Source organism: Melanostigma gelatinosum (assembly GCF_949748355.1).
Source record: "Melanostigma gelatinosum genome assembly, chromosome: 4".
Lineage (NCBI taxonomy): Eukaryota > Metazoa > Chordata > Actinopteri > Perciformes > Zoarcidae > Melanostigma > Melanostigma gelatinosum.
The window spans coordinates 13,415,128-13,540,271 of NC_136637.1; the positions used below are offsets into that span (position 1 = coordinate 13,415,128).

A 125,144-nucleotide genomic window follows, 5' to 3' on the forward strand; every position below is an offset into this window, starting at 1 on the left:
AAGAAGTTTGACATTTTGCCAATGCAGCTGTCGGTGTGAATGAACCAGCTTTTCTTCATTTACCAAGCTTCTCTGCTACAGTGTGTTACAGACAACTCTGGGTGAGTGACAGTCACATCCTCTTGACCCTCATATTTGACTGCATTGCTTTATAAAGATGGTTTGTAGCATCTAACGGCCTGTCCCAGTCCATCCAATTTTTGGTGCGTATCACAAGTTTGTGAATAAAACTTTGGGGCTTTCGTTCTATCTGAAAAAGATTTGCGGCGTTGGAGCTTCAAACACAGCAAAAACAGGTTCACCTGGTGGCATGCAAAACTTATAGCAGCCCTTCAAGACAGACCAAAGCACTACAATTAATGTAGATGATATTGTGCAATATGTTATGTATGTCATTGAGATACCAAAGGGAGACAATTCAAAATGATCTTTAATCTTCACTGGTAAATCAATTTAGGATTTTGGTTTAACGAAACAAACGGCAGCATGATGTGAGCTGAATGATGTGTCCTTCACAAGACACAACAGACCAATGAGAGGCCACAAAGCTCACTATTACATAGGGATCACTCCTGGATAGTTCACAAAAGCAGGCTGGGCTGGGTATACAGGAGCCATCATTACTGGAGCAGGCTGCATTTGGATTATGGTTTGGTTCTGCACAATGACGACGGCGGGAGTCTTTTGGCGATGTTTTAACTCTCGATGCATCTGACACCAGGAGCACCACTCGCAGAAACAGGAAACGGCAATGTCGTCACAGATGTTCCCCTGCAGAGAACCAAGAAAAAAATATGTGAGGTTGTAAATCAACATTGCTTCACTTCTGTTAAACTTGTTGTGTGAAATCCCATGCACATCAACTTTACATGCATCATACCTTTATACCATATTTGTTTCGCATGGCAGCCCTTAGAGCCACGGCTGCAGGAGGCACAAACAGAGGTATGCCACAGGCTGCAAATATGGCAGGGCTCAATATGTCACATAATGGGAGACAACTATTCTCTCCAAATCTTCCTGAAACCGTGCAGGCAAGGAATGGGCAGCACCAGAAACCATAGCAACCTAAAAAAACACAAGATACACCAAGTGGTAGAAACCCTAAAGTGACTTGTTAAAGAAGCGCCAACACATGAGACATCAGGCCTTCAATCCAAACACAATACAAATTTGTCAAAGTTGGGGTATTGAGTCTTACAAGTATTTGCGTCCTCAAAGCAATCAAAGAGCCCACTTTTCCAGGGTACCAAGGGTTCTGCTGCCATTTGTTGTTGGGAAACTTCAGTGACAGGCAGTAAACAATGAACCTGTTAATGCACAGAAATAAGAGGTCAGCAAAAAACTTAACCCCAAACATTACAAATCGCTGACACCTTATATTGTATATGTTAATTGTAATTGGAGCACATATCTGAAAATGTCATTGCACCACTTTTATATTCTTGGATGATCTGGTTTTATTTTTTATGACATTCTACACTATGATGTTTTATGACATTTTAATGGCATACGATAATATTACTACTACTACTATACTATGGCTTTTTTATGACATTTAATCTATTCATGAATTCTATGCTATAAGTTAAGTATGGTCATTTTAATGACACTATTCTTTCACTTTTTAAGACATTTGGTATGGCATACTATACTTAGACCTTTAAATGGCATCCTATACTGTGACGTTTTCAGACATTATATATGGCATACTAGAATATTATACTTTTTAAATACCTTTTCCTAGTGTACTATTGTGAATTTGTTTTATGCCTTTTTTAATGCCTTACTATACTATGACTTTCTAAAGCCAGTTTCATAGCCTACTATAACATTCAAAGTCAAAGTATAGTATGCCGAAAAAAGTCACACGATACAGTAGATTGTCAAAAAGAGTCATGGAAAAGTCATAGTATAGTATGTAAAAATAGTGAGACAAAAGTCTTCATGTTTACTTCTCCTGATCTTTACCTCCCTATTGGTTTCCCCAACAAACAAGGTCCATCGGGGCATCTCATTAATTAAACATGTTCTATTATAATTATATATATATAGCATATTTCAAAATACTAAAGATGCTAAGAATGTCAGACTAAACTTCATCTTAATTGTTAGGATAACGATGTACATGATGTACAAGCTCTTACCTGATGGAACTGGACACCTTATTTGGCGAATCTGAAGCTGTGAATGACTGGAAGGATACAGTATGTCTTGGATCAGGAGTGGCATCTTACGTGTGACATACAGCTAAACATGAACAACACTGTGAAACCTGAATCTAAGAAGAAAACGAAACTACATGTTGAGAAGAGTATGCCCATCATATTTGAATAAGGCAAGGCAAGGCAAGGCAAATTTATTTGTATAGCACATTTCAACAACAAGGTAATTCAAAGTGCTTCACATAAAACCATTAAAAGCATCAAAACACAAGGCAAAAGAAAAGGAGATTTCAAAAACAATTAAAAAACAGTGTAAGAAATAAAATGCAGTAGTAAAATGCAGAAATGCAGGAAATTGATTAATATATTAATTGAACGTGGTTCAATTAAAGGCAGCAGCAAACAGAAAGGTCTTCAATCTTGATTTAAATGAGCTGAGGGTCTCAGCAGACCTGCAGCTTTCTGGGACTTTGTTCCAGATATGTGGAGCAGAAAAACTGAACGCTGCTTCTCCATGTTTAGTTCTGACTCTGGGAACAGAAAGTAGACCGGTCCCAGACGACCTGAGGGGTCGGGATGGTTCATAAGGTAGCAGCAGATCAGAGATGTATTTTGGCCCTAAACCATTCAGTGCTTTGTAAACCAACAGCAGGATTTTAAAGTCAATTCTTTGTTGGACAGGAAGCCAGTGCAAAGACCTCAGAACTGGAGTGATGTGATCCACCCTCCTGGTCTTAGTGAGGACTCGAGCTGCAGCGTTCTGAATCAGCTGCAGCTTTCTGACGGACTTTTTACAGAGACCTGTAAACACACCGTTACAGTAGTCCAGTCTGCTGAAGATAAATGCGTGGACAAGTTTTTCCAAATCCTGTTGAGACATAAGTCCTCTAATCCTTGATATATTCTTCAGGTGATAGTAGGCTGATTTTGTAATTGTCTTGATATGGCTGTTCAGGTTGAGGTCTGAATCCATAACTACACCTAGATTTCTGGCTTGGTTTGTGGGTTTTAACATCAGTGATTGAAGCTGAGCGGTGATTTTCAATTATTCGTCCTTGGTACCAAAAACAATTACTTCTGTTTCATCTTTGTTTAATTGAAGAAAATTCTGGCACATCCAGTTGTTGATTTGTTCAATGCAGTTACCCAGCCCTTGTATGGGATTATAGTCCCCTGGTGACATAGTTATGTAGATTTGTGTGTCGTCTGCATAATTATGATAACACACTTTGTTGTTTTCCATAATCATTTTAATGACACTATTCTTTCACTTTTTAAGACATTTGGTATGGCATACTATACTTAGACCTTTAAATGGCATCCTATACTGTGACGTTTTCAGACATTATATATGGCATACTAGAATATTATACTTTTTAAATACCTTTTCCTGGTGTACTATTGTGAATTTTTTGTATGCCTTTTTTAATGCCTTACTATACTATGACTTTCTAAAGCCAGTTTCATAGCCTACTATAACATTCAAAGTCAAAGTATAGTATGCCGAAAAAAGTCACACGATACAGTAGATTGTCAAAAAGAGTCATGGAAAAGTCATAGTATAGTATGTAAAAATAGTGAGACAAAAGTCTTCATGTTTACTTCTCCTGATCTTTACCTCCCTATTGGTTTCCCCAACAAACAAGGTCCATCGGGGCATCTCATTAATTAAACATGTTCTATTATAATATATATATATATATATAGCCTATTTCAAAATACTAAAGATGCTAAGAATGTCAGACTAAACTTCATCTTAATTGTTAGGATAACGATGTACATGATGTACAAGCTCTTACCTGATGGAACTGGACACCTTATTTGGCGAATCTGAAGCTGTGAATGACTGGAAGGATACAGTATGTCTTGGATCAGGAGTGGCATCTTACGTGTGACATACAGCTAAACATGAACAACACTGTGAAACCTGAATCTAAGAAGAAAACGAAACTACATGTTGAGAAGAGTATGCCCATCATATTTGAATAAGGCAAGGCAAGGCAAGGCAAATTTATTTGTATCGCACATTTCAACAACAAGGTAATTCAAAGTGCTTCACATAAAACCATTAAAAGCATCAAAACACAAGGCAAAAGAAAAGGAGATTTCAAAAACAATTAAAAAACAGTGTAAGAAATAAAATGCAGTTGTAAAATGCAGAAATGCAGGAAATTGATTAATATATTAATTGAATGTGGTTCAATTAAAGGCAGCAGCAAACAGAAAGGTCTTCAATCTTGATTTAAATGAGCTGAGGGTCTCAGCAGACCTGCAGCTTTCTGGGACTTTGTTCCAGATATGTGGAGCAGAACAACTGAACGCTGCTTCTCCATGTTTAGTTCTGACTCTGGGAACAGAAAGTAGACCGGTCCCAGACGACCTAAGGGGTCGGGATGGTTCATAAGGTAGTACAGCTAAACATTAACAATGTTGTGAACCTTGAATCTAAGAAGAAAACGAAACTACATGTTGAGAAGAGTATGCCCATCATATTTGAATAACTACATTCACTAACAATGTTTTTTCATCAATCACTTGATCACCATTATATTCCCATACAAGTATCTTCTATAATTCAACAGTATATCATACTATGATGTCACACATGATTGCTCCAGCATGACATTTTGAATTATTTAGGATGCAGTTGTTTTGATAAATCAATAACTTTGTTATGCAGACACCACACTTCTCTTCTTCTAGTAAAGTTACTTTTACAGTATGTCGTTAAGCTTTCATTTAACCGCTAGGATACAGATGTAACATGTTTTACCTGATGGAGCGTGACACCTTCTTGGCGACTCTGAAGCTGTGAATGACTGAAAGAATATGTCATGGGTTACGAGTGGCGTCTTGTGCGTGTTTATACACTAACAAAGCTGCAAAACCGGAATCTATTGATGAGAACAAATGAAAACAAAACCACATGCTCAGAACAGGATGTCTGTTCTGCCCTCAGGACTGGGGAATTGGCGCCCCCTCCTGGGCCCTTTAGGTTGTGTTGTTAATTTGCATTTATTTTGACATGCACTCTGACATGGAACAGGAAGTTCGCCACATGTGGTAGTTTAGGTAGATGTCTCAGAAAATCATCCGCTGCCATCCATCATGTGTTTACGCCTTCGAAAGCATAGTCTGTAAGTATTTGTTTAGCACAGACCACAGAATAGTATTTTAGTAATACTTTCTTCTTAAGTATATTTGTAAAGGTTCATTTTGTATCCGTAGCCAGTTGTGGTTACACTACACGTTTGACTGCTACAGGAGCGTAGGAGATACATAAAGTTCAATTTGTAGTGTGTAATTCATATGCATGTTGCTCATTCTGACTCCCGTATTCATTTGAATGGAGTTTGGCTTACTGCTGAATTGTGTACCATGTTACACACACACACACACACAGAGCAGTACAATGGCCATCCTATTTTGATTACCATCTATTACACCTGTTCATTTGTTCCAAGAGGAAACAAAAAGAGGTTATATTGTGGAACTGTCCCAAAAAGGTTGTTTGTTTTTTACTACAGGACAGTTGATATAATGTAATTTGTTATTCTACTGGTCAGTTAAATAAGAGATATTGATGAAGCATAAGTGACAGAGGAAAAAGGTGTTTTGTTTTTTAAATTTCATAGGTGCCAACCAGAATTATCTTCACTGTCATTATTTCTTAACGGAAAGCATTTTAAGAAGTCTTGTACTTTTAAAAAAATATTTTTTTTGGCCATTTTGACTTTATTAGACTGACGGGTTACATAGACTGGAAAGGGTGGAGAGAGATGGAATGATTCACAAGTCAGCCTTGGTGTATGGGGGTCTGCTCTGTCAGGAGAGCTACCTCGGCGCCCCAGAAGACTTGTACTTTGACAAACATGTGACTGTCAAAAAGTAGCCCACAGATTAAAGCAGCACAATAAAGTTATTTAACTTTTGTAATAAATGATTATAAAACAAATGAAATCTCCAAAACTGATCAATGTGGATTCTTTGTGCTTCTGTCTGTAAAATGATAGCAAAAATCAATTAATTCAAGATTAATTAGATAAATGAAACACAAACAAACACAAGTATCAAATAATTGATCAGAACACAGATTATAAAGCCATGTTGGGAACGTAAAGGAGCGTGTTTGGGTTATCAGCATTTAAGAAACTGAATTCTTGACATCAATAGAATTATTAATGTATGTAACAATTATTAATGATTATTAATAACAACGGGGCACCACCCTGCGAACAGGGACCAATAACCAAACGATAAAACTAAGTCTCATAATTAGTAGTCACTCATAATGTCAATAGTCTGCGTATGACTATACATTCAGTGACAGTGAAGGTCTTTAAGTTCGTACACAGGCTACTACATACAGTTTTATTACATACACATGCACAAGTAATCACAGACGACTGCTCCTTAAAGTATAACAGAGTTTATTAAATCAAAATAGTAAATGATCAAATCAATTAATATTGCAACCAATAAACGCTATCATACAATTTGTATGCCTAATCTAAAGAAAAGAATAAAATGGATGAGGGTGTATGTCTGTGTGTATGTGTGTGTATGTGTGCGTGTAAAGAAAGGGGAGTCTTAAAGCTACCGCTAAAGACTACAAAGATGGCGGCGTCGAATGACGCGGGCCAAAAGGGGAGGGGCCTTAAGATACTACAGCTAAACTACCACCAGATGGCGGAGTCGAGTGACTCGGACAAAATGGCGGTGAGACTGCTGTATGTAATCACGTGTGCCGATGCACACATGTGTTGTGAGGCGATCGTTTGAACGGGGTTTCCCCCAGGGGCAGAGATAGGAGCTGTGTGTGTGCGTGTTACGTGAGAGGAGGAAGGAAAGGAAAAAGGAGCGAGAACTCGACGTGAATCGCACTTCGGCGTGCGATGTTGTAGGGAGCCTGAGTTTGCTGGTTCTATCACGCAAAAGTATACCGCTGTCGTCTTTGAACTGCCGGTAACCTATGCCGTGATAAGCCACGCACCTCAGCTCACTCACAGAGTCGAGTTAATGAAGAGAGAACTCCCACACGGAGTGGAATACAATGAATGAAAATAATCCCCAAATAAACAGTCATAGCAGTTAATACACAAATACAGCGGAGCTTCTCTGGTCCGCGAGGAGTTGCGCAATACCTCGATATCACGCGACAGTAACTTAAACACACAAAAACACGGGAATATCAACATATAAATGAATGGCCTGAATTTAATTTAAGTTAATTTAAGCTAAGCTACGCCCAGATACCATGAACCTTACTTGTCAATGCTTCGTTGCAACGGAAAAGTGTTCGTGGGGAAGTTGTCCTTTTTCCTCGTCAGGAAGGGGGGGGGGCTGCTTGCAGCGCGGCCTTGCAGTGGGCGCTGTGTCTCGCACGGCTTTTGCTGGTGCGGCTTCGGTCCGTTGGCGTGGCTCTGGAGCAAACGCAGGTCCGATCTGTACTCGCTGCAGGGAGGACAGTTAACTTCGGATGAGACGGCGTGTCTGCGTGTCTTACCGGGAATCATCGGTCACGAGAGGAGCGAGGCTTCGTCGGGCTCCTCTGTGCCGGTTTGTGCACAAAAGAAAAAGCGGGAAGGAATCGTGGAAGGGATTCGTCCCAGCGGAGTAAGGGGCCTTAACTCAGAAAAAGAAAACACGGCTGTTTCGACCAGCGCAAATGGCTTTGTGACCTGACAGGGTTTGATGAGGGTTTGAGGGTTTGAGGGCCGCGGCTCCCTCGTGGCCTTCGGTTGCCAGCGTCGTGCTGGAGGTAGGAGGCTGGTGTGTCTTCATATGTCCAAGGACGGGTCCCAGGGCGAAGAGCGTTTGCGTGCCTCCTTCTACCCCGGAGGGATTGGTGGAAAAAGCAAGGAGGTGTGAGTTACAGACAGTTTTGTAGAACAGTGGTTGAACCACAGGGGTCCTGGGGTCTCTTGGCCCTCGGCCAATGAGATTGCAGCGGTGCATTCAGGTGACTTCAGGAACCATAGTTTTTTGGGGGGGGGGGGGGGGGGAATTCACACCCTAGTGTGAAATTCCTTCAGAGGAGGTTTGCTCTCATCAAACTACAAATCAGGATGAAACCTTTGCTTGACAAAGGGAAGGCCTGATTCTCTTTGTCCACAGCACATGTTGAAGCCATATGGTCAGACCCCAACAGCCATCTGAAGAAAATTTTAGATGTTATTTTGATTTATGATGTTGGACAATATAAATATATTGAACTAAAGTGAACAAGTAATGTAAATGCTTGTAAGTAAACATGAAGAAATGTTGCAACATGTCTCAGTGCGAGTCAACAACAAAAGCAATATAATCTCAAATTCTATTTTTATTATCCACAAAGGAAATTAATTTGGACGTCATTAGAAAACGTTCTCATTCTTCAAAGAAGGATATAAAGTCTAAGTGAGAAGTGGAAGCAAAGGACGTGAAGAAGTTTGACATTTTGCCAATGCAGCTGTCGGTGTGAATGAACCAGCTTTTCTTCATTTATCAAGTTTCTCTGCTACAGTGTGTTACAGACAACTCTGGGTGAGTGACAGTCACATCCTCTTGACCCTCATATTTGACTGCATTGCTTTATAAAGATGGTTTGTAGCATCTAACGGCATGTCCCAGTCCATCCACTCTGTCACGCAGACAGTATCCTTAAATTGTAATTTTTGGTGCGTATCACAAGTTTGTGAATAAAACTTTGGGGCTTTCGTTCTATCTGAAAAAGATTTGCGGCGTTGGAGCTTCAAACACAGCAAAAACAGGTTCACCTGGTGGCATGCAAAACTTATAGCAGCCCTTCAAGACAGACCAAACCACTACAATTAATGTAGATGATATTGTGCAATATGTTATGTATGTCATTGAGATACCAAAGGGAGACAATTCAAAATTATCTTTAATCTTCACTGGTAAATCAATTTAGAATTTTGGTTTAACGAAACAAACGGCAGCATGATCTGAGCTGAATGATGTGTCCTTCACAAGACACAACAGACCAATGAGAGGCCACAAAGCTCACTATTACATAAGGATCACTCCTGGATAGTTCACAAAAGCAGGCTGGGCTGGGTATACAGGAGCCATCATTACTGGAGCAGGCTGCATTTGGATTATGTTTTGGTTCTGCACAATGACGACGGCGGGAGTCTTTTGGCGATGTTTTAACTCTCGATGCATCTGACACCAGGAGCACCACTCGCAGAAACAGGAAACGGCAATGTCGTCACAGATGTTCCCCTGCAGAGAACCAAGAAAAAAATATGTGAGGTTGTAAATCAACATTGCTTTACTTCTGTTAAACTTGTTGTGTGAAATCCCATGCACATCAACTTTACATGCATCATACCTTGATACCATATCTGTTTCGCATGCCAGCCCTTAGAGCCACGGCTGCAGGAGGCACAAACAGAGGTATGCCACAGGCTGCAAATATGGCAGGGGTCAATATGTCACATAATGGGAGACAACTATTCTCTCCAAATCTTCCTGAAACCGTGCAGGCAAGGCATGGGCAGCACCAGAAACCATAGCAACCTAAAAAAACACAAGATACACTAAGTGGTAGAAACTCTAAAGTGACTTGTTAAAGAAGCGCCAACACATGAGACATCAGGCCTTCAATCCAAACACAATACAAATTTGTCAAAGTTGGGGTATTGAGTCTTACAAGTATTTGCGTCCTCAAAGCAATCAAAGAGCCCACTTTTCCAGGGTACCAAGGGTTCTGCTGCCATTTGTTGTTGGGAAACTTCAGTGACAGGCAGTAAACAATGAACCTGTTAATGCACAGAAATAAGAGGTCAGCAAAAAACTTAACCCCAAACATTACAAATCGCTGACACCTTATATTGTATATGTTAATTGTAATTGGAGCACATATCTGAAAATGTCATTGCACCACTTTTATATTCTTGGATGATCTGGTTTTATTTTTTATGACATTCTACACTATGATGTTTTATGACATTTTAATGGCATACGATAATATTACTACTACTACTATACTATGGCTTTTTTATGACATTTAATCTATTCATGAATTCTATGCTATAAGTTAAGTATGGTCATTTTAATGACACTATTCTTTCACTTTTTAAGACATTTGGTATGGCATACTATACTTAGACCTTTAAATGGCATCCTATACTGTGACGTTTTCAGACATTATATATGGCATACTAGAATATTATACTTTTTAAATACCTTTTCCTGGTGTACTATTGTGAATTTGTTTTATGCCTTTTTTAATGCCTTACTATACTATGACTTTCTAAAGCCAGTTTCATAGCCTACTATAACATTCAAAGTCAAAGTATAGTATGCCGAAAAAAGTCACACGATACAGTAGATTGTCAAAAAGAGTCATGGAAAAGTCATAGTATAGTATGTAAAAATAGTGAGACAAAAGTCTTCATGTTTACTTCTCCTGATCTTTACCTCCCTATTGGTTTCCCCAACAAACAAGGTCCATCGGGGCATCTCATTAATTAAACATGTTCTATTATAATTATATATATATAGCATATTTCAAAATACTAAAGATGCTAAGAATGTCAGACTAAACTTCATCTTAATTGTTAGGATAACGATGTACATGATGTACAAGCTCTTACCTGATGGAACTGGACACCTTATTTGGCGAATCTGAAGCTGTGAATGACTGGAAGGATACAGTATGTCTTGGATCAGGAGTGGCATCTTACGTGTGACATACAGCTAAACATGAAAAATGCTGTGAAACCTGAATCTAAGAAGAAAACGAAACTACATGCTTGCATTGAAGAGAATCATTAAATAAAACAGCAACTCCACCTCCTTTCTTATGCGATCTTGTTTCACTCATGAAACGGAAGTTGTGAGGTGTTGATTCAATAAGAACAGCTGCACTGTTATCTTGATTTAACCAAGTTTCAGTTAAAAACAAAATGTCCAGTTTGTGCCTAACAATAAAATCATTGATTAAAAATGTTTTTGCTGACAGAGACCTGACATTTAATAAAGCTAAGTTTAATGTGGTTAAAGCTTTCTTTGCCCAATTTATTTGGACAGGCTGACGAGGAATGTATGCTAAGTTTGATAAGTTTGCATGTTTACTATTGTTTCTTCAGCAGATAGCTGCTTATCCAGGTCATCAGATGGAGATTTAGGATCCTGCGACAATGGAGCAAATCTGTTTTGAAGTTGTAGGCTTGGTTGTTGTGGAGGTATTTTTCAGGTTTTACTTTCCTTAGCTGTCCTTGGCTTTGTCCGTCTGGGTGCAGGGGTTGAGGAGGAGTTCTGCCCGTGTGCTAGTGCAGGCCAGTCAGTCGCATAAGATTCATTATCTGTTCTCTCCTCCTGTTTCTTGGTAGGCCTGGTTATGCTAGTTAGCTGTGTCTTAGCTTGCATTTGTCCAGTGTTTTGAGTCCATGGTAAAGTGGTATCATTCCCACACAGTCCATTTACTTCCGCGTTTACTTCTAGTCGGTAGATTTTTGTTTCCAAGACTGCAATCTTCTGTAGGAGTTTGTAGTAGTCATCCGTGGAGAAGGGAGGCATCTTGCTGCTACTTAGCTTTAATTTAGCTGCTAGTTAGCATTAGCCAACAATCCAAATAGCTCGACGACTTTCTGGATTTGTCTTCACTCAAACATTGAAGAGTGATATATGTGATATATCTGGCAAGATATATGTGATATATCTGGCAAATTGAAGCAAGAAAATGCAAGAAAATGCAAGCAGAGGCAAGACCAAGCAGCAAAGTGACTGCACTCTCTCATCAAGGTCGTTGAATAACTACATTCACTAACAATGTTTTTTCCTCAATCACTTGATCACCATTATATTCCCATACAAGTATCTTCTATAATCCAACAGTATATCATACTATGATGACACACATGATTGCTCCAGCATGACATTTTGAATTATTTAGGATGCAGTTGTTTTGAGAAATCAATAATTTTGTTATGCAGACACCACACTTCTCTTCTTCTAGTAAAGTTACTTTTACAGTATGTCGTTAAGCTTTCATTTAACCGCTAGATGTAAACAGATGTAATATGTTTTACCTGATGGAGCTAGACACCTTCTTGGCGACTCTGAAGCTGTGAATGACTGAAAGAATATGTCATGGGTAACGAGTGGCATCTTGTGCATGTTGGAGCACTAACAATGCTGCAAAACCGGAATCTATGAACAAATGAAAACCAACCCACATTCTAAGAACAGGCTGTCCATTGTTTTTTGATTGCCATCTATTACACCTATTAAGTTGTTCCATTTAAACAAAGAAAAAGAGGCTATGTTGTGGAGATGTCCCAAACGGTTTTGTTTGTTTGACAACAGGACAGTTAATATCATTTAATTTGTTATTCTGCTGTTCCTCCACTACTCAGTTAAAGAAGAGAAATTAACAAAGCAGAATAATTTTTATTGTATTCATTTTTTAAATCTGAAGCATCATTGAAGTCTTGTACTTTAGAGTAGATATATGACTGACACAAATCAGAAGATGTGAGCAGCACAATCAGGTTATTCATGTTTTTATTAGAATACACAGGTCATCCAAAGTTTAATTTCTTAAAGCTGCTATTCGGCTCTTTCTACCGATAGCATCAGTGAAGACACGGTACACTGCAGGTACGCACAAAGCGAGGTATGTTGTTTTGATTTATATGCTGGTGCTGCAAGTTGTTTTCATAACATATTTATACTTCTCAATACTTTTCTACTATTCTATGAATCCTTTCTTTTGTACATGCATGTTCATTGTCAATGTGTTACTAATAGTAGTCAATACTCATTACTAAGATTTTGGTCAAAAATCCAAATTTATAACAATGATGTGAAGGATGTTTTATAGGATTCAACTATTGATGACAAGAACCTAACCGAAGACATCCACAGGTTAAGCAAGGGAGGTTTTGATCCGGTTTCTGACATTTGATGCCTTACAAACACAAAACATTTCTGCTGCCAAGCCACAGTAACAACATGAGCCTCTACATGAATATCTTTAGGACCTCTCGTTACTCGTCAACGATTAAAGATTGACACTTGTGTTTGGCAAAGTACTGTGTTACTGACTAATTTATAAAAAAATATATTAAAATGTTTTTCGACACGTTTCATTTGATTGTGATTTCACTGACGTCAACACACATTCAACAACCAGTTTTTCTCAGGGGAGGAGCGCAAGTGCAGAGGAGGTTACACAAAACACATGAACAAAATGGCCTGCTATCTATCATTACCAGACACTGAATGAAGATGAAGACACCTACTTCACTGAGATTGTATCTCATTTTTATACAAACAGAAACATGTCCCATCAGAATAACTCCATAATAACATGAAGATTCCACAAAGTGTATGTGCTTTTCAAAATGAAATAATGTATATAGGAATGAATCCTTATATTTATGTGATTATTGCTGCAGATACAATTATTGCTTCCAATTAAAATTCCCACATATTGACACCCATTTTCTTGGGTTTTAAAATCCTTCAGAAAGCCGTTCGCTTTCCTGATCTTTCATCTTGAGACCTTTACAACAGTAGTTCACTTTTATTAAGTAAGATAAGCTCTTGGTCTTTAAAAAGAGTGATTCACTTATCAAATCTACCAACTTCCACCATAGAATCCCATGATTATCAATATTGTAGCGTTGTGTCTACAATGTAGACATTTACCCAGCAAGCTCAGATTCCACAATTCAAAGTTATTACAATTGTGTATATCACTGTCTCCCACACCTAAGCAAAAAATAATCAGCTTTTACAATGAACGTCCACAACATCATCACACCATAGATAATAGATCTGCGCTAAATCAAAGCCACAAGGTTCAGTATGAATTAACCATAACAACGCCTGGTTGGCTCAGAAAACCAGCAGAATTTAGTTTACAGCCATCATTTGAGCAGGAGCCATCATCACTGGAGCAGGCTGCATGTTGACGATGACGGTGTTGTTTTGCTTGCGATATTTCAACTCTCGGTGCATCTGACAATAGGAGCACCACTCACAGAAACAGGAAGTCGCTATGTCGTTACAGAGAGAGCCCTACGGAGATCAAACATATGGATTATGATATTTTTATTGTATTCCTCAGTATTTCATATTTTATATTAATCGTTAAGTCCAATGGTGTTTACTTGTAATAAGTCCACAGAGAAAATGACAAACATGTGAATGTCTGTCAAAGTACATTCTTGAAATTCAAGCATCTAAAGCTCTAAATTAAAATGTATTTTTGTAAGATTGCTTCATTTATGTAGCTTTATATGAGGCTTTCATTCAAACATCATCACTTTCATACGTTTTGTACCTTGATACCATATTTGTGTCGAATGCCAACCCGTAGAGCCAAGGCTGCAGGAGGCACACACAGAGGTATGCCAAAGGCTGCCGTTATGGCCGGGCTGCATATGTCACATATTGGGAGACAACCGTTCGCTCCAAAGTTTCCTGAGACCGTGCAGGCAAGGCATGGGCAGCAAAAGAAACCATAACAACCTAATAAAAACACATACATGTATAGTATAGTCTTCAAGGCTTTATATGATTGAAGGACACATGGATGTTTTTTACAAGGTATCCACAAATATATGACAGAATTGTGAATAAATATGATTGAAAGTTGTGGTGTTGATTCTTACAAGAACATTTGTCCTCACAACAGCCAAAGATGCCCGTGTTCCAGTCTGTCAAGGGATATACCATTGCCATTGCCTCTTAGGTGGAGAACAATTAACCTGCGAACACACAGAAATCAAGAAATCCGGTAAAGTCATTTTGAGTTACACTGAACAGAAATGTAATTTTTTACAACACATATTTCATACTGAAGAGTTGATAATCTTATTAGACTTCCTATAACTTCATGTACAATGTAAAGAGAATTAGTTTGAAAAACAGTTGTTTAAAATTAATTGCTACTTTTCTGTTTATGTATTAATCAGAGTGACTTTATGAGGGTGCCGCCACAAATCTTTTGTTCCCTGTGCAAACAAGGTTTCTTTCACCAGTCAGAAATGTGCATAAATATCAAAACCAAAGCATATTCAATGCATTATTAGAATATGTTAATTGTTGCAAATAGTATTGCATATGGGGAACATCATCTATATCCATAGTCAATTACAATGTAAACAATGGCAACAGAAGAAGCTGCAGGTAGTGAACTCTCTTCACATACTACAGTTGCTTCAGCTCAGCTGGTGTGCACAATGCTCCCGTGGGAACTTTTGTCTCAGAGCACAGCGGCTGTACACCAATCGTTGCCGAGTGAGTAAGTGACCCCACTTTACCTTTTTCTCACAGCAATAGACACAGAAGGAGCCGACATGATAAAAACAGATTTCTTTAAAATTTTTGCTGTATAATACAAGCCGACACCTTTTGTTGATTTTATATTTCAGTGGTAAACGAAATATACAACACTTACTACCAGTAGGTGGCTGTGAATTCACACAGTATATGCTAACTAACCCTAACAGCAGGCAGGTGATCGTCTTCAGAAATAACCAAATGCCTGTTTTTGTGAAAGGATGAGTATGCTTTGTCAAAAAGTGTAGCCATGTCAGACAACAAAATGAAAACCAACTACTTCCACTTTTCTCTTCAACATGTAAGATTAAGTTTACATTTTTGGTTTAAAATAAAGACATCTCTCATCAGCAAACTTAAAAATCTTACCCGATACGGCTGAGTCTTGTTGTCACCACGGAAATCAGTGAAAGAACACACAGTGAAAGAACACACTCTGTATGAGGAGTGGCACCTGATGCGTATGAGCAGTGGAACTCCAACAATGCTGCTTAACCTGAACCTTCCGTGCAAATCGTCCCAACAAAAACCACAGTGCACATTAAGACTAGTGTGTTCATTGTTATTCATGTTATTACAGGTCACTTGTAACAGGTGTGGCAAACCAGTCAGACACTAGCTTCTGCAATTCCTTGGGTGTATAACTGTTGGGAAAATGACTAAGGAATGTTTCATTGGCACAGGCCTGTCATACTGAGTGTTAGTGTGAACTTCCTCTCCACTAAGTGCCTCAGCTGGTTTGTAGATTAGGTGTCACAGAGGACTACTTGGTGAGCATTTCATCTGTTTGTCCTAAATAAGAGAAAATAAACCTGTAGAAAACGTCAATACTTACGCAGAGCCTGATTACGATGAAGTGACTTTTGTACTAGAACGAATTGTTAACAAGTGATGTTCCAGATACTCTACGCACACCACGCTGTGTGAAACGCAATTCGTGTGTTATCCTTCGTGACAAGAACTTATCGTAAATTACCCTGTGCCACCACACTGCCTGTTATTCAAGTATATATAGCAGAGACTCAGAGACAGACCTCTGAGCAGCCTTGATGCATATTCTGTATGTGAGTCAACTCCGTCTCCTTGCAAGAATAAATGTCCTGTTATGATTTTTGCATCGGCCTCGAGTGAATTTTTCTAACAAGAACAATACATCCCTTGACACGGGGATTTTGTTTTTTTTGTTTTTGTTTGTCAACAGTAGTTGAACCAAACATCCGCTGCAGTTTCCGTTCTGCCCATATCATAAACAATGTAGACCACTAACTTGCTGACAATACAGTCATGGACAATGTTGGTTCTTCCACAAGAAAATCTCTGCACTAATCACCTAACATCATTTTAAGATGGTTTGAGGTGAATTGGCCAGAATGGGTTTACTTTCATCTTGCGGCTATCTTTTCTATAAATATGTGAGTCTATAGCAATTAAATAGAGAGCCCAGGTAACGCATCATTAAGCTTGAAGCCTTGTTGTTACCTCTGCAGTTGTGGCTGAGTTGTGACCATTTAGTGAGCCCTAGTGCCCAGTATTTAATAGTTTCAGTATATGATCTAATTCGTCACTTGTTTGTAGATCAAGACCATAGATTACATTATGAAATGTTCAAAAACTTGTCTTTTATTGAAAGTCACAAACAGAACCTTTCATTAACCAGGCAACATCTTAATGGATTACACCTCCATCTGCTGGTCATTAGTGATAGAGCATTGAATTATCCCACTCAATAAGAGGTAGTGTGACGTGATTCACATATTACTAAGCAGCAGTAGGACTGCTTGTGTTGGAAACAACTCATTTGTCATTAATACAGTCACTGTGGAAGGGAAAACAGGGCATTTTGTCAGAAAACTCAAAGGTTTAACATATTTTCCATTGTAAAGCAAGCTTAAAAGGAATACCCCCCTGTGCTTTAACACTGTAACTGTTGGTTACTCTGCCGATCCAACCGTTCCGAAACTTAATAATAGAAGAATCAGCCTAAAGACATACACACTTACAGTAAAGACAGTTTGCACCGCTGCTGTTCAGCCGTATCTGTGAAATGCTGTTAAGAAGTTTATTAATTACTGCATGTCTAATCTGGTCAGGTCATGTGCCTGAAATTGTGTTAAAGTCACATATTTGCTTCACGCAAAAGAGAAATACCTAGCCATTGGTCTCTTCTGAACCAGTTGTTCAGGCATCACTGTTTCCAGTAGCCTCCTCACTAGGTTCAGTCTGCCTGTCCTGATCAGAGCCCTGGATAACTCTGTGACCTCTGCTGTGCGAGTCCTGTAAAGGCACCTCAGCACGGACTTCATAATGTCCTCAGGGTACCTGTCCTCTGCCTTTTGCACCCACAGCTCCAGTTGGGTGATGGCAAGGCTTGGGTCAGGGCCTCCTTGCATGAACAAAGTCAAGAGGGCCTGTAGGAGGCAGCGCAGCGCTGTGGTGTCTGTGCTCCTTGGTCTCTCCAACTCCACTGCCCGTTTGAAGCAGTCTGCAGCGTTCTGCTCCTCACCCTTCAGCAGGAGGCAGCGTCCTCTAAGCACGTGGAGGTCCGGCAGGCTGTCACCCAGCTCACACTGTAGGGCATGGGACAGACTCACCAATGCACTGTTCACTGCCCCCTCATCCACCAAAAGACTCTCCTGGAGTGCATCTACGCCCATGTAGTAGTACACCTATAGGGAAAAAGACTGAATCTGAATATCCTGTTGCTGTAAAAGTAAATCCATTTACATTACTCATTAGTAGTTTGTGTCTTTACCTGTGCCATCTCCAGGTGAGTCCGCAGACATTGGCGTACAGTCAGCACCTTGTCCAAGTCTTTTCTGACCTCAGTTAGTTTCTGTCGGTCTGGAATTTCACCTTGTCCATGTTTTACCTTCCCCAAATCCCTGACGTAGAGCATCATATTGATCTAAAAGGAAAATCATATGTCAATAGTTGTACTATGCATATTGTTATTAACATCATCTTTTATTAAATGTATTTAAATCATCACATTATGTCGGTGTTTGGAGTATAAAAGTTCACTTTTATCACATAAACTTGATATACACAGTGTACAAATAACTATTTACGTATGGTTCACACCAGCTCTACTATTTGATCCATTCGTACGTATATCTGAATTTTGTCAATTTTTCAGCCAGTTTAAATTAATGCGAGATTTCACATAGTACCGGTAATTGTCTGAGTTTTGCCACCTTGGGTTTTTGCATTGGCTTGATCGGCTGCAGTACCTTGGCACGGGTGCAGTAGGCCTGCCAGTTGAGCTCTGGGTCTGGGAGCACGTTTAGGGCCATGTTGCACATCCCTGTTGCCATCTCATGTTTGCCCAACAGAAAGAAGATCTTTGCCAAAAGGTTCAGGGTGAGTGCATCATCACTGGCCAACTTTATGGCCTGAGGAACAGACAAGTATATTGTATGTTAAATATAAATAGTTAAAGGTGCCCAGTTGTTGCTGCATGCTCAAGCACTTCTTGTTGTTGTGGTGACTCACACTTTCTCAAATCAATGCCTGTTTTATACTGTCATTGATTGCCTCCTGATTCCTCACTCACTATTCTCAAACACAGCTGAGTGCATCGCCGACCCCCAGCCGCTACTCTTGGCCCAGAGACACTGGGCGGAAAACAGTTTGCGCACTTTTATTGTTTTTGATGGTGTATTTGGCTAACAGCTAACAGAACTACCAGTACACACACTGCTGAGTAATGTTACATTGCTGCCACTCAGCAGGCACAAGCAAACAGCTTGGTGAATTCTATTTTGTTTTTGTCAAGATTGTAGGAAATGTCTTTTACAACAACTTTGCGCCAAATGCATCTGCATCTGCACAAGAGTTGATGATACGATATTATGTGCATAACATATACCTAACTTCTACAATGTGTAACCCCAAAACAGCAACAGGAGCAAGGAGTAAGGAGCCACTGTTATGGAAGAGTGAACCCGCACTTCCGTGTACCGCATGTCCTTCACTGGCACATGTCTTTTACAACGCTTGCAGACGGGTTGTTTAATATAAAACCCATGAAATCCCTCAATATGAGATGGTACGTTACTCTTTGACACTAAGACGTCCATGCCGGCGTTTCACTGGCGTGCTTTGATCAAGTTACCATGATTGCACGATATGAAAATAGAAACAAGCTCCCAACTCGAATAGTGACTACAAATCAGAAGAAGAAATTAATTAACATTCGTAGGAACAACAGAACCAGATTTACAAAGGTATAGGCGAGCCAGTTGTCAATAGGAAGAAGTTATCACCTGTAGAAGAACAGCATTAAGAGGAACACATTAATTAATCTAGAAAAACTAAGAACTGCTTGCTAGCACAACAGTAATTAGCCGAACAGTTACCAAGCTAGAATGTTATATTAGCAACACATGACAGCTAACAGCTAGTTAGTATCATGGCTAGCTTAGTAAGGGGTTGCAGAGATTGCAGCGAAAGGCGTTTGTTGATATTTTGTCACAGATCTGACAAAATGGTCGATCTTTAGTCAGAATGTGGATGTTAGTTAAACTGCAATGTAACTGTGTGAGCAGTGTTTGCTACTAGCAACCTAATTAAGAATGAACTGCCGGTAGCAGAACACTGACATTATCCGATTTTACAACTTCTTCCTCACCTTTTTCTTGCCTAATATTTGGTAAAAGATCCTAATGTGTGGGTTGACTTACAGTTCCGTAGCAGGATAGAGGATCAGTAGCCGAGTAGCCACAGTCATGTATAGACATGGGCACGGTGGTGAACTCTTCCTTCCTCTCCAACATGATACCGACGTAACACCAGGTAAGAGCTGAGGGGAGAGATCCGAATCAGGGATTTTACCATGTTCTACTTAAAGCATGTGTTGTTTGTCTCCCTCTAGATTGATGAAATGGTCGCAACTACTTATGTAACAACATTTTAAATCAAATTGCCGATGTTATTACTAAAACGACGTTCTCTGCAATGGGCAATGGTCCTTTGCATAGATTGCAATGAACGGTATGAACTACCGAATGCCCAAAAGGTTGCAGCACTTAATCCAAATATCACCCGCAGAGTTGCACTTCACATTCAACATAATGCCTCTCAATGTACAACAGATGTATTCATCGAGAAACATACTGTACCATGTTTACCTTTTTGTTGCGTTTTCTCCAATTCTAGTGCTTCTTTGAGAAGCTTCAGCCCCTTATTGTAGTGAGAAAGTCTGGAGTATTCAGAGTCTGCTTTGGTCTTCACTATGTCGTCGAGTCTGCAGAGAGAACATTACTGAATAGAAATGACACAGTAAGTGGTGTAGTGGTTATCTTTTGATGATTTTGTGTTGTACCTTATATAGATGGTCGCCATTTTAAAATACCAGCTTCGTTTTTCCTCTATTGGTATCTGAAAAACAACAATATGCTTTACGAGGCATACAATTACATTTATTGTGCAGGAATACATATTCATGTCTTCAGGTGCATGCCCTGCAGGCATTGTTGGGTTTTCCTTTGTATATTTAAAGTGCTGTACTTGTAATTATTATAAGTTGCCTGTCATGTTTACATAGGATATGAATAGTGTCTTTTTATTGTTGTTGCTATTATTTTTATTTGTCCTTGCTTGTATAAAATGTGACGGGGAGGGGAGTGATGTGAGAGGAGTATGGAGCGAGCAGATGGGGGAAGCAGTCGACGTTTAGTGGACTCGAAGAGCACGATTTTCCGGCGCAAAGGATCCGAATCAACCTTTTTGGATTATAAAGCGGGAGACTACAGTGGAATACGGCACAGAGGACTGTGGTGATAGCGTGTGCTATGGATTAAGGAACAGCAGCGTCATGTACAGCTTTAGTATCACTGTATGTGCATCTCACCAGCTGACCTCCATAGTCCAGGGCTCGGTTGTAAAGTGTCAATGCTGCCGTCAGTCTGTCTCTGAGGACCTCCTCATTGGCCAGCTCCACGTCGTAAGGATGAACGTAAGCTTGCTCAACCAGGCAGCGAGCAGCCAGAAGCCTGGCCTCATCCTGAAAGGCCTCTCCAGCGTCTAACCCCATAAGGTGGGACACTTTGTCCACACACTCCCCTGCATCCAGCTCTCTCCCCAGCTTGTCGTACACGTAGCCGAGGTTGGCCCAGGCATTAAGGTTACCAGGGTCTTCTTTACAAATGCTTCTGAAAGGTCAAGATACATAGAGAGAGTACAGTTTGAGAAAGATCCCTCCAGTCTTAAACACTGGAAGACATTTTAAAATATTTCATGATATTTTATTCTTATTTGGCAAAAATAACATTGGATTGATATGACATTTTGAAAAGACTTCCATGGTCCCAAGACGACGAATCCAACCAATGTTGGTGATCCTCACACAGTCCAGTGTGCTGGTTTGTGGTTAGCTCGCAGAATTTAAGTATAGCTACTAAGACACACTTTAACCTAAGTGGTGTTTCTGCAGTAAAAAACACATTACTAGTCAAGATTTTTTGTGAAATCATGCATCAACAATGTCTCAAAACAAGGCCTCTTGCTTCGTGAATATTTGGAGTACTCTGCCTTAAAACAGGATTTCAGTCGTCACCTGAATATTTCCTCAGCCGTGTCAAAGTGTTCCAGGTGAAAAGCCAGCAAACCCAGCAGATTTCGGACAGCGTACTGTAGATATCCCACTTCAGCCTCAAGCTCGCCTCGCAGGCTCTCTTGTTTTAGGTAAGTGTCTCTGAGTCTTAGCTTCACAGGCCCAACGGGTTCACAGTTGAGGTTGAGGTGCAGGTGAAAGTGGCCAGGTATGTAATCCATGCCCTCCATGAGAGACTCAATGTCCACTGTACTGTCTGCATCCATGGCCTCCTGCTCTCCACCTTCTCTACCTGCTATTTAAAAAAGACAAGAGATACAATAAAAACACTGCTTTCGAGTATTTTTACCCAAAATCCTGTACAAGAAACTCCCTCGTCCTCCTCAGCCTGCAGTTGAACCTATTGCGACAGAATTCAGCCACCAACTCTTGACACCTACCCGGTTGAACGGGTTAGGCTTGGGAGTGACTATGGGGGTGGAATAGCTAGTGTATGGGGCAATAGACTACAACTATGGATACATACATACAACATGTTTTTTCCTTCACACTTCAACTGCCCCTTTTGACTTTAATCCAACAATAAACAAATCTCAATCATCAACTCTATTTCTTTTTCTTTTTCAAAAAGGAGATAGCAAAACCCAGTTATGTAATCTCATTTGTCCATTATCTTTTATTTGGCTCTTTAACAGAAGCACCAACTCTTTAACAGAAGCACCAACTGACATTCCTTGGAGTTTATTCTGACAGGATGATATTATTCATGTCTTGAGTTATTTAAAAATGGGTTTGAAGTCTTGTTTTGAAGAATGTTTCAGTTAGCCCCCTCAGCTGTAGGAGACTGAAGAATGTGAACCGTCAGGATCGGTGAGACTGAGGCAGCACGGAAGGAAACTCCATGAAACTTCATCTTACTATAAATGACCTTTCATATAATTCATAAAAATTAGTTATTTTTAAATAACTGCTGCAGCTCTTCATATGCTTCACACTGTTATGTAAATATTGTATAAACACATATCTTAACATATTTTTAACTACCCCTTATTCTTTATATTTATTACCACGATACATAGATGCTAAAATGCATTTTGTTGTCTCAGTACTTGCAATGACAATAAAGTTGAACCTAATCGAGACAGAAAAACATGCAGCTGTATAATGAGCTGTTACAGAACACTATCCAGCTCGTCACACAATACTACATTGGGAAATCAGACAAACACATGATAAGCACATTTTTTTGTTTCAGAACGCTTTTGCATACAAATCCAAACTCTTCCACTAGAGGGTAAACTTGCATTATAATAAAGCAGTGGAACAAACAGGAGAGGTTGCTAAAGTTTTAAATCCACTATCACATGCAACGTATCGATGGGCTTTACAGGCCCGTATTAAAAGTGGTTTCCAAGCAAGTGCAAGTTCTCTAACAAGACAGGGAAAAACTCCACGAAGCCTCAGCACACGAGAGACCGTGGGAGAGATATGTAATAGAGAGATCAGCCCCCCTCTGACAGCTGTAGTGCAATAACTATGAGGGAACAAATCAATTACAAAACAAAGTGTAGGAGTCAGGAGGATTTTAGCAAGTGCAAGACCCACATAAAATAAGTGAAAAGAGTTAAGTCCCAGGAAGTCAATCAAAGACTCAGGGAACATATTGTCATATGCATTAAGATGAAAAACTTGAACCCTGACTGCTCTCCAGTCAACATATACAGTAATAATCAGTCATACTATCACACACAGTGTTACAAACATATCTACATATTGAAAATGATCCCAAAAAAAACCTAAAACATCCCCTCGAGACATGTTTAAGAAATTGACATATAATCCGTTTTGAATAACTTTCACAAAAAAAACAACCTAGTTACAAATTCTGCACACTAAAGGTTTCAAGTTTCAACATCACACTTAAGTTGCACACTGGGCCATGATTGGCTTCCAAACTCGTCAAAAAAAATCATGATCATCCATCCCAGTCGTAAACTGATATTACATGTGAGGTTGCGTGCCTGTGCCAGAACCTGCACATACATCACTCTGCACAGTCACTGTCACTTTTTTAGGGGAGGAGGACTTAAAAAGTCTGATGAGAGAAATGTTTCCAATACTCCAACAGTGTGATGTGGTTAGAAACTGGATCACCTGGAGCCAACCAACACAAATATGGAGAGAACATGGAAACCCACACACAGATGCCGGTGAGGTTTGTACAGTGCTGAACCGGCTATGTATAGCACTGTAACACCTGCTGTCAGAGTGTGTTGCATAATTTGTATTTAGTACTGCAGATTTGCCTCCTGCACACCCACATGGTTTGTATCATGTGGGTGTGCAGAAATCTGAGAATGCTGGTGGCCATCGTGGACACCAGGCTGATTGAATGCTAACATAATGATTACAGATGCCTGTTCGTGTTGCTGTGCACCCTCCGAGCCAAAGACAGAATTGAAACAGCATTTTGCTCAAGAAGTCTCCAGTTTAGATGGTAGAGTTTACATCCCAGCAGCAAAGTGACAAAACAAAGGTACTATGGGGAAGATGTTAACCCCCAATAATCTGTGTGGTTTCAGCAGTACTCCCCTGTAAGGGGGATTAGGATAAGTGTCCCATTAACGGTCCGCTTTGCTTTCAAACTAACCCCTTGTTAACCTACTAAATTGTTTTGGTGTCTGTCTTCATTTCTGGCACAAAGGACAGTGTGTAACTGATGAACAATATACAGACATTCAGGGATGAGAATGGAAAGGCTGCCTGGTATATTGTGAACAGTGTGAACATGAGCAGAGATGGCAACCTCGCAGCATCAAAGTTCTCTGAAATGCTTCTCTGCAGAGAAGTTACATTTACATTGACGGGAGCATTGTCAGGAAATTCGGGGCCCCTCACGAATGTGACACTGACTACAAAGGATCATGGGATCACAGGAAAGCCTTATTAATCCAGACTTTATACCTTCTCTCTAAACTGAGCTCTCCTCTGCTATTGATGCTTCTGATACACCTTCACTATTTCGGCTGGTCCAAAGCCTTATTAAGAATGGAGGGAGTATGTATTCGGCTTTCCTCTCCCTCGCAAACTGAAGCCCCACTCTGGTATCCAGGCTCAGTAGCTCTCCTGCCATATCAGAAAGTGTGAAACAAGACAAATCCACTTTTGATCCTGAATCCTGCTTTTAACATATTGTTGTTCAATGCAGATCTCCAACCTCCTTTTTACCGTGGACATTCATCCCCTTTTCCCTCGACACACACTTATACATGTAATTAGTGTTCGGAGCTGAAAGGCCTCGGCCTCACTAAGCCACCCCGTCAACTGTTGACTATGACTGCATTTCCATTCTTCGTCAGCTTCTCTCTGGCAGCCTGAGTGAGCGTTTGCAGTGAAAGGCAACTCTTCAGCCCTCCAGAGGCCTTCTCTGACTGCAGATTACACGGCGCTGAATGTCTCTTTGTTCTGTCTCAATGTGTATTCGATTTACGTTAGCACGCAATATTTTCAGGAAATCTTAGCAGAGCACTTTCATCAAAAGTGATGACAAATGGAATTCCTTTTTATCTATTCTATCATGCAATAACATCGGGATGGGGAGGCAGCCACAGTACTCATGGATCCACATGAGGAGCTCCAGGCCTATCAAGGAACATTTTGCCTGGACTAAGTCTTGTAAGTTGTCATGTAGAGCCACAGGGTGTGAGTGTGTGTAGCTGTGTAGAGATAATGTGATAGTCTTTGGAGAGACAGACCATTGTCATACTCCAGTACAGTGTTTGGACTCTGAATCATCCCACTCCACAGGGACATTACTGCTTCTAAACTACTTCTTAACGCAATGATCTGAAATCAGCATTTTGTTTCTGAGTTTTCTGATTTTTTGAAAATTGGAAAATAAATGTTGGATTTTATAGTCAGCTCCAACAGGAGTCTTTGAAATTGAAAACATGACGTTGATAATTAAAAAAGGGTTTTTGATGTGGAGTAAAACTAAACAGATTCATCAAATCATAAACCTGACTCTGAAAACCTTCACTTTTCTCAGATCTGAGTTGATGAAATGGTGCTTTAATAGGCAAAGTTATGTTGGGGAATGTGTGTAGGCTGTATGTTAGTGATGAGAGCAGTGGCATTCACAGGTAGAATAAAATGGTGCAAAACCGGAACAGTAAACAATTTGACAGAATACACGATTTCACATTTCTCACACAGGTGATAATCCACCGGGGCACATACCTGTCATCAATTTGGTGTGCTATCAGTTTGGGTAACGTTAGCCATGTTTGCTCTGACGAGGAAGCCCAATTGTACAGTGTTGTCCTGCTGCTTGTTTGGTAACGTTAATCCTCTCAGAAAGCTACCTGAGATCCCAAAAACCTGTTGTCGAGCAGGTACTATGCACTCCGGATGACACACCCGAGAAGCAAAAGGCGTCTTCTCTGTTAGCAGTTGTTCATTTCTCCCATGCTTTTTCCCGGAGAACCACTTCGCATTAAATCTAAATATGTTTGTCCCCCGTTTAGTTTCATCTATTTTTTTCTTGTACAGGTAGACTAAATCTGTGCAGTACAACACAATCCGTATCGTTCACGGTGATATCATGTCTTTAGCAAACAGGCAGCCAATCAAATTGCAGCACTTGTGACAAGCAATCAGCAGCTACGTCCCAATTCAGCGGCTGCTTCCTTTGAGGCTGCATTTGTAGACCTGGTTGCGTCACAGCGGCTGCGACTGTAGGCTGTGTTTTAGAAAAAGATACATTTGACAAAATTAGGCTCAACTCCACAGTACCCCGGTTACCTGAACGTGGCCTTTTCCCTTGTGTCTCCAGGATCATTCTGACTCCCCTGTCTGCTCGCCTCACCTGCTTGCTACCATAACCCTGCACTATCTCACCAGCCACACTCTCACCCTCATCAGCCTGCCCTGCTCAGTTCAGTTCAGTCCTGCCCTCTGCCATTGCTCTGCTACCCTCTCCCTCCGCTGCTCCTCCTCTGCTCCCTCACCAACCACATCACCCTTTGTCCCTAGCAGTGAATCCTGCATTTACTCTTCGACACTCTTTGTCTCTGTTTGCATTTGGGTCCACAAAATACTGAACGTAACAAAATCTTGACTTCTGTGGTCCCATAATGGTTTCACTGGTTAGTTTAGTGACAGGTTGAAATCTGTGAGGCATTTCTGTGGTACCAGCTGGGTCTATAGCTGAAATCCATCCTTTAATGGTGGGGCAGCTGCAGGGATGTCTCCCTGCAGCTGGATTTAGATAGTTAAGTGGTTTCACAACGTGGCTTCTCAGTTCCCACAGCTCTTGTCTCTTCACATGCAGGACCCTGTCAGGTCTCAGTGTGGTGGTGTTGTCAGTAAGGAACCTCACCTGCTTGTCAAGGTCTGCCATCATCATCTCATTGTCTGTTGCTTGTTCTCATCTGTGAAAGAAGCAATAAAGCATTAAATGCCAAAGAATATCAAAGCAGCAATATCTGTAACCTTTCCAATAATGTAATACAGTCTATATTATACTGAATTGGGCCAGTCAATGAGGAGCCTACTTTAAATATCTGCACATAATTTTACTTATAGTTAAACTTTGAATGCAGGAAATGTACGTAAATGTTCTCAGTGACCAGTTCCACCACTGTAAACTAACTTTTCCGTTTGGGTGTTAGAGTGGTAATTTATATTTTGACAGTCCTAATTACGCCAACGTGTTCCTTTGTACGTGTTTTATTTTGAAAGTCATACCGGAAGCTCTATGGTGTCATTACAGCTAACTTTGCAGTCTCCTCTTCCACTCTGCGGTTGCTGGTCGCTGTCATCATGCAGGTGGAATCTGCGCAATGTAGCTGCGCGTAGAGATCTCCAACCAGCCACATAACCGGCCTGCAGCGCTCATACACCGGGCACGGGACTCCGGAGGTTAGGCTGCATCTAGCGCTGTGGAGGGAGCCAAACAATAAGACACTGGAAATAATAGTTGTCATCTGTTTTGACTTGGTGATCGTAGGTTTCTTTAGATATACGGGCTTCATCAGTTTGACACCAATGACAATGCAGCCAAATCAGGAGTTCATCTCAACATTAGTCTCCTGTGAGAACATTTCATAGTTGTTGTGCTGATGCTGTCAGTTGTTGTTTTTCTCTCCTGGCGCAGTCTAACTCAGCTGGAGTCGCATAGGATGACATGCAGTCCTATTGGAAGTGACTCTCGCAGCTTGCCAGGCAACAATTTCCAAGAAACGAAAAGGACGGAATCTTGCAGATCTTTTTTGCTCTAAACACACGAACACAATGGATGAAGGCACTGCCAACGAGACCATCCCAGATCTGAAAGACATAGAGGTGAAAATCGGACGGAAGACTCCCGAGGGTTTACTCAGGTGGATGCGGGAAGAGGCGTCCTCTGTCCGGGGAGACGCCAAGCTGACCACCGCGCACGACACCGGTAAAGAGTCGGGAAAGAAGAGTTTGGATGAAAAGATCAGGAAATTGAAAATGGAGATGGTAAGAGTGCTGTTGTCGACTGCGTGTGTATGCGTGTGTGTTTACGTGTGCGCGTGTGTACGTGCACGCGCTTGAGTGGTGACAGGCTGTTGAACGTCTGGCAGACTCTTGTTTTCCAGGATGTGGCATTCCTTCTTCTTTTATACAGTCTATGGTGTCATTTAATGAAGTCCCCACCGTATTAGCATATCATAATGATTTAGAATTCGAGCCAGCTCTGCTCCACTGGACTGTTGTTGTGAATATTAAACATTTATCGGCAGATCACATTGTCGGCACTAAAAACAAAACAAAACACCAAGAGGAATAATTTGAATGAGAAACTGCTGTGAAAAATTGTAGCTTTGTATTTATTTGTTTACATAAAGCATAAGGGAAACATTTTTTAGTTAAAAAATCATCATGTCAGTGCTCTCTGGTGGACAATGGTGACACTGCTTCTACTGTAAAGTACCTTAAACCTAGTTTGTCATTTTCGTACTGCAATTTCTTCTTAGACTCATCAGCCGAGACATCAACAATCAATACATCTTTAATAAGCTAATATCGGCTTGGGTGATTTATCGGTGTAACTCCAATTGTAGCTCCCTGTAAATTCTAAAACAATATTTTTGTTAAATGTCTAGAGCAGTGGAACAAAGAGTCAAATCATTTAAAATGTCTCCCTTGGATCTGCCTCCTGTGGCATTTTAAGAAATCCACTTATTCACTTTGCTGCCAAGAGTTAGATGAGAAGATCGATACCACTGAAAGCGTATCGCCAACTCTTGGCAAGAAAGTAAACAAGTGGGATTTTTTTTCTGATTAGTTGCAATTAGTCTCATCTAATTGAATGTATCTGATGTCACTGTATGAAATGCATCAGTGATATTTGTCCTTTGAAGGCTCTTCATACTCAGTCAGCAATTTTCAGTCAGCAAGCTTCTCCTCACCGTGCCAACTGCTGCAGATGGCTGTGGTTGCTAGCAAATGAGTTGACCACATGCGATGAATTCCTTGTCTATCTATTATCAGATGGTTAACACTCTAATCACACTGTTCAAAATGTGTACTTTTTCTTTGACACCACTTTGTTTCTACAGAACTGGAACTTAGCTTTGGTGTGATATGTTGGTACGTTATCCCCCTGAAATATATTTTAGTTTCATTCATTTGAAATGGGATTAACTGACTTTGTTTTTTGACATATTTAATAATCATTACATGTAGAAGTTTACGAACTGCAATCAAACTTTTTTCTTCGGACACATCCTCCTCCAAACAGTGGAGGTCTGTAATAACGCACCGCTCTACTGTTGTTTTTACCCCATTGTGTGATCATGTATGTCATACATTCCTCTGGTTGTGACACATTACACATGCACCGCCACCAAAACTCCCAAACTAAGCAACCTGTCTCCTTAGAGAGTTTCTCCAAAAACACATTATCAGTTTGGTGACATGTCAGAAATCTAAACTTATTCCACTCCAGAGTTGTAGTAACGCCACCGTCATGATGCGGGCAGGCAGACCAGATGTTCTGTAGAAGTCACAAGAGTCCTAAAGAGGAATGAGTGATCTCCCCACTGTAACTGAACATTCCCTGATGAAACATTATCAGCTACACTTTTAGAAATGTGCGCTATACTATTTGGCCCTCTTTATAATATATATATATATATATATATATATATATATATATATATATTGCAGCAAACAAGAGAAGTCGCTGTCCCTCTGTGTGTGCTGTAATCAGAGAGAGGCAATCAAAATGCTCTCAATTTCATATAGCACGGAACCAGCATGTACAAATTAGGATACTGCATGTCACATTTATGCATCACATAATATTATTATAATTAACGTATTATAATTACAATAATATAATACATTACCACATGTTTCAGCATATTAAACCATATTGTATGAAGCTTGAATGTGAAGGAAACTAATTATATAATTTCGTAACTTTGCATCATTGCTCATTCCCACTCTATATGACAACTCGAACTCAGTGGAGGGGGGGAGTCAAAGGTCTGGACCCAGGCCCTAACATGCCTAATATGGCATTTGACTCATGTCATCTGCTCTTTTTATTCTTCAGTTGTTGGAAGATTTTGTTGCAGCCTTTATCGCATCTTCTCTTTACCAATCATTAGACCATCAAAATGTCAATGTTGAAGAGAAATTGAGAAACCTTTGTAACCTCCAGACACCAAAGTTCCCAGTTTGGATTCACAAAGCGTCCAGAGAGTTTCTATAAATCTGTCGAGAGCAGAGTGTCAGACTGATTTTTTCACAGTTTTAGCCATTAATCCAGTCTGCTGCAGGGAGGACTGGGAGAGATGTGACAAAGAGCCTCTTCCGAACTGGAGGGGAGGGTAACTTTCAGCACAGAGCAGGACCACTTCTCTCTCTCTTTCTGTGTGTGTGTGTGTGTGTGTGTGTGTGGTTGCTTGATTCATCTCTGAGAGTGGTGTGGTGTAATGGGAGTGCAGAAAAAGAGTTCCCAGCAGCACTTTCATCAGAAATCTACTTAGTAAGATGTGCTGTAACGCATGTGCAGAGCGTCTGCAGAGTCATGCTAAATGGAGAAGCTGAACACGTGCACACAGCCGTGCATGCATACTTAATCTTGATGTGTGTTATTTCTCACTTTTTTCTGATTGTGAACACTTTCTTTCATACTGATTATAATCTTATCAGGCCCACACACACCAGATTAAGTAGTAGGCTATATCCGCTTCTTTTTCTCACTTTGTGTGTATTTGTGAGTGGCTCTGTGTTTCACTGTCATCTGTTACTCTCCTGTATCTGTAACCGTGCAGCATGGTGATGGTGGGCTGCAGCATCTGTCTGCTGTAAGATCAAGAATGTGTGTGTGTGTGTGTGTGTGTGTGTGTGTGTGTGTGTGGGCCATGGTGTCACCACCAGTAATTAAATGTGGCTCTGCTTCTTGTTAACTGTCAGTGTAATCTTTATAATATGTTCGACTGAGACAAACACACTGTCTTTAACTTTTATGAAATCTTTACACAACAAAGACACATTCACCAGCCAGAGTTACTATTTGTATGACAAATAAGGCAATTGCTGTTCAATCTCTTTCTTTGCTTACATAAAAAGACGGTCTGTCATGAAACCTAATATTTTCATTTCATTTCATAGTTTAGTCTATATAATGTCAGAAAATAAATTATTATTTTGTTTGACCAACTGTCTAAAAGGTATTACATTTACACTTGGTGTTGAACAAAGAAAGCTACAAATCCTCACGTTTCAGAAGCTGGGACCAGATGATGTCTTGTGGCATTTATGCTTCAGAGATGGCTGAAACATTTCATTCATTATCAGAAATAATGCTGATTCGATTTCTGTGACTCCACTAATTGATTCATGAACTAATGTTCCGGCGCTGTGACCATTGTTGTAACGTCAGAGAAAGAACAGATCAAATATAGAGACGTATGGAGAGAGTACTTCATTCGTGAAAAGGCTTTTGGTCTGATACTCTCAGCTGTCTGATATCTGGCTTGAGGCTGTCTGCTGACATCAAGCATTTTACAGCACTGTGAGCTGAAGTCAAATAAATGTTGTTAATGATTTTAGTGTTCCTGTCTATCTGTGTGGGAGCAGTTTTACAGCTTCTGTCTTGTGCATTCGTCTGCAGCTGTCTAATGGAAGACACGCTCTCCTCTGATCTAAACAGATTTACTGGATACAGAGACACTCCTTTAAAACCATGCAGCTGTCAAAGGGAGACATACAGAGTGAATGCTGTGTTATTGCTCTTCTTATTTCTCCATGTCTGCTTGTATCGCTCTTTTCCCCTTTGATCTCTCTCTCTTCCACCTCTGGGCAGACGGATGACATTGCAAAGTCAGGTTTTAGTGCAGAGCTGAGCTCCAGGGAATCTAAATCTAGTCCATTTAATGTCAGTCGTCTGTCTCTATCTGGCTGCTGGCTGTCTTCTCAAAGACTTTGTCTAATTCAATTTCCCTTGAACCGAAAGGACCCGTCTTCCCTCATAGCAACTGGAGCAACTGGATTCCTCAATTGCACCGCAGGAAAACCATAACAATAACAATGCATCATTCTTACTTACATTAGAATATGTCGTGACTTATGTGTTGACATTTTTCATAAAAAATAGATGGACAATACAGCTACTTCTTAAAGCTACTGTGCTGAAACCACCAGCGCTGAAGAAGTATGGGAAAAAGGAAATAGCTTTAGAATATTTTCCAAGCGGTATTTCATTTTGTAACACATGTATTTTTCATTTGGTCCGACTTGTATACTGTGCATGTTGTGATCGACGTCATATGGTCTGTCCCCCTCTTCGGTTCTGTTTCTCAAAGACGATACTCAGGGAAGAAAAAAACTGGTGAAACAATGCTTTGATCAGTCAAATGCAGAAACACAAGAGAAAATTAGACAAAAAACACGGATGAGTGGAGATTGTTTCTATGGAGCATTCGGCGATGAACGCAGACAGATGGAGCAGTTGGAGGTTTACGGAGACAAGGCCGGCCTTCTGTCTGTTGAGACTGTAGGGACACTGCAAGGACGCTGTATTGTCTGCAGAGTTAGATTGGGAAGGTGAAACATCAGACAGTGACACCTGGGGACGAGAGAGAGAGAGAGAGAGAGAGAGAGAGAGAGGGGTGTTTATTTTGCTGGTGTACGCGAGAACGAGTGTGTGTTTGTGCTGTCCCTGTTGGCAGTGATTCAGCAGTCTGTTAGGTATCTGTGTGAAGCTGTTTTCACCCTCATGGGAGAGTCTGCGTCATTGATCAGGCCTCAGCTGTGCATACGTTATCACGGTGCACTGTGCCATGACTGAATATCTATCTTTAGACATCTGTCAATACATGATTCAAAATCAACTGTACTGTACACATTCCCCTAAAAGAAAGGATCATCTGATTAGATTCACGTTGCTGCTTAATTTTGTATATTGATGAGGAAAGTTGGTCCACCATAATATCTTAAATATACTTTTAAGGAAAATTCTGTTTGATTACAAGTTGGATTTCATTTTTAATGCCATTTTTGGTTTTGCTAACTTTGCACTCACACACACATAACTGATGAGTTCATTACAATGAAAACAGATGGCAAGAATTACGAGTGGTCAGCCAAGACCAGTTGTAAACAAGCCAACAATTGTATTATTACTCTTCGGTCTTCCCAACATTTCATTTTAAAACATTTAACATTCAACCTCTCTTTTACAGGACAGTTCATTGCCTTGGTTAAGTAGACCAACTAGGCCAGTGTCATCTGCAAATGCAGGAAAATGAGCTTTCCAGAATCCTACGGATCAGCCGGGGCCTGTTTGGCCTCATGCCCGGGCAGGAATACTGAAATCTGTTTGGCCGTGTACTGATGGCATTAAAGTGATTGATGTGTGTTTCAGTCCTCAAGGCTAAAACATGCCTAACCCACTCCCTGCTCTCATCCTGAATGGTGTTACATGAAAACATTTTGGCCCCAGTTTGACTTCATCGTCTAATTAGAGGTTGTAATCAATCTCAGAAGTACGACAAGATAAAAAGAATTTCCTGCTGAAAAAGCAGCATAATTCAAAACGTAAAGACTCATCAAACTGGATGGATTCCACTGGTGTTACACAATGTAATACCGTTTTAGTATTTTACAATGTTAATGTCTGGATTGATGACCCACGGGTTTAAAAAGCATTTCAGTTAATTAAACCACAAGCAACACAAAGTCATGCATTTTAGACAATGAAAAGAACATTTTGAAAACTGCTCATCACAATTCTGTTATACCCGAGGTGAAGTCATGATGCTTGTTCTGTCTGAACAACAGGGAATGACACACTGACGTATGAGAGCCACCATGGACTTATCTATATTCTAGACAGACAGCCCGGCAGCAGAGTGAGCACAGACTGCCTGAGCGCTCAGGATGTTAGCGTTGTGCCACCTCAGCGCTGACAGGCATGGAGCTACTTTTACTGCCACCCTCATTAGGCGCTCAGTGCCTGCCAGCTGAAAAAGAACCCTCAAACCTCAAACCCCACCCCAAATGTCTGGCTGTGCCCAGGGATGCCACACACACACACACACACACACACACACAGCTGTGGTTGTTGATATTCTGTCTGGCACTCCTCCCTGCAATGTGTGCTTTTATTTGTAATTCCATGTACAGAAAAGGTGCAAGATAGCAATAGTCACAGGAGCTGTGTCTGCCAGTTGTAATTTAGCCAACAGTTTGCGTTTGGCATCAGCAGATCCACACTACATTGATCACACAGCTCATTTATTTACATTCTGCTTCATCTTAGCTGTTCCAGGTGTATTTTCCGCATCCTCCTTTATGCAGCCTGCAAAAAAAGTGTTGTTTTTTAGCCTTGTGGAGACCGAAAGCTGGTCCATCCATGCTTAACCATCCATGTATTTTGGGATTAAGACTCGTTTTTAGTTCAAATTAAAGTCATGCTTTGGTGAAAGTTTGGGTAATGGTCAGGGTTCGGCATGTACTGGTTATGGTTTAGGTTTGGTGAGTCAATGGCCTCACAAGTCACATAAACAACCCATTTAAAGGTTTCACGTCGATCAGACTAAGTAACAGTGTTTGTTCTAATGATGGATGCCCATATTACATAGCCATGGTAACATAGTGGGCTGTCATATTCAACCCATATCGAACATATAGGGATGCAGTATCTGAACTGATGGTTACCAACCTTAGGCGTGTTACTCCTTAAAATGAAGCAGCTTTTGTGAGCCCTCAAAGCTCTTTGCATGAATGATGTTTCAAAGAAGAAGAAGAAGAAGAAGAAGAAGAAGAAGAAGAAGAAGAAGAAGAAGTGGTGAACATATTCATTATTTCACAAAAAATAAACAGATTTTCTTATCACCATGTGACCTCTTAGTTTTATCTAGGGACCCCCTGGGGGCCCCCAGTCCTCAGTTTGAGAACCACTGATCTAAATCACCCGTCTGCAGTGGTTTTACCCTGCTCAGCCAGAAGTCACTGTTCTGAACGGTGAATGGTTTAAACAAAGGTCAGCCACCTCCTACACACAGAGATGATATACAGTATGAGACAGATTATTTTCTGTACATAGTTTTCCTTGTTGATGGAAGAGTCTCGGGCTCTTACACACACTTACTGGGAGTTGGGATTTTGTTCTCAGGATCGTGACAGAAAAAAAACAGACTAAATCTATGACGCATGACGATGGAGGCATATCCATTGATGCAAACATTATGCAGGACCAAGAGTTAAATAGCGTTGGCAGGTTGAAAGAATCAGTACGTTTCTCTCCAGAGCTGGAGATTAAACGTCTTTCAAGGCACTTCTACCAAACACTGCTACAAGTGCATGTTTGTGGCCAGTTATATGCACACTTTACTGTACAATTATGCTTTACAGCTTGTGTATGGACTTGCAATGTTTGTCTATTTTGTATTACTGTATTTGTTATGACTGGGGCCACTGCTATATACAGTATATTTCATATCGTTGCATTATAATGTGTATTTTGTATGGACTAGTTTAGTAAAACACAGTGGTGGAATGTAACCAAGTACATTTACTCAAGTACTTTATTTTAAGACAAATTTTAGGTACTTTTGCTCCAATATATTTAGAGGAAATATTGTAGTTTTTACTCCACTGTTTGTCAACGATAGACTTTCTCTTGAGCATTCTTACAGTGTGGTGCTGGTACTTTTAGGTACGCAAAGAATCAAAATACTTAATTAATACTAAAACATAATTTGTTCATAAACAACAGATGAAGTGAAATGTACGAACACTATACATTGTAAATGTAATCTTGTATGAAAGCTGTCTGAAAGTATCCATATGCGAGACAAAAGACGCAAACGTGGTTTGGTAATAAACGCTGTTCATAAACTTAATTGTTGGAATGCTGTTAAGCATTCCAACAATTAAGTGCACCAATTAGTGAGTGCACCAATTAGTGATGTTGATAAACACACATGCACTCCTCTCTCACTCTCTCTCTCTCTCACAGGCATGCAGGCTCTCTCTCGCTCTCTCTCACACCCACACAAGCACGCTCTCTCTTGCACACACACACGCTCGCTCTCTCTCTCTCTCTCTCTCTCTCTCTCACACTCACGCACGCTCTCTCTCTCACACGCAGGCTCTCTCTCTCACACACGCACGCTCTCTCTCTCTCACACGCACGTGCTCTCTCTCTGACATGCACGCGCGCTCTCTCTCGCACGCACGCTCTCTCTCTCACACATGATTTGTTGCAGCTGTTACGTGTTGCAGCTGGCCAATCAGATATGAGGATTCAGCCCCAAAGAGTGAATTCTAATTGAAATGCTTGTGATGAAGCCAGGCATTTAACAACCTCTGTTTATGTGTGTCAGACATTATGATTATGTCTCCTCTCCCCCCCCACCCAGCACCACCCTTTCAAAATAAAAGCCCCATGGATTAACTGTATTTAAACAAGCTCAAAATTAGGCTTTTTTGTTAAAAAAAATGAATGGTCTTACTAATACTGCGACAACTACTACTGCTGCTGCTAATATAGTATTACTACTACTGCTACTACTATAACTTTTGCTACTATTACTACTACTGCTACTGCTATTACTGCTACATCAATATTGTTACTACCACTACTGCTATTACTACCACCACTACTACTATTACTTATACGACAACTACTATTCATGCTACTAAAAGTAGTAATACTACTACAGCTATTAGTACGACTGCTACTAGTACTACTGCTACATCTTCTACTGCCATTACTAGTACTACTACTACTACTACTGTGATATTAAATACTACGACCAATACTACAGCTATTACTATGACTACTGATACTACGTCTTCTACTACTTACTAATACTTCTACCACTAATAATACTTCTAATACAACTACAACTTCTACGACTACTACAAATATCACTAATGCTACTAATACTTCTACGAATAATACTTATACTACAATTTATACTCTTACAAATATCACCACTGATGAATTTTTTTAAGCCACAGAAACTGTTCAAATATCAAAATGTTCAGCTCTTTCAGGAGAGGGGTGATATGACTTTTCATATTTGTAATCTTTAAACTTTTAGAATTATTAAGCTTTTTGCAATTTGTTTTTGAATTGGATATCTATTTTCAGCAATGTTTTTGCCATTAATTTCAGTTTTCAGCATTCCAACGCATTTTCAGCAGGAAATGCTTTTTCTAGTTTTAAGTTATGACTCCAGAAAACAGAGCTACAGCCGCCTTGAGAAAGAAAGAAACAGAGACGATCTAAATGGCCACAGTGAGAGACAGAAGAGAGTAATAAAGAAAAAGAATATTAGGAGGAGGATACTGAGATACTAAAAGACTAAAAGCTTGAGCTTTGAGAGAGACTGGTTATCTGCAGAGAGGGCTGGATAGCTTTGAATGTCAGTGCCATACATCACCTCTTGGCCCTGCACTTCACCGCAGACCTCTGCTAATGTGTTCTGGGGAGGAATTTTCCATGACTGCAGCCGTCTTATTCCTCTTATTCATCGTTTAGCTTTTTCGCACGCACGCACACACACACACACTAGAAGACACCAATGGCTGTTATTTATGATTCATCATTACTTTATTTATTATACCAGGTGACATCATAACTAAATACATGTATTAGTAGTTTTGTACCATTTACAGGGCATGTAGACCTCTTTTTCAGGATTTAATTTTTTAAATGTGTCATACTTTTCCACTGTATCACACATCTCTCAACAACTTCTCCTGAAGAGTCAGTGTTGGTCACATGTCCCTTTTAAACAGTTTAATACAAGACTTCTGCACTTTGTATCTCTTTCTGTTTTCTTTTATTTCCATCTCTTAAGTTTTTTCGCTCTCCCTTTACCTTATTTGTTTCCACAGTGGTTGCTGCGTACCCACCAGCTTCTGGTATACTGTACCTCCAATTATGGTAATCTGCAATGGTTTAATAGCATTATAATGGTGTTTGCGCTAGCCTGTGGAGCCAAGGCTGAACGCTTAAATAAACATCTGCAGAGCCGTGATGGTTCCCCAGTTTATAGTTTGTCTGGTTCTCATATATAACATTCTTTTTTCTATTAAAAACTATCAAATCATGAACTTAATAAAAATAGTCATAAACTTTGTAAAACAATCCATATCTCCTTCTTATTTCTCCGCAGGTTCACTTGCGCTCGGTGGACGTGAAGATCTTGCAGCAGTTGCTGGCGGTCCATGAAGGCATCGAGGCGGTGAAATGGCTGCTGGAGGAACGCAGCACGATGACAAGCCGCTGCAGCAGCCTAACCAGCAGCCAGTACAGCCTGGGCGAGGGCCCGGACACCTCCTGGAGAGGCTCCTGGAGCAGCCTGCAAGACCCCAACGACAAGCTGGATAACATCTCCATCGGCAGCTACCTGGACACCCTGGCGGATGACATGGATGAGTACTGCCCCTCCAGCTCGGAGTCTGTCATCTGCTCCACCACGCCGCTGGCCTCAGAGGCTACTGCTGTGGGCCGGACAGGGGGAGGCCCTGGGGCCACGGTCACAGCAGCTGGGGTAGGAGCTGGGATAGGGGTGAGGCCTGGTTCTGGGGCTGGGAGTGGGATTCGGGCTGGGCCTAATGAAAATGGAACTGGGGTTGGTAATGGGATGAAGGGGAAAGGGGGGACTGGGGTTATAGCTGTCACAGGGGAGGCTGGGATGGGAAATGGGAAACCAGCTGTTCCTTACAGCTCTCTCCAAGCCAAGTCTGAGGGCCCCAAGCAAGACTCTCCGATCTGGACGAAGGCTTCAAAGGCGGTTAGAGGAAGCCTTGTTATTAAGGACAAAACCCAGGCCCAAGCTGTTAAGGCTAACGGTGTCCAGGAGAAACCGATCACACAAACAGGCAGCCCAACCCGCCTCGGCATCAACGAGAAACTGGGAACCGGCCAGAGCCCCAAACTCAAACCTTACAAAAACGGAAAGATTGACTTGGATACTTGCAAGATGAATGGCAAAATGCATCTAGAGTACGACGCACACTGGTGGTGGGTGCAGTCGCAAGAAGATGTGACGTTTTTGTAAGACGGATAACAACAGAGGAGACTCTGTTGAACACTCCCTCTGCAACATCAAAGACCAGATCACCGATGGATGGAGAAAGGAGAAGAGTGAACTGCTGTTGTGAAACGCACATAGCAAGGCTTTCCTTGTTGTAGGACACTGGGTTTGACTGACAAAAAATAACTGTTTTTGTCTTGTTGTTTCCTCCTGTGACTGCACTAACTTTATATTAAACATTGATGTCAGTATTAAGGTGGATGCACATTTCAGGATTTTGACCATATTAAGCCAAACTGGGTTGCCTCACTCAAACTTAGGAAAAACGATTCATAAATCCTGTGTCATCGTTTTTTCTCAGGGTCTTTCTTCCTGTTCCCGGATTTCTTTTCTTTTCTAAAGCACAGTAAGACGTTCTGTCGAGAGCTGAAACAGGATTTCAGATTGCTTGACATGATACATCAACCGTTGTAATATATAAGATTTGAATTATGATTTGACCTACTCATCCAGAAAATAATACCCAGATGATACAAAACTTCAATCTATAATTCAAACTAAGGGACACAACAAAGCATATTGCTCTGGGATATCCTTAATTATTTTGTACGTCCTGCAGTGGACCTTTAACTCCACTGCTAGCAGCACTGATAGAGCTGGTTGTACTGGATTTAGGTTAGTTAAAGACCCAAGTATTCCCTTATCAACCCATTATGTTTGAGTCAAACATTGAATTTATGGTATAAACTCTTTGTCTTAGACAATATAGCTTGATGGTTATAGACAGTATTACTAGATCAAATATTAACAAAACATAAATTTAAAACACCTTTTGCTAAAAAATGTAAATGTGTTTCTCCCCAAACTTGTAGCTGCCTGAATAAAAAGTAGCGGATATTAAAATACAAGATAGAAAACTGAGGTTCGTAAAAGTTTCCCTCATTGATAAAATATGTACCCGCTGTTAGCATTTGTATCTTTGTGGAGCTAAATACCTTCAGTGCTTAACCAACCATCTGCAATATTGTATATTCACTGAATCGCTATACAGCTACTCTGTGCATCAGGTACTAGTCGTGAGTGGTTGTAGGCAAATACTGAACATGGCTGAATATTGTTTTTTCTTCTTTCAACCGTTATGGTAACCTGTGTACGTTTTTCTAAGCAGATGTTGTGCCTGATTGGTGTAAACCTTAATATGCCTGTACTTTTTCCTCCTGAGATGATTGCACTGCTGTTATGATAATCTCAGTTTTTGTACTCATTTTATTGATACATTGGCCGGGTGGCTATTGCATGCCCTGTGCTGACAGCTTTACTGGTTAAATTATGAGAAATGCGTGGAAGACCTAAAACAATCAGAGAAGAAAAGCAATACTTCTTGAAGCCTTTCTTGTGGCTTACGTAAGAATCCTCTTCCCAGCAAATCTAATATTAATGTCTGATCTTCAGGAGTTTCCAAGACTACTGACAGGGAGAGGGTGTGTGTGTGTGTGTGTGTCTGTGTGTGTGTGTGAGTGAGAAAGAGACGTATATACCGGCTGCCTGCCTGATCGCAGCACGGCATGTCAGGTTTGTATAAGAATAGAAGAGTCCCAAAGGTTTTAAAGCGTTTTCCGCCCGCTCATCACAGTGTTACTACATCTCCCACCAGTCTGCAGTTCCTCACGGAAGGGAGCATATTACATAATCGTTACATAACTTTTACTGCTACAGTAACCGATACCTTGTCAAAAAAGAGAACTCGTAAAAGCTTTGGCTTACCCTCTCTCCTACCTTATGTGACCTTCTGTAAAAGCTGATAATAAATTAAAAACGTTGTATGCACATCCGTACCCCTCTCTAGTCATTATGGTTCAAAATCTAAAAGGTTTCACTTGAACTCTTTCCTTTTAGTGCCGCGAATTGTTTGAAACTTTTCAATACAGTGAAGATTATATACCAAAAAAAGATTGCCGTTTTCGATACGTTTAGTACGGACACATTTCAGTCAGTACCAAAGAAGTAAAAGGTTTGATACCCAACACAGCTCTCCTAAAAGTCCTGGGCATAGTTTTCATTTCATGCACTGTAAAAAGATATTTATTTAAACGTTTTTTGTATCACCCACTTGACTAAGCCCCACGCCCCGTAGTTTGTGTTCTCTTTGCATACATGCAGTTAATTGTAATGTGGCTAAAGCTGCATGTTGCAGGCAAAGTCACCAGATGATGATCCATGCGCAAAGGAAGACAATAATAAAGGCTGAATGATCAGGATTGTTCTTCTATTGTTCTGTAGAGCTGGTTACTGCGTACTAAAAGGAAAACAAATAAGTGGATGTGCTAGTCGTGAACAGGGCTTTTTAACATAGTTACTCCTCAACATAGACGAATGATGTGCAAACTCTTTGACGTGTAGGCCTACTGTAGGACATGCTGACGATGGATTAAATATACACTTTTATCCAGCCGTTACACTTCTACATGTGGAGAAAGCAAAGTCTTGGAAGGTCTGTCATGCAGAGTTTGGAGAGGGGTTAATCAAACTCAATTGTTGCCCTGATCTGGCTCTTTCACTTCATACAAAGACTTAACTGCTTACGTTCATGTTGTTATAACATTTTGACTTTGAGTCAAATAAAGCCGGTCCATCTTCGATCAATCCGCTTTCTGCCAGAACCAACTGTAACGAAATCTTTATAGGCAGCTACAGTAAGATGTTAAACTCAGCATCTCCATTTGTTTGAGCCAATGAAGTGTTTCCTCTCTCCTCCTCCTTCCTTTCTTTTCATTCTACTTTCCACCACACTGGTCGGATGGAAATGTTCAGTCTGTGCCAACCCACACATCATGCACACACAATGCCCTCTCGCTTTGAGACAGCACCATGAAGCCGGCACCACAGAAACAGCAACTGTAGGCTGAAGACAGGGAAGGAAAACTGCTTAAACTGGACCCTGAACTCATGATCAATTTGGCACATTTTAAAAAATCCAAAAGAAGAGTGTCAATCTGTTGCTGGACACCTCTTTCAACCATGGTAAATCATCCAGCCACAGATATGAAGTCATTTGAAACCTCCTTCCCTGTTTTAACATATGTGCTGGCTGTAAAGCAACACTGCATGCCAAGAAGACCGTCTGCTCTGCTAGTTTGTGGTTTTCTTTCCAAATTTGCAGAGGCGTATGAAAAAAAATATGTCGTGCCAGGAACAAACCTGTAAAACACATTACATCAAGCTATAGTGTGTCTCTCTGCAGCCCGACATGTCATGTGTTTTCATTGGGCATATCCAGCTTAAAATCAAAATGTGTTTTAAATCGCTCACTGGCAGAGATTTAATGAGTGCTGACAGTCTAGGTGCCAGAATAAATCGCTTGTGGCCAGATTGTTTTTGAAAGAGGGATAATAGCTGCTGTGTGTGCACATGGATAAGAATGGAAGTGTTACTTAACTGGCACGCTGGTGGAAAATACCTTTAAGTTCAGTTTCCAGTATTCTTTAGAGGGTATGAAGAGGTAAACACAACCCTGGACTCCTTCCGCCCTATTCTTTTATGATGGTCCAGGATTCATCAGATGCCCAGTGCGTGGTGTGTTTGCCTTGGCTTCAGGTGCCAGGCACCCTCCGGCTATTCTGGGCAGCAAGACAAACCGCACGATTACATAGACGAGTGGATATCCACAAGGTTGCCATGACAATGAGAGCGAGCAGGCTTCAGCTCCAGTGGCGACATGAAACAATGTTCACTGTGGCGCTATAGCAGCGCTAACGGCAGGTGAGATGAAAGACGAGACGACTGGTGATGCAATTTAACATGCGGGTCTGAATAATAACTGATGTTTATCGGTGATTTGTGATGAAACCAGACTACATTTAGCAGGTACCTCTGTCTAAAGAGGAACCCTTTAAAAAGGGTTGTAAGTTTTAACTTGTGATCTTTTTAATGATTAATTTACTAATGTCTTATAGATCAATAGTAATCCCATAAATATGAACAAATGTTGGGTTTCCAGGTGGAGAAAAATCTCTTATTTCTAGAATGTCAAACTGCAGACATGATCGATTTTAAAAAGTCAGACACTCATGAGCATTTGATTCATGATCCCCAACATCTAATTGCATTATGACCAAATGCAAATACAATGCATAAATGTATTTATGCATTGTATTTTACCAATAAGCCAACGTTTATCCTGTTATAACTGATCTCATTGGTAAATGATTTATTTAAGAAGAACAATGCCATTATACCAATGCATTAGATAAACAGACGTACTGAGGGAATAGGAATTCATCTGCACAAAACATGTTTTTTCTGATGTAACAACACAGAAAAAAGAGGGCGGTATGAACAGTGTTGAGACTCCTCGAGAGGCAGAAATCTCAAGCCATCCAAGATACAAATTGAGCAAGTTAGGGCAAGTTTTTCATTTTCATTGCAGCACAACAATATGCACAGTATATCAAAGTAATTCTGCTTCCTTCTTCTCACATTCCCCACTGCTCTGTTCTGTATTAGCACACAGCTCTGCCACTCTTCATATTAGCCACCTGTAATGCTGCCAAGAGCCATTTTCCTGCAAGTTTTGGACTTTTTTGAGAAGCTACAGTAAAAGACAGACTTGCTGTGTCTCCCTGGAGGCAGAATAGAGGGATAAACAGTGAGCTGAGCGGCGATGCACACAGCATGCAGCAAAAAGGAAGCTTCCACTCCCGGGCCTCCTGCTGTTTTCGTCCTTCCTCTTATACACAAACGCGCACAAGCACAATTTATCCCAGGACTGACGTGGGTCTCTTGGTACCCAACAGCTCCTCAAAGAGGCACCATCAAGCATTTCCTTGAATCGTATTTATCCCCGTGTGTGTGTTTTGTTCACATCCCAAGCTGCTGAAAGAAATGGAAGTGAATTGAAATAAACCCCACTGAGTGCACACTGGGCTCTGAACCGGGTCCAAAACTTTACTTAGGCCACACAAAGCTTAGAGGATTGAAAGACGAAAGCCAGAGAGACCGACTGCAGTTCGCTGAATCTTGCTTGAGTGAGTGGAACATCTTTTATTTTTATGGTGCATTTTAAATATCTTGTCCAGAGAATTTCTTTTTTTCGTGAAGTGGAAATGTTAAACAAATAACTGACTGTTTATTAACATGGAGAATTATATTATGCAGTATGTAAATGACGAGCTTATCCAATGATTAAAGATATTTAAATGTTTTTGCTTGTGTTTTTATTCCCCTATACAAACTGTATTAATTATTTCCCCTCCAAAAACGAAACTCAAAACCTCCCTACCTTCTCTTGATCAGCAGCCGTTTTGCTCTGCTGATCTCTTGATGTAAACTTCTCTGAGTGCTTTCAGTGAACCATATGTGATGTATAATCAATACTTGGACCAGCCCTCACACAAAGGTTTATCAATGCAGATACATTAGCACTCAATGGTCATTTCCCAAAACAACGACAGTATCGTGTGCTGTCTGATAAAAGTAGAGAAAGCATCACTGGGGAGTTGAATTGAATGGATTTTGAACAATATAAAATATATATGTCGACACAAAACATTATGTATGTATACAGCACACTTTTAGCCAGGAGATCACCTGATATTCAAAACGTTCCACTCTCAAGCTTTCAGCTTCACTAAATACATCATCAGGAGCAGTTTGGTGTGAGGAAACCATTGCAAATTTAAAAAAGACCATAGAGCAACACAGGTAAGCATCACATATACTTGCAGGCTACATTAACACATACAAACATTCAAAGTTGTCATAATCACGTAAATGATTAAGTTCCTCAGAAGCTTTTAGGCCACTGTGGAAGGTTCATATCTACTCGTCGAAATGCTTCCTTACAAAGAAAAGTGATCCAGTATTTACTTTAATAAATGATTTCATTGTTTGAATTAAATCTCTTAGGTGATCTAGTTGTGTTAGTTGTTTGACTGTGCTTGACAAATAATGATTATATTATATAGTTATAGAAATAATCATTTGCGAGCTTCATTTGGGTTTAATTCCACTATGTCACATAGTGCATTTCAAAGTCTGTAAAATAAATTAACAAATTATGAGAATGCACATCAACAATAAATTCCCCTAACATTTTGTTACAGGGCTTACTTAACATTTAGCATTAGACGTCAGATTGCATTGCTGTTTCCCAGTATGTTTGCACCACTAACTAACCAGCTGCTGCTTGTAGCTTCATACTGTACAAATACGAGTGTGGCATCAATCTTTTCTTGGCAAGAAAGCAAGTATCAAACACATGATTATGATAAATATATAATTGTTGGTTACAGTATCCATCTCGAGCATTGACACGTGCAATGAGTCCTCGTACCCCCTGACATGCTTACATCTTCACAGGGTCACAGATCAAAAGGGTTTATCTCCACTATGATATTTGATTGTAAAGTGCTTCTCAAATCAGTGTGTGTGTGTGTGTGTGTGTGTGTGTGTGTGTGTGTGTGTGTGTGTGTGTGTGTGTGTGTGTGTGTGTATGTGGTCCATGTGCGTGTTCAGTGCGTGTTCATGTATAAATCCAGTTTTATTCATGCCCCCCACCCTTCTGGTAGCAGCTCAGCAGTATTGCAAGTGATCTGTTCTAATGGGGTGAAAATAGTATCAACCTGTGCAATCTAACAACAACCTCTGGGCCCCTTTGTCTGTCTAAATGCTGACTGGGCCGGGATTATAAAGGAGGGGAGAATGGCGGGGATGTGATGCAGTCTGCAGATCTGAACATAAGCTTGTCGGGTTAACAGATTGAGGTGATGATGGCGGGGTGTGTGGGTGAGAAAGTGGTGTTGGTGGCAAAAGGATCAGTGTGATGATGCCCTCTGGGTGGGTGAAAGAAAGCCAGGACACCCAACTGTCAAGGCTGAAATGTGGATTCGTGAGGGGTACAAAGTGTGGTTGTCTTCTTTTATCAACTTTCAGCTGAACGTTAAGTTTCCCCCATCCACTTTCCGCAGTCCGATTTCACCACGACCTCTGTCGGCAGATTATATTGTGTCTGTCATCTCGGAGCAACCGTTTGAATAATGAATGGAATACAGACACAAACTGGATGAAAGCTTTGACATGCGTTGCTCTAAACACTGATGTAGGCTACATGAGTGAAATGGGAAACATCCTTCCAGTCTGATTGACTGACAGGTGACAGGTGCAGCAACACTACAGGCATCTTATTTTAGCACCAATAATGCTGTAAAACATATATACATTTTAATTCTATTGACAAATGCAAGAGCATTTATACATAACCACTTGTCTCATAAGCAATACAATCCGTGCAATGTTTCCCTCCGCCTCTAGAGAAACTAAAGCAGTGCTGACGGCGTGCAGCTCTGTTGAGAAGATGAACTGCTGTGTTTCAATGCTGGTGTGAGTGTCAGCCATTGATTTTCACTCTCCAGGAGACAGTGGTTTTGTCCGGTAATGCACAGCTCTGCTAATTGAAGCAGGGTAAGTGTTTGTGGCTGTTGTTAGAGGCCTGTGTCAGCAGACCTTCATTTTACAACCAACAACCACAAGGAGCCATGAGACCCGCTGATGCTCAGCACGATTGTAGAGCAGCACATTTTAACTTGCAGTTTATCGACTGACTATGCAAACACAACGGCTTCAACCTGCATTCTATTCTGACTGACTGGGTATTTTTTATTTCCACTTGAGCGTGTTTTTTTCCCACAGTGGGTGGTAAGTGTATGAAGCGATGTAAACAATGTTGGCAGGCTGTAAAAACACAGGACACTGAAGGATGATGGAGAAACATGGACAAAGGAATCATTTGACATGTTGGGAATTCGCTTTGCTGAGAATTAGATGAGAAGATTGATAGCACTCTCATATCTTTACAGTAAGTAAAGTACGAGCGGTACACCCGGCAATTAAATGGTTATATCAGGTAACTCTCCCTAAAACTGTGTATTTTCTTCAAGCTAATTGTTTCCCCCTGCTACCAGTCTTTATGCTTAGCTACAGCTATGTGCTGGTTCCTTACAAATAGGAGTCCTAATTATCATCTCATCTAACTCTCATAGAGAATCAGCATATTTCAAGAAATGTCAAACTACGTACAAAAAATTGTTGGTTACCGGTAATTAGAATAGCGGTACAACAGATTATATCTAACTGCTCTTGGAAACATTACTTTACATTTTAAAATAAATTTCTAGAAAAGTAAAAGCATGTGAAAGATGTTTCTTGTTGCTGTAAAATCCTAATCAATGTTCAGTGAGTAGTGATGGTATAAATTACACCACAACACGGCAAAGATGCGCGTAAACTCTTGATGTACACACACCATGAACACATGAACACTCCAGTGACAACATATCTGCTTCTTCAGACCTCCGTGGTTCTGTCAGCCATCGAATCAGGTTAAGGATAATGGTTATAATGAGCCACAGACTGCAACCACACAGTACCACTCATCTCCTCGAGTACCCCTCGATGTCATGACAGAAACCATTCAAAATAGTTCGTCTTCCAAAATTGGAAGGGAAAACACCACAGGCCCCTCCTCCCCTCAGCCTCAGTGTGGTGTGAGAAGAAACCTCAGATCAGGACCTATTTATCTTCGGGTGTTGTCGTTTGACTGAACGTCAGCACAGACGGGACAAATAAAGAATTTCAGGAATAAATGTGTTAAGAAAAAAAAAATTTAGGTGAGAATGAAACTGATTCATTGGAAAAATGACAGAAGATTACATAATACAAAACACAAAAAGCAGAGGAGTGTAACATTTTTATTTTATTGGGAGAAGATGAGCTTATAGAGTGATTCACATTGTACTTTTCATTTCATGGTTAAGTATTGAGAGGATAAAGAAGCCTTGCCAAAAAAGGGAGCGTATGAGCTCTCTGAGTTGAACTTTATTAAAATCAGATGAAATAAAATTGTGTGTGGATTTGAGAGCATCAATCTCGTGATGCCATATTTCAGCTTCTTCATAGTCTGTGACAAAAGGGGCTTCAGTAGACTTGAGGAAAATCTGACACGACCACAGCCATGATATTAATAATTCAATAGAGTACGGGGGGGGGGGGGGGGGGACTCGCTTTTTGCTGTGTTGTATTATTGGAATTTTCCTCGAATTCGCCAATGCAACGTCATAATAGTCACACAACAACAACAGTTATTTCCTGTCCATTTTGGCCAATTGCAGATTCATAATGTTCACTCTTTTCTCTGTGCTATACCCTCACATACTGTAGCTTCATGTTTTTAATCCCATTGTCTCTTCCTCCCCCTCACATTAACGACTACTCAGATCACATGAAGGTTTGTTTAGGACGTTCCCAGACGGAGGAATGTGACACGAGCGGGTTGCTACTGTCTTGTGTTTTTTTACTCCAGAGGTCCCCGGGATCTATGGGACCCTGAGGGAAATAAACTAGGCCGTCGTGTTCCCACCGAGTGACGTGATCTAACGCGGGTCAGGGTCAGCAGAGGCCAGGGTTTTTGGGGAATTGTTGTTGATAGATTCCAATGGCTACACGAAGATTTTGCGGTGAAGTTACTCATGGTTGAAGACGGAGCCATCTGTTTGGTGTTAGCGAATGCACGTGCGCATGTGTGTGTGTTTTCAGTTTCTCAACAGGATTCTCCAGTTGCAGCATACAAGCTGTTGTAGTTGAGGCCATTTTGTGTTCACTGCTCACTATCGGAAAGATGAAAACACATTTTCTGGCAGTCACTAGTGTCAGATGTCGAGGCAGTGAAACAAGATACAGGCAATTCAAATAACGAGTCTAGGGGAAGAAATATATGAAGCTGACAGTTCAACCCAAGGTTGTATCACTTCCAGTTAGTTTGAAAGCTGAATATTGATTTGTTTGAAAGCTGAGTATCGATCATGTGATCCCTGACCAAAGAGTCAAGGCTCTTAGAGTCATTCTTAATCCACTTTAGCGCTCGTCATAACATTGAGGTCCTTTTATTGTCAGATCAAACTAATCAAAAGTACAGTATTGATGGGGTGGAGAGTAGAATAGTTAAGTAGGGACAAACATTGTATAATTAGACTTTTCTGAGCTGCACTTTCCTCAGTATTTGTTATATTCATTTTAATAATAGTATCTTAACATGTGCCTTTATAAAATATGTTGCAATCTGAGACACACTTCGGCAATAAATACCAAACCTAAATTTTACATTTTCAAAAGTGTGTTATTTTAAATTGAATCCATAAATGGTGTGTCCTGGTGGTCCTGTCATCTCTAAACTGTCTACTATTTAAATAAAGGCAAAAATGCCTTAAAACATACTTTTAGAAAAAAAATCCAAACTGCAGGTGTATATCTTATAACTTGTATATCTTTTTATGGTTATTGTATATCTTGGCCTGCTTCTTTGTAGATATGAAGTGCTCATTCTAAGCTAACAAAAACATCAATTCTTATTTTCAGGTGATTATACATTATACAGATAGTAATGCATATTATATTCCATTGGGTCTGAGGGATCTGTATGTGATATATGGGCCAAAACCCATATGTCTAAAAGTTACACCCTAATTCACTGTTCCCATTTAAAAGGCACTAAGTAGTTTACTTTTTTTTTAAAGCTGATGAAGCAGTTTTAGTAGGCTTAAAGATCTAAAATGTGCAGCAAATACAGTGCAGCATGTAGTTTAAGGGGTAAACAATAATGGCTGAATGGGAGAGCAGTGATCGGAACTTGCCAGTAATACATTAAGTGCAACACACCGTACAGTGATGCTCTTCCATACTGCTGACACATGGAAATGTCTCACACACACACGTACACAATTATACACTCATGCAACATACATAAGTTTCCTCTTTTGTGCACACATACAAACACAAATAGATCCATAGCCTTACGGATCTACATCTACTTCATTGTACACCACTCTATCCTCTGTAACACTCCTACTTCATCTGTGGGTCAAATGAAGTGTAAATATATCCAAGTAAATGTCTAAAATGGGTGTTCATGTTCATAGAGAAAGTAGGCTATCATCCCATTTGGTTGAACCTACTTTGGTTGTTCAAAGATCAAAGGAATGTTTCCAGTCAGGGAATAGGGAACAAGTGCACAGAAGCCTGGGGTGTCGCCATGCCGCATGCCTGTTCTGGACCTCAAACCAATTCGGCCTTAATTGAGTGTCAGAGTGAAAGGGGGCCATTCAGCTGAACCTCTTTCACCCTGTTAGCCAGAGACAAGCATACTTTGTGACACACGTACTGACTGATCTGGAGGCATTTCGTGCATCCGACCCACTTACGGAAAAGGCTGCCCCAGGTCCCTTTTAAAGACCCATGTGCATCTCACGTTTCCTCCCACAAACAAGTGGACAAATGGGTTTTGCCGTGCAAATGATTGGGTTAATGGGTTTGGTTGAATGTCAGTTTGTGCCCTATGAATATGTGGGCTAATGGTTCTCTTTCCCTCCCGTGAACAAGCAGAATAATGACACCAACGAGGACAAGCTGTTTGACAGCGTGGAAGTTTGTCACCATCAAGTTCGAGTGACTCTGTTCTGTCTCCAAACAACAGGAATATCGTCCTACTTACCTTCATTCAGATTATTATTTGGTTGTGTTTGTGAGAGGGAAAAAGCCTGACCGAGGTGTGAATCTGACATTTAGACTTTGGTAAATGTACTGTTGACTCTCATGTGGGTTCAGAGATGTTTGGCAACTAATTCAGCTTCAGTTGGATGAACAAACATATGAGAGATGAGCATATATTCATCAGACGGGGGGGGGGGTATTGAGAGACGCTGCTCCCTAATTGACAGAGGCAAGTTCGGGTTAGTTTCAGTTCATGGATGGATGTGTTGTCAATTCTCTTTACTTAGAAATGAGTTAGCGCTATCCATACTAAACAGATGAAACAGAAAATGAGGGTTAAAGAAGACACATTGAATTCATTATTTTGGGTTAAAGACACTAAAGCCATTTCAACTTTGTACTATCAAACATCACAGCCTTGAAGGAAGCATATTCAGTATTAAGGCGGTTTTGTCGTCACGTGACGTCAGTATCTGAGCAACTCACTATATTATCATATATTTTTAGTGGATGCAAAAACAAACAACTTTCGGCAGGTGCAAAGTAACAGAAAACATGATTTACTCATGTACTGTGATGGGCTACACCGCCCTGATGTAGGCATCAAAGTGTAAAAGCTTGTTGAATCACGCATCGGTGGTGGAGAAGAGTTCAAAACAGATCACACCCAAACACCAAGGTGGACCACATTTTAGAAATCTCTCATGTTTTCTTTGTCTCCGTCACCTCATTTATAATATGAAAAGCTTCTTACTATTTATGGAGTTGCATCGCTTAAATTCTTGCTCTGAAATGAAATATTTCCAGGTGTCTGATGATCCAACAGGTGTGAAAAAGCGCAAATATTTACAACTCTAACAGAAATGGGGTGAGAGTGTAATATGCATATCTTCCCAAATCCTCCCAGAGGCCTCCAGCACAGAAAGGGTCCCAAGAGAGTCCAAAGGGTCAGCACGCAGCTTCTGTCTACATGCTTTCTTTCCCCTCAGTTTGCTCTGCTCCACCTGCTGCTCAAGATACTTTTACCTCGTGCATTTTTTTCCACCAGCATTCCACTGTGGTTTCTCTCATACCTTTCATTCCTTGCTCTGTTTTTCCTCTCTCTCTCTTTGTCTCTCCCTCTCCTCATGAATGTTGGTGACATTGATTTCCCTGCAACTGAGCTGCAGTGGAGCTATATGATTACAGATTACAGGGAGAGAGCGAGGCTTTGCATTCTCTTAGAACTCAAATCTATCCATCGTCCAGCGTGCTGTGATGCCTGGCAACCAAACCAAGCGTCTCTTTTTACTAAGACGGACCTCAGTCACATGCAGCGTGCTCATGCAGCTCCAAACCGCTGAAGGCAGATTCTCCTCATTTCTTTTGCGGCCGGAGAGTTTTGCAGTAAACTTGTCACAATCTGACCTTTAGCCCAGATGTTATGGCCTTCAAAGCCATCGTGGATAAACATCAGCAGCTAAAGCCCTTCGCGATTGCTGCACAAATGAATGCCAGGCGATCAATGAAGGATTTACAATGTCAAGCTGGTAAATCTTTCTCCTGATTCACATTAACAGGGTTGATGGCAAGAGCCGGAGCATGAACAGTGACGTCGGTACACACAGAGATGGGCAGTATTTATATTACTTGTATTTGAAATACGTATTTCAATTACTTTTGAGTATTTTGTAATTTGTATTTGATAGGGCCGATAAAAATCTAACGTAATTTGTAACAAAATACTTTAGAGTGGAGTAATTTTGTATTTAAAATACTCAAAATACTTTGTCCACAAATCAAAAAACAGTTCACGAGTGTTCAGTCTTCAGATCTTCAAGTTTCACGGATTGTCTGTCAAGTTAAATATTGTATCCGAGTGTGACAGATATCAACTAGCTTGATGTATAATTGATAAACCTTTTGATAAATTGATAAAGGAAAATCCAGAAAAAAGTATTTCCTATATTTTAAATACAAAATACATGTATTGTATTTTGTTACATTTTCTGGCACCAGTATTTTGTATTTTATTTTGATACATTTATTTGAGGGGTATTTTGTATTTTGTATCAAAATACATTTTGATGTATCTTTGCCCATCTCTGGGTACACAGACACACTTGTCTAAGATCAGTTTGTTAGTTTGTTTAAGGCCGGGTGCAAAATTCACCATAGATTGCAAGAATGACACAATGAAGCATAATTACCTGTCAACTCTAAGTCACCAAAGCAGAGCTGTGGATCAGCATTTACTTTCTACTCCTCTTCCAGACTGTCCTCTTTGCCTCCTCTGTTGTTTTCTCCTCCTTGTTCCACAACCCAGATGTGATTCAATCACTTTCAGATGACAACAGCACCCAGCTCAAAGATAAATCAGTCAGGACATGTAGGTTTGTTTTTGTTGAAGGTTGCAACACCAGACAGATATTTCCTGGGAGGTAAGGAACCTGTCTGTGGAAGTGGTTGTGCTGCCATTTCCAGATGAATGGATCCAGGAAGGGAGAGGGATGAGAAAGATGCAAAACATATCTAATCAATGTAATTAAGTTATGTATATGGCCATTCATACATTTATGTATGAAGCCATTATACATGTTGTTTATCAGCATTTGTTTTAATTGTCAAATAGGGTTAGGGTTCAAGAGGTTAAAAAAGTCTACATATATTGTGTCATGCAAACAGAGCATGTTTGAGCTGTTTCACAGCCTACTATAGATGATTTAAGATTACAAAACCAGTTTTTAATGAAAGATAACATCACAATTGACCACTTGGAAATATTATTTTGTGAAAAATAGTTTTGTTAAGAGTTTTTTTGGGAAGATTTCACACGTTATGTTCTTCACTTATTGGCATTTGAAGCTTCTACAGTATAAATCTCATTTTCACCATGAATATTCAACAGCTTACAGAGTTTTCAAAGGGAACATTTGAGTTAAAATAATCTTTCATCAGAGTCAGTCATTCCCCACGAATGAACAAAAGCTCCATTTTAAGAACAAGATTACTGCATTTCACAAATACCTAATCTATTTACGCCACCTCACTGGCAAAGTGTTTGGTTGAAGCGCAATCTTTCCTTGGTGATGCTAATTTGTCACAGCTGAGAGATCAGTAGAGCAGCAAAGAACTTTCACATGTGCAGGCCGCCTTATCTCACGACCCCGTGTTGAGCTGCAGACCAGGAAGCAGCTACTGAGGTCTGTTGCTGCGGGGCTTCTGGGGGAATCTGGGTCACCTGACCAGACATGGCGTCACTCCGGACGCTTGTTTTTTTAGGGATTGTTTTGATAAAGAGTGGGATGTCATTTTATCTGCATCTTAATTTAAAAAAAAACTGATGGCTTTCAGGTTGGGATCTTTGAAGTCATTTTCACCTTACAGAAGACCTCTCAGCACAGATTATTTAATCTTCAGGCCGTAAACTGTCTTCACAATCATAAACACAACTTCTCCCTGTGGTGTTTCCATCTCTCTATTACCATATTTAACCCTAGCACGGCATCACACCTCTGTGATTTCAATCCTCTCTTTACTAAAGCCAGCAGCTCTCTGCACCATCATGTCCTTCGATGGCAAATACAAGAGACCCAGGACAGAGGCTTTTTGAAAAAGTCACTGAGCTCCATAAGTGGTGCTTTTCTGTCTCCTTGTGGCTGCAAAATGCCAATACATCCAAAGAACATATGATCACAGATATACATCATCACACTTTCTTAAAGTCCTTATATGATGTCATCTGAAGCACATGGGCATGTTGCTCTTTCACTGGCATCTGTATTATTAGCAACGGTTCTGTTTGTTGTAGTTGTTTATTCAAAGCAAGCACATGTTGGGTTGAACTGCTGAAAAACAGCATTAACATCGACTCAACAACGTTGATTCAACAACTGAAGGAAATCTCTTTTAAAATCAAGTTTCACTAATTGCTATAAAGGAAAATGAGAATGTCACATGTAGACATATTTTCTCATTTACAGTAATTGCCACTGCAATAAAAGTAAAGTAGAAATTAAAACCATGTATAACAGTCAATTGAATATCAAGCCCACATACAACTGCAGTGGGAATCAACGTACACAAAGTAGGAACATCTTTGTTTGTTTTGACTCTTGATTGTTATTCATAACTCCTTATGTTTGCATAAGTGTTACTGTCTAGTGACGTCTTCAGTTAGTCAGATAATCAAACCTCTGTGACTTTATAAATAAGCTGAGGCAGACGTGATACTTGATGTGCTATTATACAACATACCAGTTGCCTTTTTATAACACTTCACGTGGTTTAACTACTTTGTGAACTATGTATGTGTATATGGTTTAGTTTAAATGTCAGTTATAGTGCACTCTAGTGGCATTGGAGGGATGTTTACAGTCTAGAATGATAAGCATCAGTTTGACCTGCAACTTACAAGGACACAGCAATCATTTGTTCAAAACAAAACATGGTTACTATACTCTTCCTAAACAGCTTGATAAAAAGAATAGAATTAAAATCCATTTTTTAAAGTAAGGACTAAGGACCAACAAATAGAAGATTTCCCATCTTTGTATTTGCCATAAAAAGTACAATAATGTAATATTAATGTATTTACTTCTTGCAACCATAAGGTGACAGAATGCCATTGTAGTTCAGGAGTGATATGCGTTTGTGTGAGTATCTTCTAATTCTGTTTATTCATTTTTTTTGTAATTTTGTGTGATGAAGGCCATTCATCCACTATATAATACAAAACATAGAAATAACTAGAAAATGCATTTCCTGCTGAAAATGCATTTGGTTCACTGAAACCAAGGTGTTCTTTGGCTTTATTGATTGGGCTTCAAGCTATGGTTCAGCAGGTCTTGCCAGTTTACGGAGCAGTGTCACAACTAAACGGAGCAAGTTCGCTGATCCAAAAAGACAATGATGTGTTCAGTGGGAAGATCTCAAAATGCACCCAACAAACAAATGCTTTGTATGGTTGAAGAAAAAAGGTAAAAGTCTTCAACCATGCAAATGAGGAAACTTCAGGCACACAATATGAAAGACTGCTTTCAATCTCGACAGGTCTTTATCAGAGCAAAGAGACAGCACGTCTGTCTGATCCTTTTTGTACTTTCATTCAGGGGTGTGTCCTAATTGGGTAATTGGGAACAGGTGAGGATGTCATTCAGGGATTACCCGAGATCTCATTAGCCAAACCAGTGAAAACTCCAAGAAACAAATTCAATTAAATTAAACAGAATTATTGACTCAAATAAAAGATATACTCGGTTTTTCTGCAATTGTTTTTACATTGAAGTTAAGAGATGCTGGATTATTTATACAATATTATTTAAAATAAATTTAATTCATGTGCATTTGTTCTTGACATAATATCAGTATTTATTTATCAATATAGCGCAACACCCCTAAGGTTGCCGTTTTCTAAATTGTATCCAGGCCTAAATGAAAGAAATTACATGAATAGCACATCTATTTAATTTCTACCCTCGAAGTGGGAGTGCCTGAAGTTTCCTCTTTTGCTCATGTTTACACAGGCTACTGATCGTATCAGTCCCTGTTACACAAACCAGACAAACTTCACAATAAACACTTTATTTTAACCATCAAAAATAGACTGAATATCTCAACATACAATAACAATTTCTGTCAAGCAATATTTTCATTACTTTTAATTTCTGTCTTCCTCTTGTTTCAAAGATACATTCGTTTGTCTTTTTTTTTTAAACACCAGACAGCGGGTGTGTATTTGAATGGCTAAACACAGAACATATGTATATCACATACCTCACAAACTGTAACACAGTTTCAAATACATTACTGCACAAAGATGTTGTTGCGCAAGCTGATTACAAATGCAGTAAATTCTGTGTCCAAAAATCACCTGCAATTACACACATATTGCACCTGTTTTCATCATTAACCTGCATTATAGTTAGTCACACTGATAGCTTTAATGTGACATGCAAGGTTTCACAGTCCAATGTGCTTTGAGGGAAGCAACACTGTGCAGATTATGAGCCTTTTCTCTCGCGTCTCTCTCTTATCTGTGCATCTGTTTATTCTCTTTGGACCTCTTTCATCTTTCACGTGAAATGAAGCAGCAGAGGAGTGAATGTGGCCACACATTCACATTCACATCTTTTTTTTAAATGCATCAAAGGTATGACCACCTATGCATATGCTGTTTGTATGTATATGTTTGAAGCCACACGATGGCTACCACCTCTCTTACTCCCTCACACATGCACTGCTTGTACAGGACTGTCCAATGCTCCACTCGCCTAATCTCCTTTGAAAGGGTTCAGATTTCTCAGCAGGTGCTCCTGCATCACTTACCGAGTGCAAAGGAGCACTGTGGCACAGTAGAATCTGTCTTTCAAAGAAAGAAATGTATGTAAATGAAGATTGTGATGACTTCTCCTACAAAACATAATAGCAGCATTGATGAATATCAATTTGCAATCACACATCGGTTGTGGTATTTTTTTTACATTTTTCAGCTACACACCTCTGAAGGAACATGTGCAAACCCGCTTTGGTGAATGCCAAATCATGACTGATTTAAAGACGCACAGTTTCATTTAAATGCAGTCTGTGTGAGAGTCACAGCTGGGGTTTGCCTTTTTGTGGTTGAGCTTTGAGTTGCCTCGCACACGAAGCAGTTCTGAACTGAGGCAGGTAAAGCGGAGGACAGCCTTGCATTGACGCGGACAGCGGCTCGCTCGAGTCCTCAGGGCCGAGCAAAGGGTGCGACTCCACAGAACAGTCCTCTCTGTTCAAAACTACATTTTTGAGCAGCTTGATATTGGGCTCTTCTTCTCTCTGGCCCTCATCTTCCTCGCTTTCCTCATCCTCTGCTGGATAGTCCATTCCTAGATAGCACAAGTCTTTCTCTTCTCTCACCTCCTCTTCTTCATCTTCATGCTCTGATGTTTCAGAAAGCTCCTCCACAGAGTTGTAGGAGCAGGAGCGCTGCGGGACGTCCATCTCTCCAGCTCGGCAGCTGTCAAGCTCCCACAGGCCGCCGGGGAAAGATCCAGAAATGTCTGAGTTGTTGGCAGAGAAATTGCCCTCATCGCTGGAGCTGCTGCCGCTACCATCCTCCTGCTTCAGATCAGGGAGCAGCACAGTGGCATATGTAACTGAAGACTGAGCAGAGCTGTCATTGAGGCCTGGATCGTCTAGCTGTAACTGATCTACTCCTGGGCTTGAACTGACTAAAGCACTTAGACTAAGACTAAGAGCTACAGAAGGAGCTCCACCTAGGAGCCCCTCACTATCCATGGCCTGGGCTTGGTGGACCTCAGAATCAGACCCTGGAGGAAGGGAGAGAGATAACAGAGTGGCTGGGTCGGGTGTTAGGGACACAAGTGGAACTTGGACTAAAGCTGTAGTCAGAGCTGAGAGATCGATCTTGTCAACTATGACAACTTTGGAAATATTCTCAGACGGCAGGAGCAGCTGCCAGGCTGCCAGGCCTTCTGGAGGTCGGAACAAGTGGTCAAAGGTGTCAGTCTGGAAAGATGTGCAAAACAAAAACGTTATTCGTTTTCAAAAGATGGGCGATGAACTGCATATTTTCCTGTTGGGGCAGCATAGCAAACTACTCACACAGGAGCAAACAGATGTAGAGAATCATAGATCATACATTTATTTGACGACAGCAATAATAAGTAAATGTGCAGGCATAAATGAGAACACATTTGTATGTATTCATTTATTAAAGTGATAGATAAAAAAACTGAAACTTGCATGGTTTAAAATGTTTGGTCAATCTACAGCATTGCCCTATGGTTAAAACAAGTGGTTTGTGCAAAAGGCCAAGTGTATAGAGTTAAAGGATCTGTTCAACAGTTTGGGAAATGCACTTTCCAGTCGTTATGTGAAGCTAAGCTAACCTGCTGCTGGCTGCAGCATCATGTGTATCATGTCTATGTTCTCCTCTTACAAGAAAGCGAATAACCGGATTTCCCAAACGGACTCCAGGTCTAAAATGAAGGTTGGCATGTTGTTCACTGAGATGAATCACATTCAAGAGCGGCAGTGTTTTAAAGTTTCTGAATGCATGTAAACATGTTCATGACAGTTTGATATTATTGTTTACCTTTTCGAGATCTAGTCCTTTGGCCCAGGAGCATTTGTTTGGGTTGGGCACATCCTTCCACACAACCTTTTTCATCCTGGAAAGAAAAGCAGCAGATATTTAGGCTCCATCTCTCTGGCTAAAGACTTTTTTTCCTCCCTCCCTCCCTCCCCACATCTCCCTCCTGCTAACATCAAGTGTAATTACACCCTTGTGACCCGTTAAATGTCACACTCCTTAAGTCTATCATGATCAGTGTCTCTGCTCTCTAAATTAGACTGCACCCCAGAGACTTCCATCATTTATCACTTCTTACAGGTGCCTGGGAAAAAAACTCATTTGACGTACACTGATGCAATATAATTAATAACAGGTACAAGAATAAACATGGAAAACAAATGCAGATTGTGCATGTAAAGTGCCTTTTGTAAGATTACCATTGCCACATTAAAACACCCCAAAACGAATTTAATATCACAACTTTTACATGGTGATTATTTTTGTGTGTAGCAAATGTGACTGAACATGAATCTTTATTTGAATTGCTGCAAATGTGTCTTTGGAGAGTTGTCTTTTCACAAAACAGGAGCCTCTTACTGGTTTTGGGAGACGATCAGGGTGACAAACAGGACGATGAAGAGGAAGGAGATGATCATCAGCATCATGTAGGCTGCAGGGTCTCGTCTGGTGGCTGAAACACAAGGAAAAATACACATCAGACCTATAACTAACTGGCAGTGTGTTAGCCTGAAACACTTCAATGTTGAATATGATGCTGCTACAACAGCCAGAAAACTGGTGCATACCTATAGCGTACAGTGGCTCCCCCTCTCCATCAGCAAACACTGGGTATAAGTAGAAGCCAGACTGCTCAGAGCCGAAGAAATCACCTGAAATGATGCATTGAAATCATGTTGGCCGAGTTTACTCGCTCTTTCATAGTAAAACACACTGTTAACAGATACACTAAGCAATGAATAAATAAAAAGCAGAGACAGAGCAGAGGTCACGTCACCTCTCAGATAGATGGGGCAGTCTGTGTAGGGCAGTCTGGCCCATGTTTCCCCACTCCGGCCCTTGTGATCATCAGAGTCCTGTTGCCTCCGTGGAGACCACTGGACCACCAAGAACAAAGGGAGAGAGCTGTTGTCCAACAGACTCCAGGACAGAGACACACAGGTGCTGTTGATAAGCAACACACTGAATGAACGCACAAAGCGGCCTGCAGAGGAGAAAACAAAAAGAGTGAACACAATTCTTCCGGGTGACTTCTGCTCTTGTGGTTTAAATTCTGTTACACTTGCATGACAAAGGGAACTCAAAATAAAATGTACTCTCTATGGCTATGCAACTCCACTGGAGGGATGAAACATCTTTCTGCCAAAAAAACATATTCCTTTATTTGCTGTTTTGATGATCGTGTTGGAGAGCACTGCAAACGCTTTGTGAACTGAAAGGAAGTATCTACATTCATGTGTCAGTTATTCAATCAATTCAATTATTATCTGAAGGGTTTGTATGCTGTGAGCATCTGTAACTGAACAATGTCTTAGTTTACATCTACCTTTAAACCTGCAGTATTCTTTTGCCCACTTGGTTTGTAACTCATTGTATATTTGCTGTATAAGGCTACTGGTTTAATCTAGGATTTCAGCTCATTATTATTTTCATGATCAATTCATCCTGATGTTTTACCAAATGAGTTAATTAGTCGATAAAATATCCAGAAAAGTGAAAAATAAACAATTTTCCCAGCATCCTGGGTGCAATTGTCCAAAAATCAACTGTCCAAAACAATCTGCAAAAAAGAGAAGCTGCAGAGAGTCACATTTGCAAAGATAGAACCAATGGATGTTTTACATTTTTTGCAGGATAAATGACATCAATCGTGTTTTTTGTTGACTGACAGATCATGTGGCACAGGAATAATGTCATTCAAAGAGACAACTCAAATTACTAATTTGTATTTTCATTGGTTTACTGTCCTTTCCTTTACTGTCTGAGCTATCCTTGAGACTTCAGGCAACATAACAAGAGCCGTAAGATTACTGCAAAATACTGTGTAGTATAGTTATTGAATGATCCTGTGTAATAGTGACGTAATACTGAGAATGTGGGAACATTCAGGAACAAACCGATAAAAACAAAACACGTTTTCATTATTTTCCCTCAACTGGCTGAGAATCCCAGCTCACTCACGTTTGGGATGTCTCTCCAGCGTCATTTTGATGTTGTTAGTGGAGCTCCCCAGATTATTGTAGGCCTCCACTGTCACAGTTTGGAGCTTTTGGTCCCACTGAAAACTGTAGGAGGACGCCATGTCGATCTTCTCCCTGGTCACAAAGCCACTCGACGCCTGGTACTGGACTATAAATCCATCTACGCAATAAGAGCGCCCTGATATTTGGAGACGCTGCGCAAAAAAAATGCAGGAAAGCAAATATTTCTATTTTTAGTTATGTCTTCATGACAAGACTGACAATGTGTATGTTTTTCAGTTTGTGTACCTCAAATAGCAGAGTGACATTAGTCTGGTTTCTGTATGGATCATCTTGAAGGACTCTCCAGAAATCAGGGCCACGGTCAGGAGCTGAGAGGGAGACCGACAAATGACATCACATTCGCTCTTACACCTCTGTGTTGTAGTGGTGGAGGAGATGGTATGATGCGTATCGTATGGGTCTTTTTTCATTAGAGCTAGAATCAGATAGTCAGAAGCGATGTAGAAGGTCACATCAGGCATCTGGCTGCAAGCTGTCATCTTCAAAGGTTGATGGTATTTGAATTTTTGGGTGAAAGTAATGGTGTTGTACTGTACCTCTGCTGTTCTGAGGCGTGGAGTAGAACGAATCGCTCCATTCGCTCCAATAGCCGGTGCCGTTGGCGTGCATGCAGCGTAATTGTACCATATACACCCGGCACATGTCCGACACTGCGACCTGCATCCACGAAACCCGCACTGGACTCTGGATCTGCAGGCATGATGTATTTAGAGCTCATTTTGGATAAAGGAAAATGAATATCTGACCTGTGGAGTACACATTTGTTTCATCCATCTATCCATTTTATCCAAACAAAGTGAAACATGCATTTCCTCATCTTTCTCTTCATATTAATATTAGCATGTGTGCACTTTCCAAAATCATTTTTCAATCAGAAGACAGGAATGTAGTCTCATACTAGCTCGTACCAGATCACGTCAAACTGACCAGTTGAGTCCATGCCAAAGCATCCTGTGATTTAAGGAGATATTAGACTATTTACTAGCCGAGTGCTGTACCTCAGTAACTAATATGAGCTCTAATATGTTTGTTCTTGACAGATAAAGATCTTTATTACAGGTAGAGTAACATTGTGGCAAAAATAGTTAGATGTTACCCATGTTGCTTTTAAAATAGAATAACAGTGAATGAACAGGTTCAGGAAGAGGACGTTATCTGTGGTAATCATCGAGTTTGCAATGTCGTCGTTTTTCCAGAAAGACGGTAAAATGTCCTTCATAGTGCCACTTAGCCAAATAAATGATTACAATACATTTTAATAAAAGCCTGTGGTTGGTCAACAATCCAACACACCAGCTCACCTTCCACTCCGGCCGGACTCTTACAGCGGAGGGCGAGTGGTACCGAATCTGACACTGGAGCCCCTCGACAGGCAGAGCCGGAGGGTCCCACGTGACCATCAGGACCCCACTGCTTTGGCTCACTGCCCTCACATCAGTGGGCGTGTGGGGTTTTACTGCGGGGGAGATAGCAAGGAGGAAAAGTGTGAGATTGTCTCATGCAACATGATCATAGATCCAGCAATGAAAAAAAAAACGGACAAATATTGCTCGACAAGAATCATGTGTCATGATGTTTACACCGTTTAGTTTTTCTGCGATCAACAGCAAACACCACTTTAACCTTTATATTTCAAGGTTCGCTTCAAACATCACAACTCTTTCCTGTATGAGCGTTTATTATAGCAATGGTTATTTTAAAGTTTGATACTATACCAATAATATTGCCTTAAAGACTGCAGTTTGACAAATAAAAATGTAAAAGTTTGCCATTTCGATATTCCAGATATTCTAGAATGTCTCAATTGAACAGGAGGAAATTCATATTCTTTATAGATTTATATATGCTCTTTCATTTTGAAAACACAAGCAAAATAATGACACCTACAGTGATATTTCTGTTCTGTTTAGTTGTGCTACGCTCCACACATTAATCCATCTCGCTCACCATGATCTATGGGTGACAGGTAGATGGGTTTAGACCTGATGGGGCCCAGCCGGGACGGCATCTCCAGCCACAGCTTGTAGCAGTTCATCCTCAGAGGCTGGATGGTGCAGCTTTCCAGCCTGGGTCGAACCTGCAGGCAAGCGGGCCCCATCTCCCCCACTTTCTCCCCCGCTCTTTCCCTCTCCTCCATCACATCGCATGGCAGGTCGGCCCACCTGGCATGAGCAATAAATGAAGACCTTACATTTTGCCACGTTATTCCTGAAGGTCTTTTTGTTTCCCTTTTATACACTCTGATCAATACAGTTGGAATGCCAATGATACAATGTCAGATGCTGAAGTTGTCAAAAAAATAGGATAATTCTAGTTCCTGACAACTTGGGTCATATTTTTTAAATTCTTAACATTATTTCCGTTGGTTGTGATAACACTGTAGAAACCAAAATAAGGCAGCTTTTGCTGTAATGAAGTAAGGGGGCGTTAACTCTTTATGTAGACCTCACCTGAGTACGTGCAGGTGTGTTTTTTCGACAAGAGAGCGGAAGGGCTAACTATTTTTCAACCGCATTACGCATTACGAAATCGCATTAGAAGACCGCATTATGAGACAAAGCGGGTTTTTCTGATGACTTCCATTTATGTGTTTGATGCTGTTCTGGAATAAAAGAGTTTTGAAGGGACACTACGAGAGACCCACCGCTCCTACACAGGGCATGATGGGAAACGGCTGGCTGTCGCCTGATCAAAGAGCTGATTGGCTCTTATATTTGACAACAAACACGTTTTGTAGAAAATCTTATTTTTTGTGTAATTGTAAAATGTAACGCTACATTGTTGCCGATCAGTCTCATGTTGTGCAATGACGGTTTACTCTAAAAACATACCTTGTGTGATTGCTGATAATAAAGCTTATTTATACAACACACATCAAAACGTGCAGCAAAGTATTTCACAGGCAGCAAGACAAAGAAGAAAGGTCTAACAGGATGCAACTGTTTCTGTGACTTCCTGTTTATTCTTTGAAGGCTGCTGAAAACTGTCTGACTTGACCACAGTTCACTGTTCATTGGTTGCGAAAAAAACAACACGACGACGACCGTAATCCAAGATGGCGACGGCATAATCGCCGAACTCGAGGCTTCAAAACGGCAGTCCAAAAACCAACGGGTGACGTCACGATGACTATGTCCGCTTCTTATATACAGTTTATCGATAGAGAACATTGATGCAGATCTCCAGATTGCATATCTTTACTGAATCCAGACCGATAACGACACAGAGTTTAACTTTTTCACACTATGAAGGTTAAACTATATGCAATTAATCTGTGGTTCACATGACTCCCGGGTCATTGTCTGGCACAACTACAGTCAGCGTGGTCAAAGTTATACCAGTAAATCGATCTGTAATGTGTGATGACAACAGTTTTGGGAATAACTTTTCTCTGAAAAATTAGTTTTGGGATTTGTGTAAAAGCTGTACGATTGTCTGACTGCTCTTGTGTCTTGCCCGGTCTTCTAAAACTATGAAAATATCTAAATTGTAATAAAATGGAATTATACTTAAAATCATCTGTCACCTCTAAATTGCAAAAATAATCTCACACATCTCAATACACAGTGGTGTGTTTGTTTTATTTCTATTTCAAAGACAGCGAATTAGAGCTAAGGAAAGTAGGAAGTACATTGTATTGTTGCTCGGGAGAGATAAGAAACAAACGTCGTCATTCTGTCAGTCATTGTTCTAGTGTTTTTTAAGTGTGGTGACTTTCTATTGCTGTGAGGTCAGAAGTCCTGCTCACATTGATTTGTAGCTCATGATGAAATACACTTCCTAGTATCACTTCACAACTATTTCCAGGGTGTGCTCCCTCAACGGGCTGTCTGGTACACTGTGTTCTGTAACTTCCAGGTTTTCAGCACAGAACTCATAAGGTTTTCATGAACCACAGATTGCACAAACATCCAAATAGACGACACTAAAATAAGACGACTGATGTCAAATTGCTGCTTTACCTGGATCTGAATTCGGGTTTAGTCCACTGTGTGTTCTTCCAGCTGCAGTCCATAGCATCGATATCCCCGTTGGTTACACAGTTTATATTGATGGAGACTCCTGAAACACGCACAGAGAAACACTCATGTTTAGGTCAAAAGACAAACTTCACCAGAACTAGCCTCTGTGCTCTGGGATGATTTTGGTTGACATTATTGTGCTGTCACATGTCCCCACTCTCTTTTCTGTCTTGTCCACTGTGCCAAAAAGGGACTTCGGGGAACTTTAAAACAGCAGAAGTGAAATGTTGAAGTTTAACTTTCACAGCAGAAAAAGCTCATCCGTGAATGTCTTATTTCAGTCTGTAATGTTTAACTTTGCTGGTGCAACAAAGCTCACCTTCTGCAAAGATCTGGCTGTATGGGATGGTCCACTCCTGAGTGCACCGCAGCAGGTCATACATCCGAGTCTCCGAAGGACGTACTGTGATCTGGCTGACCTGTTTTAGTAAAGATTAATTACATGGATTGTACTTTCCTAAAAAAGTAAGTCATTAAAACTTGGTGGAACCGTTCCCAGCAGGGACATTCATTTTTCATATTTTCTTACCCACTGGTTGACTGGGTGGTACTGACTGCGATGAAGCGGCTGTTGAAAGTTGAGCATCCACATGGCCGTGCTGGCGTTGATGCTGTGGTCGTTGAACACACAATACACTGTTACATTCTCCCCTGGTCGCGCCACCACTTTCTCAGGGATGTAGCTCACCGCTGTGCACACACACGCACGCACACACACACACACACACACACACACACACACACACACACACACACACACACACAAACAAACAAACAAACAAACATAAAACATATCATTTTTATAACTTCTCCTTTTATAACTTGTATATATCTCAATACGTTTTATGTATAAAACAGAAATGTCAAAAGTAACAAAGGAGAATAGAACAAAGACCCTCAGGTGAACAAACGTCTAACTCAATCCCATTCACCCACAGTTTCTGTGTTGACGTTTTTACAAAAGACCAAAAAACGCATGTCACATGTTTCATCATTGTTCAAATGTATTTTACTGCAGTAGTTTTCCGTTTTGGTGAGATGACTCAGAGCTGCTGAGTCATCGCACAAAGTTTTAACACCATGACACACAGACAGTTTACTCGAGTAATATTAAGTAGAAGAGCAACACATACACACGCATGTGTCCACAAAATAGTTAAACACAGAAGCAGGCATGCACAGAGACGCCTAATGAGAAAAGCACTGCCAGATATCGGACTTGTGTTGTTTACAGCCCTCAGGCTAATGTTCACATTTTAATTAGCAGTCTTGTGTAAACAGAACACACACTGACAACCAGCAAACAAGAGCTTTCTATAGTCTCTGATTAAAAGGATCATTTAAATGTGCAAACAATTCTCTGTCTCATTCCTCAACTCTCTGTTTCAGCCTCATGTTCAGCACTTTCAACGGATTTGCTGCTTGTGACCTTTTCCTGTTTTTATGTTGTACTTTACGTGATGTTATTTGTAGCTGGTCACTAGCATTGAGAACGGCCTCTGAGTCGATTGACGTTGACCGCACTGGGAATGACTTCTTCATTAATAGCTCATGAGCTGGACTCATTTTAATAGTTCCGCATTGACATAAATCGACCTGAGAAATGATAGAGGTCAATCTACCACAGTCACCGATGAGTGTTGAATTGCAGCCATCCTCACAGGTTTAAAACGTGAGCTAGCCAACTTTGTTGCAAAAGGGTTTAATGAATGTAATCTCACTCAAGCCATTAAATACACAAGTTACCTTTTTAAATTCAGTTCAGCTGTTGTGGGTCTGAAACAACACTGTTACACTATCAGGTTTCATAACATCAGCAGTTAGTTTCTATCAGCTGTGCCACTGTATGGCTGGTATTGTCTTTGTGTTTATCATCATGGCAGGAACTACCAAAGAAGCAGTTTGGAGTTCTTTGCCAGGTGTCTGTGGACAGATTTTGATACAGCGATACCGTCACCCGCCAGGAAATTACCCAGTCGAGTGACTGATGTCGTCATCTATTGAGCCACTAGCGCGGGTGAAAAACACAACTGCAATGTCAGTTAGTTCCTGCTCATTTCAATGAAGGCTATGCTGTTCTTCCAAGAATCCCCAGGGAGTCATTGAACTCCAGTGACACATTTATATTAGAAGGGAAAACAGCTGCAAAAGCATTTCAGTGTGAGTAAAAAGAACACCATCTTGTATTTCTTTTGTATTGCTCAGTGATTTCCTGTCTCCATGCAAACATTCGGAAGGCAACGGTTCTTACTGTCCAGGTAGATGTGGTGAGGTTCACTCCAGTCGCTCCACACTGGAGGCTGGTCCAGGCCGGAGCAGCGAACCTGGATGGTGTGGTTCAGTTTGGGCTTCAGCTCCAGAGACAACCTGGGCTCTGCAGGTGCAGACACCACCTGGACACAGCAGAGAGGGGATCAACAAACACAGAAGCACATACACACACACACACACACACACACACACACACACCAAACTGACTCAAGGATAGTTGGGCGTGTTAACATGTGAGAACCATGATTAAGAGTTGCCATATTTCTTTTATCCACCGAAAGGAGTCATACACAGGAGGTCTGAAATCACACCCCTGGATGAATCATGGAGTTTGTGATCCACTGCTGAACACTGTTGAATGCTAAGTACACTGTATGAGGCTATTTAAACAGCAACTGACTGTGAGCAAGTCGCACTGAGTCAACACAGTGTCTTGTCAGTGGAAATTTGTGCTGCAAAAATGTGTGACTCACTCAAGCTTCAGACTAACTTGTGTAGGTTTCTCTATTACATCATCACTACCAATGTACTTTAATAAGTTCTTTAACACCTGGAAGCATCACTTCTCTGTTTGAAACATTTTGCACCGGTTGTCGAGACTTTTTTTTTGCAATCTGCACATAATATTTCCTGTTTGAAACCAAATGAAAGCATGACGCTCATCACCAAGGCATCAGCTTTTTACAAGGGTCAAGGCATAATAAATTGTTACTCATGGCTATAGATGCTTTTAGAGATTAACTATAAACTGTTATTAATTACTTAACATTTATAGCTGCAGACTAGACAGCCAAGAGCATTTATTAATGGATTATTAACCTGTACAGTATATTTGACGTTGCATATTTACAAAATGGAAAAGTATAAACACCAGCCTCAGATCTTTTTACATCCTGTGAACCCAAATGTTCTTATTGATAGCTTATAACTAATCTATAACAACCAATAAAGTCATTAATTACAGTTTACAAATCCTGTATAAAAGGTTCCTTATCATGAAATGGTCAATGTTTTCAGATCACATGACAAACTCTCACAAGGTATCACATCGTATGTGTTATTAAATCAATGCTTCGTGTTACCTGCCATGCTGGATGAGCGGTGTTGGGAGAGTGTCGGACTTCGTATCTCAGCGGACCGATATCAGAGTCTGGAAGGTCGTCCCAGTGTAAAATCAGTTCAGCTTCAATGGTCTGAATATGTGACAGGTTGACTGGAGGACTCGGTTTCACTGTAGAAAAAGAAGAGATCGTCTCTAAAACAGAAGCACGTGTTTACAGTCACAGCAGAATATACCGTTAATCATATTGCCACTTTGATCCGAGTTTAATATCAATTCACATTTTAGCAACGGTTGCTAAATCCAATGGATCGTTACAATAACTGCATGAAATTAAAGGATCATCATTGCCATGTGGCGTATTTAAGTACAATATCTGAGTTTGCATCTGGAAGAGATTGAAAGCTCCACTTGATATTGCAGTGGTTATTAACTGAAATATGACATAAAAGAACCGTATGTATGTAAAGATGCAATTTGCTGTAATTGCTCTTACCTTCATGCAACAAAGATCAATAATCATGTAATCCTCATGTCAGGATTATCAATATTAAATGAATGAATAAATCACATCTTGAGTTGATAAAAAATCTTGACAAAATATGATTTTCGGTCTTACCGATAAAACTAACACACTTAAATGGCAGTGAGTGGATTTTTAATCAAAGCAGCTGGGAATTTTGATTATCCCACGATTCATCAGTGCTGTATATTGAGCTTAATATTCAGACTGAATTACGATTTCAGGTGGATTTCAGAGATGTGCCTTATATTTACTTCACTTGACTGAAGTCATATCGTCTCAATTACAACACATACAGAAAGAGATAATTTAATCTAATAAAACCACAAAGATGTCTACAGGGAGAGAAGTGATTACTTTATGAGTAACAGCTCAACACTATATTTTACGGACTGCTCCCACACAGACTGGCTTTCTTTGTCTTCTGAAGGGCTAATTTCAACATGTAACCCGATGAGAAGCAACATATTTTCTTTCAAAAATGAATTATGTTACGTTATCAGGTGCCATTCAACTGAAAAGTTCTCAAGAGGTGACATTTTTTTACAGTCATACCCTAATCTGAATACACAGTGTTCAGCGATTGTTTCTTTGGCTACAGAGCAAACAAGAACAGTTAATAGCTAATTCAGCATGACTTTTTGCTTTGAAGTTGGATGTTTGACAGAAAACAAAGCATGAGACAAACAAATCCTTTTCATACCAGGCCGGTCAGGAATCCTGAGGAGAACAGGCGGAGCGATGGCGTAGGAGATGCTGATGGTTACCACAGTGAGAAAGTTTGTCGCAGCGCCAAGAGCGAGTGAACACATGAAGGAACCCTTCGCTTCACAGACAACGGGATTATCAGGTGCAGTATTCCCATCCTTCACCTCCGTGTCGTCTTTCTGTGAACTAAGCAGCACATACGAAACATACTTAAGTCCCTCTGTTATCTCAGTGCAAAGTATAATATCTGAATTTAAAACATGTGATCAGAACTAAATCAATACATGTCCAAAATGATATGACATTATTTTCATTAGCTTGGACGAGAAGTCTTTGAACATACTATACACTATAATTCCATGACAACTGGGCAACTTCATCTACTGATGGAGATTGTGTGACACGATTCAATATACGTGACCCCCCACTGAGCTGTTATAGGTTGAGATTAGACTAAAGCACATACGCACACAAAATAATAAAAGGGTGACGTTTAATACTCACAACAGCCGCTGTAGACTAACTGCCATAGGACCAGCATCCGCCATGGTTGATGGTGGAAAGAGAGACTGAAGGTCACATGTTAAATTTTCCCAGGTTTCATCAATTCTGCACAGTATGTCCAAACAGGTGCCTGACAAGAAATCAGAATAGCATGTTAGCAGCATGATCAGCGCCATCTCCCCGTTCCACTTACATCAGTGTGGCCTTCAAATAAAGGCTTCTCAGAAAACGGCCTAGCTGCGTATTCTGAGAAGAGGGAAATATTGAAGTTGCATGCGGGAGCACAGTAATGAAGGGGAAAAAGTACTTTCGATTTCAAGTCATCGAAATGAGATTGGAAATTTCTTACTTGTGTTGACAAGAATAGTCAACAGCCTCAGCAGCTTTGTGAGGCTGTGCTTATAGGCACGGCTGTGCTTTGAGTTAAATGCCAACATCAGCATGCTAGCATGCTCCCAATAACAATGCTAACATGTTAATGTTTAGCAGGTATAATGTTGAACCATGTTCATCTTAATTTAGCATGTTTGGTCATGAGCACGAAACACAAAAAGAAAGCTAAGGATGGTGGTGGGGACACATTTGTGTCTGTTCCAGCTGTCAGGATGATCTTTAGAGGCCTCTCTGTCAGTGACAAGTGACGACACTGCAGGAAGAATCACGAGGCTCTGTCACGCTGACCCCGCTGTTTGTTCTGATGAGCAGCAGCCACCCTGTTGCTGCTTGAGATCACTGTGTATTAAATGTCTTCTTGTAAACAGACAGTTATGCTCATGTTCCCCCATACAGCTAGCGAGGTCTGTCCTGTACATCTTGTCTGAGGTAAAGTATGGAGTAGCGTCACACTGTCAGTGTGCTAGCACAAACTCAGCAGGGACCCAATCATCAAAACATTGTTTTGTGGCGTCGCTAGCGTTCAAGACAAGACCCTTTGAATCTAAAAGCAAAATGTCTTGAAACGTTGGTACAACTTGGTCTTACTGACCTGCAACCTCAATGTTTACTGTTAAAAACTATTTAAAGCCACTTTAATAATTGTAACACTGAAAGTGAACAAAGCCCTGGAATAAAACACTGGAGGCACCACACTGCATGCGAGTTGAGATAATTGCCAGATATTTCGGCTAACGAGGTGCAAAAATAATTGAGAGCAGCCTCAGTGGTATTTCATAATAGCCACATTGCTGCAGTTGGAGAAACCCCATTATCGACCGGTTGTGAGGAAGCCTGATGTTTATATGAAGCCACTCCAACACCTGGCTAGCAACGTCTGACATGTTTTATTTCAACATGTGAAAATACAGACAGGGCGTGAACTACACCACGTCACATGCACAAACTCTTTCAAAAGGGCCTTATCAGCCAGGATTGGAGCAACCCTACAAGCCTTGATTAAATAATCTCATTTTAGATACCGGTGTCTACCGGTAATCAACTCTTACCACCAGAGGATGTATGTATGTAGGAATCACGAGGCTGTGATTCGTTTGTCGAGCCCCTGAAGCTGCAGAGGGGATAGCGTGGGAGGGTTGATTCAGAGCGGTTTGTCTCCGGTGCGTGTGTGTCGTCTCCCTCTGCAGTGAGGTGGGCTGAAGGTGAGTCACAGCACAGCTCATCCTGCCATGGGAGGTCCAGGGCACCTGAGGCTCCCTCCTCAGGCTCCAAACACTGAGCACCTGCTCACAGAGAGGCAAGAAAGTTAACTCGGGATAGAAACTAAATTAATGTTCACAGCGTTTTTATATATTTAAGTTTGGGTTTTATTTTCTGATTGAGACACGTCAAATTTAAATATTTTTAATATATATTTTTTCATCTATGAAGATGGTGTTTTTTATTTTTTGTTTCACATTGAAACAACTGGCTGCTGCATTGCATATACTGTATGTACAGAGGTATGAACATAATATCGTACTTATAAGTTCCTTCCAATAACTATTTTTGAACTGAACCTTTCGAAGGTAAGTTCATCTGTTTACTTTACTCCAAACGTGAATCGGCTGGACATTTTTTTAAGAGAGAAAACTGGTACTACTGAACTGTTGCGTTGGAGTTTTAACTCACCATGAGAGAGCAGGAGGATATGCATCAGGACCGTCAACATTGCAGACCGAACCCTGTAGAGATACAGAGAGGGTATGAGTAAAGGATTGACAGAGAGAAGGAAAAACCTTGATTGTGCAGCCGTAAAACAAAAAGAGAAGAAAAAATGTAGTGATATAGATGGTGAGAGAAAAGAGACACAGATGAAGACATGAATTGAGTGAGATAGGTATCAGGGATAGTAGAAGTTGATTGAATGTTGCTGCATAAACATAAAGCAGGTGTAAATGAGGTACTAAAGGTTGAAGTTGTAAGAGTGTGAAAATTGAACAGATATGATCTCTTCAGCGTTCTAGCAAATACGCCCTGTGTCGCGTTTGGATTCCGCTGCGCATGGGAGTAATCTCTACAGGTTATGCATGACATAAAAGACTTTCAACAGTCCATGCTTAACAAGCAAGAATAATGGATAACAATCTTAAAATCGGATTCCAACAGAACCAGTATCATGGGAGAACTGTGGGAGGTGTATGTGCACAACTGTGATCAACCCAGTTCCAAAGAACAGTTGAAGAACTGGTCGACCGACTTCTCCACAGAGTCAATGACTCATTAGGCAAAAGGTCTGCGCTGTGTCTCTACTGGTACACAGCACTGTCCCAGTAAAGTGTCATGTCTACTTCAGGCTGGTACCTCTTTCATCCTAAAGCACGGGTTCCTTTTCCACCACCACATCCCTGTGGAACGAGCTCCTTTACCCTTTCATCGACAACGAATGGGCTCATTTGGATTGATTTTAAAGTGGATGTTATTTTGTACGATTAATTACATACAAATGGATATCGATTATATACAGCACATTAGGCCATGTCTCTTTTTTTAAATAAATGATGTGTTTCATCTGATCACAATGCAAGATATCATGCAATGCATTGCATTTGTGGATTAATTATCATAAGCTAGCATTCACCTATGTCATGACCAACTTCATTTTTTAAAGTTGAACATTCACAGAGACCACCTTTATAAAATACTACAAACTTACATTGTAGTGGTCAAAAGCGTGGGCTTTGCCGAGCTGGGGTTCAGGAGGGAAAGAGTTTTTCATGGATTTGAATAAAGTGCTGCAAGCAATTCTATTTTGACTCCAGCAGGATTGAAGATCAGTGATGTGATTTAAAATAATGATTTGCAAGGGTAGAACCAAAAGTATTGCAAAAGGCAATTTGGCCCTCTCAGACCCATCCTGTTTCAGAGGCAGATCTCTCACTGATAGGAGCACCTCCCGCTCTCCCTCCATGTCTGTAACAGCTCTACACACAGAAACACGACTCAAACGCAGGACTGAGAGCGAGCGCAGCTGAAAACAGTCAATAGTTTAGAAGGTTAGGACAGAGTTTGGCATCAGGTAATCAGTTTGGCATCAGGTAAGACAAACAAAAGAAGGCAAGCAAAACCGGGAGCAGGCAGGTGAGACTGGGTTGTGCATTAGATGATCTGGTTAAAGACTGGAGAAAGAGGGATAGATATGCAGGGAAGCAAATGAGTGACTGGGTATGTGGAAACACACTGACAGTCACTACTGGGCAGGTGGATAATGGCAGGTAGAGGGTAATGACTGTCAAAACAGGAAAACAAGCAACGATGAGTCATCAGAGGTCGGCATTGAGACACTTTTGCTGATGAAATACTCCAGAGCTGTAATTTACTCATGAAAGCCTATTCTGACACAAAGCAGAAGGAAGGACATTATTTTCTCTCAAAGTTCTCATCATATGACCTTAGAATGACAACCGGCCAGTTAGAAAACATGATGCTACAGTTTTCTCCTCCAACCATCCGTTCTTTCTACACAAATTTTCCCATAAAAGGAAAAACCTGTTCCTACAGAACACAGCCGTCATCACCATCAGGTGTTCAAAACAGACCCTCTGGCATTTTGAAATTTTTTTTATTAATTTTATTAGCGTAAAAACATTCAGCCTCTGTTCTATCCCAACCAATGCTTTATTCATATAAGATACGCCGTTATGGATCCCCAGAGGGAAGATTTGGGAAGGACACTGCATAAAATGCCCTATCACATGTGATTTTACCATGATATCAAAATAAGCTGTTCATGGATAAAATAATCAGATAGGAATATCAATTTTCCATGAATTCAATACCTGACAAATTATGGTGCGTTGTCACATTGATGCCAAAACAAAAAAAATACAAAAATTCAACATTGCTAGGAATGAAATCAATTGTTTTGCTCAACCGACTACACAGGTTTAATCTAATCAGAGATATGAATTGGATAACTGTCACAGTATAAACAGTAACAAATTCAGATCATGCCATAGTATTTATCATCATATCACCAGTGAGGACCATCAAAGCCAAAAGCAATACGACTCAAAAGTTACAAAAAAGTCACACGTTTACATCCACTGTCTTATCATAACAATGTGGTTCAGTTGGGATTAGGAGAAGAGTGTTTTGTTGCTAGTGCATAGTAATAATAATGTGTCATCATGACACAACTTATTGATATACGAATACTGAAATATAGCTTCTGACTGTAATTAAGTGCCCTGAGGAAGCCAATGCTGCTCCAAAGACGTGAGGGGGATGAATGAACAAGAAAGCAGAAGAAAGGGATGGATGAAGTAAACATTTGGGACAGCAGCCAAACATTCAATAACATACTAGTAGCCTGTTTCATAAAATGTATAAATACGTTGTTATTTTATTTTCAAAGTAACTATTTGCTGTGCTATAAATAAACCGCTGTTGTTCAGTTTTGCTGCTGTTTCCTCGCTTTCCGTGGAAACAGTCTGGCCGGATCAAGATAACCATCTGCAACTATTTTCCACACGCACAAAGGGAAGCTCTGCCCCTTATCTGCAGGGACGAGCTGGCCAACACGTCTGACTCACTCCTAGCAAGTATCAAGATGATGTGACGCGTCGGGGCTTGTTTCCCCCATCTGGCGGCAGCAGCATATTTTAGGTGATCAGAAGTTTTTCTCTTTTCTGTTTCGTGACAAAAATCCATTTACAGTGGCTTTCCTATTCCTGACAAGTTTCCCATGAGAAGAAAAGTAAATTAAGAACAAGAGTTGAAAATCATTCCAGCTGTCAGTTTGACAGACACGTTTTTAAGATCCCATTAAAGGTTGGCAGCCCGACCACAAACACCTCATGTGTGATGATGAGAAAGTGAGAATTAGTAGGCTAATGTCGAGACTGTCCTTACATTGCCCCTGGCAGTTTATTCTGTGTCCTGGTTCTCTTTTGTCCGACTCAGTTCATCCAGATGAGTTTGAATCCTCGGTAGTTCTGTGCGCCTCAGTCACAGTCCACTGTCCATGTTTGTGTCTGAGACCAACCACCAAAAGTATGAAGACTTCCCCAAACAGAATAGTTTTCCCTCACACACACACACACCCACACACACACACACACACACGCTGCTACTGTTTGCTTGACGTAGCGACCGGTTGAACGAAAAGACCATAGGCTGCTCTGGAGCAGGGAGAGGAGGGAGAGGCTTCCACACGCACACCAGCGTACTGCCCACCGGGATGTGTTCAGGAACACCTCCGGAAATCCTATCACTTTTGATGACGAGGCTATACAGTAGTGGCTTGTTTTGTTTTTAGCTGTAGCCGAACATTTTGTTCCCGACACATGCCAAATTTCTCTGGACCTCTTGATTTATGATTCTCAAGCAGCATTTATTACATTTTTTTTTACAAATAAGTGAGTTTGCAGGTGTGCACATGAATCTGTAGTGGTCATTCTGCTGCTAATGAATGAGTAAATATAACAATCTGTGAGGTATAAATTAGTCTGCATGGTTTGAAATGTAATTTCCTTGATTTTTATTTTGGTGTTTATCATTCCCATGGCGTAAGACTGAGCTAGAAAAGGCCATCTTACAGACAGGCACTCTCCAAAAATTACAAATGTTCCAAAAGGGCAAATCACTGGTTGGAAAATAAAAAATAAAAGGTTCTTTACTTATCTTTGTAGTCTATCATAGTAGAGATGGATTTGCCATCAGCTGTATGTGATGATAAACAGACTGCTGGTAACATGACGACCAACATGATACTAAATGCTTTAAGCTCCCCAACATCTCTTGCTTCCTCTGGATACCACAGACCTCTGGGGACTACACTTCAGCCTCACAGATGTTCCACATCATGTCAGTCAAACATGTCTTGTACTCGTATGAAACAGGAGTCAACAGATTGGAGTGAAATGGAGCAAGCACAGGTGCAAAAAGTCTAGTGGATTAGTGATGTCATGCATGACACTCTACTTCTGTTTTTTCTTTAATCCTCCTGAACAGGCCACTGTTTGGGTCGTGGAAAGAAAGTCTCCATCCAGACAAGAATCCTCGGCCAAACCACTAAGTCAACCGACTTTTCCAAATGCAAACAGACATTTCAGTCAGTCCGTTATTTGAATGGAAAGTATGTCTGTGTCACTATTAACTATACAGGGAACTCCACATAGAAGAGTGAATGGTGAATTATTTAGTTGTCTTAGAGATGTGGCCTGTTTATACATTCACAAAACTTCCATGGCACACCAGTTGAAAATACAAGATGTATTTCATTACAGTAATGCTGCTTGGTGTCCATATATTTCTCTGATTTTGTCCTCCAGATGATAGCTTATATTTGTAGATGCCGAATATACAGTCATACAGGTACGGAGAAAATTTAATTTTAAATGTCCAATGTCAATGGAATACACAGGTGCTCACTGTGTTTGCAGCTTATCAGTGCTTCCCACTGGCTTAACGTGAGTTTGTGGTGCAAAGAGGAAAAATAATTGCGTCTACAAATGTTTGTTTACCAGTCTTACAGTTTTTCGCATGGTCTACCAGCTCTCTTTCTTCTCTCACAATCAATGCAAAAAGTTTCAATGAATGTTCCCAACACATCTGGCTGCTTTGTCAAAAGCTGTCTGAGTGGCTGTACACAGAACTGGAGACCTGCCCAAGGTAATCCTTGAGACACTGAATGTACTCAGTGCATTTTCCTCACAAGTGCAGTACTGTAATACTATTATTGAGTATGTAATCACTATATTGTTGGGATAAAACACCAGTCCCACGTGGTTGACCATATATTTTAGGGCTATACTTAAATTCAAGGTCAAAGTTTGGGTAAAGCTTCCAGAGAATAATGCAATACGCTACGGGGACCTCACAAGTATAGTAGTACAGGGTGTGTGTGTGTGTGTGTGTGTGTGTGTGTGGGTGTGTGTGTGTGTGTGACAAAGTGAGAAACTGCCTGCAGTCACTATTAAACTTCATGACGTAGAAAGGATGCGTCATTGTGTGCTTGCATAAAGTTGCGCAAGGAAAGAGGAGGAGGTTCTTTTGTAAATGGATTTCCTTGATCTGTGACATGATGGAGGATGATCACTTTACTTTCATAGCCCCCTGATCTTTATGGAGATGGATGTTGTTCATTATTAAGAGCAGCCTGGAATTGCTCTGTCACTGAATGCTGCAGTGAGTGGGATTTGAAACATCTGGTTTCACCCACATCCAAAATCCCTCCAGAGGAGCAGAGAGCGTTAATAAAGAAGAAAGCAGATGAAAGAGATGATTTTGTTCTGCTGTCAAACAGCTATTTGTTACTTTAGACAATTACAGTCATGTTATTGTCAGATGACGTGTGATTGCAAACATGTGCCAATGTCAGCTGCTTTCTGTTGTATCAGAAAACTGGATGAATAAGAAAACTGGCACTGATGACAGAATGACACCTGATTTATGATTGAAAAAATATATATCTAAAAAAACAACCTGATTTGAACCTGATGAAAAATACTTTGAGTCATTTTGAGTACAATATCATGCAGACAAACTTATTCAAGTCTTGTTCAAACTTACTGCTGACATTACTCATGAAGTCAAATTACTTCGGTTCTAGAAAACAAAACTAATTGCTTATGAGGTTATTCCTGCAAAGATGGACCCCGAAGAAATTGAATCTGCCCCTCATACTTTTGGGAATATTTTCCATTAATTCACAGCACAGCATTAAAGTGATACATAACCATATGATTAACAACCTGCTACTCATAATATAAAATTAGGTTAAAACAAAGGGTTCACTGATCAGATAGGGATCTGAAAGAGAGCGTGTGCAGGAGAAACACACCCCTCACACACCCCCACACACTGCAGCAGCCTCACCCACAGAATGCATTCAAAATGAGATGACATCATTCCCTCCAATGACATCATCTCAACCTGTGTGCAGGAATGACATCATCCTCTTGGTACGAAATCCCCATGTGAAGATGTTTGTGTGGTGCAAAGATAAATAAACAAGTAGATGAATAATCAACATCTGAAAAAGATCCGTGATTGATCTCAGCATCTGAGACTAATAAAGGGCTACTACTATACGTGTGTCGGGTTACCGTGTTCAAAAAACATTTTGGTAGGTTTCACCAACATGTCATAACCTGCATATGAACACTTCATATTTGGTTGTTGAATTTAATTCATCAATTAAACATTTTATACCACAGTATCTTGGTACCTACTTTAGTACTTCCTGAGCTTCACTGTATGAAGGACACATCCATTAATGTATTCAATGCGTTTAGGGAAAACGCTTATATATTTATATTTAAATATATAACCTCATCTCAATATTTATATTTATATTTATGTTTATTTTTCTACTTTTTCTACTTTTCTTTATCACAATCATTATTACAATTTAAAAGATGATGAATATGGGGTTACAGAACCAGTATGGTCAAAGTAGTTATTACAATTATTGACTGCAAAGTATAAAGTAATGTATATTTAATATATGGTAAGCACATCGCAAGACATCAGAGTAAAATTCCTTGTATGACCACTAAATACGAAGTGGTTTGGACTGTTTGACCTCAAACAGGGAAGCCACTCGTAAATAATGAATCAGATTCTTTTACCAAGAGAAAAAAAAATTCCTCACGGTGGGATTGCATACCAAGAACATGATGTCATGCTTGAAGACTGGCCAGGATGATGTCACTGAAAGAGACTTTATTTCAACTGCATAATATCTGGTTTGGCTGAAATGAGATTCCCCTCGATCCCCATTTCACATGCAAAATTCAATCAGTTTGAACACTGAAGTGTAACACTGTAATGTAACTTGATTTTACATAATAAGCTGCAAATTCCATATCTTTCTTATCACTTAAGTGCTATTTTGTGAAAGGAAGGAAATAAGGTGGGAAATAAAGTGGGATTTGTTAAAGAGCATGCTCTACAAGAAGTATCTTAGAAGCCATGGGAAGTGGTTTTAGGGAGAAGGATTATGTTTTACCTTTAGACGGAGCCAGTCTTAATGCTAAGCTAAGCTAACAGCCTCCTGGCTGAAGCTTCGTATTTAGTGGAGAGATATGAGTGTGTTATGAATCTTCTCATCTGTATCTCTGCAAGAAAGCGAACAAGCATAAAATGTTGAGCTGTTCTTTCAACACCCAGCATCAAGACTGATACTGATCTTCTCATTCACTCTCCCAATGGAAGCCAGATGTTGAGCTAGTCCTTTTAAACCTCACAGTATTCAGCTTTAACTGAAAATGTATCCAATTCTAATCCAAGTTAAGCTTTCTCACCCAAAGCTGTATCTTGACAGGTACTGCAAAATTGAGATTAGTCATATTTTTGACGCCACTCTCCTGCAGTTACCGTTTAGTGATCCGAACAAACTGTCCTTCTGAATCTAAGTGGCACACAACCTCAAAGAGTGTTCAGAGAAAAACATGAAAGTGGAACAAACTAACACCTCTCCTGTTAACAAGAGCTCTCTCGACTCGTCCTTTTTTTTTGAAAGGCATAATAACAAAGTGTGAGCTTATGTATGAGTGCCTGTTTATGTCATCCATTAACGTCATCATCATGTAAGCAGTAGTGTGTAATGACAAAGTTTGAGCGTGATGTCTTTTCCAGAGCACAGCTGTATCACATGTCTTCTAAGTTACACCCGCTGAAACACAAGATGATCCTGCGTTTCCCAAGACCTCTGGTTATTGCAGCCAACATCTAAAAAGTGAAACAGACCGAAACGTTAGCACTCATCAGTGAGAGAATATTAAACTTGACTCAACTCAGTTTAGGACAATCATCAAAAGAAAGAAAGAAATTGTATTTTCCCTTTGGTCAGAGGCTGTTTATTGAATTAAGAGAAACTATTTCCAATTGCAGAGCTGCACATGAGACACAGCACCTGCCAAACATCCAGTACTGTGAGAGAAGAGAGAAGTGTCAGACAAGCAGAGAGAAAAAAGGAATGAGTCAAGACAGTATGTGCGCTTAATGGAGAAAACATTTAAACTGTGTCCAAATATTATTAGAATTGTATGAACCCATTTGCCTTCTCTCTCACTTTTCCCTTTTATCTCTACATCCAACGTGTTTTTTGTTGAAAAAATACTATTTTCTTTCACTTGTTCTTCCTTCCTTCCGTTTGTCTTCTCTTATGGAGGTTTGCACAACTGGAGCTCAATTGAGATCATATGCGCACTTATGTCACAATAAACCCACTCAACTCAACCAGTGTGTGTGTGTGTGTGTGTGTGTGTGTGTGTGTGTGTGTGTGTGTGTGTGTGTGTGAGTAGAAACAGTGTGTACAGCCCTAAGATCTCGCAGGAGTCATCGAGACTCGAGACAGCCACAGCTAATAGATTTTATGGGTCTTATTTGTGTCAATACTAAAACAAAAACTGGCCTGGAAAACACCAGGTGTTGTTGTTGGAGTTTGTCGTTGCACAACACACGACCAACACACATTAGCGCCAGATGTGAGCGAATAACATCTGGTATGACACCGGCGAGGTGTATGGGGGTAACGCTTATCATCCGAGACCAACGCAAAGAGCCTGCGGGGTGAGTTGAGCATTTCTTATTCATCATGTGGTTCTTCCTTTCTTTCTCTCTACCTCTGTCTCTCGCCCTCTCTCTGTCTAAAGCGCACTCTGACATGAACACATATCAGCACACAGTGCGCAGCAGTGAGTGTGATGTGGTGATATGAGAGTATTAACTCTCAGCTTGTTCTCTGCACTGCTATAACAACATTATCAGATCACGATCACAATCTCTCCTTGTTTCTGCACACACACACACACACACACACACACACACACACACACACACACACACACACACACACACACACACTCATACATTCAACTGTTCACTTATTGTCACTTATTCCACACACAAGTATAGGTTATGTGCTCATACACTTTCTCCTTTGAGAGACAAGTCAAATTGTAAGGGAGTGTGTCTCTTCTTTCCGTCTTCCAAAGGAAAATACAAATGTGGAAAGAATTAGAGAGAGAGGCTGAAATAGAGAGAACGTGCTGACGTGACATGTCCCGGCATGTGCGTCATCATATTTTATTATCTTAAACCTCGAGAGCTGTCTCTTCCCACCCAGTACAATAAGAAAACAGCTAGGGGCGTCAAGTAGGGGACTGTCATCTGGTGGCTTTGTTAGAGGTGCTATCACCTCAATATGAATATGTGACTGCTTTGAAACTAATTAGAGTTTTAGGGGAAGCAATTTTGCTGTGCAATTTTAAAATATTGTCCCTCCCTGATGCTCTCGGATGGAGGGATGTTCCTCAGGGAACCAAGCTTGGGATCTCCAAAATACCATAGCAGTGATTTAGTGTCAGTTTGCTGTGTGTTTAAACATTTCATTTATTTTTATTTCAGTTTGTTTTCGGTTTATCCGCAAAAGTCCCACTGAATGAGACTGAACAATTGTTAATTTGACGGCCCACTAGGAAGCTTAATGATCAATATCTCACACTGGGGTCTTCAAATACAGCCAAGAGTCTGCTGAGGAGGCAACAAAAAAGCTCCAAAACATCTGTTTAAAGGAGAGTCAAGCTGATCGCTGAGGGGTTGTAGGTGATTAACACATTGGCTGATGGACATGCTAAACAATAACTCCTCGCTCTAGCACTTTGAAACTGCTGAACTACTTGAAACTGCAACTTAAACATAATTCACAGTATTTGTGACAGACATGTAATCGAGGAGTTGATTGTTTATTGTATATATATATATTAACAGTTGGATTTGGTGGATAAGACACAACAGTTAGAGGGATCGTGTCAAGTTGTTAAAGCTGTCTGTAAACCTTTATGAATATGATTCGATGTCACCAGTCAGCTGTTTGCCAAGCAACCGATGAATATTGATGGTGAAGCATGAATGAAGAAACTGCTGCCAATCAAGTGCTGCAAGCCCAACTGCAATGCTCTGCTTGAATTAATGCAATGCTTCATTCATGTCTTGATCTATTTCATTTGTGAATTCATTTGACTTGATAAAGCACTATAAATTACACTCATTAAGGCTGTTGGTTAGTTCGTGAGTTGACGATACATGCAATACAGATTTTGGTTTGTGGAATGGTTTTGGAGTTATAGAGGTATATTTAATTTGAAGAAATGTAACTTTTTAAAAATATTGTTGAAATAAATCACAAGCAGGTACGCGTACAAAACACATTGATCGAATCCTTGTTGACACATAGAACCGGAAACCTCTGTTAAGTAAGTGCTTGAGTAAAAAAAACATTTTCTGAAATGGCTTATTATGATTTGACACTCCAGGAAGAGAGCAAGTGGAGCGAGCAGAAGGAAGCAGAAATGCAGGAGTTTTGTTCAATATTTAGCCACTGGCTGACGAATGTCTCAAATTTTGTAATTTCCACAACTCCCCAGCCACCCACTTATTTCGGCAGTGTTCATTCAGCGCATACTCTTGCTAAAACAGTCTGCATCAGTCAGGCAACAGGCAACAACAGGCAGGCAGTTCTAGCTCTCTCTCTCTCTCAGTCATACAGCCCTAATCTTAATGTGCGTCCTCTCAGCAGTGGAGAGAGCGTAAGTTTGTAACTTTGAGCCATTCAAACACTTGTATTTGTCTAAATGAAAGCTCTTGGGTCATAAAGCCTAACGAGGAAGTGTCATTTGAGTGTACGGATGTTTCCTACTGTTTTTCTGAATGAAAGCACTCCATCTGCCCTCACTGAATCAAACTCCCCTGGCCGGAGCCATTGAATCACCCGTATTGTTTTGTGTATTTTCCATTCACATGTTTTCCGAGCAAACTCGGTATGTAAAGGTGGTTTGAGTTGTTTATCTGCAGCCTGAGGCCTTCAATTATGTCTTATCCAGCTACACCTTCATTACAGCTTGCCATGGAACTTCGAAGAGACATTTCAGATTTGTAAATTTAAAAGTTTGATGGTTAACAAATGTAGGGTTTGAAAAGCAAAACACTGCAAACAGACAGTTCAACATGTGTACATCCATACAAATGCCGTTACATTAATTTATCTTATGTTGTCTTGTTTGTCCAGCCTTGTATTTCTTTTTCCAGCTTTCCATTCTTGCCACATCAACCCGTTGAGCTACACAAATCCAGCCCAGCGTTTGTGTGTGCATTTCTACACATCTAAATAGAACACAAGGGTGAATTAATATGAGAAACGGGAGCGGGGAGAGTGCTTGTGACAATTACATTGAATCAAATTTAATTGATAAATATATAGAGGTAAATAGAGAATATATAGAGATGCAAGGACATTCGCATACTTCACAAAAACAGACATGAAACACGCATTAGTCCAATGGGAACTCAAAGGTCTGTATCTATGATTCCAAAAAGCTTGAATCCAGGGTCACTGTGATATTAAAGGAAATATGTGGCGTCGGAATCAACTTCCGGGAGAGTTTGGACTTTTGGAGCCATTCAGTTATATTCCTGCAAGTTTTTGATTGATTATTTAAATAGCAGCGGCTATTTCAAGGGAATTTAACAAACAAAAATAACCTAACTTTTTAATATATGTCCCCTGTTATCAATGTGAGATTATATTTATTTCGAGGAATTTAGAAGGAAGTTCAACTTTGAAATAAAGTGTGTCTGTTGTATTTCTCAATGTAAATACAATTTAGATTTAGTAACCTTTAGAGCAGGGATTCCCAAAGTGGGGTGCAATGGAAAAGTGTAATGGCGGTCTGATGGTGTAATAATATTAAATATAAAAAAAAATGTAATTTTAATTTAAAAACTGTCAGGTGGGACATCTGAAGCTATCAGTCGTAAAAGAGGAGAGGGACAGAGAGAGAGAGAGGAATCGGAGGCGAGGGGAACGGAGAGGTGCAGCACAGACAAATCGGGAGCACATCGGCCCATCGCGGAGTCAAGGTGAAAAAGAGGAAACGAGAGTGAGCATCAGACTGGGAAAAAAAGAGGAAATATGATGAACAGTATCTGTGTCTGGGCTTCACTTGGATTGGCAACGCAGATTCCCCAAAGCCACAGTGCGTGGTGTGCAGTGAGGTTCTGGCTAACAGTCTGAAGCTCTTATTTACGTCGCCACCTGAACACCAAGCATGCCAGTGCAAGTCAAAAGCCCCTTTCACTCTTTATATCGAAATTGGAGGAGTTACAAAACAGCCAAAAACAACTGGAGTCTCATTCATGTGTTGGGTCTATAAATGACGCACTACGGGCTTCATATCTGGTCACAGAATAGCGAGAAAGGGGCTACCGCACACAATCGCCGAAGACGTGAGCTTGCCAGCTGCCAGAGAGATGGTGGAATGTATGATTGGGGAGAAAGAAGCAAAAAAGTTGGACATGATCCCGGTGTCCAACAACACTGTGTCGCGCCACATCGATGCTTTGTCCGAAGACATCCTGGCTTCATTAGTTGCTCATTAATTGTAAATTAAATGTGATAATCTGCCTCTGAGCCTGTGCGTGTGTGCTCGCATCCGTATTGCTCTTTAAAAGTGACGCCTTGTGTCACTGAAAGTTATTGAAACTTTGTTGCAGTGTTTCAGGGCGTTTTCACACCTTCAGTTCGTTTGCTTTGTTCCGATTCAGGGATTAATATGATACAATGTTGCAGTTGCTCCTTTGTTCGGTTTGTGTTCACACTGCAACATTTAACAGCGGACTAAATATTGTAAACAAATGCCACGCGCGAGCAAACTGTTCTCTCATTGGTCCGATTCTTATGCGGCTATGAAGGCTTAAAAGGCTCTGTTGCTTCTTTTTTTTTTTTTTTTATTAAGGGGGGGGGGGGGGGGGGGGGTGCGCGAACCCGGTCGGGATGTAGAAGGGGGTGCGCGGCCTAAAAAGTTTGGGAACCGCTGCTTTAGAGGGAGCCAGGATTGCAGTTTCCTTCCATTTACAGTCTTTTTGCTCAGCTAAGTTAGCTAAATGGTTGCAGTAATTAACATACAGACATTTAAATGTATTTAAATGACATGGAGCGGTAGCAATCTTCTCATCTAACTCTCGGCAAGAAAGCAAAAAACTGTATTTGTAAAATACCATGTAAAATCTTTCCTATTCAGGAGTCTATGTTTTTAACTGCTTAATTAAAAATAAACACCACAAATCCCCAGACGCAAATTCTGAGAACAAGACCTGATTGTTCTCGGGTGCTTCAGCCCTCACATGAAGATCACTTTGAGCAGCATACGTTAAATAATCATTCACACGTTTATCTCTGGTGTAAATTCAGCCCTAGATGTCCAACTAAGCAAACAGTAGAGAAGATCCTCGTCACCATGGACATCTCTTTGTCGTGATCTCACCTTTTGCACTTCCAGTTCAAATAAATCAAATGGTCAAATTGGCAGCAACATGTTCCCCTGAAAAACTTCTCTCCTTCTGAGAATCTAGCGCTGGCTGGAGTGTCGATCGAAGCCAGACTGGTCAGCTTTTGCCCGAGGCTCATCTGACATGTGTCTGTGGCCAAAGCACCTGCTCTGAACATGATCATTGTTTCGACTGTTGGGGGGGGGGGGGGAAATGGCACAGATGCTAGAGAAATAACTCGCTGTAAGAATAAATATTTTTAATAGTAAGAAGAGTCAAGAGCCGTTTTAGTGGACAGAACATTTATTATATCAAGGCAAGGCAGAAGACAACAAGCTAAATGTGGCCTGGATTAGATATGTTTAGAGCTTCAATTAAAATGAGATTTTAATGAAATAAATCAACATTTTGCTTTTAGGTGATGTGTGAATATCCATATTAATCGCTGTGCATTAAAGGAATTTGGGGAAATATGTTTATTTGCTTTCTTGGCATGAATATAAGTCTATCAGATCCGAGCCAGCAGACAGTTAGCTCAGTCTGGCCCTGTGAAAAACGGTATTTAAAAAAAATAATAACTTTAGTTATATCCATCAACAAGACTACAGGAAGTTACTGCAAGAAATAGTTCAGCACATAAACCCCCTGTTAAACCAGACATGTCCTTTTTACAGACATTTTATTCGATCAGAGAAACAAGATATAACATGTTAATTAGTGGGCATTTCAAAGTTTATGTTTTAACTTGGTAGAGGTTAGCGGGTTTCCCCTGCTGACAGTCTTCATGCTAAGCGAGGCTATACTCCAGCTCTGAACTTCACACACAGACATAAGAGCTCACAGTGTTTATCAGGTGTGTGTCATTGTTGACAGCATACAAGCGTCTCATTCACTTCACAAATTATGAAATGTTGTAAATATTTCGGACAAATTACTCACCAGCTGCCCCACAGCAGACCCAGAGGAGTATACCATGGAAAATAAAGTTTGCCTTCCAGCTGCTATCCTCAACATGTCTGCTAGCAAACAGAGAGCTTTATGTGGAGCAGTGTGTCTCTGGGCATGCGGGGCTATTTCTGATCCAAGGTGTCAGAATACACACCAATCATTCACCGTACACAGGCCAGGATGTGCATGTGTGTGCACTACTCTGTGTATCTGCAGGTGTGTATGCACTTTAGGTGTGGATGGGAATAAGAGTTTACTGGATGAAAGCCATCTCTATTTTTGTGTACATATACATGGACTGGATGTGTTTATTTGTAGCTGTTGGTGGAAAGGGATTTCGGAGAGCCGAAGATAAACATGAGCATATAGTGACAAGCCCCTCCGTCAGCGGCCCTCTCACATTTTCCCCTCTGTTTGAGGTACACTTGTAAACATTACACAACCCGTCTCTGCTTATTCTAGCAACAAGTATTGGAAACGAAATTGAGAGAGAGAGAGAGATTAAGTAAATATATATACATATACATTTATTTATATTCATTTATTTCTCAATGAATCTTTCTAGTAGAGACAAGAGCCTGTTGCAATCAGGCAGAGGACAGTTAACAAACACAACAGCAGCAAAACAAATGTCAACAAACGTGTTTATTAACTTGCAGTAACACATATGCACATACTTTATATTGTTTTGCTTGCAAGGCAGTCACCCTCCCCTGCAGGATTATTTTCTCCAAAATTGTCCAAATCACATTGAGTAAACGATGAAAAGAGAAACACGGATGCAAACTGAGAAGATTGACGAATTTTACACAGCAGAATATACACAAATTCATATAGAAATCATTTACATGGATGTCTTATTGTGGGTTTAAATAAATAAAACAAAAAGGTGACAGTCACAATGGTCATCTGTGTGACAGCAACACCAACACATCAGAAGTGTATTGTCCTCTCTACTGGTTGTCCTATTAGTAAAGGCTTTATATAGGATGAGAGCTAATTTCACTGTAACCTTAAGTACAAGATGGTCAAATGAGATATTACAAATGGACTAATGTCTTAATTTGGAGACACTCATGGTTTCCATCTGTGAGCCGGCAGCACCCCTACACACACACACACACACACACACACACACACACACACACACACACACACACACACACACACACACACACACACACACTCACACACCCAGCATGCAATCTGCCCCAAAGAGGCGGGTCTATGAAGCAGTTTAGCCAAGGATGCTTTAATGCTGATTAAAGATATAAATGAGTGACATACAATTTAGCCAATCAGCGTCCTCAAATAGATTCCGCTCTACTAGCCAACTAGTAGCGCGTTTCCGTCCGGACTAGTCTCTGCAGGCGAGCACTGCTCCTCCAAGAGCCGTTTCAGAGGAGAACTTTGGCGGAGAAACTGTACAATCAGACAGCAGGAAAGGGAAGCAGTACGCGAAGCTTCTCCAGTAGCTGTACACAGACAGGTTTGGCCAGCTGGATGACGTCATGCTAATAACTTATTTAGCTTTTTAAAACAACGGGGACAGATCCAGCACGGACAGTTAGGGAGTGAGAGACATGAAGCACCTGCTGAGACATGATATATAGTTATAAATACATCATTATATATATATATATATATATATATATATATATATATATATATATATATTCTTTTTTATTTTTATTTTTTTTAATTTTCTTTTTTTTGTGTGTGTGTGTGTTTTATATTATCGTGAATATTATTATATGATATATATATATCATTATATGATATATTATTATATTATACAGCATATTATTGTATTATTTATATATTATTATATTATACTGAATTCCCTGTGTGGGTGACACAAATAAGATGTCCTGACGTGTTTGTCAAAGTGTTATTTACTGCTTTTTTCATGTTGGAATACAAGTTAAATATTTAACTGCAAAGTAGTAATACATGTTTGATACCTTAATTGTTTTGCATTAAATCATTCTGGGATGTTTGCTGAAATTGATTGGATGTGGCACAGCCCTACAGAGAACATGTTCCACCAGCTGCCACTGCGTATAGCCATCTGACACTAGCCCAGAGTTCAGCATATTCATCTAGCAAACTATACCTACCTTGGAGTGTTACAATAGCCAGTATTATTTTATTCAATGTGTCCATCCAGGCAAATTGGTGGATCCAAATGTTGTTAAAAAAACAAACATATGATATAATTTCTTTGTAATCATCCAAAATAATATTAAGTGTATGGGTATTTTTCCAAGTAGGCCACTGACGCGCCGTGCTGAGTGGGCCGGTCTGACAGTAAACTCCCGGGCCACTTTTTCCCCCTAGTCCACCCCTGGGTACAGTAGCGGGGGATTTCTGTGTGCCTCTGTGTGTGTTTGTGTGTTTACAGTGTATGTGACATTCAATCCCATAAATCCTCTGTCACACTCGCCAAGAGCTGCCTTTGCAATGCCACACACATTTAGAGCAGCCCCTGATCATGACCAGGCAAAACAAATTGGCTTTATGCTGTTTTATCAGTTCGAAGAAAAACCTCTAATTTATTATTATGCTGTTACAAGGTGACAGAGAACTGAATGTTGGCACGTTACAACAGACGCAAACCTTAAAGCTGCTATAATCAATATTTTTTATAGAAATTATGGCTCAAATCATAATGTTTGAATTGAAATGATTTGCTTGTTCTCTGGGCTCTACAGAGCATTTTAGCTTCTTTCAGCTCATTGTTTTGTTTGTTTTTTTAGTTGCTTTGTGACTGCTGGATGTGTAAATAGGAAACTGTTTCCTAACACGTTCACCGTAACAACTTTATAGGACATCAGTGCTGTGTTTATGTGTTTTTATGTATTTATTATCTATATCCATAAATGGACAAAACTGATGCAGCACCCATCGCAAAAAGTGATGATCAGATCAACCCAAACAGCTTCACTAGCAACAAACCCCAACAACAGCCATTCTATTTTAAATGCCTGTAAACGGTATTATCGTAGTGCTGTTGTTAGTCTCCATCACAGCTGCAGTCACTTAACACAGGCTTGTGAAGTGGGAAGGGGAAGGCCACTATTTTTAAACTGCCAGTAAGATACCAAAACTCTGCTGACAACAGCACAGTTAGAAAGCTGACCTGCATGACACCTGAAGTGGTATATAAATAAACATGTCAAAACATTTCATCACCTGCAGTTCTACAACCACATCACCCTTTGTCCCCGCAGTGATTCCTTCATTTACTCTTCTACACTCTTTGTCTGTGTTTGCATTTGGGTCCACAAAATACTGAACGTAACCAAATCTTGACTTCTGTGGTACCATAATGATTTCACTGGTTCGTTATTAAGGTTGATGTTGAACTCTGCAAGACATTTCTGCTGTAACAGCTGCTGGGTCTATAGCGTGAAGCCATCCTTCAATGATGTTTGGCCCATTTAAGCCCAGAACATGTCAGGATGGTGGGGCAGCGGTCAGGGATGTCTCCCTGCAGCTGGATTTAGATTAGTCAGGTGGTTCCACATCTTGGCTTCTCAGTTCCTCCAGCTCTTGTGTCTTCACAGGACCCTGTCAAGTGTCAGTGCAATGGTGTTTATATCAATGGGGAACCTCCACTGCTTGTAAAATGCCTGCAGTCATTGACCTGTCGTTTCCTGAAGCCAAGACTGATGATCTGTCCGGGCAGTTCTGGACTGATTGTCCAGCAGTCACAAATTAGACAATGTTACTGATCACCCAAGGTTTAAAACAGTATATAGTTTATACAGCAGTAAAGTCTGCTCATTTTCTGTTGTGTGTTCCCAGAAGCAATAAAGCAGGAAATGCCAAAGAACATTTTGAAACTAAATCAAATGCTCTGTTTCTGTGTGAAATCTGCCCCCCCCAGGCAACACTATCTAAGATACAAATTCCTATTATTCACACACACACACACACTCTAATGCAGCAATTTACCTAACCCTTCACTCCATGTCACACAATCCGTTCAATTGTGTGGAAATATATACTGAAAGTGTGTGATTCAGCCAAAAGAGATCAGCAGTAATACAACAGTTTTCTCATAAAACAACCATCCTGAAACGCTTTTACAGAGACATTAACCTCAACACATTTAAACATGCAAACTATCTCCCTTAAAAATGATTTGTTTTGTTGGTCAACAACCCCCAGCATCTCAACACCACTCCACATGTTACAATATTAGAAACCCACAAACCACTAAAGAACGTTAACAATAGCATGAGTGCATCTGCATTGCCATTTTAGTCTTCAATGCTGCATCTTAATCACGAAACAACGTTGCTATTTGAGAGACTATATGAGCATAGCTGCGAGTGCGGGTCATGGGATAATTAATACACTATAACTGAGTTTTTGCTTGTTTGAGGCTTGCGATGTACCCTTAAATGGATGGCAATGTCAACCTGTTGGTCAATTTGTTTGGTCCACATGTTAATATTTCAACAACTATTTGACGGATTGCCTTTTTAGTTTTCATACAGACATCCATGATCCTGCTACACACAACTACACCATTCAAAACATACAACTCACATAAGCAGCTGCACTAGAAAACCAAAACAAAGACTTTCCAAACAAATGAACCATCCACGAATCTAAGTGCACAGTTTTTCTATCATTGACCATTCACTGGAGAGACCATGTGAAAACATATTTGTATGTCAAGACTGGGGGAGAGCATCCCTGGAGGCATGACAATTTCCCGGCAGCCTTAAGATAACAACAGTGCACAGTGTAGTTGTACAACGACCCTTACGTTTTCCTTTTTTTAAGGATCATTTATTTTAATGGACCTAAGCATACATGCCCAGTTTTCCAGACATATCCGCTTTCACAGCAACAGGTCTTTTACCGAGTGAACAAGCACTGAGGGGTTAAGTGCCTTCATGGATAATGCTTAACCATCATCATGTATTCAGTTTCCACCATCACAACGTCACAGCTTCTCTAAGGCAACAGTCCTGCATACAAACAAAGTTCTCTCGGTTAAATGTCATTATTGTGTGAAAGAAAGGTACACTCACTCCAATATAATATAAGTCTAATCGTGAAGTGTGATGCCATCGTTCACGTTTCTGATATTGTTTTATTTGTCTGTCCAATTTTAGAGCAGACATTTTGAGATGTAAACAATAAGAACAGATGCACATACACCACTGGTTTGCAACACAATAAATAAATAAAATCACAAATATTACAAATAAAATAGAGCACCAGTGGTTTATAAGTCCATACTATTCACTCTAGCAGGGATGCAAAGATGAAAGCAAGTTGTCTGATGTTTTGCAGGCTCTTTATTTCTCCATGGGGTGATAAGATGATGATTCATACTGTGAGAAAGTTGTGGTTTAATTTAGTTTTAACAAACAGTTGAACCAGTCAGCCCCGTGGAAGGTCTGCCCTAAAGTTTGTTTCTCATTTCCCATCAAAATTGAGTGCTCATGTATTGTACATTTCTTTCATTTAATGCACACGTCATATGTTTAATCTAGTTAGTAGCAGCAGCACCTCTTTATTGTAACATCCATGAAGATGTCTTCCTGCTCGTCTATTCACCCTAACCCAAAGGACTTCCATGTCCCCACTGGTATCAAGATGTTTTTTTTCCAAACCTCTGCGTGTGTGTGTGTGTGTGTGTGTGTGTGTGTGTGTGTGTGTGTGTGTGTGTGTGTGTGTGTGTGTGTGTGTGTGTGTAACAGTTTGACATCTATATGAGACTTGTGCCTAATGATGTCGGATAATCACGAAAATGGTTCTCATCCATCAGAGCTGAATCCGTGAAAGTGCGTCAGCAGAGAAAGTTAGAGAAGGGGAAAAACTGAAGAGTGCAGCAGTAACCTTACTTTACAATGAATCACGAATTTGGGGGGAGTTATTTTCAATGACCCTAAATTTCCTCCTGGATAGTTAAACACTGACACTGCAGTCCTGTGTTTCCCACATCGGAGCCCCTAACTGGTCACATATGAGAGGAGATGAAGTCGTGAACAGCAGCATCGTAATGCAGCATATTGATACGGTCTGTTTTCGTTACCGTCAGTGTTGAAATGCTGCAACTCTACTCAGAGGGAACATCTCTGAGATGAAATCACCATATACGTATGTCGCATCATCAAGCAGACCTTTTTACAGGGAACTGTTTTATCACATTGACTTCCAAAGGGGAGACATGACATGTTTTGAACTCATGGATGATGTTACTGACTGTTGACTAACAGAACAAGTTTTTGTCCTACTTTTCCTGTAAGCACACTTCGTACATGTATTCAAGTCCTGTACTTAAGTGGAATTTTGAGGTCATATGTCCTTCTTATTCTACTTCTACTCCACTTAATTAGTTTGACAGCTGTAGTTACTGATCAGATAAAGATTTTGAGTTTCTCCACAACAATTCACACAAAAGCACCGCTTAAAATATTGTGTTTAACAAAATAAGTCACGTATCGTGAAAAAAGCATAAAAAACGAGAAATCAACTAAAGATATCTTAGTTGACTTTCACCAAAACGACAATGAGTCGACAAATTGACAAAAAGAGGGCAGCCCTAAAAAATACAAAGTAAAACGTTGCAATAGGATATTTACTTATAATGGGGTAGTTTTAGATTGTGGTACAGATTATTTTACTGAAGTAAATGATCTGTACTTGTTCCACCAATGAGCACACTGTGCGTGATTCAAGACGGCAGCAGTGTAGTGCATGTGTTGTACGCTGCTGCCCTCTAGTGATCAAAATGAGACACATCAAGAAACAAATTCTGTACAACCTGATGAATGCTGCGTCTGTTTTCTGTTTACTATTTATTGTTGTGCACTGCACTTGATCATTATGTACATCTTGTAACGGTAAACAGACCTGAAAAGGAACACATGAACATAATTTGTACACAGTTTAGTCATACTTGAACAGCAGACAGGCAAACACATAACGTACAGTAGTCTGTTTACAAATCTGATCACTTCCATACATACCACAACTTCAACCAACACACATCCATTGACTACAGTATAGAGGTTAGCTTTTTAACATAGCCGTAAGATTGCAGAGAGAGAATTCAGTCAGTGAGGGAGCTTATGGGGGTTATTTCACATGTAGGTCCTCAGTGTAAATAGAGCACAGGAGCACATACTACAAGCTTCCTGTGTCTGGTAAGTCACCAAAGAAAGCAGTAGCCTCTAGATCAGAGTTCAGCCTTTTCTGACTGAGACTCAGTCTTGTCCAGGGACCCATTTCAGTCAAGACGCTCTGTCCAGTTAAAGAAACAGCACTTTAAAGCAGTCATACTCAGTATATCCAGTCAAAATCCTCAACACAGCCAATGTGAATCCTGGGTAACAATGAAGTCAAACAAAGGGGGAAAAAAACGTTATGAGGGTTAACAACCTAGAGCTCCAAAATAGAGAGAACCAGAGAGCATGAAATCGATATAAAGAACAGTTCATGAACATGTAAAGGCAAATATTCTGCTCAATTTGTGCGTGTGAAAATTGACTGTAAACACGTTTTTGATAACAGATGTCAAACAACAGAATAAAGTATCTCGACAGTAGAGCTCTGTCAGCATCGCAAAGCTGGAAGCGGAAGATGTTATAGGATCATTGGATTCCTGTGAAAACTTCAAACGCCTAAAAATAAATTGAGAATTGCGTCGGCTTCGGCTTTCCAATAGGTAATTACATATTCTGTTTTTGCATATGTTTGTCATTGGCCCGTGGCCTTCATCCCAGGAGTGTGAAACACTTTATACAAGGAGACAATGTCAGGAGTCAATTTCCAACATACAGAGGAACAATCACATCAGAATATTTGTGAAATTATATGGAGAGAATTCAAATCTGCTCTGGATTCAAACTAACATGTCAAGCCATGTGTGTTGTACCTTAATGTAGATATGAGATGCATGACAGTATTACTCAGCCAGACAAAAAGCTGCATGATAATGATCAACTGTCGAAAAAAGTGTCAGTGCTGAGATGGAAAATATCTCACAAACATAAACAAATTCCATGAAGTGTTGAAATGTAAGCAGATATAAGTCGATTCTGAGTGAAAGTAGTCATTTGAGATGTGATAATGTGAACCACATTAATTCTCTCTCCAACAGTTTACATTATCATCCTACAGTGTGAGGATATTTTACATCCTTGTATCAACTGTTAAGCTATTCCCATGTTTTGCTATCTTGTCAGTCATTTGATGACTGACAAAGTTTGATAAAATCCCAAACATGTCCTTTACATACATTAGCCGATGACGTTCAGTTCTTTTAAACCACAAAAAAACGCAGCAGGTCTGCTACACAAAACAATCAAATAAAAAGAAGCAAGAAGTGAACAAATAAATAAATAACAATGGCTTTCCTTCAAAGCTGCACCGAGTGAAGTTTGTGCTTTCACAGAGCTCCCTTGCAAAAATACATGTGTTCATTTATGAATGAGTAGGCATGAGGCCCCGAGGTGCTCCATGGTGTACATGTGCTGACCCTAAAATACAGTATACAATCCTCAGTTCCCTCAAACATGGAAACACACAAGGCGTGATTACATCAGACACACCAAAAATGAATCACTCTTCCAGTACAAGCACCTTTTTGTCAATCTGACATCTGAACATTAAACCTAAACTGTAGCAGCCCTCTGTCCAGTGTTTTTATTTGAGAGCCCCATTCATTTTCTTTTTCAATTATCCTCAGCAGACTAAATAAATAAGGCTCATGGAGATGGAAGCCAACCAGTAATCAGTTACTGTCAAAAGTGCTGATAGCAGTTTGCTTTCACTCTCTTTGCACTTTCATTACAATTTTCTAAATAAGATAGATTGTTAATTTACAGTTCCAAACAGCCTGTTTTGGATGAAAAGCAGGTTTGTCAGTGACACACCGATTGTAACTTGACTTTTTTGTACTTCTAAGAACATTCAATTGTAAATTTGATATGACAGAACTGATCGTGGATCCAATTTATTTTCACACAAAGTACAGCAGAATGTTTTGTGGGTAAATGCGGTTAAATGCTTATTTGTGCCTTACAGACTACGCTGCCGCTCTGACTCCTTTACTGACAGCCGTCTGTGAAATGCTTGTTCAATTTTCTCCCTGATGTGTTTTTCTCTTATCGTGTGAGCTGTCTCCCCTCAATCAAGCGTTTCTTTTGTTTTTCTAGACGTCCCGGTGACTCTGCTTTGATTGCCCGGTGTGTTTTCGGGGCAAAGGACACTCAAACAGAGAAAGGGCAATGTTGCACCACATACATACAGTAGGAAGGTACAAGTGAGCTACGTGGAGTTGTTTGTTCAATCGCACTGTTCGTCTGGAGGCTGGAGTTCGGTCGTCTTTTGCCGTCTTGCAGATCAACTGGATGTTCTGTGTTTGTGTGTGGTGAGACGAGAAGTACGGGTCAAAGCACAGGTATAAAGGCAGATGTTGTAGGGTGCGGCTGTAGTATGTTGACCAGAAATGGTGACACATTTTTAGGATTGGATAACAGAATCAGGAGGGACATCTTCTCCTCGCTCACTTCCTCTGTTTATTCAGAAGAGGGGTTTTTGTCCTTGGCTTTCAAATTCTGACCAGGCATCATTTAGTTCAATGAAAATCATCTTGGCATATTGTTCATAGGGCTTTCCTGTTGCCTGTGAGGGAAGACAGAAAGAAAAACAGATAAACTCATGGAAAAATCACCTGAAAACATTCTCCACTTCTGGCCATATCCAAATGAGTGATGCAAACGAGGGAAGCTTGGATATAAAACCTAACTTGACAGGTTGAGCTTTGGCCAGACATTTTAAAGCTGACACAGGCTCTTAAAATATATGACTCTGTGGTTGCAGTCAAAAAAGAAACTATAATATAATATAATCTCAAAGCATTCACACAGAGGTGATGAACCTTTGGGAGAAAAATGAAAAAGCTGACAAAAAACAACAAACAGGTCTAAAAAAAACTAAACCTTACGCAAAACAAATGAATGAACAAATTAAACAAAAATAAACTTTGCACAACAACAAAGATATTCATCCTCCAAACACTGTTCTTGACACATTTTATTGTGTTCGTCAGTAAAAAAAAAAACAAGTTAGTTTAGTTCAGATGAATGATCTATTTTTATGTTTCCTTGTATGCATTTACTTTTAGTCACACCAAATCAATATGCCCTTGTTTTTGTGGGCTTATGCAGTTGAACCATATCTGACCGAAAGCATTCTCTAAGTCGTCCCAGTTGTAAATGCTGCCGTCTGGCACTGATTGATTGGTGGGTATTGACCTTGTGATTCACTCACTAGACCCCTGTGATTGCGTACATTTGGGGTTGCACCTACTTGTTCTGATAAAAGAGAGGATGATTAGCAGGCTGAAAAGTAGTTTCTCCCAGCAGATCACAGAGACATAACCTTAAACCACTGAGCATTCCTGGCAGTAAAAAGAAAAAGGCTTCGCTGAAGACTGAAACCACAGGTAAGCTCATTTTACCGGCTGCTGTTGTGATTGCCTTTCCCTTGCCATTCCCTTGCCTCAGTTCACTGTATTTATTCACAGGCACAAACTACTTTCCTTGCGGGTCTGACTGTGAAGATCTGGAGCCAGATTTTGTGGATTCATTGCAACAATGCCCCTGATCCTATACCTCCTAACACTGATCTTGGTGGACTGCACCACAGGAGCCCCAATGGTCGTGAAGGCACCAGACGCAAGCATAGATGGCATCAATATTTTTCTGACTATGGCATGGCAAGTAGCCAACCACATAAGCCCTACTTCTAGCTGTTATGTCTGTGGCCTAATGCCCTACACAGCTGGAGAAGGCTTACCTCTGATGGCCTTACCTGCCTCTGACTGCGACACATGCCACCTCATGCATATTCCGCTATCTCAGTCCTATTCTCATCCTGATTGCTCCAGGCTCTCCAAAATGAGACCACTTAACTGTTCTAGAGGACATGGGAACTGCTACAGATGTCTCAACACTCCCAAACCTGTTCCCATACAGCTCATCCCGAAAAAATTCTCTTGGTGTCTCCAGAATGACGGCGAGACACACGTGGGACAATCAGACTGCCTTCGTTCATTCAAATGGGACCCAAGACAAACCAATATGGAATTTAAACGTCTGGATTCTGCACCTCAGCAATGTTTGGCAGCAGCAGGCCAGGGTCGCTTCAGTGCTCTAGCTCACCACTCTGCCAGATGCTCCATCTCCTCTCCTGTAGGAATGTACTGGGTATGTGGAAACCTTGCGTACCCGTATCTTCCCGTGGATTATAATGGCCGCTGCGGATTGGCCTACGTCATCCCGGCTATGAGGGTGGCTCACTCCCTGCCCCAGAAAGCTGTCAAACGGGTGCAACGTGGGCTTTCAGATGTCTTTGGGACTCACCATCAATCAAATTTCAAGAACACACTCGGCCCCATTCTTCCTTTTTACGGAATTATGTCTGCATTAGATCAAATCGCCGATCTGTCTCATTCGATAGAAGTTATAGCTAATGAAACCGGTAAGGCTCTCATGCTTCTGTCAACTGAACTCGCCTCTGTTAGACTTTTAGCTTTACAAAACAGAGCAGCTTTGGATTTTCTTTTAGCAGCCCAAGGAGGAACGTGTGCTGTCATTGGCTCTGAATGTTGTACCTTTGTGCCTGACTATAACGCTACGATTGGCGATATAATTAAGCACCTTCATGATACTGCCAACTCTGTTCACCAGGATAGCAGTTCTTTATTTGATTGGTTGAAAACTGCTTTTGGTTCAATGGGTCATCGTGCTGTTGAAGTGCTGATCATTGTGGTTGTTTTCATTTTATTACTCGCTTTCTTTATATCATGTGTGAAAAAGTTCATCTTTAATATAAGTTAAGTACAAACAACTTGCAATCGTATGGCACTAGGATTTTCCTTTTAACTTTGCCAACATGACTAATCCTTAGATGGTATATGTCTCTTAGATTACAGTAAAACTGTAACAATGTGCTTCAAAACACGTTGTCAATCACTTTGTTTTACCATCTTGATAATTACTAATTTTATGAGAATTGCTCATAAACCTGATTTTGAACAGATTATGTGTTTTAGAACTTTTAACTTCTGTTCGGGGTTTCAGGGACACAGCTGTAAAACACAAATACACAATTCATTTAAATGCGCTCTATATCTGTGATTGGTGTTGACAGAACTTTTTGAAGTTTAACAATTGTAAAAAATTGTAACATTACACTATTTGACCCACAAGTATTAAATAATAATAAAACATGAACTATTTCCTTATTTTGTGTAATAACACTGCTGTGCAAGTCCAGTTTGCTCCAAAGAGAAGTTAAATTCTTCTCTATATATGGTGTTTTCAAAATAAAAGAGCAGGCCAAAAAATATATGAATAATATTGTGTGATGGGGAAAATCTGGATGAAACGGTAATTGTTCTAAAATGGGACAAAGAGTCTTATTTTCTCTCCCTGCATTCATACAGGTAGAGAGCCTCACTTTATTATTATTATTATTGTTATTATTATGTCCACCGGTCATAATGTGTCTCACCTTATCTGGATGGACGACCAGGACTGCTTTGCGGTAGACCTTTTTAACCTGTTCCGGAGTAACCAGGTCAGCCATGCCCACAGACTTCCACCGCGTCTCCCCCTCCCACAGCACAGTGTGCATGGTGGACAGCAGAGCACGGATGTTACGCTCCTTCCCCTCGATCCAGTCCAGAATCTGGGACACAAACAGGAGCGGGAAGGAGAGGGAGCCAGATTTGAAACAATAATTAGAAATTCGTGATTTCTGGCTCTGGTAAAAATGTTTTTAGAGTAATTAGAGGATCCAGTTTGGTCATGGGAGACCTACATCAGTTGCATCATAAACTCTGGAATACACAGAAAAGATTTAATCGCCAAAAGTTTTTGAGTGCACTGTCCTACTTTTGGGAACTACTGAATTGCTTGTATTGTGCCACACTGGATAAACAGGTGACTGAAATGCAATTCTACTCAGATGTAGTGATGCAAACGTCATGGGACTTCATGGTGTTTCTCAAAGAAACAGCAAAATATACAGAATACAACATCCAACACAAAAATACAACAGCAAATAAGGACAACAAACCACTCTTTGAATGATTAGTGCACAGCTCAACATCACATGAGAAAAAATCCCCTGCCTTTATTTTCTCTGGGTCCATCTCTTTGGCCATCTCCTCCTTCCTCATCTCTGCTATAGTCCTGGGCCCTTTCTTATCTTTGGCCCCTGCAAAGCCCTGACCAGATAGCAGGTCATCAAAGTTGGCATGCAAGACTTTGGGCTTAGAACCTGGGAGAGAGGAATGCAAACAACAAAGACAGAAAACATACTGTTTTAAAGCCATTTTAAGCCACTTACCATCCTGTACTACATGCTGCAATGCTCTGAGAACTACTGATTGAGTGAGAGATTCACTCCCACTGAAGAATGAAAGGGCTTGGTACTTTATGTAACAGAGACAATACAGATAAACATGTAGAGAGGAGTAATTCAAAAGATATGATGTATACAGGGCATCTAGCTTCAAATAATTAGGGCAATTTATGTAAAAGATTTCATGCCTACAAGAATTTAACAAATTCACAACCTGACCACATCGTTTTCATCATAAGAGACAACATCTCATCCACATCTCATGCTCACCCATGCTAGCCTGTGCTTTGGCCCCAGCACTGGGCGAGCCTCCCCCCATTGCAGAGAAGCTGACGTTGTAGTTGGGTCGGTTCTGGGGCGACGTGTGAGTCATGGGGGTGTGACTGGGGCTGGGCTTTGGCTGCGGGGCAGGGCCCTGTCCTTGGTGTTGCCATCCTCCACCGCCTCCAGCACCTGGCTGCCACGATGGGAAGCCGGCTCCTGCGTTGGCCTGCCACCCTTCTGCATGCTGGGGAGACGGAGGAGGTCGCGAAGGGGAGCCCATGGGAGGGAGGGAAGGGGCGGTTCCAGTAGGAGTGGTGGGTTTGCTGGAGAAGCCAGGACCCGCTAAAGGAAAGGACAGAGATAATGACATGTAGTAAGGTTGAAATAACAACGGCTAATGTGCTACAGAATATTTCCAGTGACTGACCTCCAAGGCTTCCCCCGAGGTTTCCTAAGTCAGCGAACGGGTCCAAGATGTTTGGCTTGTTTTGGTGGGTGGGGGTGCTGTTGACCGATCCTGTGGGGCTAGTAGTGGCTGACCGACTGCCCATACCAAAGCCTGCTCCGGGAAAAATCAACAAACAAGTCATATATTTGTAGCCCTTCATTTTACAGAGCTCTTTTGGTCTTCAGCATTTAGTTCCACCAGCTCTCACAGATGTTAATACATACAATTGGTTGAGTTGGTTTCCCCAGTAATGTGTTAGAATAACTTTTAGTGCTGTTGGTGTGTGTGTGTGTGTGTGTGTGTGTGTGTGTGTGTGTGTGTGTGTGTGTGTGTGTGTGTGTGTGTGTGTGTGTGTGTGTGTGTGTGTGTGTGTGTGTGTGTGTGTGTGTGTGTGTGTGTGTGTGTGTGTGTGTGTGTTTGGGGTACTGGTTTCTACCTGTGCTTGTTGTGGCAGGTCTGTTCCAGTCCCATCCTCCCTTTGCGTTTTGCTGCTGAATATTGACGGATGGGGTGGAGGGCGGGACGGGGGAACTCCGGCCTATCCAAGCACATGAAAGTTTGTCACACACTGAGCTGAGAACACAGTGACTCACCCACACAGCCTGGGAAAAATAATAACAGGGTTGAGTCTCATGAGAGGCATTATGAGGGGGCAGTTTTATGTCTAAATGGATGTAGTTGTTCGTTCTTGGAACAGATTTTTTACTGTTGATATCTCCTTGCTCGAAAGGCACAGATAAAGTGTATTATTTGTTCTAGTTAGAGGTCTGCAACCTCTCCTACAAATGTATCAGGCCTGTTCAGACCTGTGTTCTAAGCCTTACTGCCAGCCCAGGTTGGGTTCACGCCAGCAGTATATTACTGTCAATTTTAAATTATACACTGATTAATAGGCCTACTGACACAGTAATGTTGTTGTTGTCTTGCTTCATCATGCACACACTGCTTTGTAAAGGTGTGAAGTCTAAAGAAATGTCTTCAAGCTGATGGGGAATTATTCATGCTGGGGGTGAAATATCAAGCCCGTGCAATATCTATGCTTACTAATCAGACAGGCTGCAAATACTCAGCAGACATCATGCAAGCCCATTCATTTCCACACAGCAGCAATAGAGAAAAGACGAACTCTTGCAAGACTTGTGCGTGAGTGAGCAATAATAGAGCACAAAAATATGAGAAAGGAACAAGTCATGAACAAACACAGGACAGTTTAATACATCTTGGTGGGAAAAACAAGTTTTAGAAATTTTAACCAGAGTTGCTGAACAGAGATGATGACGATGCATGTTAATGTGTTATGGTGGGGCAGCAGACTTGCAGATACTGCATAACGTGTCTTACCCTGATATGGACTCTTTTACATCCAAAATGCTGTGAGAGTGTGCAGCAGGCAGAAGCATGCCTTACCCAAGCTTGTAGGCTGCAGGGTGGGTGATGGAGAGCGAGCAGCATGCAGGAAGGGGTCTGGCTGCCCTACATTACCTGGTCCAAGGAATGAACCCATCATGTCCTGAGGCTTAGGCATGGGACCCGTCCCAAAGGGATCAAATGCTGAGGGACACATACATACCCACCATTATCATTGCCTTACTCTAGAAAATTGTATGTTTTACTTTTATAAAAGTTGTTTCATTTTATTTTCTTCACTTTTGCAATACAGAATGTGTTTTTCAGATGTCTAAATTATCATGAACCAGGTGTGAGAATGAGTATAGCATATTTTTGCCTTCTTGGCATTTATATTTTGATGCGTTTATTTTTTAATAATTACTAACTGTATTAGCGTGAAAACATTATTTAAAATGAAGGTCAATGTATGCGCTTATCAACAGCATGGGAAGAGGAAATTTAACAACATATCATCTGATGAAATTTGTGAGAAGATGTTGAAAGCACCAGAGAGAGCTATTAAACTGACCTTTGTTCAAATTATTTTGTCAGACTACTATTTCTAAATCTAAGAATGAACTTTCACGCTTAATTATCAGTCATTAGAAAAAAACACTAAAACCCTAAATGTGAACCAAGCAATCTAAACTTATTTTAAACAATATCACATTTTAATATTTGTTTTAGGGTTGTGTTTCAAATCGAATGTACTTTCCAACTTGGGATCTCACCTGTTGGTGCAGGAGAGGGACATGGCGAGCCAGTGTTTGGGACCACTTTATGTGGTGTGGACTGGGCAGATGACGCCCCACTGGTTGGCTGGGGTGGGCCCCCGAACAAGTCCCCGAGGAGGTCAGTCGTTGCGGCTGCAGCAGAAGGGGGATGAGATGAAGGTCGGTTCATCTCATCGAGGCCAAGAAGATCCACTTCCTCGGCGGGTGCAGGGGCGGCAGCCATTGAAGCAGGGGGTTCGGGTCTCTGCGGGGCCGTGCCGGCGTTGCTTCGCTGGCTGGAGAGAGAGAGCATCTCATCATCCGAGGGCTCGCTCTCCTCACCATGGCCCCGACTGTCTGCACCTGCATGAGGCCGACTTGGCTCTGCAGGTGTATGAGAATGAGGAAAAAGGGGAGGGGAGAGGTGTAATTAATTACCAAATGAGACAGAAGCATACAAAGTGGTAAAAGGTAGAGAGCAATAACAACGCAGACAAAGGAAATGAATTGGGACAAAGCAGACTGAAATACAGAGTAGGTTAAGAGGGAAAACTTGGGCATAATGGACAACTATGTAGGTCATCTCTGCTACAAGCACCAGCTTTTCTTCTGATTCTGTGTACTGTGTGCTATAATACACTAAACTGCACACTTTGCAGTTTGCCACTGGTAGCTGCTCTTAGCTACAACAATTAGACGAAGTCATTTCTATAACAACACAATAAATCTTAATTTACGAGTCCAATCAATAGAATATACAGTGTGCTTTTAAAGAAGGGATGGGATGTACGTGTGACTATAAACCTCAGCTAGGATTAATCAAGAGCAATATTTCACTTTGGTAGAACATGTTTAATCTCTACCACTTATAGCTGCACAGTTTTCCCCTTTGCTTCCTTTTGCTATACCATCACTGGGATTATGTTCTTTTTTTCCCAGTTCACCATATTTCTCTGGGTACAGGGAACATTAGTCTGCTGTTGTAGGCCATCAGGGGAATTACATACAAGAGCAATGTATTCATGTCTCTAGATGTTTGGTATTTATTCAAGAGACAGATTAAAATCATCTACCAAAATGATATATCACTGCATAACAAGGATGGGGTTAATTTCAATTCAATCAATACAGATCGTAAATGGAAACAGCCAAGTGATTTCCCAATAACAGAAGATATATTGGTCTCTGGGTTCAATGCTCTCTCTACATTTTGGGGAGAGTGTGATTGAATTGAACCAATCCCTGTTTAACTTCTCTAAAAGGTCTTTGGTCTCCTCTATTGTCTTACCCTCCAGATCCAATCCCTCCATTTCATCTTGTCGGGACAAAAATTAGAGTTAGTTCGTTCGTGTGTTCTTGTGTCTGCATGTAAATGTATGTGAATGTGTGTTTTGCACATACCACATTATCCTACCTCAAGTTATCGATTGCATTTCTGCACCATCTTATACATTTTTGCATATAAATTTGGTTTTAACTGTATTGTGCATTTAACTGTGTTTTAACTGTATTTTTAGATGTGTATTAGTCACTTGTTTCGATCCTTTTTGCTTTTGGCTAGCATCAGTTTTTGTAAGTAGGCCTATTTTTTCATTGGGTTTGTGAGCTGAGACTTGATACAGGTCCATATTGTTGGCTTAACTTTCTAAAATACTGCTGCTAATGGTACAGAGTCTTGACAGATGTTGCTTGTGATTGAATACTGACATCATAATCGCTGTTTTATCTTTGGCTACACCACGGGCATTTAATATGGCAGTGGACACCTATTTAGTTATGGACAGAAAAACTAGAGAGCTTTTCAGAAAGGCTGATTAATAAAGACAAACTTTATAAAATAGCTTCCAATCTAAAGTGTGATGTAGCTACATTAGGCCTATGCTATTTATTTTACATATATACAGTATATGTGGCCAACATTATTGTTTGTGTGTCATATTTGTCCCCAGTGTAGCCGTCCCCACTCTACCAGCAATAGCCAGTGCGTCCTGATGCTCCTGATGGCAGGAGAAGAGCACATTGGGGTTGAGATCTTTACAGGGGAACTGCTCCCACGGTGGTGTCAGGTCTTTTTGTTTATCCACCCCCTCCACCTCCACGTCCAGTACCACATGGAAAAGCTGGGGGTACTTCTCAGGAGAGTCGCATGCATCCAGCTCTGGTCTGAGAGGAAAATGTATCGTGTTATAGTGAGAAGTACAGCGAGGGAAAACAGACAGTATTTGGCAAGATTGTTTAAAATATGTGCTCGAAAAATCATGATTTCAGCCCTCTCTGTCAAACAATTACTTGCGCTCATTGTATTTTCAGGTTGTTGGTGACAGTATTAAGATATCTAAAGGGATCAACAAGATGATCAATCACAGTGATTAAATAGAAGACATGTACTCACTTGTTAAACTTTAACATGGTGGTACCAGGAGCAATGAAGCCAGTGTGAAACTGGATCTGGAAGATCTGGGTGTTGGACACCTAACGGCAGTAGAACAAATGTAAGTGTGAGTCATGGGATATGTTAGTGTATCATACCAAATTGCATCAAAAGTCAAATGCACTGTAGTCTCTCACTGTACAATTATCCTAACTGTCCTAAGTACAACTTTATGTTGGACTATGTCATGTTCACTCACTAAGAAATCGCATGTTGCTTTGCTTAGAATTTTACAAGCCTGCTCTCATAGTTTTCGACTGAATTCCTATGACAGCATTTTATATATCAACTGATTTGTAGAATATAGACCATAGAGCACCACATGCTCAATAGAGTATGTGGTGCCTAAGCGGATCAAAAGTCCAGCTGTAAAGAAACTGGTTGTAAACATGTCCACTTCAACCCATTTACCTAAATGGATTTGTACAGCAATTAAAAAAGAGGGGGAGTTATTATCTAAAATGTCAGTTCGATTTTAGTGGTTTATTCCTTGGAACTTGGATTACTGTAAAAGCTGTGGTTGCATGCACGCACTTTTAAATTGAATTAAAACCTACGAAGCGCAGCATACAATTTTAAACCAATACCAGCAAATATATTGTTGGAAGTAAAATTATACGATAACTACAACAAACAACAGCCAAAAATGGCTAAAAAGAGAGTTTTCATTTCAGTTAGCAGCAACACCTGACTGTTTCATGGCTGATCATGTGCCAACAAGATTTTTCCAACATTGTCATTGTGCAAAATAGTTTTTTTTGTCAAGTTTTATAGGGATGTTGACTTTATCAGTAGACAGACATGGTTTGCAGTTTAGTCCCTTTCAGTAAAAATGCTTTGTAGTATACAACATAGAGCAGATGGAGTTTACCTTGGCCTGCAGTCGTCCCCCGATGGTAGACCTCATGTGGTAGACTGAAACAATGACGTCTCCTTGCACACTCACACCCAGAGGGAAAACTATCTTACCCTCTTGGACCCTGTGCTCTCTGGAGTGTGTGGGAGGGAGAAACCAAACAACATGAGGGGTAGAGGAGGAAAGAATAAATGGGGCAGCAATTGGGAGAAAAATAATTAGAGGACACGCAAAGAGAGAGAGAGAGAGTGGAGAATGAGGAGAAAAAAGGCATGATGTGTTTCAGACTCTTTAAACATACCTTCATATACATCATAGGCTAAATTAAGTCTTGATTTTTTTTTTGAAGGCTTACACACTTCAAATAAAATGCCCCTACCTCATCCTCTCATACTCCTGTGCAGTGGTGAAGATCTTTGTCTCCCCGATGAGGACGTCGCAGAAGGGCCGACAGCCACTGCGCTGCTTGTTGAAACAGGGGACCGGAGTAACGGTGAGACCCTTGATCATCAGGGGCTTGGAGTGTGGTAGACTGGGCTTCTCTGATACCATGCTGCACACGTAGCCTATGTACCTGCATGGAGAGAAGGAAAGATAATCACTTCTATCCTGTGTTAGTTTTAAATGGGAATGCCTCACTCTGTGCTATGTCATGTGTATAGGATAAGGGTAATGTTAATGCTGCCATTTAGATAAACTCTCAGTGAACGTGCACTTAAACTCATGAAGGATGTTGTCAGATACTATGACATGGACTGATAAATAATACAGCTACTGCAGCCTAAGATTTATGCTCCGGCTGAGGAGACTGAGGACTGCTGGCTGCACTATTCATGTTTTGATTAGCCTTTGCCCTACCACAGCCAGTGACCTGAAATTATGCTAGAATAAAAAAAGAAATTCTCCTGAAGGGCCAGATATGAGAAAAATCCCGTCTAATGCTGAAACCCGCTTATCATGTGAATGAGTTTACTTCTGACAGCTTTATTCGATTGTAAACAATCGGATTCAACGGTAGAGAAAACACAGAAAAGAAGACATTTTTACAAAGAGGCCTCAAAGTCTAAACATCTGGTGTGAAACTTCTGCAGATGTTTATTTTTCCTGTCCTTTCTTTTTCTCTTACTTCCACACACACACACACACACACACACACACACACACACACACACACACACACACACACACACACACACACACACACACACACACACACAAATGTTCAGGGTTACAAACTTGTGGTGTGACGGCCAGAGGCCGGAACCTGGTCTCTTGGCGCTGAGCAACTGCATGGCAGGAACTGGATTGTTGAAGAGGTGGCAGAAGCAGAACATGGCACAAACCAAAACACCCGAGGAAGCACGACCATCCTACAAACACACAGTAAGGAGACACTGAGACACTTCAAGAAATGCTGGGTAATCATTGTATTCTAAAGCTTCGATAATATACTTTTTGGTCTCGTCTGCAATGCTTCCATTTACATCTTAGCATTGCAGCAATGACAGCGTGAACATGTATAGCTCAAGCCACAGAACACAGAGATTCTAACTTGGTGAATGCTTGCTGTAGAGCTTCACTGTCATCCTGCTATGAGAAGAACTGTTAAAGTAGTACTGTACCTAGCTTTCTGCTAAATCATCGCTGAAAGAAGTTCATTTTAATATGTGAGTTTATGGAAATGTCTGATGATGAAACCATGTGCCCAAACAGGCCAACATTTTATGTAACGGTAGTCAAGATTTTTGCACACTGAATTGATTCACTGTCATACATTTACTCAGTTCATTTCAGGTTGCAGGAAGACAAAAGCGTTCTTGTGATCCGAAGCAGAGAAAACATCTCATTTAGAAAGGGACCGTTTGGTGGAGGTTATGCAAGATGGAGCAATTTGCCAAGCCACCGCACAACCACAGTGACTTGGCAATAACATGCTCCACAGTGTACAGTGTGGCTGTCACCGAATTAGAAAAGACACAAAGGCCTGTTTCACTGAATACTTCAGTCGTAGCAATTGTATTGCAAAATATTTGTATTTTTATACATTGAAAGTGCCTTCACTTCATCATAAACTAAATGAAACATGGCAATGTATGTGAATGGTTAGAAATGAAAAAGCAAGGACAATTCATATAAAACAATCAATTAAAAATAAATGGAGGATAGGGATTAATATGCTGAGGGTCTTCTTACCGAGCAGGTGATGACACACACATTTTTGGGATTCTGTTTGAGCCAGTTGTGCATGTTCTTACACACAGCAAACAGGTTGTGGAGGCTGGGAGCCTGGCGAGAAGGCCAATTACACTCTGAAACCTGGAAATGAGTTGGTGCAAGAAATAAGAGACAAAGGAGGAATCAGGAAAACAGGGATTGACACAGAAACAGACAGATCCAGACATAAAAAAGCAGAGAAGGGGCGGAAGGCAAATACAAATAGCGAAGGAAGGCAGAGAGAAAGGGGAAAGAAGCAGGAATAGAGGAAACCAAAACATTACTCAGGAGGGGAGGAAATAAGAAGAGGTGGAGGTAAGCAACAACACTGCAGTAGCAGAGCAACACAACACGCCAGTGGCCATAATGAGTCATCTGCTGGAGTTACAGCAACTTTCACAAGCAGACAGGGGGCCGTCTTTGCCATGTTAACTACACAGCTTCCTTGGATGTTTCTGCCAGAGGGTGGCACTGTTTTATCTACAGCGCATGCCTCCCACTTGAAACCAAATCCAGCTGTGCTGCATGACTACATGCTGAGATAGTCATAACCATAAAGATGGAATAAAATAGAATAGTTGGAGCATTCAGATTCAAATCCCGCTTTTGAAATTTGTCGGGGACACTTTGGTTGGTGAACCATAACTTAGATCTTTCATTTAGAGACATATCGGGTCACAAGTGATCATTGCATGTACACGATGTTGAATCACTGCTGTGTTACATCTCTTGAAGATTAAAGATTGTTATGTGTACTAAAATACAAACCCCAATGTTGCTATATCTTATTGAAGCTTAAATGACAGAGGAGGGGTGAGTAATGATAGGCCCTATTGTGGAAATTAGAGGTTTCTCTCAGGGTGCTCCCATAGCTTGTGAGCAGATGTAGCGACAGTTCCCACTTAAAATGCTGGCAGACCAAAAATAGCCGTCAAACTGTCAATGAGTCCTCATGTCTCACTGGAGTGTTGTAATAAAGTAAAAATGCTGCAGCAGCCACTAACAACTAGGCACAAACTAACACATCTGTAGGGGGTTTCATCTGTAGCGTTATGAGGCAGTATCACACTCACCCTGTTGGAGAATTTGGCGCCGCGGTAGTTACGCTGTGATAGATTGAAGACGGTGTAGTGGTCGGCATGACGACTGTCGAGGAAGGAGCGGATGTCCTCTACATGGTTCTGGTAGCCGATCTGCACCGACTCCGCTGGGTAGGACATCACTGAAGATAAAAATGTTTGTATTTTGAATGTTGCTTATTTAGTCATGGGTGACGTTACAGAGAATCACTTATGATTTGAACTTTCGGGGCGTTTAAAATGCAGCTTTTTTAATTGTGAGCTTTGGACACGGATTCATTATTTCTGGAGAGAATGTTAGAAGGCATCTACACACAGCTCACACATGCACACAAAGTCCAGTAGCTGCAACCAAACGTGTTTACCTATGATCCGAGATGTGATGTAGGCAATATCCAGCTCCCCTTTAGTGTACCTGTAACAAAGAAAGATTTTTTAAATAATACTTTTCCATGCAAATCTCATGACACGGAGAGAAGTAAAAGAGAATTACAATCAAAAGCTATGTCGGCCTTCAGCAATATTTCAACCACAGTGAATGTGATTGAGTCAACTTACACCCTAACAAATCCTTGAAATGTGCAGTGAAACCAAACACCCTTGCTCTGTGTTGTGTTACAGGTGTTATACAGGAGGCCCGTGTGTTGATGGTTTCAGACAAAGTAAACATTTCGACAAGAGAGTCAAACGATTCCCTGTTCTTGAAATATATCAGATCATTAAAAAGAGAAGATCAATGCATGACCAGCATCCAAAAGGTTGATTCATCTGCCTCCAGCTGTCAGTGCATCAGGCTGCATGTCGTGCACAGCCAAGTAATTAGACTCAACAGGCTTTAGAGCAGAAGCTTCCGCGTGTCTGGCTTTGGGGAAGTTGTCTTTTTCAGGCTCACCACACTAGGCTGATCTGCCCGGGATCAAAGGAATACCATATGTGAATTCTTCAATTGAGCGTCATTGCCTTTCATTGCTAAATTTAGCTTTTCCATATGGAGTTTTTTTTCAAAACTGTGAGAGCAGCTGGGGTGCACACACACACGTAATCCACTATGCACCATGGAAGTGAAGGAAAACAGTGCATATGAAACACTATGAAGCAGGTGCAGATTTGAGTGTAATTTGTTGTAACAGACTCACTAAACGTCTTATTTCTTGTATTTGAATTTATAAAAATGTTTTTATCCAACAGCGGCACGTGGATCAATTTCTCACTGCACTGCACTACCACATTAGTAGTCTAACGTGCATCAGATTGAGTTGACTTGTTCGCTGTAGTGAAAATCCTGATCTAGGCCAATCACCTCTGTGTGGTCATGGAGCAGTGCCATATGGGCCGAATGCAATCCTTGACCTGGTTACGTAAGGCAGTGCTACTCAACGAGTCTGCTTTGGAGCGAGAGCACGCTAAGTGTGTCTTGGGATTTTATAGTGTTCCACATAAAGACATTTCTGGACATTATGATTCATCTTACATCATCATATATCTCAATTCCAAAAGAAAAAAACATTGCATTGTTTCAGGACATAGACAACTGCTAGTAAAACAGACAAATAAGCCAAGTTAAATCCATCAGAGCTGTTGCGTCTGTAAGCCCTGCAGAATGAAGTAATTGGACCACAGTTCGGGTTTCTATTTTCATCCGCTTCTGTGTGTTTATCCCTGAGTGAAAATGCAGACTGCAGGTTTCATACATTGTCATGAAAGGTGAATATCTGCACTCCTGTATACTATTCAAGCCAGTATGCAAATTACCTTTCTTGACCTTATTTAGGTTGCTAGAGCACATATTGTTTATTACCCTGGGGTAAAAATAGAGGAATGTTTGGAAAAAACATTTGATCTTGTCCTTTGTTTTTGTCCAGGAAATGTATTCCACAAATCTGCTGCTATCCCTGCTTCTCTCCTGAAATAGCTTGTTGGTTATTAAAAGAGGGAAGTAGGTCAGGTGTCAGGTTTAAATGGCCATGGCCAATAGCCATAGACTATGCAAATGAGCAGTCTCCCTGACCTCTTGAGGTTCGAGCTGCAGCCCATTAAAATGTACTGCAAGGTGTGGTGCAGAGAATGAATAGACGAAGAAGGACACAACTGGAAAGAAGGGCAAAGCTGACACTGGGGACTTTTATTATTTATGCTAATCAAGCTCAATAGCTGTCTGGGGCTAATATGTTTCTAACAGCAGCAGTTAATTAATGTTGGGCTAACTGTTATGTGTTTGACTCATTTTCATTTACTGTTGCATATGTGTTCATTTACTGGCATGAGGGAATATATGAATTTACTTCTCTTGTTACTGCACTTATTCATTTTACAACAGACTACCTTTGGTCAAACTCTCTTGTTTAAGGTATCTCATCTTTGTTCTCATTTTGAATCACTATGATTCAATTTGCTCTCCAATACTGTTTTCACAGTTTTGCTATTGTTTTCAGTCCAACTTCTGTCTTTAACCGTTATTGAAAGTGCGTTTATCTCGCAGCATAGCAGTGTAATTACAGGCACAGTGAGGGCAGAAGAGTGAGACAACCAACACACACACACACACACACACACACACATGTGATACCCACAAGAGCCAAACACCACAGTGCCTGTCGTTTATATTTCCTACTGGAAAGTAAACATCAGGAGCACAAAAGCCATTTTAGGCTTCATTACAGTCGTGGAGAAGTAAGTGCTCTAACATAGTCCCCAGTGACTAAACACACACACACGCACTCACTCGGGCTGGATCCTGATGGATATTAGATCTGGGTTTTCCACATACCCTCCATGCTTCTCTCCAAAATATTATTCTTTACAGCCTTTTTGTCTTTTTCAACAGCATTGTTATATATATACATCAAAATGCATGTTTTAAAGTAGAGACTGGCAACCAAGTAAAAGCTACCAGCAAGGCACTGGTCATAAAATCTGACGGGTCTGACACACAGGACACTATACCTGATTTATTGTTTTCATCACATTTCTCTGGTTTGATGCTATGATTCATTTACTTGGGCCACTGGAAAAAGTGAGGAATAAAGTGTGTGGGGTAGAGAAATAATTACGGAGCGACAACGAGAGACGCCAACAGAGTGTTGGTGTTAAGGAAACGGGGAGAGATGAGAAATAAAAATAAGGCTCAATGGCAGTGGTCCAGACTGATCTGGACCACTGCCATTGAGTGTCTCACAGACGGAGGAACACACAGCTGAGCAGATTAGTTTCCCTGCAAAAATTCTCTTCAGCCAGGTAAACATTCAAGCAGGCTGCGTTAAATAATTCAGCAACAGCCTTTTGCCTGGAATATAGATAAGCGGCGGAGAGGAACCAATGAAGTCTAGTTTGGGGTGTTAAAAGAGGGCCAACTGAGCTCACAGGGGTTTTGCCTTGTATCAAGCAAGCTCTTCTACTGAAGTCTTCCAACAGTCAAACTGGGATGAATACACATGCTGCACCTCTGGCAGAAAGTATCGACGTTCAAGCTTAAAAAATGAATCAACTATATATAAAAGCAGATCATCGTGTAATCGAGAGAAATTTCTACCAATGAGGTAAACAAAGATTACAAAATATTTCTTGAAACTAGAATAGAAATCAGGCCACCACAAAACAATACCTGATTGTAAAGATAGTAGGAAAAAATAGAAGAAAGACAAAAGGTTTCGGAGATAATACTCTCCTGTTTCTTTATGGCTGACTCAAACCTGCTTTTTTTTTTTTTTTTTTTTTGCCCACTTTGAAGCAGCGCAAAAAGCTAAAAACACAACATTGACAAAATATTACTTATGAAGGTTATATGGTGAGCTAACAGTTGCATATTTACATATTCAGCAGTGTACACTATAATGCATTTACAGTCCACCCGATGAAGTCCAATCATTGAGCTCTGGTTTGTGTCCACACACCTCTGGGGGAATGATCTGGCTCTTTAGCTGTTAGATGCTCCACGATGTTCACCAGCTGGTCGCTAACTGTGCTGTCTGCTGTTTGGTGCTGAGCAGGATGTGCACAGTGGTTTGAAACCAGGTTGATGAGAGCAGTGAGGTGAATCAAAACAGTAAAGTTGTGGACTGATCAAGAGATCAATAGCAGTTACCGTAAAGCAGGTTTAATGATCTCAAGCAAATGGTGGTTGAAACAACTATTTATTTTAGAGAAGATAGACTAAAATAAGATATTATGACTTCCTTGAATTGATGTTATGATTAATATATTTTGAACAATGGACAAGAGATGCAAATTGCTATTTAGTGGAGAAATATTTACAGACAGACAAAGAGACAAGTTCAGTGTTGATGGTTTTTGGGACAAAAATGAAAATGAGTGAGAGGGGAAAAACAGTGAAAGAGAGAGAGAGAGAGAGACAGAGCAGCCTCCTTTGCAGGGTGATAGAGAGCAGCGGACCTCTCAAGAATACATCATTAGATCCTGCAGCTCGTTATCAAATCTCTCTAATTAACTGCTGACTTTGTCTCCAAGTTTTATGGAAAAAAACAGGGAAACCACCAATGGTAGTCAATGGGCAGGACCCAGAAAACCATGCTACTCTCTCTATATAATCCTGTCAGTATGCTTGGAACTGCTCTGTAGATCTACTATATTGTCTGTTGTATAGCTCAGTTCACAAGATGTTTGTTCATTGATTTACGAGGGCAATAAACCATAGAGTGCACCCTCAACTTTGGAAAATCACTTGTGTTGTCACAGTCATCTTTTCTGTCCTTCCATCTCTAAATAAAGATATTAAATGTAAGGCAGACAACAGCACAGTTAACTCTCCAGTGTGTCAGATCACAGCGGGATAGCTTATGTTGACACTTGTCGTGGCATCATCAAAGAAACCTGTCTAAGCTGTTTTAAAGTGTACTGCACTAAAGTGTGGCAGATTATTGTACCTCTACCCATCTACCTTTCCTTTCCAAAGGCTTTTAGCCGGTTGCCACAGTAGCCTGCCTCCCACCGCCCCATTATCCAAACCACCCACTCACACATACATATAAGTCCACACACAAACACACACCACCACCACCACACACAGGGCCCCAATGAAATGAATCCTTCTGTATCAGCAGTGCACTGGCCATTTGGCACGTTGAACTGCCATGAATAATTCAGCCAGGAGAGGAGACGGCAAAGAGAGGAGAGGAGATAGAGGGAAGGTGGAGCTGAGATGAGGGGTAAGAGGCAGCCGAAAAAAACACCGCTGGAACGACATGGACAGGAGAGTGGGAGTTTGCCAAGACGTGAGCAGCAGAGGAGCAGAGACACAACGATCAAACCTGCTGAGTCAATAGTGAGAGAGGAGCTGTGTGTGTTTCTGACAATACAGAGGCCCCTTTGTGCTGCCCTGTGCAGATGCCTGTGCACAAACACACTGGGACGACCGAGCCGTGCCAGACTCTGCTGCCTCCCTCTTTTCTCCCTCCATCCACAGCGCTCTGTTTCTCTTCTAAAGCTGTTGGACACTTACTTTGCATCGTAATCAGTGGCTGAAACAACATTCAATTGCTAATAGCTACATTTGATATTTAGATGAACATGAGCAAAATCCAACTGTGTGACCAGGTCTGTGCAGTGTGATTCATGTTGTTTTGCTTTACTTTATAAACTGCTCCAAATTCTACAATATCACACTGTGGGTCCAATAAAGTCGTCATGTCAGACTACACAATATCAGTATTGAGCATTTCAGAGGCAATGCATGCCTGTTGTTCAACAATGTAATTATAAAAAACAGACGACATGTCATACGTATACTTTCTGACCCACATTGCTGGTAATAGCACCGGCAGCAGGCAATGAGGCAACGTCAACCTGTGTCGTTGGTCCTCTAAGATTGTCCTGGTTCATTTGAAAAGGTGAGGGCGTGAAAGGACGGAGATCGTGACCAGATTGTATTTATCTGAAGAAAGACGGGGAATAGGGAGGCAGAGGCTGAAGGAGAAGAACACAATAGCACAGCACATCATGTGTATGAATGCAGCGCTATAACTTACGTGGCAACCTGATGCATGACCTTGGTGGAGGTGTCTTTCAGCGTGTCCTTCAAGTTGTCTTTGAAGTTGCTGAAGAACTTCCCAGCTCCTCCCTTCACCATATCCAACAGTCCTCCGCCATAGTTGGCATCCATATCTGGGAATAGAGGACCATTAGCCAGTCAGAATCCGGAGGGAAACAAAATATACATCAGGCATATGATCCACAGAAAGTTCCAAAACTCAAATGTAACTTTGCCCGTGGCAATTAAAATGACCGCTGTTAACTGAATGGGCACTCACAGCGTGGCTGTAGTGTAGTAAGGGCTGCAGAAAGGTTTAATACAGTACCTCAAAAATAACACATAAGTCATCAGTGTCTGGGCTTTAGACTTCAAAACAGGAAACTTATTTAATGAAAGATATCATGCATTTACCAGACAGGGACAATCTAACGTGAGCTATTGCATTATGTGAATTTTAGAATCCAGTGTTTTTGGAGTTTGACCCATTGTTCCATACTATATCGTCTAAAAGTCAAGATATCTGCAGCTTTTTTTACTCCAACTTAACAAAAGTACAGTACTAAATCAATGAAGTACTGCTTTGACTCTTATACATTAAAAGGTATTACTCTAAATACAAATAGCCTTATTTTCATATCAATAATCGTGGTTTTTTTTGTTGTTTATAGATTAACACATAACACACCACACGCTTTTATCTGCTGACTGTCAGCACCTGCTGACCCAGACTGGAACAGACCCAGTCACACTTGGTTGTCATGTCCAAATCATTTTCATTTTCTGCTCAACAGTGTGTGTCCTTGTCTTTAGCCCAAGGCGATAAAGAATTCTCACTACACCACTAAAACTGGAGTTCTGGGGTTTTCAATTGACACAAGTATGGAAGCACAATATATAAAGGACTAAAAAATGATTAAAGAGTACTGCACCACTGACATTATCACATCTGTGCCTGCATCATTTCATCTATCTGAGGAGCAGAGTGTGTTAAATCTTGGTAAGGGAGAAAGAAAGAGAAGATAACAATCGAAAGAGCTGAGCTCCCAAATAAAATCCATGTTCTTTGTTTTCCAATGCCTTACCCTGTTAAATCTACTGCTGACTGCATTTAACTTCTTAATCATTTAATTTGTTGATTGCATCCAGAGCTAATGCCATACAATCACAATTTAACCTTCATTTGCCAAGGGTTAGATTAGCAGATCAATATCACTCTCATCATGTCTGTACACTAATATGAAGCTACGGCCAGCAGCTGTGTAATTAGCGATTAACACGTTATCTCGTGTTTATTTATTCCATACAAACATGTAAGGATAGTCTGAAGGCTTATTTTGTTGTCTTTGGACAGACGCAGCCGAGCTGCTTCCTCTGGTTCCAGTCTTAATGCTAAGCTAAGCTAACCATTTGCTGATTGTAGTTTGATTAAAGTAGTCTCAATCTTCTCCTGTAACTCTCTGAAGGAAGGGAGTAAGCATATTTCTCAAAATGTTGAACTATTCCTTTAATATGGCAGCCATATTGAGCATATGCTGAGGGATACAAACTGAAATGCTTCCCTTGCATTTAGGCTATATATATATATGTGTTTTGGTCTACATTTAACCTCCTTGCTATGCACATTTCCCAGTGAGCATGACAGAATGTATTAGAAATGTATTCGGAAAACTCTGCCTTGAAATCAAGAGCTATGTGAGCTTGACCTGGATCTGCCAATCATGTTCAGATACCTGCAAAGGTAAAGAAGTATGTTATGATGAAGGAACAAACGTGCTTTAAATGAATCTCACTACCGAGAGAGCGAAAAACAGGACCAGGCCAAAAGCTTAACCCCTCCTCCCTACTCCACCGCCTCCTATTGCTTTCACAGTTGACCAATAGAAACAGAGAGAGAGGGGGAGAGCGAGAGAGAGCGAGAGAGAGAGAGACGACTGAGGGAGAGGAAAAGAGAAAGACTGTTCTCGTTATGTCCAGAGGGATCAGTGGGCTGTCTCCCTCCTCCTACAGCCCCGAACATTTCTCCCTCAATATCCAGCTTGGTGTGAATGACACAGATGGATACAAGCACACAACAATAAAGCTTGACCAGCAAACGCACTGCGCTACACCCGAATCTCAGGGCTACTACACTGTGCCGGGCCGCGGTGTGTCACTGTGTGTGACTGTGGCGTCCACCCGGGACTCTGATCTGCTTCGTTATAGATGCTGCTGATGAGACAAGGAGCGTATGATTAAGCATCTACTATACAGCTTAACCAGAGGAGCCTTAGAGTTGAGAAATGAACATTGCTGGAGATCATGTTGAAGATTGATGTTGCTCTCAGTACCCCAGTTAGAATACAAGCTTAGGCTGATAGGCAACACTTGCTAATGCAATAAGGATCCCAATGTTTGATGTTGCCTAATACTATATCGAACTATTTTTGTCAGTTATATTCAGCCTCAGTGTTTAAAATGAAGTATTTTATAAAACAGTAACAGGCTATGAATGCTGAGTTGTACTCCTCTTTGAAACAGCGGCCTCTGTAGATGTTAGCCGTGTGCACTAGTTAACACCGAGTGACATTTGGAAAGTTGATATATATAGTCTGGACCAGTGGCTTGCTTTTTGGTGACCCCTTGCTTGTGATCCTTACTCAAAGGTCGTGAGATTGTTTTATTAGAATATCTGTTCGATACACACATAAATACCTGCAGTCCTGTTGCCAAAGCGATGGATTTAAACCTTTTTTAATGAGTGGCCTATATTTGATCATCTCTCAACGATATCAAAGGCTATTTTAGCTCCTATTTAGATTTGTTTATTTCCTATTTATCGTCCAACTGGGTCTACTATGCCGTGTCATCTGCTCGTGCCGTTTCCCATCATGAGTATGATGCTGTATAAATGAATGACAGCGTGAATGAATACCTTTACTCGTTAAAATTCTGCTCTCCAGTATATGATGTGCTTTGCCTCTATTTTATTTTGTATCTACTTCTCTGCATGTAGCTTAGCGGGTATGTGCCTCTCTGTTTGTGGCCAGATGGATGTGGGAGTGTGCAGACACGTGAGGCGGTTACAGTGACCAACCTTGCTAATACAGACACCAGGGGGAGGCTCTGATACAGGCTCCATCAGCTAACACAGCAGCAGCAGAGAGCCAAGCCACTCACAGTAAGAGAGAGCGGGACATCAACAGAATAAAGAGCTCTCAGCATTGCCAGAGAGATCAATGAACGTGTCTCCCTTCTTCTTGAGTGCCAACCTTTACCCCCTCAGTATCAGGCTGTGTGTGAATGAGACAGATGGATACATGGACACACACAGACAGAGACAGGCACACACGTACATGAAAGAGAGCATCCGTGAGGCCTGGCAGACCAGACAGACATCTGACACTGGAGCCCCCACCTCGTCCTCCACCCACCCGATCACCACCAACCCCAGTCCCCTTTCCTCATTGACCCTTCTCATCCAGCTTCTTTTCTTTCACACAAATGTCCATCCTTGTGGGCTGGCTGACTCCACAGAGCACTGCAGTGAGGCTCTACAGACTTTAACTTCAAATGTCCAAAGTAACAGACTTTCCCATTTGCCTGCATTCATTGCAAATGCTATAATTATTGCTATTATGATGTACAAACACTGACTTGGCTGTTCACATGTGAAACACTTAAGTTATGGAGTTGAAGCTGAGAGATAAAAAAAAAAGGCTTGTAGCATTTATTTGTCTTCCGCCTACTATTCATTGTACACCTTAGTTAAAATAAATGTAAATAAAGATGTTACTTGAAACTACGCTCATATTGTGGTGATGATGATTTATTAATTAATTTACGTTTGATAAATAGTGGCATCTTTTAACCACCTTTTGGATGGGTCTAATGTCTGGCATGACACATGAATATAAACTAACTAAGTGGCAAATAGTAGTTACAGTTATAACAGTAGTTGTAGTGTCAATGTAGCAATGGTCTGAATAGCAATAGTGACTTTATTCTCCTCAAGAGGTTTTTTTTACAGATGAAAGAATTTATCTCATTGAGGAATTATGTGTCAAAAGAAATTTGCCATTATAACTGAATTTAATAAGCCGATTTACCAGGAGATAAATGATAAAGGATTTTAGTTTTAATTGGATACATTGGGCTTATAATCCATCATATGCAGCCAGTTGACAAAACCTCTGAACTATATGTTGTGTTTCCTCTGACTAAAACTGAAGCAGGATATATTCTCTTTTATTAACTGCTTACATATGAGATTACTCGTGCAGTTATTGATATACAATTTCACATTTCAAGCCCATATGAATAAGTAAATAGGCTATGAAATGTGGTTATTGTGATATATAATACGGAAACTTTGGCTGAAAAATGAGTTTGTATATGCTTTCATGTGTATTTTAATACATTATGGACACTATAGTATTATGTGCTAATAAACATGTGCAGATTAAAAAATATATATGACTTTTTGATACTTCACAAGACATACAGTACATTTAGATCTAGTCTGAACTGTATGTTAAATTAATTGGTACTGGTCACCTTATGAGAAGATGTCCAGGACTGGTTTGCACTTCATGTAAGAACAACACATGCAATGCAGACGATTTTAGAAATTTTACACAAAACCAATGGCACAGGGACTTAACATCTGTTCTAATAGCCCAATCTAGCCATTGAGGTTGGGTCTGGGAGCCACTATGAGCCCTGGAGGGGGTTCCAGGAGGTGCATAGCATACTTTCACTGTTGTTAGCCATTGTGTTGCCCACTGATAAACCCTTACACCAGGGCAGTTACAGGCCACGTTAATACTGCGTAAAGTCATCACATGATACCCAAGCGCTCTCCACGTCAGAGTACAATCAACATCCACGTTCCCGGAGGCGGCGAGGACTCTTACCTGAGCTGTCCATGGTGCTGCAGTCCTCCTCTCTCAGCGGGCCCGCCTTCGGTCCGAGGGTGGCCGCTATGGAACCTGCGAGTGTGGCGCTGCCGCTGCCGCTGCCGCTGCTCCCTCTGCCGACACTGAAGCTATCTCCGCCGCTATCGACCAACTGCAAAGATTCATAGCCATCGTAAATAGTCTTTTTCTTGTAGGCCCCCAGCAAGCTCATTACCGAAGCACACAAGAAAAGGAAAAAAATGAAAGACAAAAGAAGCTCCAAAGACGTAGGCTACGCCGCGCCGTCACCGCCACCACCGCCGCAAACAGTCGTCGCCGCCGCCGCTGCTGCTGCTGCTACTACTGGTGCTGCCGGGTGCACCACATGTCCGAGCAGGAGAGGACGACCCTCCTTTCTCCTCTGTTTTCTGGGGAGAGAAATATGTTGCCGCTCTCTCTCTATCTCTTCTCTCTCTATCTCTCTCTCTCTCTCTCTCGCTCTTCTCTCCTCTCTCCCTCTCTCTCTCCTCTCTTCCTCTTTTCTCAGCAGCACCGCATTTTACTACGCTTCTGTTGCTGCTGCTTGCTGTCGCTGTAGTCCACCCCAACGCACGACCCTCTCATGTCATTGCTGCATCTATTATTCACATACTGAAATCAGTAGCTGTGAGTATACGCCTATCGGCTTCTTTTTCACATGTGATGTCATGACATTTTGTGAACAATGTAGTTCCTATTCTGGGTGGATTTTCCTTGAATGGCTTTATAGGCTTCTAGCCAATTATGAGTCCTCTGGGCGATATTGTGTGTAAACCCTATAGGCTTCAACAATTGTTTTCATTGTCAATTGATCTTCCAATTAAGCTATTTTCTTGATGAATTGAAATGTTAGAAAAGAATGGCCATCACAATGTCCCAGAGTTCAGGTCTTTAAATTTCTCATTTTATCCATGCATCTATAAACGGTATTCAATTTACAGTGATATAATACAGAGACAAACAGAAACGACTGACTGGTACCAAATATTTGAAGTTTTAGCTTTAAAGTGACTCAAATGATTTATCGGATGTCAAAATAGCTGCCGAAGTAACTGCTCTAAATGCAAGACAGATGCATAAATGGTGATAATGGTAAAGTGTGCTAAAAATATCAGTCATCCACTCGAATAACAGAAGTCCTAGGGAGAAATTGTAAAGAAATAAAAGAAATCTGTAGTTATTTGTATGACCTGCTTTCTTTGGTATACATAAGGAGCATTTGGTAAAAATTGTGAGTCTGGGCCCATACAAGAGCTAATTTGATTATTTGGGTCCTTTGCTGAAGAGGACCCCTGGCCTTGTCATAATAAAAGATAAAATGAGAGGAGTTGAGTAGTCAGCATTGCATGACAACAGCACCATGCTTTGTAAGAAAAAGGAAACTGCATCAAGGGGGATTTTTTCTCAGTACTCGGCGAATAGCTGCTGATTATTAATAGGCTCTTTTTAATATAATTAAAAGACAAAAGATTTGTGATTTTAGCTCTAAATTTGTCTTTCATGCCCCAATTTTTTTGTGCAATGACCCTGGATCCATGAAGGACAGAACATTGACCACTGGTGGCATGCTTCCTTCCTTGGCCTTATCCCCTGGCAACGGAAACCCTGTATGTTTCTGAAAAGAGGACATGAGCCTGGGAAACTCTTTTAGGAGAGCAGACGGGAGCTCAAAGCACAGCAGGAACGGAATGTCCAAAAGGGAGGAAAGATACTCCCACCATCACCGGACACGCAGTGCTGCTGCTCGCATTGTTGCCATGGAGCTTCCTGTCCTAACTGTGCCAACCAATGTTTACCCCTTGATGTCCTTGTATGCGTGTGACTGTTTAAGGCAGGTGTAGTAAGGACGTCACAATTTCTGCCACGATCAAAGGTATGCACACAAAGGCAAGTCCAAACCCAATCAAAACCTAAATAGAGCTGAAACAATTCATTGTTTGGTGCATGGACGGAAAATTAACGATTTGGTTATTTGTTAAATCATTTCAGTAATTTTTCAAGCAAAATTGCCAAAAAAATCCCTATACAGCTTCTACAATGTGAAGAGTTGCTGCTTATCTTTGTCGTATATCATAGTAAACTGAATATCTTTGGGTTTTAGACTGTTGGTCAGACAAAACAAGCAATGTGAATATATCACCATGGACTCTGGGAAACTATAATGAGCATATTTTACTGTTTTTCATACATTTTATTGAAAAAAATATAAATTAAATGAAAAAAGAATCAGCAGAAATCATGAATAAAAAGAATGCAGCCCTAACAGAAAATATTAAAAAACATTCCAACTTGAGCAGCATTGCAGACGTTGCATATAAAAGCTTATAGAGTTATATTTTGTCCTTTATCAGACCTCTCATGTCTCTTTTTCCAAATGTACTAACATTTAGAGACATTGTATTCCAGTTCAACCCATATGTAGAAGCAACAATTGCGTATGGGCAACTGGCTCACAACAAGGAGTAAATGCCCACGACAAAGCTTGTATACAGCGCCATGCATTAGTGACCTAGTGATATCGGAGACGCTGTAAGACTGCTTCTCATGCTCCTTGTATTTTGAGTAATGATTCCGGTTGAGGCATTCATTTACATACCTCTTATAATAATTGTTAAAAAGCCTTCAGATGCAATGCTCAGTAACATTTCAGCTGTTTTACGACATTGCTGTGATACTGACTGTGGCCTCGTATTTCCTCATTGTTTTTTACCATCACTCTCAAGGATACCTGGAGGATTAATGATTCTCCCCTTCACAGTTAAAGTAGAATCCAGGAACCTGCTGGATCAGCTGCAAGGACTCAAGTGACAAGACAGACGACGCACTTGAATCTGTGAGACTTTGAATCTTGTAATCCAAGGATTCTTGTTCTGTGGTAAAAACTGAAACATAAAAGATGATAAAAGAGCACTGGCTGCTTGTCTTCACAATGGCATCCATGCTGCCCTGCTTTGCCTTGCCATCGTCCAAGTTCTAATCCTGTGTTGATCAGTACATTTGCTCAAGTACTTACAGTTTTGAGGTAATTGGGAGTATTTAAATTTTCCGCTACTTTGTACTCCTTTACAATTCATAGTTAAATATTGCAGCCTACTTTTTATTCCACTGCATTTATTTGATAATTGTAGTTGATTGACTGTATTAAGATTACTAATACCCCAGGGGCAAATTCACAATCTTCCCAGCAGTATGAACAGTAATTAAAATGATCTCCACCTTTACCAGCTGCAACATTAAAGTGCATCAATAATTATAATCCAATTCGACATATACATGATTCTGAAAATGGCCATACTGGATAATGAGTAGTTTTGTTAGGCTGGTTTATGTATATTTTAATGCTAATAATTCCGTACTTGTCAGAAATAGAGTAGAGGGGGGGTACCTTTCTTGGTTCCGGGGGTAGTTATACTCTGATACTTTGTTTTTTTCATCGTAATAGATGTATTTTTGTAGGCCAACCGAGTTAGCATTGCACTGGTTCCCACGACAGAAAGCCCATGGGATTTTAGATTATTGCAGAAAATAAGCTCTCTGGCAAACAAGTTTATGATTATACATTTTGTTCTGCAATAAAATCCTCACAAATAAAGAGCGCTTTTATGATTTTTCAAGGGTGAATGCAGTCGGCAGAAGTAAAAAGCAAACTGTGTGCTATAAATGAACTACACCATGGTCACATGAGGCCTATACACAATGAGGCTGTGAAGGCGGACTGGTCTGCGTGATGATGTTCAGCCACTTGTTAGCAACTGCATTTTTTCCAGAAACTTAAAAGCTTAAAAATTGATGAGAGGGGCATCTACCCACGAATATATCTTAGAACAAAACGTTGAAATCGCTTAAGCTTGTGTTAAATAAAGAACTTATTTCAGGCATCCAAGCAAAAACCTATATTGACTTCGAGATGAGGGAAATGGAGGTGCAAATATGCTCACTCATTTATGTGATTTTTTAATTGATTTTTAGGGTGACTAGGGGGACTAAATGAGCGATGATCAGAGCATGAAACCACACCAAGCTGCGTTAAGATGCTCACGTGACGTGCGTGACGCTCGCGGTGATGTGACGTGATGAGAGGAGCTGTCCTCGCATGAGTCACCCCGAAATGATGAAGATGGTGATTCAGATAATACTGATAATCAAGATACAAGAGATAGCGATCACGTCCAAATGCCCATAATACCGAGAAGACTTTGTTTTCAGATATATATTTATCCTCTTTAAATCGATTTGCGCACAGGGTGCCGGTGCCTGAAATCTCGTT

At 40.7% G+C, this 125,144-nt stretch overlaps 6 protein-coding genes across 8 annotated transcripts; 1 reads left to right on the forward strand and 5 right to left on the reverse strand.

The window, feature by feature from the left end:
- Positions 1-9,033: 9,033 nt before the first annotated feature.
- LOC306776678 (cornifelin homolog B-like) lies at positions 9,034-10,863 on the reverse strand. The gene is made up of 4 exons (XM_079267462.1): positions 10,769-10,863; positions 9,823-9,931; positions 9,502-9,689; positions 9,034-9,392 (listed from the first exon to the last, which is right to left on the reverse strand). The coding sequence occupies exons 2-4, from the start codon at positions 9,887-9,889 to the stop codon at positions 9,177-9,179; spliced, it is 471 nt and encodes a 156-aa protein (XP_079123588.1). The 5' UTR covers positions 9,890-9,931; positions 10,769-10,863; the 3' UTR covers positions 9,034-9,176.
- A 1,838-nt stretch (positions 10,864-12,701) lies between these two features.
- LOC306775998 (cornifelin homolog) lies at positions 12,702-15,928 on the reverse strand. The gene is made up of 4 exons (XM_079266591.1): positions 15,837-15,928; positions 14,798-14,893; positions 14,467-14,654; positions 12,702-14,201 (listed from the first exon to the last, which is right to left on the reverse strand). Exons 2-4 carry the CDS (start codon positions 14,865-14,867, stop codon positions 14,037-14,039), a joined length of 423 nt encoding a protein of 140 aa, XP_079122717.1. The 5' UTR covers positions 14,868-14,893; positions 15,837-15,928; the 3' UTR covers positions 12,702-14,036.
- Positions 15,929-17,596: 1,668 nt separating this feature from the next.
- ttc22 (tetratricopeptide repeat domain 22) lies at positions 17,597-22,304 on the reverse strand (the record flags this gene model as incomplete). The annotated part of the gene is made up of 8 exons (XM_079267072.1): positions 22,024-22,304; positions 21,319-21,619; positions 20,791-20,846; positions 20,597-20,712; positions 20,150-20,268; positions 18,698-18,859; positions 18,220-18,372; positions 17,597-18,133 (listed from the first exon to the last, which is right to left on the reverse strand). Exons 1-8 carry the CDS (start codon positions 22,284-22,286, stop codon positions 17,597-17,599), a joined length of 1,707 nt encoding a protein of 568 aa, XP_079123198.1. The 5' UTR covers positions 22,287-22,304.
- A 5,483-nt stretch (positions 22,305-27,787) lies between these two features.
- Positions 27,788-39,810, forward strand: lurap1 (leucine rich adaptor protein 1). Its single transcript, XM_079266639.1, has 2 exons — positions 27,788-28,527; positions 38,697-39,810. Exons 1-2 carry the CDS (start codon positions 28,315-28,317, stop codon positions 39,582-39,584), a joined length of 1,101 nt encoding a protein of 366 aa, XP_079122765.1. The 5' UTR covers positions 27,788-28,314; the 3' UTR covers positions 39,585-39,810.
- A 16,916-nt stretch (positions 39,811-56,726) lies between these two features.
- Positions 56,727-87,268, reverse strand: lepr (leptin receptor). 2 transcript variants are annotated; one of them, XM_079267106.1, is made up of 20 exons: positions 87,169-87,268; positions 72,586-72,638; positions 71,964-72,197; positions 70,522-70,651; positions 70,013-70,203; positions 68,809-68,957; positions 67,707-67,848; positions 65,985-66,145; positions 65,775-65,874; positions 65,396-65,495; positions 63,381-63,595; positions 62,735-62,889; positions 61,970-62,123; positions 61,659-61,741; positions 61,351-61,564; positions 60,167-60,373; positions 59,958-60,041; positions 59,749-59,842; positions 59,173-59,248; positions 56,727-58,583 (listed from the first exon to the last, which is right to left on the reverse strand). In XM_079267106.1, exons 2-20 carry the CDS (start codon positions 72,623-72,625, stop codon positions 57,672-57,674), a joined length of 3,441 nt encoding a protein of 1,146 aa, XP_079123232.1. In that variant the 5' UTR covers positions 72,626-72,638; positions 87,169-87,268; the 3' UTR covers positions 56,727-57,671. The 2 variants fall into 2 exon arrangements, with proteins under 2 accessions (XP_079123232.1, XP_079123231.1); XM_079267105.1 differs by lacking the exon at positions 87,169-87,268 and adding an exon at positions 75,808-75,943.
- A 6,755-nt stretch (positions 87,269-94,023) lies between these two features.
- On the reverse strand, positions 94,024-121,341 carry dnajc6 (DnaJ (Hsp40) homolog, subfamily C, member 6). 2 transcript variants are annotated; one of them, XM_079266701.1, is made up of 18 exons: positions 120,857-121,341; positions 115,960-116,095; positions 110,344-110,393; positions 109,973-110,121; positions 108,879-109,001; positions 107,922-108,055; positions 107,065-107,259; positions 106,701-106,818; positions 105,791-105,870; positions 105,368-105,561; positions 103,417-103,782; positions 102,779-102,847; positions 101,733-101,834; positions 101,276-101,407; positions 100,855-101,190; positions 100,352-100,500; positions 99,730-99,906; positions 94,024-96,834 (listed from the first exon to the last, which is right to left on the reverse strand). In XM_079266701.1, exons 1-18 carry the CDS (start codon positions 121,068-121,070, stop codon positions 96,733-96,735), a joined length of 2,826 nt encoding a protein of 941 aa, XP_079122827.1. In that variant the 5' UTR covers positions 121,071-121,341; the 3' UTR covers positions 94,024-96,732. The 2 variants fall into 2 exon arrangements, with proteins under 2 accessions (XP_079122827.1, XP_079122826.1); XM_079266700.1 differs by having other exon boundaries at positions 102,704-102,847.
- Positions 121,342-125,144: the final 3,803 nt, after the last annotated feature.

Coding starts and splice junctions, on each gene's coding strand:
- LOC306776678 (XM_079267462.1), bottom strand. CDS start 9,889: ATGGCAGCAGAACCCTTGGTACCCTGGAAAAGTGGGCTCTTTGATTGC. Junction 9,690..9,822: donor CTTTGAGGACGCAAATACTT/GTAAGACTCAAT, acceptor GTGTTTTTTTAG/GTTGCTATGGTTTCTGGTGC. Junction 9,393..9,501: donor GAAACAGATATGGTATCAAG/GTATGATGCATG, acceptor GGTTCTCTGCAG/GGGAACATCTGTGACGACAT.
- LOC306775998 (XM_079266591.1), bottom strand. CDS start 14,867: ATGGCAATGGTATATCCCTTGACAGACTGGAACACGGGCATCTTTGGC. Junction 14,655..14,797: donor TTGTGAGGACAAATGTTCTT/GTAAGAATCAAC, acceptor TGTTTTTATTAG/GTTGTTATGGTTTCTTTTGC. Junction 14,202..14,466: donor GACACAAATATGGTATCAAG/GTACAAAACGTA, acceptor TGATCTCCGTAG/GGCTCTCTCTGTAACGACAT.
- lurap1 (XM_079266639.1), top strand. CDS start 28,315: ATGGATGAAGGCACTGCCAACGAGACCATCCCAGATCTGAAAGACATA. Junction 28,528..38,696: donor GGAAATTGAAAATGGAGATG/GTAAGAGTGCTG, acceptor ATTTCTCCGCAG/GTTCACTTGCGCTCGGTGGA.
- lepr (XM_079267105.1), bottom strand. Junction 67,849..68,808: donor CCGCTCATCCAGCATGGCAG/GTAACACGAAGC, acceptor TGCTGTGTCCAG/GTGGTGTCTGCACCTGCAGA. Junction 63,596..65,395: donor AAACCCGAATTCAGATCCAG/GTAAAGCAGCAA, acceptor TGCTCATGCCAG/GTGGGCCGACCTGCCATGCG.
- dnajc6 (XM_079266700.1), bottom strand. CDS start 121,070: ATGAGCTTGCTGGGGGCCTACAAGAAAAAGACTATTTACGATGGCTAT. Junction 110,394..115,959: donor GTCATGCATCAGGTTGCCAC/GTAAGTTATAGC, acceptor TCTTTGTTACAG/GTACACTAAAGGGGAGCTGG. Junction 108,056..108,878: donor TGTGTGTCATCACCTGCTCG/GTAAGAAGACCC, acceptor GTGTGTTTGTAG/GATGGTCGTGCTTCCTCGGG.